Below are 144,179 nucleotides of genomic sequence, written 5' to 3'. Positions count from 1 at the left end.
TTAGAGCCCTTGGAGTTCAAAGCTCGCCATGGGAAGCTTCTAACTATTCTCTCTACCAAGGTGGATGAGGGTCTGATGAGTGTGTTGGTGCAGTTCTACGATCCTCTGTATCGGTGCTTCACTTTTCCGGATTTCCAGCTTTTGCCTACATTAGAGGAGTACTCTTATCATGTGGGTATACCTATTCTTGACCGATTGCTGTTCAGTGGTTTGGAGAGGATTCCGTCTTCTTAAGAGATTGTTGATATGCTTCACGTGGAGGTGTCCGACATTGTTGCCAATATGATTACCAAGCGTGGAATTCAAGGTCTCCCATCTGATTTTCTGATTGGCAAAGCTACCTTGTTTGGGAAGGCCATGAGTAAGGAAGCTTTTGAAGCCATATTTGTACTCCTCATCTATGGGCTAGTGTTATTTCCCAACATCGACAACTTCGTGGATGTGAATGCTATTAGGATTTTCTCTTCTCTTAATCCCGTTCCGACTCTGTTGGGTGACACTTATTTCTCTTTGCATATGAGGAATGCAAAGGGTGGTGGTTCCATTGTATGTTGCCTGCCTCTGTTGTACAAGTGGTTTATTTCGCACTTGCCTCAGACGCTCGCCTTCAAGGAGAACAAGGGATGTCTACGATGGTCCACGAGACTTATGTCTCTCACTAATGATGATATCTCTTGGTATAATCGTGTTTATGATGGTGTTAAGATTATTGATTCTTGTGGTGAGTTCTCCTATGTGCCTCTTCTTGATACATGCGGTGGAATTAACTACAACCCTACTTTGGCTCACCGTCAGCTTGGGTTCCCCTTAAAGGATAAACCTAACAACATTTCGTTTGAAGGCTTATTCTTTCAAGAGGGTAAATATCCCAAAAACCTGAAGGATAGGATGGTCCGCGCCTGGCGCGAGGTTCATAGGAAAGGGAGGAATGAGCTTGGTCCGAGGAATTGTGTTGCTTTGGAGCCTTACACCTCTTGGGTAAAGAAGAGAGGCCTCGAGTACCGCATGCCATATGAGTATCCGAGACCTACCCCTATGGTTATGGTTGGGCCTTGAAAGACGAAGACTGCTCCCGTGCTTGGGTTCGTGAGCGTGATGAGCTTCTTCAGCAGCTCAAGGACAATGATGCAATGATCGAGTTTCTAGAGCATCAGGTTATTGATGAGCCCGATGATGTGGTTACTTCTCTCCTGCCTCACTCGTCTATGTTTTGGAAGAAGAGATATGATCAACTCGCCAAGGAGAAAGCTGACATGGAAGCAGCTTATGAAAGTGAAGTGAAGAGGCTTCGTGCGACATATCTTCCGATCTCGAAGGCTTTAGACGACTGCTTCTAAGGCTCCATAGGATGTTTATTCTCCTTTTCTCTTGTATTGTATTTGGTTACCAAGACTATACTACTTCTTTGGTGTAAAAAAGTTTCCGAACATTATGTTGCTATAAGTATTCCACATATGTCTCAAAAAGTTCAATATTTTCAAAATGTTTGCAAATAGATCTTTATAAAGTTCCTTCGAATAAAAACAAAAACATATGCACGAGCATTGTAACGCCCCGATTTTTATTAAGTGTTATTATTATTATTTTTATAATATTTGATTTATAATTATTTCGGTAAAATATTTTATTGTGTGTTAATATATTATTAGAGTTTAATTATGAGAATTGTGGTATAATAGCTATTGAGCCTAGTGGTGTATATAGTAATTAAGGGAGGTGTAACAATTAAGCCCATTAGTTAGTTTTTATTTAATTAAAACAAAGAATAGAAATAGAATAGAAATAAGATAGAAAGAGAAAGAAGAGAAATAGAAAGAAGTAGAGAGAAGGAGAAGAAAAGAGAGAAAAGTTAGGGTTTGGAGGAGGAAGAGGAAATTGGAGAAGAAGAGCATCATCTTGATCAACCCAAGCTTGCTAGAACACTATAGAGTAACTCAATCATCATCTCTAAGGTAAGGGTGTGAGTTATCATTTCCTATAATTATGAAAATGATGGGTTTTATGTGGGTAATGGTTGTTAGAGGATATTGTTGGGTTTTGATGTTGTGATTGGATTCCTTGCTTTGAAAATGTTGTTTGTGTTCTTGATGTAGTGTTGATTGTTTGTGATTATTGAACATGTATCAATTCTTTACAAAATGTTAGGGTTAGGTTTAGAAGAATGATAAATAACATTATGTGTTGTGTTGTTGTTGATGGTTTGGGGTTGATGTATGTTGTGAAAAATATGCTATTGTGTTGATGAATCAAGGTATGAGTAATTTCACAAATTGTGAATCTAGGAAGTGTTGGAAATTAATTGGATGATGTTTAGAATGATGAAATAAAAGTTAAATTATGGTTAGAATGGCTTTGTAATATTGAAAATATTGTAGTTCGTTGAATTCTGAGAATGAGACTTTTTACGGAATCGAAATCGGAGGTCCGGAAGGTACTTAACGGTCAAAAACGCATTTTCTATGTTTCCTGCTAAATTCGCATCGCGAAAGAGATTTCGCTGCGCCAACTGAGTTGAAAACAGAATTCTTTTGTAAACTTCAAAAAGTCATAACTTTTGAACCGTAACTCCGTTTTGGTCCCCGTTCGAAGCGTTGCGAAGCTTATGAAATTTTCTACATGTTGTTGATGTTTATAGGCCATTATAAGGGCTTATTTTAATAAGTGATTATTTTGGAAAAGTGATTAATAATTGATATAGTAGTAAGCCTATTTGATTAATGAGGAATACCACTTAACTATAGTGTGTAGGTGTGCGATGTAAATAAACATAGCATGAGGTTGAATTACCTAAGAGATTGTATGATGAAACAATTGATTGTGATGAATATTCTCATTTGTTTTATATATAAACATATGTATGAATGTTGGTGAATATGATGTTGTGTGAATGCTTTTATGCATGTGAATGGTGACGTGGCCTAAATTGCAATAGCGACGTGGGCTTCGGCCATTGTGATGAGTTATGCGATTTTGGTGATGATTTTGAAGATGATGATTTTGGTGTATGTGTATCATTTATCATGGAGTCACATACATTTGCATACGCGACGTGGCCTTTTGGCAATAGCGACGTGGCCTTTTGGCAAAAGCGAAGTGGGCATAAAGCCTTGGCCTTGATGGCAAAGCGACGAGTCGGTACCGCATAGCATTTGCATAGTTGAGTCAAATATGTTGGTTATGTTTATTTCCGCATTTTGTGATAATTGTTGTTATGTGACGGTTTATGAAGTGCGGTGATATTTTGCGATGATGCGATGAATCGTAATGTTTTATGATGGATTGATGAAATGTTAAAGTGATGAGATGCTATGATGTAACATTGATGTTGTGGATGATTATTGACTTTGTTTATGATTAAATACATAAGCATTCAAGGGAAGGATTGTGCGATGTGGTAACAATATTTCTAACTTTCCGAATTTACTTATATATTGCTTATCATTATCTTGATTATATGATTTGAGTATCTCACCCTTTTGTTGTTGGCCGTTACCTTTATATTGGTAACATGCAGGTGCTCCGCGTTGAGAGGAGGATAGTGGTAGCACACTTTTGGCGTCATTGCTCTGATTAGGATTGTAACACTCAGGGGTTAATGAACGCTTTTCATGATTTTGAAAGTAACAATGCCCTTTTGTATATCATTGTATATGATAGTTGTGATGGGCATTTGTTTGCTTGTTTTCTTTGAATGTGTAAATGTACGACTCGACTTAATTATCTAAATGATTTCCGTTGCGATTTTTTTTGTGTATTGCTGCTATATGGACTAGGTGAATCCATATACAGTGTTGTTTATTATTTAACAAGGACTAAGTGGATCCTTGCGCAATTGTCGTGTTGTCTAATTTGTTTAAGTGTTGATGAAATGATATATGTGATGCCTCAATTTTGTGTGAAATTTGTTTACTCTGATTTTTAATTGAATTTACGACGGGTAGAATTGGGGTGTTACAAGCATTGCATGCATCATATGCATAAGCAGGTTTTGGTTCCGAGCTCTTGATACAATGGTCTAACTCTTTGCTCTTCATTTATTTTGAAGACAAGCTGATGCATCCGTACCGCAGTCGCGCCAACGTCAAAGCAATGGCCGAACAACTGGAGAACGAGAACAGAGAACTCAAAGAAGAAGTCAGTCAGTTATCTGCTTTAGTGGAATCTCTGCTCCAAGCCTAGAAGCAAGCTGTGAATGTGAAGGCGTCTGTGTCCAATCAAGCGCCTGAGATAGCTCCTACTTCTATACCAGCCCCTGCTATGGGATCAGCCAATGTCATGCCTTCCAGTTACCCTTGGGGAATGCCCCATAATTTCATGCCTGAAGGACATCATTCGCAAGTGCCAGTTCAGCCGGCATCTAGCCCGGTCCCTGTGGTGCCACCCCCGATGGTTAAATCTGTTCCTACTCCAACTCCCATTCCTCAAGTCCGTGTTGACGAGACTATCTACCATTCTGAGGCCTTTGAAAACCCGAATGTGTATGATAAATTAGACGAGATGAGACACCAGTTCTCTGACTTGAGGAAGAAAATGAAGGCCCTTCGAGGGAAAGACTTGTTCGGGAAGACCGCCTTTGAGCTTTGTTTGGTCCCAAATGTGAAGATTCCAATGAAATTCAAGGTCCCATACTTTGAAAAATACAAGGGGAATAGCTGTCCCCTCAGCCATCTGGTCATGTATGCTAGAAAAATGTCTACGCATACTGACAATGATCAACTGCTCATCCATTATTTTCAAGACAGCCTGTCTGGCGCTGCCTTAAAATGGTATATGGGTCTTGACTATGGCTCTGTGTGCACTTTCAATGACCTCGGTGAGGCTTTTGTAAAGCAGTATAAATACAACATGGATATGGCTTCAAACAGAGATCAACTGAGGGCGATGTCCCCAAAAGACAAGGAAACCTTCAAGGAGTATGCCCAGAGGTGGAGAGAATTGGCAGCCTAGATAGTGCCACCATTGGAGGATAAGGAGATGACAAAGATCTTTTTGAAGACTTTGAGCTCTTTCTATTATGAGCGCATGATTGTTAGTGCTCCCTCGGACTTTACCGAAATGGTAAATATGGGGATGAGGCTAGAAGAGGGAGTCCGTGAAGGACGTCTGTCCCGTGATGATTCTTCGGCAAAGAAATATGGAGGATTTTCCAGAAAGAAGGAAGGGGAGACTCATGCTGTTTCTTCCCATAGTAAAAGAAGGCCCTCTGTGAGGAGGAAGGAAGTTCGACCAGTCGTTAACCAACACCAGGTGGCTCATATAGCACCTGCTTTCTAAGAAGCTCAACAACCACAACAACAATCTCGTCAACAACAACAGGCTTACCAGCCTCGTGGCAACAATAACAATAACAACACCAACAATTATGAGAGGAAGAGGGTGACTTTTGACCCGATTCCTATGACCTATGCTGAACTGTACCCTTCCTTGATTGATAGGAAGTTGATAACTCCACGTGATCCTCCTGCTGTGCCAGCCAATCCTCAATGGTGGTACAAGCCCGAACTTCATTGTGTGTATCATTCCGGTGTGCCCGAACATGATGTGGAGAATTGCTTTCCGTTGAAGACCAAGGTGCAAGACCTTGTGAGGAGTGAGATACTATTCTTTGTGGATGTAGACCCAAATGTTAAGAAGAACCCATTGCCCGAGCATGGGAAGGCGGCTGTCAACATGGTCCAGGGTTGCCCTGGCAAGTATAAGGTCCTTTATGTGAACGATATAAGGCAATCCCTGGTGGAAATGCATAAACTGTTGTGTGAGCACAGTTACTATGAGCACGATCATGATAGGTGCCATGTGTGCACTGTCAATGAAAGAGGATGTCGGACATCCAAGAGATGCTAGACCAAGGGATGATTGAGATACTTCAAAACCGTAATGAGGATGAAGTTTATGTTATCACTCCTGTGTTCAATATTCTTGATCCTGTTGTCATCAAGTATGATGGCATCAAAAATAAGGTGGTGCCAACTCTTGTGATTAAGCCAGCGGGCCCTGTACCGTATGTGTTAGATAAAGCGGTCCCGTACCGTTACAATGTTGTTATGCTGGAAGATGGAAAGGAGGTGTCGTTGTCCTCAACCTCTATTGTAAGCATATCCGATGTTAGTGGAGTGACCCGTAGTGGTCGTGTTTTCTCGACTCAGTCGAAATACCATAAAGACATTGTGAAGAAGGATGTTGTTAGTTTTGCCGGTCCCGTGGGGAATTCTTCTTCAAATCATTCTATTCCTGCTGTGAAGGGTGTTGACCATGTTGTTGTCAAAGCTGATAGAGCTCCTATCCTAGTTGGCCAGTCTGGCATATTGAGAGAGGATGGTGATGAGATGCTAAGGCTCATCAAGAGAAGCAAGTACAACATTGTGGAGCAGTTGCTTCAAACTCCATCAAAGATATCTGTCCTATCTTTCTTGATGAATTTGGAGCCACACCGTGAAGCGTTGCAAAGGGTGTTGGACGTGGCATATGTGGATCACGATGTCACAATTGAATAGTTTGATAGCATTGTTGCAAATATAACTGCCTGCAACAATTTGAGCTCCTGTGATGATGATCTTCCCGAGGAGGGAAAAGACCACAATTTAGCTTTACATATCTCTATGAATTGAAAAGATGATGCCCTGTCCAATGTGTTGGTGGATACAAGGTCATCACTTAATGTATTTCCAAAGTCCACTCTCGCTAAACTTTCATATCAGGGGCCTCCCATGAGGCAGAGTGGAGTGGTAGTAAAAGCTTTTGATGGATCACGCAAGACCGTGATTGGTGAATTAGATCTCCCGATCAAAACTGGACCTAGTGATTTCCAGATCACTTTCCAAGTTATGGACATACATTCGTCATATAGTTGTTTACTTGGTAGACCATGGATTCACAAGGCAGGCACCGTGACATCCACTCTGCACCAAAAGTTGAAGTTCGTCAAGAATAAGAAGTTGGTGATGATAGGAGAAAAAAAGGCTCTCTTGGTCAGCCATTTATCTTCCTTTTCCTACATCGATGCTGAGGATGAGGTTGGAACTCCATTCCAAGCCTTATCTATTGCCGAGCCTTCTAGGGAAGGACTTTCTTCATTTGTCTCCTATAATGATGCAAAGTTTGCCATCGAGCATGGCGCGACTTTTAGTTTGGGGAAAATGATAAAGATGGAAGATAATAAATCCTGGGCTGGTATAGGGTATTCTTCCGGTGTTTCTAATGATCTTGGGCTGTTTCAGAGTGGAGGTTTCCTCCACACCAATGGAGATCAAGAAGTTGCTGCCATCATTGAAGAAGATGAAGAGGAAGACCTCAGCAACTTCGTCATACCTGGCAGGATCTGTAATAATTGGATCGTCGTTGATGTTCCAACAGTTATCCATAAGTCAACGTAATATGTTCATTCCTGTTTAAAACCCTTCTCCCATGCCAAAGGGAGAAGTGAAGACATTGTTGGCATAATTTTTTAATACAATGATATTCATTCAATAATCGCATGTTAAATGTTTGTTTTCTCAAATTATTTTTCATTTTTTGCTTTTCGCATAAAGTTGGTGATCACCATAAAACCCTAAAAAAGAGAATAAAATCCATTTTTTTTCATCTGCATAATGATTTGCCTTTGTTTGAATTCTGAAATCTCTTTTATAATCAAAATCATTATGCAGGTTGACCAAACCCATTGAACATAATGATCCAACACCATCTCCCAACTTTGCGTTCCCTGTATTTGAGGCAGAAGAAGATGATGTTGAAGAGATTCCTGATGAGATTATCTGTCTGCTTGAGTACGAGGAGAAGATCATTCAACCACATCTTGAGAATCTGGAAACAGTCAACTTGGGGTCTAAAGACTGCATTCGTGAAGTGAAGATTGGGGCACTCCTTGAAGAGTCTGTTAAGAAGGGGTTGATTGAGTTGCTACGAGAATATGTCGACGTCTTTTCCTGGTCGTATGAAGACATTCCTAGTCTAGATACTGATATCGTGCAACATTTCTTGCCGTTGAAGCCCAAGTGTGTGCCTGTGAAGCAAAAGCTCAGAAGAACTCATCCTGATATGGCAGTAAAGATTAAAGAAGAAGTACAAAACCAAATTGATGCGGGGTTTCTGGTGACTTCTACATATCCTCAATGGATGGCCAATATTGTGCCAGTACCTAAGAAAGACGGAAAAGTCCGAATGTGTGTGGATTACCGTGACTTGAATAAAGCTAGCCCAAAAGATGATTTTCCTCTGCCACACATCGATATGTTGGTAGACAATACGGCTATATTCAATGTCTTGTCATTTATGGATGGATTTTCCGGTTATAATCAGATTAAAACGACACCCGAGGATATGGAGAAGACAACATTCATCACACCTTAGGGAACATTCTGTTATCGAGTGATGCCCTTCGGTTTGAAGAACATCGGAGCCACGTATCAACGTCCTATGACTACCTTGTTTTATGACATGATGCACAAAGAGATCGAGGTGTATGTCGACGATATGATTGTAAGGTCGAAAACAGAAGTTGAACATGTTGACCACTTACTGAAGCTTTTCCAGCATTTAAGGAAGTACAAACTCCGCTTAAATGCGAACAAGTGTACATTTGGAGTCCGTTCCAGCAAGTTATTGGGCTTTATTGTCAGCAAGAGGGGTATTGAAGTTGATCTTGCCAAGGTCAAAGCAATACAAGAGATGCCTGTGCCCAAAAATGAGAAGCAAGTCCGAGGTTTTCTTGGCCGCTTGAATTACATTTCGAGATTTATATCCCACATGACTACCATATATGCGCCTATATTCAGGCTCCCCTGGAAAGATCAGCGTCATGATTGGACCGAGGATTGCCAAAAGGCCTTTGACAGTATCAAGGAGTATTTGTCCGAGCCTCCGATTCTGTCTCCACCTGTTGAAGGGAGACCATTGATTATGTACTTGACTGTGCTTGATGATTCCATGGGTTGTGTCCTTGGTCAGCAAGATGAATTAGGAAAGAAAGAGTATGCAATATACTACTTAAGTAAGAAGTTCACTGACTGTGAGTCTCGGTACTCAATGCTTGAGAAGACATGATGTGCTTTGGCTTGGGCTACTAAGCGCATACGCCAGTATATGTTGAATCATACAACTTGGTTGATATCCAAAATGGATCCGATCAAGTATATCTTTGAGAATCATGCTTTAACTGGGAGAATTGCCCGCTGGAAAATGCTGTTATCTGAGTATGATATTGAGTATCGAGCTCAAAAAGCCATTAAAGGTAGTATCTTGGCTGACCATTTGGCGCATCAACCAATTGAAGAATATCAATCCGTGCAATACGACTTCCCTGATGAGGAGATTTTGTATTTAAAGATGAAAGATTATGATGAGCCTACGCTCGATGAAGGGCCAGAGCCTGGTTCCCGATGGGGTATGGTGTTCTATGGTGCTGTCAATCAGTATGGAAATGGTATTGGGGGAGTGATTATTACTCCTCAAGGCACACATTTTCCTTTTATAGCAAGGCTAACTTTCAAATGCACGAATAATATGGTGGAGTATGAGGCTTGTATTATGGGTTTGGAAGAATATGTTGATCTTAGGATCAAGCATCTTGATGTTTATCGCGATTCGGCCCTTGTCGTTAATCAGATTAAGGGTGAATGGGAGACGAATCAGCCTGGCCTCATCCCATATAAAGATTATGCGAGGAGGATTTTAACTTTCTTAACTAAAGTGGACTTCCATCATATTCCTCGAGATGAGAATCGGATGGCGGATGCTCTTGCTACGCTTGCTTCAATGATTGTTGTCAATTATTAGAATGAAGTCCCAAAGATTAACGTGATGCGCTTGGATAGACTATCTCAAGTGTTTGCAGTTGAGGAAGTAAGAGACGATAAGCCGTTGTATTATGATATCAAGTGTTTTCTCCAAAGTCAGACTTACCTGCCTGGGGCATCTGTTAAAGATAAGAAGACTTTGAGGAGATTATGTGGCAGTTTTTACCTTAATGGTGATGTGCTTTACAAGAGGAATTTTGACATGGTTCTGCTCAGATTCGTGGATAGACACGAAGCGGACCTGTTGATGACTGAAGTCCATGAGGGTTCATTTGGTACTCATTCCGATGGACATGCCATGGCAAAAAAATATGTTGAGAGAAGGCTACTATTGCTGACAATGGAGTCTGACTGCTGCAAGTTTGTGAAGAAATGCCACAAGTGTCAGATTTATGCGGATAAGATTCATGTTCCCCCGACACTTCTAAATGTTATTTCCTCACCATGGCCTTTCTCCATGTGGGGAATTGACATGATTGGCATGGTTGTGCCTAAGGCGTCAAACGGTCACCGTTTTATTCTCGTAGCCATTGATTATTTCACCAAGTGGGTTGAAGCGACATCGTTTGCAAGTGTGACTAGGCAGGTGGTTGTGAGGTTTAGCAAGAACCAACTCATATGCCGATATGGTGTGTCGGACAAGATCATTACTGATAATGGATCTAACTTGAAGAAGAAGATGATGAAAGAGCTGTGTAGTGAGTTCAAGATTGCACATCATAATTCTTCTCCTTATAGACCCAAGATGAATGAGACTGTTGAAGCAGCTAACAAGAACATCAAGAAGACTATTCAGAAGATGATTGTTACGTACAAAGATTAGCATGAGATGTTGCCATTTTCTTTGCATGGCTATCGTACATCCATCCGCACTTCAACAGGGGAAACCCCTTTCTCCCTTGTATATGGCATGGAGGCTTTGCACCCCGTAGAGGTCGAGATCCCATCAATGAGAGTTTTGATGGAAGCAAAGTTGACTGATGCTGAATGGGTTCAAAGTCGTTATGACCAACTGAATTTGATTGAAGAGAAGAGATTAACTGCCATGTGCCATCGTCAGTTATATCAACAAAGGATGAAGAAAGCCTTTGATAAGAAGGTCAAGCCTCATGTGTTCCAAGAAGGTGACCTCGTGCTCAAGAAAGTCTTGTCTTTTGCGCCCGATTCCAGGGGCAAGTGGACTCCAAACTATGAAGGTCCATACGTTGTTAAGAGAGCCTTTTCAAGCGGTGCTCTGTTGCTCACAACTATGGATGGGGAGGATTTCACTCGTCCTGTGAACTCAGATGCAGTCAAGAAATACTTCGCCTAAAAATAAAAACAGAATAGCTCGCTAAGTTGAATACCCGAAAGGGCGGCTTAGGCAAAAATGAGCGTCTCGGTGGATTGAAAACCCGAAAGGGCGATCCAGGCAAAAGTTAGAGACATAAAAAAATGAATATATATATATATATATATATATATATTATATATATATATATATATATATCCTGCTAGATTGAGTACCTCACCCTGGGACAATCTAGGCAAAAATTAGGGATTTGGCAAGTAACTGCATCTTGACAAGACTTTGTTCTAGAACTGTCATCTGTCAAAGATTCTTGCTCAGTCATCATCAACTGAAGTTTCGAATACAGTGGATTCAGAGTTGGTGGAGAAACGATCATTATGTTCAATGTATCCCTTTTCCATGTATATCACCAATTTCAAATTTGTAAAGATCCATGGAGTCTCGCCATTTGTGGATTACCATTCTCTTAAATAAATTTGAGCCTTTATCCAATTCTTTGCACTCTTATTTGTTTCTTTTTAACAAATGTTTGCATGTTTTAATTGATGAATATCATTGTTTTAAACAAATAAAGTTTTCATGAATAAATTGTTTTAAACAAAATGAACATTCACAATGACTGAAAGGATAAGTGGAACGTCCTCAGTGCTTTCCCAAGGATAGTATGATCACCAAAGGGTAAGACATTTGTTCATATTCTGGCATTCTTGTTCCTTATTTTCCTTTCATCAGCCTTCAAGATGTCTCCCCAGCTGAACACAGAAAGAATGATACGTCATCAGATTCACAAAGAGTCTGGTATGAGAAGTTCTCCATGATGGCAGTGGATTGATCTGTCTTATGGATCGTGTTCCCCTAGTTTGGATTTTCATCCAACACATTCCCGGTAGTTTGTTTGTGTAAACATACTTGTTTCTCCTGCGGAGTTTTGGTAATCCATGATTGGTATATGGTTGATTTGTGAATGATCCCTTCTTTTCCAAATTTTTACCTCGATATTTTAGAGATGTGTATCCCTCTATATCAGACACTAGCATTTGTGTTTTATCATTTGTATGGTTGTCATCCTTTGTGTGGACTGACTTAAAATCCCTTATAGATTGATAAAAGTTGATATGCTTTAAGTTGAGAATATTCCTTGTCTCACTATCCTGACTTTCTACTCAAGAGGAATGTTGTCTTTCTCCAACATGAGTAAGAATCTCCAACGGAGTAAGCATGTGTTCCCTACAGGGCTACCTTTCCAGATAGTTGTATCCTCAGCAGGAAGTTTCCTAGTGCAATGGATGAAGGGCTTACCTCCCATTTCATTTATTTTAAAGAGAGGTATCCCCAGTATGGCACTTGTTGATGAAGGATTCATTTCCAATTTCTCCAGCAAGGGTAGTTTCCTCAAGAACATTTACAGTTTGTCCCTAGTAGAGTTGCCAGATCAGAGTTTGATATTTGTATCTCCTCCGAGTCTGAACTTCTAGCATTAAGAGCTGGTGGTGGAATGTTTACTTCCTTCCCCAGTGGAGTGAATTGCTATTATTCCCCTTTCGCAGAGTTTCCTCTCCAGCAGATAATAGGGAGTGTTTTGATTGATGTACATCTGATTGGTGGTTGTTCCCCGCGGAGTTTCACATCGTTCCTTAATAAGCTTCCCCAGTAAGAGTTTCTTCTCTGGCGGATCTTATTGTTATCTAAACCACCTGTCCCCGAGAGAGTTGATGGAAACTCCTCGGCATATTTTTTGCATCTTCCTTATGACAAGATTGTTTTCTCCTGGAAGACTTCTCTTTGTGCAGAGTGTTATGTCCTGCAGTTAGAGGCTTTGACTTTGCCTATCCCTAACTATGGTTAAAGTCTCCCCATTGTTTACTCTTATTCCAGAGATAATCCGCATCAGAGTTTGAGTTCTCTGTTTGATTATTTTCTTTCCCTGCTCCTGAATACATCTTTTTTGTATCCTCAGCGAGTGTAGCTTTGGGACAGGGTTTGATATCCCCTATGATTTATTTTCATCCTTCTCAGGTTATTCCCAAGCAGAGTTCTCCAGTAGGCTTCATCCTTCTTATCGAGACATTTGCCGAGTGTCTGTTCGTGATTCTTGGACTTGTTCGTGTTAGATATATCTCTTTGTCAGCATTAACGATATACAAATCATGCATATACATGCATAATCATAGCATTCAGATATTCATGATGCATTCTCTGCCATATATCTTTGCTTGTTATCTCCTGCTATTGGTGAAATATGCTTCTCCAAGCAGATGCTTGTGTCTGATCTCTCCATATAGAGACAACCCCATAGGTAAAAAGTGTCTATCTTTTCTTCTTTCTTCCCCACTGAGTTAGGTCCTCATGGATGATTATTATTTCAGTTTCCTCCCCAGTTATGTATCGGGATGGAATTACTCCCCTGAGTTATATCCTCATCGGGTCGAGTCTTGTTTGATTGTGTCTTTCTAGTTTGTTCCTAGATTGATTCCTTTCTTGTTATCCCTTGCAGATCCTTGTGGTTCAGTTGTTCAATTGCTCAATAACCAGTAATTGTTCATCCTTTCCCAGTGGATTCTGTGGCCCTCTACCCAGTAACCGGTAGTTGTAAGTCCTATTTATATGGTTTTCTACCCAGTAACTGGTAGATGTAATCCCCTATTTGTTGGTTATCTTTACCCATTAATCGGTAATGATATTCCTTCGCTTTTGAGTATACCACCCAGTAACCGGTGATATATCTCTTGGACCATTACTTTTGTCAGGCAATGTATCCCTAGCAAGTCATCTTTCATTTACCATTGTTTGGTAATGATTGTTTCTCCTTCTGATTGGTCATCATTTTATACCCAGTAATCGGTATCCCGATGTCCTTTCTTTTCGGTCGATTTATCCTTTATTAACCCAGTAACTGGTTGCGGATAATCTTCCATGCGAGTATGTTATCTATTTATTTACCCATATAACGGTAGTAGATAATATATCTCATGCTCTCTTCAGTCAAAGTCTTTTTTCTTCCTCAGTCGAGTAAGATTCGTATCTTCTTGTGGAATCGAATGTCCATCCTGTAGGTCGAGTTTACTTTTTTAGCCCTCCTTTTGGATGATGAGTGTCTTGGATATGTTCCCAATTCACGCCCGGTTGGTCACCTATTATATACCCAGTAACCGGTATCACTGGTGTTCCTTCCTTCTGCTCCCTATTATCACTTTTGTCCCCTGTGGAGTCAGATTTTCCTGAGTTGAGATGGGTCTTTTGGGTCCTCCTTAGATATTTCGGACGATTGATATCTTTCACCTTTATACCGATCTTAGATATTCTTTCTCCCTGAGCATGTTGTTCTCTCACCCAGTAACCGGTGTTTTTGATAACATGTCTCTCTTTGAGATTATTACCCAGTAACCGGTAATATCTCGTTGTTTCTTCCTCAGCTGAGTCCTTTGTGGACATCCCCGTCTGAGTCCGGATTTTTATCCGATGTTTCCCTTGTGGATAGTTTTGCTGTATTGGCATATTCCCCAATACATGCATCTTTGCGTCAGCTCGAGTCTTTCCATCGATTTATTTTTGTGGAATCCCTTCGTGTCTCCAGTTGGTTTTCAAGTCGTGACCTGCTCACGCATTTTTACCTTATTTTCCCCCAGAGTCTCTGGCTCCCTAGTGAGTGTGTTACTCCTATGGATCTTTAGTGCCTCCCGATTTCTTTTCCTTTGTGGTAATTATTCACCATGAAGATTGTATTTTTGCATACGTACATTTGCATCATGAGGTCTCTTAGGGACCAAAATTCGTCTCTTTGCTATTATTTAAGCTCATTCTATCTCGTCGAGACGAATATTTTAACCTTCATATCTCCGGATAGAGTGAACTTAAATAGGGGCATCTGTAAGACCCTAATTTTGACCCTAATATCCCTCATGGCATCATGTTATTGCACAACTACATTGCCTCAAGGATCATAGCATGTTTGACTCCTTAACCCTAGGGTTGGGATTTGCTTGAGTGTTTTGAGACCACCAAGCATGCTTATATTGGATATTATTGCATTTCTTATTTTATTACTAACCAAAAGCACAAAAATATGTCACTAACTCTTTTTGTTTTGAAGTTCAAGTGATCATGTGCTCCACAATGCTCCTAGGAGGCTCCTAAGCCCAATGCAATGGCTAGAAGAAGAAAAGAAAAAGCATGACAATGGTCCACAAAGTCCCTAATCATCATATATGTCTCCCAAGTATCTCAATTTGCAAATTTGATCAAGATAACCCAAAGGGCTTGAAGATTGTTTCCCATGGAAACCCTAATTTCACTGTGCTTTGACTGTGCCTTGCCCATGAAGCAATTTCAACCTTTGATCAAATTTAATCAAGGGAAGTTCTTTCATTTATCATTTTATGCATATATGAGACTATGTGAGGCCCCTCAATCATTTGTTCATCAAGATTGGAAGTTTGACTTTGAAAAGTTGACCAGTCAAGTCATCTGACTAAGCTGAGGTTTAATGAAGTATAATGTTTGATGTTTTTGTCAAATGAAGATGACTCCAAAATAAAAAATGTTCCTGTGAACCATCTGAACAACTTTCATGTTCATAAAAAATCCATTTGAAACTTGGGAGGTCATCATTCATTTCAAAACATTATAGGTCATTTTGACTGAAACCCTAATTTTTGGTCAACTTGCCAGGGGCATAACTTCTTTAATTTTTATGATTTTGAGGTGAGACCAAAGGTATTGGAAATATTGAGATGTCTACTTCAAATGTTATGTTGGACAAAACTTCATAATCCTAAAATAAATACATGTTATATTGCAAAACATTATAGGTCATCTTGGACCTAATTCATTGAATTTGAAAAAGTACCCAACTTCAAATGCCCATAACTTTGCCATAGAAAATCCAAATGATGCAAACGTTGAGTCTAGATTGACCACCTTGAACATATCTACAACTTTGATGTTGGATATTGTTTCATTTGAAGCTTGTATCATGAGGACAAAGGGGTTTGATCAAGCTTACTTTTGATGAACTTTTCCAAAGTGATTTGAACATGTTTTGTACTTGAATTTTCCAAGCCAGTTTTGATCAATTTGCACATGCCAAATGATTTTTTGCCCAACATGACTTTTGTTCCTTATTTCAATAGATTTCCAACCATTACTCACAAAAGTCCTTGGAGGCTGCCATTTTTGAGTTTCGAATTTCTTTTCATTTATGTACATTCTTATTATTTTATGTTGAAACTTGAAATGCAAGTCCTTTCCATCCAATGTACATGACCACATGCCTTCTCTGTGAAATCATCAAGCTTCTTCAGCCATCCATGGGCCTTTCACACGTCCACAATGGCCCATGCACTCAAACTTTCAAATCCCATGCACATGAGCAAAGTGTGATGATCTGATACATTCAGCTATAAATAAGGGCCTCATGAGCTTCATTTCAGAACCTTTTAGAGATCCCATATGCTGCTGAACTGAAACCATACCCTTACCAAAGGAATCATTCACCATTTTTTTAGATTTTTCGAGCTTGAAATTCAACATCATTAGCTGATTTTCAAAGCTAGATTCCTTAGCCAATCATCTTCCGTACATCCAGGGATCAAAAAGGAGCAAAGAGCTTGAAGGATTCGTGGCCAGAAACTCACCAATTTGAAGGTATCAACTCAAACTTTTTGGATCTGAAACTCATAACTCAATGTAGTTTTCTTGTGTTTCTGTGGTTCTCTGAAGTCCTCATACTTGAGGCAAGCATTTGATGCATTCAATTTGCCATTTCATGAACAATCCGTGTGGACACCATGATTTTATCCTTCATCTTTCTCTCAATATAGGAAGAGTGAGAGAAATCTAATGGTACAATGATGATCTACATCACACGAGCTTCATTTCCATATCCTTGTTTTTCATTTTTGTTAAGATCCATTTCTCTGCAAATCTGGTCGGAGTTTGAGTGGTTGATCGGAGAAGATGGTGGTTTCCACCACCACCACCACGTGTTCTGATCCCCGGCCCTTGGATCTCCCTTTCATGATCTAATCGTGTGCGTCCATTTCAATTACTTCTTTTAATTCACCATGTTTCGCTGTTGACTTGGGTGTAACGTGTATCATAAGATCTAAGTCGTGTACCAGTGCCACGTCAATTAATGAATGGATCCGGTGGCTCAACGTTTTTTTGCTTTATTTCATTTTCTTTTATTTTTGTTTAATTCATTCTATTTAATAATTCATTAAAAATTCATTTGAGGTCAGAAAAATATGAGACCAACTCTAAAATTTTTCTTGAAAAATCTAGTTTCATATTATGATTTTTAATTATTTTTGTGAATTCATTTGATATTTTTTATGAATTACATGGTTTTTAATGATTTTAATTCATTTTAAAATACTTTCTGACTTTTAAAAAATACAAAAATATTTTCATAGCATCTATGGATCATGGTAAGTCAATGAAAAATAGTCTCAACAATTTCTTATTTGTTTTGCGATTATTTGAGATTTTAATTTATATTATGCTATTTTTGGTTGTTTTTAATTGATTTTAATTACTTTCTGACTTTAAAAATTTGTGAGAAAATTAGTCCAAGTTTATTTGACTATTTTGAACCTATGAAAATTTAATTGGACTTTTTAAAGTTCCTTTGAATTGAATTTGAGGTTCAACTTTGTTTGTTTATTTTTTATTTGTATTTTCTTTTAATTCAAAAATTACCAAAAAAATACTATTGACTTCTTGACTTGTTATATTGATTCTTCTTCTGTTTGGTGTTGATTGAGGTTGAATTGATTCAAATTTGATCAAATTCATTGGATCTTTTGGTTTGAAAATCCTTAAGGATCATCACCTAGAAAGAGGAATGAATTTGATCAAGGATGAGTTATCCCTTGATCAATTGGGATTGGTTGTTGACTTCTTACCCCATCCCTTTCATCTTCATCTCTTTTTTTCCCTCAATGGCCAATGAGTTAAAGTCTTGAGGTTGGTCTTGACAAATAGAAGTTCAAACTTCTTTGATCCAAACCAAATTCAACTTGATCCATGATCAAGTGAGTTATTTTGTGTCAACGATAGGTTGCTTCTTGGTCAAGCAAATAACCAAAAGTCAATACAAGGCCCTTCCCCTTTTGTTTGGCATGGCAAGTTTATAGAGCTTGGCTTACTAGTCATGATCTCTAACTTGTGTTCTTTGCCCCTATTCTTATTGACCGGCCTCAGATAGGTGTGGCTACTATATTAGTCCACTTACGATTGCTTAACATAGCGCTACATTGTCTTATGACAAGCTAACATAAATCTACTAACTACTAAGTTTAATTTGAGATTTTAAATTCTAGTCATTTACTTTTAATGTCATTTATTTCTTGCTCATTATTCATCTTGATTTTCATTTTGCTCACTTGAGCACATATTTTATGTTTATGTCATTTTTGTTTTGCTCATTTGAGCCCATTATTGTATATAAAGATATTGCTATTTTATGTTGTTTGTGTTTGTTTTGATGTGAACCACAATGCAAAAGGAGAAAGGACTTAGAATTAGGATTTACCCATGCTTAAAGGAGTTCAAGAGAAACTAGGCCTCATGCCTTTAGAATGCAAAATTTGTTGAAGAGAAACTAGGCCTCATGACTTTAGAATGCTAAAATTCAAAGTTGACCTCAAAGGACTTCTCTTCAAGCTTATTCTTTGTCCATTCCCTTTATTATGTCGTGAGCTTTTTGATGTGTGATTTTGTGTGATAGGAACCTCATCTTAAGATTGTGAAAAGAGGACCATTGTCATGAGTAGCCAAGCTAAGAGCCAAGCCAAATGGAGATCCTAGGAGCTTGAATTCTTGATTACTTGTTTGGGTGCTAAATCCAAAGGAAAGGAGCATCTTGAGTCATCTCTATGGCTCCAAGAAAAGGAACTCCAAGGGTTATCTTTCCCCACTTATCTTTGTAAGCTTTAGGAATAACCCTTCTCTCTTCTCCGCACTCTAACCAAGCCAAAAAATCATTTTTTTCAAAACTTTGACTTTATTTTAAATTAGAAACCTAGGCCTTAGGCCTTTGACTTTTCAAAACCATTTTCTTAAGTACTCATTGTAAATAAACTTTAATCCAACTTTGACCTCATTTTGTAGATAAATTTAACTTGTAAATATAACCTATTTCAAATTACTTTTGTGGTTCCAATGGGCACTTGTTAAAATCTTTTCAAAAACATTAGTCATAGTTTTGAGTTATCATAGTGGTTGATGTAAATCTCACTTCATCCTTAGTGTTGGATTATAAGCCTTCCATGCTTATTATAGGGTTAACCCCTCACTAGCATGTTGAAGCCTTCCTCACATGGTGGATTGCTGGTTTAGGTTGAGTTTTCTTCCTTTGATAACAAAAGACCTTAAGGCTTGTGATTAAAATCAATTCACCAATCTTTGAAATTTTTACGACGAACTACGAGGTTTTGATCCTCCTTTGTGATGGTACGTAGGCAATGGGTTCATCCATTCAAACAACAAAACTTGTAAATATAATATATTCTCTTCTCATCCCTCCAATCTTTTGCACAAAACTTTTCACAAATACCAACCTACAGTACATATTTGCAAAAAGGGTTCCCTTAGAGTACTAAGGATGTTTTGGGTGCGTAAAACCTTCCCATTTCATAACCAACCCCCTTACCTAGATCTATGACATTTTTATTAGTTTTTGATTTTAAAAAAACTTCTTACTTGGCTTTTGTTCGCTTTTTAGCCTTTCCTTTGGACAAATAAAAGTGCGGTGGCGACTTGAATTGTATGTTGACTTTTGGTTTAGTCAATAAATCTAAAGGTAACGAAAACCCCGCTACAGAAAAGCGGCGACTCTGCTGGGGACATAACAACCTCGTGGGTTTAGCCTACTTTTTTCTTATATGTGTTGTATGCTTATATTTATTTGTGGCATATTTTTGTGCAAATTCGGGATCAGTGGGGGCACATGGTAGAGGTCTCCGACAATAAAGGAAGAACTGGTTTGCGGTTCAAAAAGGGCTCGTCAACCGTTAGATCAGAAGAGATGACTCTTAGGTTCTATAGAGGAGGGTTCATTCATGGGAATGAACAACACTTAGCTGCTGTGTTAGAGGATAATGAAGAGGGAGATTGCACCAACTTTGTGACGCATGGACATACATGCAACAATTGGACTGCTGTTGCTATTCCTGTTATTTTGCATCGATGTAAGTAATTGCTTTTATATTTTTAAAAATCCTTCTCCTATGCCTAAGGGAGAAGTGAACATTGTTTGGGTATTTTAAATTGATCGACAATAAAATTAATTCTATTCATCCACATCTTTGATGTTTATTTTTACTTTTTGCTTATTTCTGAAAATGGTAATCACAAAAAACATAAATAAACAATATAGTTGTTCGTCTGCATAATATTTGGTCACAAATTGACTTCTCTAAAATCAAAATTTCAAATCATTATGAAGGTTGGTTCCTAACCCCATCGAATACAATGAACCTTCTCCTTCTCCAAATTTTGAATTCCCTGTGTTTGAAGCCGAGAAGGAAAGTGATGTAGAAGTGAGCGAGGAATTGTCTCGTCTTCTTGAGCAAGACGAGAAGATTATTCAGTCGTTTGAAGAACAAATTGAGCTTGTCAACTTGGGTTCCGAAGATGATGTGAAGGAAGTCAAGATTGGGTCTCGACTGTGTCCAGATGCTAAGAAGGGGTTGATTGATCTTCTTCGAGAATATTCAGATGTGTTCGCTTGGTCCTATCAAGACATGCCTAGGTTGGATTCTGAGGTTGTGGAGCATAGATTGCCGTTGAAGCCAGAATGCCCACAAGTCAAGCAGAAATTGAGGAGAACTCATCCTGATATGGTAGTGAAGATCAGAGAGGAAGTGCAGAAGCAAATTGATGTTGGTTTCCTTGTTACTACTGAATATCCGCAATGGGGGCCAATATTGTGCCTATGCCGAAGAAGGATGGAAAAGTCCGCATGTGTGTTGACTATAGACATTTGAATAAAGCCAGTCCGAAATATGATTTCCCTCTACCACACATTGATATGTTGGTAGATAATACTGCTAAATTCAAAGTATTTTCGTTTATGGATGGATTTTCCAGATATAATCAGATTAAGATGTCACCCGAGGATATGGAGAAGACCACATTGATTACACCCTAGGGAACATTTTGTTATAGAGTGATGCCTTTCGGTCTAAAGAATGCTGGTGCAACTTACCAGAGAGCAATGACTACACTTTTTCATGATATGATGCATAAAGAGATCGAGGTTTATGTCGATGACATGACTGCTAAATCAATTGATGAGGAGGAACATGTTGAGCGTTTGTTGAAGCTATTCCAGCGTTTGAGGAAGTATAAACTCCACTTGAATCCCAATAAGTGTACTTTTGGTGTTCGTTCTGGTAAGTTGTTGGGCTTTATTGTCAGTGAGAAGGGTATTGAATTTGATCCTGCTAAGGGCAAAGTAATACAAGAGATGCCTGCGCCCAAAACTAAGAAGCAAGTCAGAGGTTTTCTTGGCTGTTTGAATTATATTTCCAGATTCATTTCCCACATCACTGCCACATGTGCGCCTATATTCAAGCTTTTTCAGAAAGATCAATCTTGTGATTGGACCGAAGACTGCCAAAAAGCTTTTGACAGTATCAAAGAATATTTTCTTGAACCTCCGATTTTGTGTCCACCTGTTGAAGGAAGACCATTGATCATGTATTTGACTGTGCTCGAAGATAGTATGGGTTGTGTTCTTGGTCAGCAAGATGAGACTGGAAAGAAAGAATTTGCAATTTACTACCTCAGTAAGAAGTTCACTGATTGTGAGACTCAATATTCAATGCTTGAGAAGACTTGTTGCGCATTGGCTTGGGCTGCTAAGCGTCTGCGCCAGTATATGTTGAATCATACCACTTGGTTGATATCCAAAATGGATCCAATCAAGTATATATTTGAGAAGCCTGCTTTAACTTGGAGAATTGCCCGTTGGCAGATGTTGTTATCAGAGTATGATATAGAATACCGATCTCAGAAAGCAATCAATGGTAGTATATTGGCTGATCATTTGGCTCACCAACCAATTGAAGATTACAAGTCAGTGCATTATGATTTTCCTGATGAAGAGATTTTGTACTTGAAAATGAAGGATGGTGATGAACCGTTGCTTGAAGAAGGGCCAAAACCTGGTTCCCGTTGGGGCATGGTATTTGATGGAGCTGTTAATCAATATGGAAATGGAATTGGGGCAGTAATCATTACTCCTTAAGGCACGCATCTACCATTTACAACTAGATTAACTTTCAAGTGTAGAAACAACATGGCAGAATATGAAGCTTGCATTATGGGGCTTGAGGAGGCCATGAATCTCAGAATCAAGTATTTGGATGTCTTCGTTGATTCATCTTTGGTTGTGAATCAAATCAAAGGAGAATGGGAGACAAATCAACCCGGTTTAATACCGTATAGAGATTATGCGAGGAGGATTTCAAATTTCATTACAAAGGTTGAGTTTCATCATATCCCTCGAGATGAAAATCGGATGGCAGATGCTCTTGCAACCTTGGAATCAATGATAATAGTAAAGTATTGGAATGAAGTTCCCAATTTATCTGTGATGCGTCTTGATAGGCCAACTCATGTGTTTGCTGTTGAAGAGATCAAAGACGAGAAGCCGTGGTATTACGACATCAAATGTTTCCTTCAAAGTCAAATTTACCCGCCTGGGCAATCTTTGAAAGATAAGAAGACTTTGAGAAGATTATACGGTAATTTCTATTTGAATAGTGATGTACTGTACAAGAGAAACTTCGACATGGTTTTTCTCAGATGCCATAAGTTTCAAATCTATACTGATAAGATTCATGTTCCTCCGACACTATTGAATGTTATCTCTTCCCTGTGGCCTTTCTCCATGTGGGGAATTGATATGATTGGGATGATTGAGCCCAAAGCTTCGAATGGACATCATTTTATTCTAGTGGCGATTGACTACTTCACAAAATGGGTTGAAGCGGCATCATATGCAAATGTAACCAAGCAAGTTGTTGTAAGGTTTATCAAGAATCAAATCATATGCCGTTATGGTGTGCCAGGTAAGATCATTACCGATAATGGATCGAACTTGAATAACAATATGGTGGAAGCTCTTTGCAAAGACTTCAAGATTGCACATTATAATTCTTCTCCCTATAGACCCAAGATGAATGGGGTTGTTGAGGCTGCGAACAAGAACATCAAGAAGATTATCCAGAAGACGGTTGTCACAAATAAGGATTGGCATGAGATGCTCCCATTTACTTTGCATGGGTATCGTACATCCATCCGCACTTTAACAGGGGCAACCCCTTTCTCTCTTATTTATGGTATGGATGCAGTGATCCCCGTAGAGGTTGAGATTCCTTCATTACGTGTGCTCATGGAAGCCAAGTTGACTGAAGCCGAATGGTGCCAGACCAGGTTCGACTAGTTGAATTTGATTGAAGAGAAGAGGTTGACTGCTATGTGTCATGGTCAGTTGTATCACCAGAGAATGAAGAAAGCTTTCGATAAAAAGGTCAAACCTCGCGTGTTCAGAGAATTAGACCTTGTGCTCAAGAAGATTTTGTCGTTCAAGCCAGATTCCAGAGGAAAATGGACTCCTAATTATGAAGGCCCATATGTTGTTAAGGGAGCCTTTTCAGGTGGTGCGTTGATACTTACAACTACGGATGGTGAAGAGTTCACTCGTCCTGTGAATGCAAATGCAGTCAAGAAATACTTCGCATAAAAAAATAATAATAAAAGAACAACCCGCTAAGTTGAAAACTCGAAAGGGCGGCTTAGGCAAAAATGAGTGTCTTTGTGGATTGAAAACCCGAAAGGGCGGCTTAGGCAAAAATGAGCGTCTCTGTGGATTGAAAACCCGAAAGGGCGATCTAGGCAAAAATTAGAGACATAAAAACAGAAATGATTTCCCGATAAGTTGAGTACCCCACCTTGGGGAAACTTATGCAAAAATTAGGGATTATGGAAAGTAACTGCATTCTCCTGATCTTCAGTGATTCTTTGAATACTTATTTGAGCACAAGGGTTGACGTTGGTTCATTTTTAGCAGCGGTCAAAAACACAGTGGATATCAAGATTTGGTAGAAGGATTAACGATCATTTGTTTTCAATGTTACCCTTTTCCATGTAAATTACCATTTTCAACTTTGTAAAATCTATGTGGTCTTGTCATTTACAAACTACCATTCTATAAATAAAGTTGAGCTTTTATCCAATTGTTTATACTCTTATTTACTTCAGCCAATAGTTTTAAATTTTTATTATGATCATTTTGAAATCAAATTTTAAATCAAATTTTCTTAAAAAATATAAAAACAAAAACTTTTCAAAAGCAAGTAACAATAATATCAACAACATTTCAGTGAATAGCAAGTTCTTAAGTGTGAAGCATCTGAGGTTTCCCAAGCAGTAACTCTTCGGGTATCTCTAGGCATCAGTGTTGATTCATGTCCTCAATAGAGTGATGTTGCCCTTAGCTAGCAGATTCAGTTCGCCAGTGGAGTATCTTTCTGTTTCCCCAGCTGAGTTGGTCGATTCATATACTCTGTGGCGTATTATTTTCCCCAGTAAAGACGCTAAGATGGTTGTATATCCCCAGTGACGTGTCCTTTATCCCCAACAGAGTTTCGGCCTCCCCAGCGGAGTTCGTATTTCTTCAGCAGGTAGATCATCATCAGAAGATGTTTGATCTCTCCCCAGTAGGTCGACTTGGTACCCCCAACGATCGTCGCATCCTTTACTCCCAGTCAGAGTTCCTTCCTGGTGTCTGAGCAGCCTTTTGATTCTTCCCCGGTAGGGTTTGTCTCCCATTTTTATGGTGTTGACCTAAAATTCCCTACAGTTGGATGTGTTTTCTCCTCAGCAAATCTCTTTCTTCCCCAGCTAGGGTTTGAACTTTTGGGATGTTTGACTTCCCTATTCTCCAAAAGTAGTCTCCGTATTTTGTGGATTGACCGAGGATTGTACTGGTGGTTCAAATTCTTTACGACACCTCTGTATCCTTCGCGATCGTTCTGTCAGCATAATCACCATATATACATATACATTTATTTCGTGATTTTTACATATCTTGCATATTTGATTTGTTTGAGATTTTCATTCTCTGTTATGGCGGTACTTTATCCCCATACCAAATCTGGTGTTTGTCCTCGTTCAAATGTAGAGTGTCAGCCCCTATGCAGAAAAGATTTTAACCTTTCTCTGTTTCCCCACTGAGTTTGTTTCTTCGTGGATGATTGTTATTTCAGTTTCCTCTCCGGCAAATTTTCTGGATAGAATTACTCCCCTTGAGTTATGTCCTCATTGGGTTGAGTCTTGATTGACCGTTTTCTTTCTAGCTCTTACCTAGATAGATATTTTGGTCCCCTAAGAGCCTATTACCCAGTAGCTGGTAACATTTCTTCTTAGTTTGTAGTTTGTTACTTTTTTCTCAATACCCGACAACAGTACCTTTTTTCTCCCCAGTGGAGTCCCCGGAAGTATATCCTTGATATGTTCATCTTAACTTGTGATGGATATCTTTCTTTCCCTTGCGTGAGTCTATCCTTAATATGTTCATCTTAAACGGTGACAGATATTCTCTTCTTTGGTATTCTACCCAGTAAAAAGGTAGTTGTAATCTCTATTTTGTTTCCCTAGAGAGTCTATCCTTGATATGTTCATCTTAACGGGTGACAGATTTTTTCTTTGATTGGTCTTCTACCCAGTAACCGGTAGATGTAAATCCTATTATTCCCCTTTAGCGGAGTCTATCCTTGATATGTTCACTTTAACCAGTGAAGGATTTTCTCTTCTTTGGTGATCTATCCAGTAACTGATCGATGTAATCCCTATTTTCTTCCTTTTCAGAGTCTATCCTTGATATGTTCATCTTAACCGGTTACAGATTTTCTCTTTGATTGGTCTTCTACCCAGTAACCGGTAGTTGTAAATCCTCTTGGTCCCCTCGCAGAGTTTAATCCTTGATATGTTCATCCTAACCGGTGAGGGATTCTCTCTCCGACGGTTTTCTATCCAGTTTTCGATAGATATAATTCTCATTTTCTTGTTCAGTTGTTATATCCTTGATATGTTCATCCTAACCGATGACGAGTATCCTCCTTAACATCCCCAGGCAAGTCTATCCTTCATATGTTAATATTAATCGGTGATGTATTTTCTTCCCTGTCGAGTTTGTCCTTGATATGTTCATCCTAACCGATGACGGATACTCTTACCCTTGGTCTTCTGCCCAGTAACTAGTAGTTGTAAATCCTATTTTTCTACAGTTTTCCCCGGCAAGGCTATTCTTACCCAGTAACCGATAATGAATATTCCTCCTGGCCTTTCCTCAACGAGTCATCCTTGATATGTTCATCTTAACCTATGACGGATGTTCTTTCTGTCAGATCTTTATTATCTCCTTACCCAGTAACAGGTAGTAGATAATAGATTTCTGCTCCTCTTCTGTTGAAGTTTGTTTCTTCCCCAGTCGAGTTGAGTGCGTATTTCATTAGTGAAATCTCTTTTCCCTGCACGAGTCGTACATTTCAATTTTATCCTGAATTATTCGTATTCTCTGCAGATGTGTTTGTTTTCCCCGACATCACTTTCCTCCTCGCTTTTCCCTGCCACAGGAAATCAGTGGAAACACTCAGCGGGGGAAAACAAACACATCTGCAGGGAATACGAATAAGCCAGGATAAAACTTAAATGTTCGACTCGTGCAGGGAAAAGCAATTTCACTAAGGAAATGCGCACTCAACTTGACTAGGGAAGAAATAAACTTCAACACAGGAGGAACAAAAATCTATTATCTACTACCTGTTACTGGGTAAGGAGATAATAAAGATCTGACAGGGAGAACATTCGTCATCGGTTAAGATGAACATATCAAGGATGACTCGCTGAGGAAAGGCCAGGAGGAATATTCGTTACCGGTTACTGGGTAAAAATAGCCTTGATGGGGAAAACTGCAGAAAAATAGGATTTACAACTATCAGTTACTGGGCAGAAGACCAAGAGTGAGAGTATCTGTCATCGGTTAGGACGAACATATCAAGGATAAACTCGACATGGAAGAAAATACATCACCGGTTAAGATGAACATATCAAGGATAGACTTGCTTGGGGATGTTAAGGGGGATACCTGTCATCGGTTAGGATGAACATATCAAGGATATACCAACTGAACAAGAAAAGGAGAATTACATCTATCGAAAATTGGATAGAAAACCGTCGGAGAGAGAATGCGTCACCGGTTAGGATGAACATATCAAGGATTAAACTCTGCGAGCGGACCAAGAGGATTTACAACTACCTGTTACTGGGTAGAAGACCAATCAAAGAGAAAATCCATCACCGGTTGAGATGAACATATCAAGGATAGACTCTGAAAAAGGAGAAAATAGGGATTATATCTATCAGTTACTGGATAGAATACTAGAAGAGAAAATCCATCACTGGTTAAAGTGAACATATCAAGGATAGACTCCGCTAAAGGGGAACAATAGGATACAACTACCGATTACTTGGTAGAAGACTAATCAAAGAGAAAATCCGTCACTGGTTAAGATGAACATATCATGGATAGACTCTCTAGGGAAACAAAATAGGGATCACAACTAACTTTTTACTATGTAGAATACCAAAGAAGAGAATATCCGTCACCGATTAAGATGAACATATCAGAGGTAGACTCACGCGAGGGAATGAAAGGTATCCGTCACCGATTAAGATGAACATATCAAGGATATACTTTTGGGGACTCCAATGGGGAGAAAAAAGGTACTTTTGTCGGGTATTGAGAGAAAAGTAACAAACTACAAACTAAGAAGAAATATTACCAGCTACTGGGTAATAGGCTCTTAGGGGACCAAAATATCTATCTAGGTAAGAGCTAGAAAGAAAATGGTCAATCAAGACTCAACCCAATGAGGACATAACTCAAGGGGAGTAATTCCATCTGGAAAATTTGCCGGAGAGAAAACTGAAATAACAATCATCCACGAAGAAACAAACTCAGTGGGGAAACAGAGAAATGTTAAAATCTTTTCTGCATAGGGGCTGACACTCTACATTTGAATGAGGACAAACACCAGATTTGGTATGGGGATAAAGTACCGCCATAACAGAGAATGAAAATCTCAAACAAATCAAATATGCAAGATATGTAAAAATCATGAAATGAATGTATATGTATATATGGTGATTGTGCTGACAAAACGATCGTGAAGGATACAGAGGTGTCGTAAAGAATTTGAACCACTGGTACAATCCTCGGTCAATCCACAATATATGGAGACTACTGTTGGAGAATAAGGAAGTCAAACATCCCAAAAGATCAAAACCTAGCTGGGGAAGAAAGAGATATGCTGAGGAGAAAACACATCCAACTGTAGGGAATTTTAGGTTAACACCATAAAAATGGGAGACAAACCCTACCGGGGAAGAATCAAAAGGCTGCTCAGAAATCAGGAAGGAACTCTCACTGGGAGTAAAGGATGCGATGATCGGTGGGGGTACCAAGTCGACCTACTAGGGAGAGATCAAACATCTTCTGATGATGATCTACCTGCTGAAGAAATACGAACTCCGCTGGGGAGGCCGAAACTCTGTTGGGGATAAAAGACACACCGTTGGGGATGTACAAGCATCTTAGCGACTTTATTGGGGAAAATAATACGCCACAGAGTATATGAATCAACCAACTCAGTCGGGGAAATAGAAAGACACTCCACTGGCGAACTGAATCCGCTAGCTAAGGGCAACATCACTCTGTTGAGGACCTGAATCAACATCGATGCCTAGAGATACCCAAAGAGTTATTGCTTGGGAAACCTCAGATGCTTCACACTTAAGAACTTGCTATTCACTGAAATGTTGTTGATATTACTGTTACTTGCTTTGGAAAAGTTTTTGTTTTTATATTTTTTAAGAAAATTTGATTTAAAATTTGATTTCAAAATGATCATAATAAAAATTTAAAACTATTGGCTGAAGTAAATAAGAGTATAAACAATTGGATAAAAGCTCAACTTTATTTCTAGAACAGTAGTTTGTAAATGACAAGACCCCATAGATATTACAAAGTTGAAAATGGTAATTTACATGGAAAAGGGTAACATTGAATACAAATGATCCTTAATCCTTCTACCAAATCTTGATATCCACTGTGTTTTTGACCACTGCTGAAGATGAATTAACGTCAACCCTTGTGCTCAAATAAGTATTCAAAGAATCACTGAAGATCAGCAGAATGCTGTTACTTGCCATAATCTATTTTTTTTGCATAAGTTTCCCCAAAGTGGGGTACTCAACTTATCGGGAAATCATTTCTGTTTTTTTATGTCTCTAATTTTTGCCTAGATCGCCCTTTTGGGTTTTCAATCCACAGAGACGCTCATTTTTGCCTAAGCCGCCCTTTCGGGTTTTAAACTTAGCGAGCTATTCTTTTTTTATTTTATTTTAGGCAAATTATTTCTTGATTGCATCTGCGTTCACAGGACGAGTGAACTCTTCACCATCCGTAGTTGTAAGTATCAACGCACCGCCTGAAAAGGCTCTCTTAACAACATATGGGCCTTCATAATTAGGAGTCCATTTTCCTCTGGAATCTGGCTTGAACGACAAAATCTTCTTGAGCACAACGTCTCCTTCTCTGAACACGCGAGGTTTGACCTTTTTATCGAAAGCTTTCTTCATTCTCTGGTGATACAACTGACCATGACACATAGCAGTCAACCTCTTCTCTTCAATCAAATTCAACTGGTCGAACCTGGTTTGGCACCATTTGGCTTCAATCAACTTGGCTTCCATGAGCACACATAATAAAGGAATCTCAACCTCTACGAGGAGCAATACTTCCATACCATAAACAAGAGAGAAAGGGGTTGCCCCTGTTGAAGTGCGGATGGATGTACGATACCCATGCAAAGCAAATGGGAGCATCTCACGCCAATCCTTATATGTTACAACCATCTTCTGGATAATCTTCTTGATGTTCTTGTTCACAGCCTCAACAGCCCCATTCATCTTGGGTCTATAGGGAGAAGAATTATGATGTGCAATCTTGAAGTCTTTGCAAAGAGCTTCCACCATATTGTTATTCAAGTTCGATCCATTATCGGTTATGATCTTACTTGGCACACCATAACGACATATGATCTGATTCTTGATAAACCTTACAACAACTTGCTTTGTTACATTTGCATATGATGCCGCTCTAACCCATTTTGTGAAGTAGTCAATCGCCACTAGAATAAAACGATGTCCATTCGAAGCTTTGGGCTCAATCATCCCAATCATATCAATTCCCCACATGGAGAAAGGCCATGGGAAAGAGATAACATTCAATAGTGTCGAAGGAACATGAATCTTATCAGCATAGATTTGACACTTGTGGCACTTCTTCACAAACTTGCAACAGTCAGATTCCATTGTCAGCCAATAGTAACCTGCTCGCAACATCTTCTTTGACATTGCATGTCCATTGGAATGAGTACCAAAGGAACCTTCATGCACTTCGGTCATCAACAAGTCTGCTTCGTGTCTATCCACGCATCTGAGAAAAACCATGTCGAAGTTTCTCTTGTACAATACATCACTATTCAAGTAGAAATCACCGACTAATCTTCTCAAAGTCTTCTTATCTTTCAAAGATGCCCCTGGCGGGTAAATTTGACTTTGAAGGAAACACTTGATGTCGTAGTACCACGACTTCTCGTCTTTGATCTCTTCAACAGCAAACACATGAGCTGGCCTATCAAGACGCGTCATAGACAAGTTGGGAACTTCATTCTAATACTTCACTATAATCATAGACGCCAACATGGCAAGAGCATCTGCCATCCGGTTCTCATCTCGAGGAATATGATGGAACTTAACCTTTGTAAAGAAAGTCGAAATCCTCCTCGCATAATCTCTATACGGTACCAAACTAGGTTGTTTCGTCTCCCAATCACCTTTGATCTGATTCAAAATAAAAGCGGATTCTCCAAAGACATCTAAACACTTGATTCTGAGATTCATGGCCTCTTCAAGCCCCATAATGCAAGCTTCATATTATGCCATATTATTTGTACACTTGAAAGTCAATCTAGCTATAAATGGTAGATGCGTGCCTTGAGGAGTAATGATCACTGCCCTAATGCCATTTCCATATTGATTAACAGCTCCATCAAATACAATGCCCCAACAGGAACCAGGTTTTGGCCCTTCTTCAAGCAATGGTTCATCACAATCCTTCATTTTCAAGTACAGAATCTCTTCATTAGGAAAATCATATTGCACTGACTAGTAATCTTCAATTGGTTGGTGAGCCAAATGATCAACCAAGATACTACCATTGATTACTTTCTGAGATCGGTATTCTATATCATACTTTGATAATAACATCTGCCAAGAGGCAATTCTCCTAGTTAAAGCAGGCTTCTCAAATATATACTTGATTGGATCCATTTTGGATATCAACCAAGTGGTATGATTCAACATATACTGGCGCAGATGCTTAGCAGCCCAAGAAAATGCGCAACAAGTCTTCTTAAGCATTGAATACCGAGTCTCACAATCAGTGAACTTCTTACTGAGGTAGTAAATTGCAAATTCTTTCTTTCCAGTCTCATCTTACTGACCAAGAACACAACCCATACTATCTTCGAGCACAGTCAAATACATGATCAATGGTCTTCCTTCAACAGGTGGACACAAAATCGGAGGTTCAAGCAAATATTCTTTGATACTGTCAAAAGCTTTCTGGCAGTCTTCGGTCCAATCACAAGACTGATCTTTCCGAAGAAGCTTGAATATAGGCGCACATGTGGCAGTCATGTGGGAAATGAATCTGGAAATATAATTCAAACGGCCATGAAAACCTCTGACTTGCTTCTCAGTTTTGGGCGCAGGCATCTCTCGTATTGCTTTGACCTTAGCTGGATCAACTTCAATACCCTTCTCACTGACAATAAAGCCCAACAACTTACTAGAACGAACACCAAAAGTACACTTATTGGGATTCAAGCGGAGTTTATACTTTCTCAAACGCTGGAATGGCTTCAATAAATGCTCAACATGTTCCTCCTCATCAATTGATTTAGCCATCATGTCATCGACATAAACCTTGATCTCTTTATGCATCATATCATGAAAAAGAGTAGTCATTTCTCTCTGGTAAGTTGCATCAGCATTCTTTTGACCAAAAGAAATCACTCTATAACAGAATATTCCCCAGGGTGTAATGAATGTGGTCTTCTTCATATCCTCGAGTGCCATCTTAATCTGATTATATCCGGAAAATCCATATATAAACGAAAAGACTTTGAATTTAGCAGTATTGTCTACCAACATATCAATGTGTGGCAGAGGGAAATCATCTTTCAGACTGGCTTTATTCAAATCTCTATAGTCAACACACATGCTGACTTTTCCATCCTTCTTCGGCACAGGCACAATATTGGCCACCCATTACGGATATTCAGGTGTAACAAGGAAACCAACATCAATTTGCTTCTGCATTTCCTCTTTGATCTTCACTACCATATCAGGATTTCTCCTTAAGTTCTGCTTGACTGGCGGGCATTCTGGCTTCAACGGCAATCTATGCTCCACAATCTCAGAATCCGACCCAGGCATGTCTTGATAGGACCAAGCGAACACATATGAATATTCTCGAAGAAGATCAATCAACCCTTTCTTAGCATCTAGACACAGTCGAGACCAAATCTTGACTTCCTTCACATCATCTTCGTAACCCAAGTTGACAAGCTCAATCTGTTCTTCAAACGGCTGAATAATCTTCTCGTCTTGCTCAAGAAGACGAGACAATTCCTCGCTCACTTCTACATCACTTTCCTCCTCGGCTTCAAACACAGGGAATTCAAAATTTGGAGAAGGAGAAGGATCATTGTATTCGATGGGGTTAGGAACCAACCTGCATAATGATTTGATATTTTGATTTTAGAGAAGTGAATTTGTGACCAAATATTATGCAGACGGACAATTATATTGTTTATTTATGTTTTTTGTGATTACCATTTTCAGAAATAAGCAAAATGTGAAAACAAACATCAAAGATGTGGATGAACAGAATTAATTTTATTGATGATCAATTTAAAATGCCCAAACAATGTTCACTTCTCCCTTAGGCATAGGAGAAGGATTTTTAAAAATATAAAAGCAATTACTTAGATCGATGCAAAATAACAGGAATATCAACAGTAGTCCAATTGTTTCATGTCTGTCCAAGCGTCACAAAGTTGGTGCAATCTTCCTCTTTATTATCCTCTAGCACAACAGCTAAGTGTTGTTCATTCCCATGAATGAACCCTCAGCTACGGAAGCTAAGTTGCATCTCTTCTGATCTAACGGTTGACGAGTTCTTCTGAAACCCCAAACCAGTTCTTCCTTTGTTGTCGGAGACCTCTGCCATGTGCCCCACTGATCAACAGGACCTTCTCAACAATTCTCTGAGCATCTTTCAGAGAGGACATAGGTGCCCCAATTCTCTTCTTGGCAGCAATAGACAAGGCTTGGAACGGAGTTCCAACTTCATCCTCAGCTTCTACATAGGAAATAGATGACAGACGGCTGACTAACAGCGTTTTCTCACCTCCCACAATCACCAACTTTTCATTCTTGACAAATTTGAGCTTCTGATGCAGAGTGGAAGTAACAACCCCTGCTTCATGAATCCATGGACTTCCTAATAAATAACTGTAGGCCGGGTGAATATCCATTACCTGGAAAGTAATCTGAAAATCACTCGGACCTATCTTGACTGGAAGGTCCACTTCTCCAATGACAGTCTTGCGATAGCCATCAAAGGCCTTGACGATTACTCCACTATACCTCATGGGAGCTCCTTTGTAAGATAGCTTCGACAATGTTGACTTCCGAAGCACATTTAGTGACGACCCAGTATCAACTAGCATGTTTGACAAAGCATCTTCCTTGCAATTCATTGAAATATGCAAAGCCAAATTGTGATTTCTTCCCTCCTCAGGGAGTTCTTCGTCACAAAAACTCAAATTGTTGCATGAAGTGATGTTAGCTACAATATGATCAAATTGAGCCACAGTAACATCTTGCTCCATGTATGCCTGTTCAAGAACTCTCTGTAATGCTTCTCTGTGCGCTTTAGTGTTCAAAAGCAGAGACAACACGAAAATCTTAGAGGAAGTCTGGAGCAACTGCTCAACCACGTTGAATTCACTCCTCTTGGTCAGTCGGAGTACCTCATCATCATCATTATTGGCTTTCAGATTGCTGGATTCACCAGACTTATCCTTTGAACAACCAACCGGATCTACAATAGGCACCTCCACCTTCTTACCAACACTCAATTCTTCCTTACTCTCTGGGACAACTGACCCAAAAACTCAACCACTGCGGGTCACCTTCGTAACATCTGCAATGCTTACTACTGAACTGGTCGTAGGCAACGGGACCTCTTGACCTTTCTCAATCATCGTAGCATTGTATTGATAAAGTATAGCCTTATCAGATGCATACGGGACTGGGCCCGCCAACCGTATTACCAACGGCGAAATTGATCTGATGATGACATTCTTGCTACTAGCGTATTGCATCACCAACCGCTCTGGTTGCTTGAAAACGGGAACAATGACATTGACATCATCGTCTATATGACGAGATTGAACAATCTGGATCATGCCTTCATCCATCAGGCGCTGGATGTCCCTTTTCACAATAACACACCCCCTTGGGTTCACACTACAAATATCACAACCATCGTGATCATGTTCACAATCACTCACCAAGCATATATCTTCATGCATTTGCACCAAAGACCTTCGGATAAACCAGACATCGTAAACTTTGAATTCACCTGGACAGCTGTCCACCATATTCACTGAGGTATTCCCATGAGCGGGCAAAGGATTAGCTTTCACATTTGGCGCACGGTCTTCAAAAGACAGCATGCCACTCTTCATAAGCTTTTGCACCTCATATTTCAGCGGATAACAATTCTCAATGTCATGCCAAGGTGCACCCTGGTGAAAAGCACAATGAAGCTCGGGTTTATACCACCAAGGAAGTGGTTTTGGTATCTGTGGTGGATTCCTCGGTTGAATCAAATTCTTGAGGAATAAAGATGGGTACAACTCTGCGTATGACATCGGAATTGGGTCGAAAGAGACCTTCTTCCTCTCAAAGTTATGTTGTTGGTGGTGATTGTTATTGGAATTGTTGTTGTAGGTGTTTGTTCTTTGTTGCAGTTGTTGCTGCTGAAGTTGATTTTGATACCGATGTTGTTGTTGTTAAATTGATGTTGCTGGTTGATTTGAAAACACTGGAATAATAGAAGATACTTGATGATGATGATAACGGGGTGGTAAATTCCTTCTTGCTTGAGGCCTTCTCTGCCTCCCACTGCTTACTGCATTTGTTTCATTTTCCCTCCTCTTGCTAAAATTGCTCCCATACTTCATGCTAGTTGACACCTTTTCTTTCGACAATCGTCCTTCACAGACCCCTTCTTCAAGTCTCATCCCCATATTTACCATTTTGGTAAAATCACTGGGGGCACTGGCAATCATTCGTTCATAATAAAATGAACTCAGGGTTTTGAGAATGATCTTCGTCATCTTTTTCTCCTCTAAAGGAGGAGTAATCTGGGCAGCTAACTCCCTCCAACGTTGGGCATACTCCTTGAACGTCTCTTTTTCCTTTTGAGACATGGACCTTAGTTGGTCCCTATCTGGCGCCATATCCATGTTGTATGTATACTGTTTCACGAAAGCCTCCCCTAGATCATTGAAAGTGTGGATGCTTGCACTATCTAGCCCCATATACCAACAGAGTGCAGCATCTGTCAGGCTATCCTGGAAATAGTGAATCAATAATGAATCATTATCTGTCTGGGTTGACATATTGCGGGCATACATCACGAGATGACTGAGTGGACATGAGTTTCCCTTATACTTCTCCAAGTCAGGCACTTTGAATTTGACTGGGATCTTCATGTTGGGCACTAAGCATAGTTCAACAACACTCTTCCCAAAAAAATCTTTGCCTCTCAGCATTTTCAGTTCCTTGCACAACTCTAGGAATTAGTCCTTCATCTCATCCATCTTCTCAAATACGTCCGGGCCCTCAGATGGCTCGGAATGATAGATGGTGTCTTCAACACGCGGCAAAGTATGCACAACAGGAGGTGGCATACACATGACCGAGCTAGATGCCGGCATGGAAGCAAAAGTGGGAGTGAAACCATCTGGCACAAAATTAGGTGGCATTCCCCAAGGGAATCCAGTAGGCAGATTCAGAGCGAAGTGGGCGGTGGCAGCAGGCACGGTAGAGGTAACCACTTTAGAGATGACAGTCCTTGCGGGAGGAGTTGCAGAAGTTGGAGAAGCTTGGCTCTGGCAGTAAGAATAGACTCCATCATGGTAGTCAACCTAACAATCTCTTCCTTCAAGTCTCGGTTCTCTTGCTCAAGGTGTTCCATGATCTTTGGACGATTGGCTCGAGTTTTGTACCGGTGAGTCAGCTTGGCTAAAGCACAAAGGAACACTGATCAGACACTTGGCAAAAACCTACTTATGCAAATGATGCATGAAATGCAATGCTTGATTAATTCTATTTTCAAGGAACTTATTATATCATTTGCAAATATAAAAAAAATTGAAATGGCGATTGCAATTATTTGATATGACCAAAAATCTCTTTTTATTTATATAAATTGGAAGGATTACACTGAGTACAATTTCAGAAACCAAAATAAAAGATACAAGAGAAAAGGAGACTAGTCATCCTAAGGATCCCTAACAACAACGTCAGAAGATCTGGCTGAAGGCGCATACTTCCTTCGAATGCGACGAATCTCGGTCTTAAAAGAAGCCTTCATCTGAGTCTTCTCAAGGACAAGCTGGTCAACAATCTTTTTCCAAGCAACGGAAGGCTGAGGCATGCTAGAAGATGAAACCTCTGGCTCTCTCTGTCTCTTCGTCACTCGGTCTTCAAGTAGCTCAATCAGTGCATCTTTGTCCTTGGACTCCAATATCATCTCTTCATGCTTTTTGCTCAAAGCATGGAAACGCTCTTCCCACATATCCTTCTCTTGCTTCATCTTGATGAGCGCGTCTTCCAACTCCTCTACATCTTGGTTAGGGAGAGTTAATGGCTCAACCACAACCATAGACATAGGTCTTTCACAAGGATAAGGCATCTTCAATTCCAAAGCTGTCTTCTTCACCCAAAGAGTGTAAGCTTCCAAAGATACACAATTGCACGGACCAAGCTCGGATCTTCCTTTCCTATGCACATTATGCCAAGCATGCACAATCTTCTGCTTCAAATGTTGGGGATCTTTACCCTCTTGATAGAAAAGACCTTCTAACAAAGTGTTATTAGTTTTGTCTCTCAAGGGGAACCCAAGTTGACGACGAGGCAAAGCAGGGTTATAGCTAATTCCTCCTTGTGTACCAATGAGAGGCACATTAGAGAATTCACCAGAACTATCAATAATATCCAAACTGCTTAAAGATGGGTCATACCAAACTATACCATCATTAGTGAGAGACGTAAGTCTCTGAGACCACCTTAGACATTGTTTGTTCTCCACAAAAGCAGGTGTCTGAGGCAAGTGCGAAATAAACCACTTGTATAGAAGAGGAATGCAACAACAATAGTTCCACCACCCTTAGAATTCCTTAGATGCAAAGTGAATACATATCACCCAATAGAGTAGGCACAAGTTTCCCAATCAAGAAAAGTCTAATGGAGTTAACATCAACAGAACTGTCAATGTTAGGGAACAAAGCTAATCCATAAATGAGCAACATAAAGATAGCTTCAAAAGCATCCACACTACCGGCTTGAGCAAAAGCAATAGCTTCCTTGATGAGGAAATCAGATGGCAACCCAAACAATCCTCCTTTCTTCACCCAATGAGCCTTTATCTCAGACTTCTTCAAGTGAAGAGCTTCAGCAATAAGATTAGATATGGGAATCTCCTCCAATCCACTAAAAGGCACTCTAGTAGAGACAGGTATCCCCAAAAGATGAGAATACTCCTCCAAGGTAGGCACAAGCTGAAAATCTGGAAAAGTGAAACAATGGTAGAGAGGATCATAGAACTGCACCAACACACTCAAGAGTCCTTCCACTACATCAGCAGACAAGATGGACAGAAGCTTCCTATGACGTTGTATGAAGTCCAAGGGATCTAATACAAGAGATGTTAGATTCCTTAACACTTTCAAGTCGGGACGTCTGAAACTGTACTTCTTAGTGTTCCTTCGTCCATAATTCATGCTCTGAAAATATTTGCAAATGATACCTTAGTTCCTTGCAATTTTCGTCTGATGAATGTTATGATGCACATGAATGCATGAATGCAACAATATAAAATAAGTGATCACACACAAGGAAAAAAAAGGTCAAAGGATGAATCAAGTCATTATCAAGATCAATCATCCATTTTGGTGGATTATGGTTTGCACCATTTCAACACCCAAGTTCCATTGATATTGCCAAGACTTGATTGGATCAACCAAGAATCAAGGGTTTGTTGCAAGTCACGAGCATGGAGTCTGGGTAAGAACCATCCCAAAGGAGTGAACTAAGGATGAAAAGATGTAGATCATGTTCTAAAAAGTTCCCAGAGTCTTAATTCCATCTATCGGATATTGCAGGTTAAGATGACTGAATCATCGACCCATAATATTCTCAAGAGAAACTCGTCTGAGTGTAGTATCGTGTAACAACTGTTATCAAGTCTACACTTGAACAGTTTCCGCACTACATCCTAAATAGGTCAAGATGGGTTAGGTGTTCTAAGGTCCTCAGCTTCTCAGACCCAATTAGAAATAGTCATGCCTAACCACACATATTTATGCGACACTTCCAAATCCAAAGGAGTCTCCACTGAGCAGATGGATCTCAAGCCAACTTGTTAAGGACTACTCCACACAAGTCGAACATGACTATACCATCCTCCTATCTTAATTGCACTCATGTTTGGGTTAGAACTTATCTCACCACTCAGAGATCACCAAGCACAACAAGAAGATTATATCACACATACATATATACAAACATCACATATATACAAATATATTCATATAAAAAGTAGGTTAAACCCACTATAGACTACTCCCCAGCAGAGTCTCCACTTAATTTTTGTAGCGCGAAATTCATGATCATTAAGCTATTGACAAGCTAAAGATCGATTAACAAGAGTCTCCACCGCGATTTTATTGTTTCCAAGGGAAAAGGGAAAAGTGCGAACAAAACCCAAATAGTAAGAAGTTTTCAAATAAAAACTAATAAAAGTCAGAGATCATAGGTAATGGGGTTGGTTACACAGAGGGAAGGTGTTAGCACCCAAAGTGTCCTAGGTACTCCTAGGGAGCCCTTTTTGTGTGCATGTGTATTTTGTACAAAGTGATGTTTACCAAACAAAAAGAATGGGGGGATGAGAAAAGAATTGGTTAATTATATTTTGTGATTAACAAGACCTTTGGTCTCATGCCTACGTACCAACATAAAAATGAGGGATCAAAACCTCGTAGTTCGTGCTCGAAATTTCAAAGTGAGTATGTTGGTTTTAACAAAATTTAAGCTTGAGAGGCACAAAGGCCTAAAATGGTTTGAATGGGTTAGTTCTTTTTGGCATTTTTGAAAGTTTAAGTCAAGTATGATTAAGTTTATTTACAAGTTTGATTTAAGAAAATAAGTTTAAAAAATGTGATGGCATAAGGCCAAAGTTTCTACCTTTTTTAAAAGTGGTCAAAGTTTTAGAACAAAAATAGTTCACACAAAGAAGATTTTGAAAATGGAGGGAGAGATTTTGAAAGTAAAGAAATAGGGAGAAGATGAAGAGACTACCCTAGATACAAGAAATTTAAAAGTTTAAAGTTGAAAAGATCTAACCAAATGGGAGCAATCCAATAGACAAGTATGTCAATAGAAATCCCGAATTCCCTTGGACTTTTTAGAATCAAGCAACACAAAAAATGCACAATTATATCAATCTTGAAGAGTAGAGGCACCAAATAAAGATGGCCTCATCCAAGGTTAACCACTCCAATGATCTTCTTCAAAGTAGCCTATGTAGCAGATGAACTCCACAAATCACAGGTTCAACATAACAGCTTAACAATGATCAAGGTTGTAGATGAATCTGGAGAGATCTAGAATGATGTATCAGATGAATTATAACTTGCAAGTTCTTGGTTCTTCAACAAATTGGCATTGGCCAAGTCCATTAGCAAAGGAATATTGCCTAAATTCTAAGTCCAATTAGGGAGATCAAAACAATAGTCCACTCAAAATTCTTTTAGGGTTTTTGTTATTATTATGTGCATTAGTGGTCAAAGACCAAACAAACAATCAAAGAAACAAAGTATATCACACAATATGGTCCAAGTGGACAAAGTGAAAATTGCATAAACATAAACAATTAGAATGATATGTACAATTAACTTTTACTTTCAAGTTTTTACTTTTAATGCAATTTACTTTCAACCTGCATAATGATTTGATATTTTGATTTTAGAGAAGTGGATTTGTGACCAAATATTATGCAGATGGACAATTATATTATTTATTTATGTTTTTTATGATTACCATTTTCAGAATAAAGCAAAAAGTAAAAACAAAACATCATAGATGTGGATGAATAGAATTAATTTTATTAATGACCAATTTGAAAATGCCCAACAATGTTTGCTTCTCCCTTAGGCATAGGAGAAGGATTTTGAAAACATATAAAAGAAATTACTTAGATCGATGTGCAAAATAACAGGAACATCAACAGCGGTCCAAACGTTACAACCCTTTCCATGCATCATAAAATTGGTGCAGTCTTCCTCTTCGTCATCTTCTAGCATAGCAGCTAAGTGTTGTTCATTGCCATGAATGAACCCTCTGCTACAGAACCCCAAACCGGTTCTGCCTCTGTTGTCAGAGACCTCTACCATGTGCCCCCACTGATCAACATTGCCTTCTTCTACAATCCTCTTGGCATCTTTCAATGAGGACATAGGTGCCCCAACTCTCTTTTCAGCAGCAATAGACAAGGCTTAGAATGGATTTCCAACTTCATTCTCAACTTCAACATAAGAGACAGATGACAGGTGGCTAACCAACAACGCCTTCTCCCTACCAACAATCACAAGCTATCCATTCTTCACAAATTTAAGTTTCTGATGCAAAGTGGAGGTAACAACTCCTGCCTCATGGATCCATGGCCTTCCCAACAAGCAACTGTAGGCCGGGTGGATATCCATTACTTGAAAAGTAATTTCAAAATCACTCGGACCCATCTTAACCGGAAGGTCCACTTCACCAATAACTATTTTATGCGAATCGTCAAAAGTTTTGACGATTACACCGCTATACCTCATAGGCGCTCCTTGGTATGATAGTTTTGACAGAGTTGACTTCGGCAGCACATTCAGTGACGACCGGGTGTCAACAAGCACATTTGACAAAGCATCCTCTTTGCGATTCATAGAAATATGCAAAGCCAGATTATGATTTCTGCCCTTCTTAGGGAGTTCTTTATCACAAAAGCTAAGATTATTGCACGAAGTGATGTTAGCCATGATATGATCGAATTGATCCACTGTAACATCATGTTCTACAAAAGCTTGTTCCAAAACTCTTTGCAGTGCTTCTCTGTGCACTTCAGAATTCATGAGCAGAGACAACACTGAGATTTTTAAGGGGGTTTGAAGCAGCTGCTCCACCATATTAAACTCACTCCTTTTGATTAACTGAAGTACTTCATCATCATTGTTAGCCTTCAAGTCGCTGGATTCACCAGACTTACCCTTTGAAGCACCAACTAGATCTACACTAGGCACTTCTACCTTCTTTCTAATAACTAATTCTTCCTTATCCTTTCGGAACACCGGCCCAAACACACGACCATTGCGGGTTACCTTGGTAACATCAGCAATGCTCACCACAGAGCTAGTCGTAGGTAACGGGACCTCTTAACCACCTTCTGTCGTTGTAGCATTATACTGATACGATACAACTTTATCAGATGAATACAGGACTGGGCCCGCTAACCGTCTAACCAATAGCGATATTGATCTGTTGCTGACATTGTTACTGTGTATACATGCGTTTTTGACGCCATGAGATTAGTATGCAGAATAGTTCTTTCGATTAATGACGCCATGAAATTAACAATTTAGTTGATAAGTGTTTTCGACACTTCGACAGATTAGTGGTTCGACATTTCGACAAGAGAAGATGTTTGCAGATGAAAAGACGTCTTTGACAAGCATGGATGATGTTATGGTATTTTGACAAATTCGACAAGTTCTTTACCAAATTTTCCTTTACATTTGCAAGTCATTTATCCTTTGTATTTTCTTTTCGACAATTTATGCTTCGCCATTTATTTTTTCCGTTTATCTTAGTCTTGTTAGGTTTACTTTTATTTAAGCATTTTTAGTCAATATCTTTTGACACGAAAGACTTAGTGAACCAAATAAAGGATATAAAGGTCATTCTAAAGAGTTACAAAGTTATCTAATTTTGCACATGTCCTAGGATTTGTGTGGTTGATCATGCAAGTAACCCAATTCGACAAGTTTTGGGAAACAAGAGGTTGTTCACCAAAATCAACTGCGAACAAATTGGCACGCCCAATGGGACTTGTGCAAAAATCTAAAATTTGAATAATCTTTACTCAAGGTTTCGTCTTCGTTGTATGAGACTAAGAAGCGGTAGATTGGCCGTATCCGACGTAGAAAGACCTAAACAAACGAGAGAAAGGAAAATGGCGAATCAGCCAAATAATCCAAACAATCCTAATCCGAATGAAGCAGTCCCAGTATCCAACCCTATCCCTTCGACAGGAGGAAATGTGGGATCAGTCCCCGTGTCAGAGGTTGTGCCTTCGTCAATAGGGTCAATACCAGCGGTTTCAATATCGCAAAATGCGCCTAGTTTGTCCATTAGGGTGCAACAAATGCCTGTTGGGACACCTCCTCCCATAGGAAATACTTCTAGGCCTTTTGTGACAAATTTCACCATGCCTCTGCCTGGTAGGGAACAACTATTTGGAATGCTAACTTCGGTAATGGCCAATTTACACAATTCGCCAGTATTGTATTTTGATTCTATGGCCAATATGTCTTCACCATTACAAGGGTCGGGATATGGCGAAAACATGCATAGACTAAACCAACCACCACTTTACATGCCAGCAATAACAAATAATTCTGCGCAAGTAATTAGACAACAAATGGACGAGAGTAATCATGATATGGTCCAAATGTTGACACAACAAATGGGGGCGGTGTTTAATCCTCTAATACAAAACACCACCCAAACAAACCAATTGTTGGCAGCGCAAATGACGCGCATTGCTGACTTTTTTGGGGTCCCTCAAACTCGACACAGAGAACAAGTGGTTCAGAACCCAGTGGTGGCGGTCCAAGAAGAGCCTAGAATAAATCAAATACCGTTAGATAATCCCCAGGCAAACGTCAGAAACCAAGAGGATGTAGTCGAACAGCCTCGTGTCGAAATCCCTGTTCCACAAGAGCCTAGAAGGATAGTAATCCAGAGAGGCCAAGACGCTAATGCTGTGTTGCAACAGCGAATCCGATATAATAACTTGCCCGCCGAAAACAATTTAGCGGCCATGGTCGAAACGATAATGGCACAAAATGGGGTGAAGATGGGATTACAAAGGCCCAGTTACGCTTCCCCACTGTCGGAATATATTTTGCAAGAAGAATTGCCACCAAGATAGAAAGTTCCCAAGTTCACGAAATTCTCAGGGGATACTAGTGAATCCACCATAGAACATGTAGCACGTTATCTGATCGAAGCAGGAGAGATAGCCCGTAATGAAAATTTGAAAATAAATTATTTTCCTAGTTCCTTGACAAAAACCGCGTTTACTTGGTTTACATCTTTGCCTGCAAACTCAGTATATACGTGGACCCAATTAGAGAGATTGTTCCATGAACAATTTTACATGGGACAAACCAAAATAAGTCTGAAAGAATTAGCCAGTGTTAAGAGAAAACACTCAGAACTAATAGATGATTATTTAAATAGGTTCAGGTTGCTAAAGGCTAGATGTTTCACTCTGGTGCCAGAACATGAGTTAGTCGAAATGGCCGTAGGGGGTCTAGATTATGCTATAAGGAAGAAACTAGACACCCAGTATATAAGGGATATGGCGTAATTAGCAGATAGAGTGAGACAAGTCGAAAGGTTAAGGGACGAAAAATTCAGAGCAAAGAAGAATAAAAAAGAGAGGGTGGCCTATGTAGGGGTTTGTCAAGATGATGAATACGATGAAAACGAACCAAGTAACTTCGACGAGCAGGAGATTGACTTAGCAGAACTAAAGCAAGGCCCACCATATTCGTGTAAAGTACTAACTCCGTCGAACGGAAACCCAATCAAAACCAATGATAAGTTTCCTAAAAGAACTTATACCTTCGACATCACCAAATGTGACGAGATTTTTGACTTATTGGTTAAAGACGGTCAATTAATACAACCACCAGGCGCTAAAGAACCGCTTGTGGAACAACAGAAAAAGAGAGGTTTTTGTAAATACCATAAATTTCTGGGCCATAAAATGTCTCGTTGTTTCCTTTTCAGGGACCTCGTTCAAAATGCTATCCGTGACGGAAGGCTGAAGTTTGGTGACAAGCCAAAACAACAGATGAGGATTGATTCGAATCCCATGCAGCTAGTCGAAGCCCATTACGCTGAACCATCCGTTGTGAATATGGTGGAAGTCGAACTTGCTCTTGACGACAATTTTGAAATGGTGGAAGCTGCTGGAGGTTTCGACACTAATATTGACATGGTTGAGATTGCTGATGATCTTCCAAACTAGAACAAAGTTGAAGTCACTGAAGGCTTTGACGACCAGAAAAAGTTGGAAACTACTGAAGGTTTCGACAAAAAGGACAATGACAATATTGCTGAAGATGTTATGGTTCGACAAGGAGCGAATTGGGATTGCTTGGGGCAGCCAAGTGGGAAGTACGATTATCTTGCGAAATACACTGCGCCTGCAAGTTCCCGTATCAACATCAATGCAATCCAGCCAACCGGGTGGGGGAATTTACCTTTGAGCAACAATGAAAAAACAATTGAGAATCTCCCTATCATCAAAAAGAAGGTTACTGAAGACCTCACTGTTGAAAACAAGGCTATTGAGGGCCTTGATCCTGATCAAATGAGGATAGGTGATATCGCAAACTGCATCAACACTATGGGACCTTTCAGTAAAGAGGTCACAAAAATCAAAGCAGAAGCTATGGATGGTCCTATGAAGCCTGTGATCAGTGGAATCCTGCATAGGGTAATGGAGGACCCCAAAAGAAATTGGAACAAGTGCCGTTGCAAACATGGTCCCAGGAACATATTTTGGGGTTGCTGCCCAGAAAAGGAGTTTGACAAGATACCAAGAGATGTCGAAGTCTAAGAAGAAAGACTCATTAAAAAAATGAACGAATTAAGCATTGCTGACGGACGAAATGTGGGGGTAAATATGGTGGAAGTGTCTCAGAGAAATCAGGCAGAAGTGGGTGAAGATCATCGTCGAAAGGAGTACCAGAGGCTGGCGTATCCTAAAGAAGAGGAAAATCTAGTGGAATTCATCAAGAGGGGCCAAAAGATGGGGACTGAAGTGATGTTATGCCCACGTTTCAGTGCAATCTTCGACAGGAAGGCAGCAACCAATCTGGAAGCAGTGGATAAATACAAGAGAAAAGAAAATTGGGGGACAATAGGATATGACCCAAGAAAAAGTGATCATCACCAGTGGAGGCGTGGAGAGAGACACCATAGCACTTACAAACCTTCCAACAAAGCAACGGATGACAGATGGGTTCAACCTATTAGAAATTCTCAAGGACAGAAAAAATGGAGAAATTTTGAAGTTCAGAGAGGCGCTTCGATGGAAGGTAAGAAGGAAGTGGATAAGCACCAGCCAAGACCATATCCTTCAGAAAACTACAAGGGAAAAAATACTATGTTAAGATCTCAATGGAGGAGATTCCAGAGGCAGAAGAGGGCAGAGAAAGAAGCTGCAGAAAAAAGCGTGAATGGAAAAGATGCTGACAACAAAGATAAAGCAGAATCCAGTAATAATGCTCAGATAGTAAACAGAAAGGAGACTTCCCACCAGATCAATCCTGGCAGCATTGTCGAACCAGTGGTGTCGAAAGAGAAGGTGCAAGAAGATGACGAAATAACTGACAACTTCGAATCTGACTCAGAAGCGTCCTTTAATGTGATCTGCAATGTGGTTTCTGTCCTCCCTAGAGATTATGATAGAATCATGGAGATTGAAGACGAGGAAGACGAGATGGAAGAGGAAACAATGGTACACAGGCCCGTTTGCTACTACGTCATGAACAATGGTTGCGTTGAAAAGCAGAATGCTTTCTTCGAAAGGCCAGATGATTCCATAAAGGCACATTTAAAGCCTTTATTCATAAAAGGAAAGGTTGAGAATGTTGGTGTAAACAAGATACTGGTAGATGGCGGAGCAATAGTAAATTTGATGCCTCATTTCATGCTAAAGAAGATTGGGAAGGATGATTCAGACGCAAAACCTCACAACATGGTGCTGTCAAACTATGAAGGAAAAGTAGGAACCACTATGGGCGTTATCCAGGTGAATTTGACTGTTGGAACCATAATAAGGCCAACAATGTTCATGGTCATTGCTTCAAGGGCGAATTACAACTTACTACTTGGAAGGGAGTGGATTCATGGTGTAGGAGTCGTACCTTCTTCAATGCATCGGCGAATAGCCATTTGGAGGCCAGATGGGATTGTCGAAAACATTGAAGCTGATCAAAGCTATTTCATGACAGAGGTGAACAATGTCAATAGTCAAAGTTTCGACAAGAACCTGGCTCACATGCCTCCGTGCAGCCCAACCGAGTTCGACCTAAAAGCAACAAACAACGCCTACTGCTCCATGTACCTTCATCCTACACATGGTTTTTAGTGGGACAAAGAAGTGATTGGCGAATCTTACATGTGGGGGACTACTCATATAGCGCCAACAGGATCGGGAAGCGAATTCGATGATGATGAGTAAAGAATCAGCGCTCAAAAGAATTACAGCTTACATAGCCGAAAACAAACTCAAAGAGGCCCTTGAGGCTGAAGTAAAATATATGGTTGTCGAAGCCAACAAAGAAAATCCCAACGAACAATAAGAGATGTTGCAGAAGATGATGATAACAACCAGATGGGCGAATGGCAACGCCAAAAGCTTGACGCCATTTATGATGGCGAACCTCTGGGGTTCGAAAAAGATCCAGTGTCAACTAACGTGAAGATGGTGGTGCAGGATCCATTAGAAGAAATAAATTTAGGAGTGGGGGCAGAAAGTAGACCAACCTACATAAGCGCAAAGATGGACCCCCAGTTCAAAGTCGAAATAGTCCAGTTGCTGAAAGAGTTCAAAGACTGCTTCGCATGGGATTACGACGAGATGCCTGGTCTAGACAGAAGATTAATCGAATTGCAGTTGCCAATAATGGAAGGAAAGAAGCCAATAAAGAAGACTCCAAGATGCTTCGTACTAGAGATTCTGTCGAAAATAAAAGAAGAGGTCGAAAGACTCCTAAAATGCAAGTTCATCCGCACAACCAGGAATGTCGAATGGATTGCAAATATTGTTCCTGTAATTAAGAAAAATGGCAAACTTAGGGTATGCATTGATTTTCGAGACTTAAATTCAGCTACCCTCAAAGGATGAATATCCTATGCCAGTGGGAGAAATGCTTATAGATTCTTCAGCAGGCCACGAGTATTTAAGTATGCTAGATGGATGCTCTGGTTATAATCAAATTTTTATTGCTGAAGAAGATGTTCCTAAAACAGCTTTCCGTTGTCCTGGAGCAATACGAACGTACGAATGGGTAGTAACGCCCTTTGGTTTAAAGAACGCTGAAGCAACTTACCAACGGGCTATGAATTCCATTTTTCATGACTTTATTGAAACTTTCATGCAAATATACATTGATGATATTGTGATCAAGTCTGTTTCAGGAAAAAGTCATATAGATCATCTTCGACAATCCTTTGAGAGGATGAGGAAGTTTGGTTTAAAAATGAACCCCCTTAAATGTGCTTTTGGTGTGCAGGCGGGTGATTTCTTAGGTTTTGTGGTCCACAAGAAGGGGATCGAAATAAATGAAAACAAAGCCAAAGCCATAATGGAGGCGAAAACGCCATCAATGAAAAAGGGGCTGCAGTCTCTGCTAGGGAAAATCAACTTTCTCAGAAGGTTTATCTCCAACCTTAGTGGAAAAACGCAAGCTTTTTCTCCTCTACTTCGACTAAAGAAGGAAGACTTTGCATGGGGGCAAGAACAACAAGCTGCCTTCGACAAAATCAAGGAATACCTGGCTAGACCTCCAATTCTAATGTCTCCTTGTAGAAAAAAAAGTATGAGATTGTACATTTCGGCATCAGACAAAACATTAGGAAGTATGTTGTGTCAAGAAGATGAGAATGGCGTCGAAAGGGCCATCTATTATCTCAGTAGAATCCTAAATGATGCTGAAACTAGATATAGTATTATAGAAAAACTATGTTTATGTGTATATTTTTCTTGTATGAAATTAAAGCATTATATAAAGCCTGTTGATGTATACATTTCTTCCCATTTCGACGTAATAAAATATATGTTATCTAAATCTATTTTACATAGTCGAATTGGAAAATGGACTTTGGCATTAACAGAATATTCCTTGAAATATTTGCCTTTAAAGGCTGTGAAAGGGCAAGTGGTTGCTGATTTTATAGCTGACCACTCTATATATGAGAATGTAGAGTATGTCGAATTAGAACCATGGAAACTGTATTTCGACGGTTCTAGTCATAAGAATGGAACTGGTGTTGGGATGTTGATTATTTCTCCTGACAGAATTCCAACAAAATTCAAGTATAAAGTTGAGAGTCTGTGTTCAAATAATGAAGCAGAATATGAAGCTTTGATTGCTGGACTTGAAATATTGTTGAAATTGGGGGCAACAAGAGTCGAAATAATGGGTGACTCTGAACTGGTGATAAAGCAGTTGACTAAAGAATATAAATGTGTGAAAGAAAATTTAATCATGTACTTTGTAATAGCCAATAGACTTCTCAAGGAATTCGACAATGTGACCTTTAGGCACATTCCCAGGGTGGATAATCCAGAGGCGAATGACCTTGCTCAACTGGCGTCTGGATACAAAGTGTCGAAGGAAAAGTTAGAAGAGGCTATTGAAGTCAGAGGAAGAGTCGTATCCACCAAGTTGTCCCCATCAGATTTGGAGTAAATAAGATTAGGATACGGTGACAAAGAAAATTTTGAGATATTCAATATAGATGATTCAGGAATTGCAGACTGGAGAAAGCCCATCAAGGATTATCTACAAGACCCAAATCAGAAAGCCGAAAGAAAGATAAAATACAAAGCTTTAAGTTATGTACTTTTGGGAAACGGATTGTTCAAAAAGACTGCAGAAGGAGTCTTGTTGAAATGCTTAGGCGAAGATGAAGCTTACATAGCATTGTCGAATGTGCATAGTGGAGCGTGTGGCGCACACCAAGCAGGTCATAAAATGAAGTGGTTATTATTTCGACAAGGAATGTATTGGCCAACAATGCTGAAGGATTGTGTCGAATTTGCAAAAGGCTGTCAGGAATGTCAAGTACATGCAGGCATACCCCATGTTCCTGCAAGTGAGTTGCATTCAATTATAAAGCCTTGGCCATTTAGAGGTTGGGCTTTAGACTTGATTGGTGAAATTCGACCAGCCTCTTCAAAAGGGCAAAAGTACATTTTGGTTTGGATAGACTACTTCACTAAGTGGATTGAAGTTATACCATTGGTAAATGTGGATCAAGAAGCAGCCATAGATTTTATCCAAAAGTACATAATTTACAGATTTGGGATACCTGAAACAATAACAACAGATCAAGGATCTATGTTCACTGGTAAAAATATGCAGAAATTTGCACAAGAAACAGGATTTAAACTCCTTACTTTGACACCTTACTATGCTCAAGCCAACGGGCAAGTTGAAGCAGCCAACAAGGTAGTGATAAATTTGATCAAAAAGTATGTGGGGAGAAAACCTAGAAACTGGCATAAAACTTTAGATCAAGTTTTGTGGGCTTGTCGAACATCTCCAAAAGAAGCAACGAATTCGACTCCATTTAAATTGACCTATGGACATTGATGCAGTCTTGCCAGTCGAAATATATTTGCAATCAGTTAGAGTGCAAAGGCATCATGAAATCCCATCAGATATATATTGGAGTATGATGATGGACGAATTAGTTGATCTAGACGAAGAAAGGTTGCATGCGCTGGATCTAATAAAGAGACAAAAAGAAAGAGTCGAAAAGTTTTACAATAAGAAAGTAAAATTCAAGACCTTTTTAATTGGTGATCTTGTCTGGAAAGTAATCCTTCCTATGGATCGGAAAGATAGATTAATGGGAAAATGGTCTCCTAAGTGGGAAGGACCTTTCCTGATTTTGAAACGTTTTTCAAATGGTGCGTATGAGATTGAAGAGATAGGAAAAGAGGAAAGAATCTTAAAGATAAATGGCAAGTATTTGAAAAAATATAAGCCCATATTGCAGGAAGTAAAAATAGCAGTAGAATAATTGTAAACATAATGGTGATAGCTTGGCCAAGCAGAAATGGCAGTCAAAGTTATTACAAAGAAAGCCTCAAAGGGCTGAGAATGGTTAAACTAATTCGACTATGGTTAAACTAATTCGACTACAATTTGATACTAGCAAAAGTTTCCTTCAACGTGGAAAATTTCTTTTTCTGAAACTAGAGTCGATGATCACAAAGACTTTTGTGGGTAGAGAGAGTTTCAATCTCTTGACTAAGTTGTTGAGCCCTTTCTGCATGTCGAATACCCACCTTAAGTTCGTCGTCAATCTCATTTTGCTTAGGTTGCTGTATGGATGCTCTGCGCTTTTTCTCTTGGGAGATTTTTTCTTGAAGAGCTGTTATTTGTTTCTCCCATTTCTGGATATTATCATCACAAGCAGTAACTCCTTTGATATAAGTTTTAGAAAGCTGCTGCAGCTTTGAAACTTTTTCAGTCGAAGTTGCAACAGCATCCCATTCAGCAACTTGAGTCTCAAATTTTGTGGAGATTTTTTGGGAGAGATCTATTCGAAGAAGGTCTGCGGTCGCCAAGTCAATTAGAGTCATCAGTTCCATCACAAAATTGCTGACCTCGGCAGAAGTTTCCAAGATGTTTATTTGTTTCAAAATCTTCTTGAGTTCAATGGGAGCAATGGCGTTTTCTTCTAAAACTTTGAACAAATTAACATCAAGGATTTTCGTCTTAATCTTGGTCAAGAGGTTGTCAAGAGATTGTGCTTCAGAAGTGGCCCTAGAGGTAGTCGAACTGCTTTGTGAAGAATCTTGAAAATTAAAACGAGCACTAAGCATGGCCTTCAGATATTCCAAAGGTTTTTGCATCTTGAGACTCTCAAGCTCTTCGCGAGAGAAACCAGTCGAACCAGTTGATATGGCACTTCCTTTGGTCTGGTCAGGAGCAGGTTGAGCGTTTCGTCCTGAAGTTTGCCCAGCATCTGGTTGTTTCGACTGGTCATCCTCATCTTTAGCAGCTTCTTCTTCATGGTCATCTTCGACTTCAATTTCCATGTTAGTATCATCGCCCTTATTCGAAACATTTAATCCTGAATGAGGAGGAGAATCATCTCCAGAAGCTTCACTCATTGGAGCGTCGAATTCTGCTACAGTTTTCCTGTCATGATCATTCTTGGGGGCTTCTTCTTCTTGGACTGTCTTTTCTAGAGTTTTCCCAGGGCTCCCTTCGACAGCCAGTTGTCTCTGGAAATAATTATAAGTTAGAAGAAAGAAATGCAATGAAGATGAACATAGATTGTCGAAATGAGGATTTACCTCAGGAATCATAGTATTAAGACTAGATTTCCCACTCTCTGTATCCTTCGATTGAAGTTTGGCAGTTGGAGGATCTTTGTGAGCTGACTTAACAATGGATCTTTGGGAAGAGACCTTCTTGATTTTCTTCTTCTTCTGAGGATGGGGGATTGGCTCTGGAGATTCGTCACCATATTTTTCCTTAGGAACTTTCTCCTCTTCTTTCTCCTCTTCATTCTTTCTTTTTTGGACTGATGGGGGTTTTCGACTTACCTAGTCATGCATACCAAAGCCAGTTAGTTTCTTAAAAGGAAAAAGAATAAATGGAAAGAGTTAGTTTTGTACCTTTGTCGAAGGTTTCTTAGCAGCACTTGGTGACGCTTCGACATAAGTTTTCTTGGTAGGAATCCTTACGGCTAAGGAAAGAAAGGAAATTTAGAAACAAATACAAGAAATACATGATAACACAGTTAGAATAACAAAGGAAAAATCATGTTTTCTGTGAACACCTTCAAGAATGGGATCTTCCACGCGAACATGTTCTATTCCAATATGAAGGTGTCCTTGGTATTCGTCCAGATGATACTTAGTCGGAACCACACGCTCAACAGGTTTTTTGTAATGTTGACGAAGAATTTTCATATAGTTCCCACAAACGAACCAATCTGGAAATGGAGGGCTAAATGCCACGCCAAATTCAGCAGTTGGCAGAGGAGGAAACCTTGGTGGATGACAACTGAAAGCCTGGTCATAGCGCGCCTCTGGTCGAACATTTGAAGGCAATGAAAATTTTTCAAACTTCTCCGTCAATTTACGTTTTAACACTGTTGCTGCTTCGTGTATGGTTCGACTAAGATCATCAGGTCTATACGTAGTTTCGAAATATTTTTGAAATTTTTGTATTTCTTTAATGTGTCTTTGAATACCTTTTTTGGTCCGATCCTACACAAAAGCAAAAGCATTTGTTAAATGTGTAGTGAAGGCTTTTACGTCAAAAAATCTGGTAGAATAATAATCCTTCCACCACTCGTCAAACTCAGGAGTACATAGAAAAGATGGTCGAAAGATCACTGGTCGAATGTCAAGAGAGTCATCAGTCAGCTTTTTCGACAGTTCTTTGCTCTCATCTTCAGTATAAAGGGAGTTGTAAAAAATGATGGATCCTTTCTTGGGGAATATGGGTAAAGGTTTTATTTGGATCAAGCCAAACTGTCTCGCAACTAGATTAGGTTGATAGACTATCAAAGCTATTTGGGTTTTGGTTGCGTTACGATGGGAAAAAAGGAGCCTGGGGGTTAAAAATGATTCCCAAACATCCAAAAATATATTTTCATCCTTTTGCATTTCCAAGGGCAGTTGTATGGTAAACCATTCGGGTCCAATTTTCCTGCTAGCAAAGGGTTCCATAGTCGAAGTAAAATGATACCTTTTGGCAAACATCATGACATAACTTTTGAAAGCTTGTCGAAGGCTAATTCCTTCATCAGTTGGCGTTAGTTGCACCAACCTAGGCCATTCGACAGTTCTGTCCCTCACTTGTTCTTCATCCACTTCTTGTTCTACAGGAAGAGAAGCTTCAAAAGTGGCATTGAGCCATAATTGTAAAAGCCAGAAGGGTCCTGACAAATTGATTTTACCTTGGTCTTTGATGGTTTTCAAAAAATTTACACTCTCACTTAGGGATTCGTAAAGATTCTCCAAAATCATTTCACTTAAGCATAGTTTGGTGCCTGCGTGAAGCTGATTGGCCATAGTGATGAATCTTTTGGCAACTTGGAGGGAACGAGAGCAAAACACATATTTTGATAGCCACAGAGTCAAAAAGGCTATATGTTCGACATCTGAGACTTCTGCGGTATCCTTGTCATGATAATGAGACATGGATAAAGAATACGGAGCAAAGCTAGTGTCAAAAGCTATAGTATCTTCATTTAGGTTTGTGGGGTTGAAATCTATCCCATTAGGGCGAAGGCCAACGATGGTTGCTGCGTCGAAGAGAGTGGGCGTAACCATCCCACAAGGAAGGTGAAAAGTGTTATAGGTACTGTCCCAAAAATAGAGGGAAGCTAAAAGCATATTGCGGCAAATGTTGGGTCCTACTCTCGACAATTGAATGAGGTCGAAAATACCTATTTCCTTCCAGAAATCTCCTTTAATCTTTTCAACTTTATCTAGCTAAGATAAATAGTCTGAAGGGTCTTTCGACCATGGACAAGTTCTAAAGATCCTAGTGTAATTCAAATAAGTTAAACTCAACTTTCCATCATTAGTTGAACTTTGTGGATCAGTTTGTTCTACAGCTTTCTTTTGAGGTTGAGGTTTCACTCCAGCACCTATGGGTTTGGTATGGAAATAGGTGGGAAAAAATTCTTTCAAACGATCTGGTTTAATATCTGGATTAGGGAGTGGACCTAACATAGCGTGACAAATTCCAGAAACAAGAACAGGAATTAATACCTGGGATTTGTAGATACATTCCTTCTCTCTCTCATTGGGAGGTTCAGGAACATATTGTTAGTTTCCAATAATCATTGGTCCCATCAAATCATGCGCAGGAGGAAGAGTTGAATCTTGATTCTTCTTAGAATGTTTGCTGCTGGAAGATTTTTGAGGAGCCATTGTTGAGAAGAACAAAGAAACTTTTTCTCAAGAAAGTTGAAAGTTTAAAAAATGACTATGAAGAAAGGAGTTCTGAAGCGTTAAAAAAGTTCAGAGAAAATAGGTTATGGGTATTTATAGAAGGAAGATGATAAAAATGCTTTAGAATTTTAATGATGATCGTGGGATACGTGGCTGATTTTCATGGTGATGATGAAGAGGTGGAAGTTGAAAAAGGCCATGATGTTAGGAAATGATGGAGGTAAGGCCTAAACGTGGGCTAGACGTGACATCTTGGAGAAAGTGTAATGATGAATCCGTATGTGGAACACCCCAAAATTTTCCCTCCTTATTCATGCATTCATTTTTAGGTCATTTAACATTAGACACATTGCATTTCATCATGTCAATCGGGATTAGATCCAAGAAGCTTGAACACCATCCAGGATACTTTGTGGGTTCTATTTAGATGATCAGTCAACACAAGGGAAAGAATTGAGTTACTTCCAACAGAGGTCTATTCGTCAGTCAAAACGTTAATCTTGAAGGAGCAAAGGTTTGTTCATGAGCTGTCATGCTCGTTAGGCGAAGCCCACGTGTTATGCAAAAAAAAAATGCGAAAAACGAAAAAAAAAACGGAAAACGAAAAAGTAAAAAAAAAACGGAAAACGAAAAAAAAATGAAAAACGAAAATAAATAAATAAATAAATTAATTAAATAAATAAATAAATAAAAGAAAAAATCTCAGACTTGGACCTCTCTCATTTGAGCCCACAAAGCCATGAAAATCAGGTTATAAAAGAGGGAGAACAAATAGAAAAAGGAAGATAAGCAAAACACTCTTAGGTTTCCTTGGAACAAAACCCTGAACAAAACCTAGAGAGAAACCTAGAGAGAGAGAGTGAGAATTAATCTGCAGCAACCTCCAGGCAACTCTGAAAGGTTCATTCTGACTCACACACTTTCAGCTCAAGCAAACCCTAACATTGGTTTGCAAGTCCAGCCGTGCCATTTGATTTCAACCGATCTCTCCAATCAGGTTTGCCCTATATCCATCATCTTTATGCCTTTAATCTGAATGCTCTAAATGTATGAGGTATTATGGGTGAATTTGATACCCTTTTGATGCATGTGTTTGACAAGAGGTTTAGGCCTCCTACCCTTGGTTGCTTTTTGTGAGCTTTTTGTGAATTTTAATGGCATGATTCATGTGGTTACATTTTGATTTGGGGGCAACTCTTGGTTACCCTATTTTGTTTGTCTAACCTGTTTGTTTTGTTTTGTTTTGTGAGGGCTCATATGACTCTTGCAGAGATAGTTTGCCTGGTGTTCCACTCTATTTGTGGGATACCACCTGGAGGTTTCATTCCCATTACCTGTACTGACTCACTTTCCTTGATGGTGTTAGCTTGGAAGGATCTCAGGGTTTCCTTGTTCCGTTAATTACTGTTACTTCGGATCTTTATCCGTGTGGTACTTTTACATTTTTCCGTATTTTTACCGCTTTCTTTGCTGGAATACCTCGATAGGAGGCAATGTTTTGTGTGTTTACTTTATGCAGGTTCCTTCGTCTAGGATTTCCTTTTTACATGAGCATCCATAACCCTACCAACTCATTGATTTTTCTTCTCCTAAGAACACGTTAACTACTTCTACTACAGGCGAGTAAGTCTCCAAAGGTCGAGCATCCGGTAGATTGTATAGTAACGTCGTTCGTCCAAAACCCAATCCATAACCCCGTAGTGAGCCGAACTACGGCTTGCTCTGATTCTCATTCTAGATGAGGTACGTAGGCATAAGACGCAATGTCTTACCGAGCACAATTACCCTTAACCCCTAGGTAGCCGAGCTACGAAGACTCTGATTCTCATATTCAGATGAGATACGTATGCAGTGGATGCGACATCCGTGCGAGTCATTTTCTTTTGACCCCGTTTTTTTAGTAAATAACACATTTGATAAACCCACACCCTTTAAACAAGAGCTACAAAAGTGGATCTCGTAGAGTACTATGGATGCGTAGGGGTGCTAATACCTTCCCTTCGCATAATCGACTCCCGAACCCAAGATTTGGTTGCGAGACCCTGTCTTATCCTTTCCTTCTTCCAGGTTTACTTCGAGCGTTTCCTTTCCCTCCTTTGGGATAAATAACGCATGGTGGCGACTCTCCTGTCTTTTTTCGCCGTTGTTTTTTTTCGCATTCCATTTTTCAGGTTGCGACAGCTGGCGACTCTGTTGGGGACCCGGTTTCCCTAAGCGAGTCCCTCCTAGCTTTTGTAGGTTGTTTATTTATTGGGTGTTTATTCTTTTGTACAGTTATTTATCTTTCAGCATTTACCTTCTTTATTGCATTGTGTACATATGACCTCCGTATCTGCTGGTTCTGTTTGTGAGATGAGTTCTATACCCGAACTCGAGTGCACTTAGGATAGGAGAATGGCATAGTCTTGTTGACTTGTGTGGAGTTATTCCTTAGCAAGTTGACTTGCAAGCCCATTCACTTGGTGGAGGTCGTGTTGGGATCAATAATGTCACACAAGTAAGTTGTTGTTAGACATTACTTTTTCCAATATAGACCTTAGAAGCCAAGGACCTTAGTTTACCAAACCCATCTTGGCCTATTCGTAGGACGTAGTGCGAAAGTCGTTCAAGTGTAAGATTTGATACGATTGTTACGCGATACTACACTCATAAGAGTCTCTCTTGAGAATATTTTTGGAATACGAGTAGTCGTTCCTCCGATAATATCCGAAAGATGGGATTATGACTATGGGAACCTTTTGTAGAACATGTTTGGCAGGTTTAAACTTTAGTACACTCCCTTTGGGTGGTTCTTAACCTAAACTCCATGCTCGTGACTTGCAACAAACCCTTGATTCATGGTTGATCCGTTCAGGTATCCTTAATATCAATGAAACTTGGGTGTTGATAAGGTGTAAACCATAATCCACCAAAATGGATGGTTGATATTAAGGATAACATGATCCATCCCATGACCTTTGTTTGGTGTGCTTTGCTTGATCCTCTTAATTTCTCTCCAGGCAGTGCAACCTAACAGATGTTCAAGCGGATCCAGCGATCCTGATTGACATGTGATTGCATTGCATAACATCATCTGCATATTTGCATCCAACATCTCATGCTTATTCATTTGCAGGGTATTCCCTTTTTAAGGGGGGGCCTTAAAATTGAATAAGCAGTGCATCACATATCATTCATATTAACCCTTGTTTGTTTTGCAGGTGTCACCGCAGTGTCTAAAAGTTTGTTCCCTGTATCAGGCAGTTATTGGTCCCAAGCGAGTTCACAGGTACCCGACAAAGGAAAACCGTCCACGACTAGCAATGGACCAGATACAGAAAGAACTGGCTGATATGCGTGAAAGGATGGATCATTTCATGATATTAATGACCGGTATTGCAGAAGGCCAGGCGAAGATGAAGGAATTGGTTGAGCAACCGAGGCCCGATCCAGAGGTGGAAATACCAAGTGCTGAGGGGAACCCTGGTAACCCTGGTAACCCTGGGAACGCTGATAACCCTGTGAACACTGGAAACGTGGGTAACGCAAATGTTGATGGAAACCCGGGTAATGTTGGCAACACGGGAAATGTTGGGAATGGTATTGGCGGAAGGTACAATGTGAATCAAGGGATTCAGATTAACGGGCGCCCAATTACTGAAGATTGTTAGTATGATCAATTTTCTTTGCACGATGAGGCCCTCGAGACCACTCGCCGTATGGATGAGCTTGCTGAGAAGCTCAAATCTGTGGAGTCTCAAAATTCCTTAGGTTTTGATGTCACCAATCTTGGTCTGGTTCAGGGAGTAAGGATCCCTCACAAGTTCAAACCCCCTACTTTTGAGAAATACAACGGGGTTTCTTGCCCACACACTCATCTCCAATCTTATCTGGGAAGGTTGGGAGCTTACACTGAAGATGAAAAGCTGTGGATGTACTATTTTGAAGACAGTTTAGCTGGAGCTTCTCGTGAATGGTATTCTCATTTGTCTCGTACTACCATCAAGAGCTGGAAAGACTTGGCAGAGGCTTTTGTCAAGCAATATCAATACCACTTGGACATGGCTCCAAATCGGACCTTGTTGCAAGGAATGTCTCAGACTGCCAAGGAAACCTTTAGAGAATATGCTCAGCGTTGGAGACAGATTGCTGCATCCGTCCAACCCCCTATGTCTGAAAGGGATATGGCGGACATGTTCATGAACACTCTTCAAGGCAATTATATCGAGAGATTGGCTGCTTGCTCGTCAATCAGCTTTGCAGAGATAGTGATTGCTGGAGAAAGGATCGAGAGTCTGTTAAAGATGGGCCGAATTCAAGACAACAGTGCTTCCAACTCATCAGTTCCCAAGAAACCGTTTGCTGGTAACGGTCAGCAAAGAAGAGAAGGTGAGACAAGCGCTGTATATGCCGGCAGAGGCAGGGGCAGAGGACGCCCTAATTATCATCAAGATCAAGTGGCCGTAGTCACTATTCCAACACCTGTTCCTCAACCGCAGTATCATCCGCAACAGCAACCCAGATACAACAATCAACAACAATGAGGTAATCTGGGTCAGCAAAGACACTATCAACAACGTCCAAGGCAGGCGGACCGGGTCATTGAACCAATCCCAATGCCTTATTCTGTATTACTTCCCAAGATGATTGACATGAATCTGGTTACGTTGAGAACTCTGGCCCCACCGGTCGATCCCAACAATCTGCCTAGAGGTTATGATGTCAACGCCAGATGTGCTTTTCACTCCAACGCACCTGGCCATACTACAGATAATTGCAAGGCTCTCCAGCTAAAGGTACAAGATTTGAGAGATGCCCAGGCTATCAATTTTTCTCCAGTGCCTAATGTTGTCCAGAACCTGATACCAGCCCACGGCGGACAGAGGATTAATGTTGTTGATAGTGGGGAAACTTTGAATTTGGTTTCTGATGTGACTAAAGTGAAGACTTCGCTATCGGTGATCAAAGACCGACTCTTGAAAGGACAGATTTTCCCGGGCTGTGGGGAAGAGTGCAGAAATTATCAAGACGCCGAGAACGGATGTGATAGTTTGAGAAGGGGTATTCAGCAACTAATAGATGAAGGTTGTCTTCAGTTCGATCAGACTCGTCTAGTGAAGAATGATGTGTCGACAGTAACGTTTTATTTCACTCCTGAAGAAATATATGTTCCCGAGAGACCCGCTCTGACAACAATATATTTCCCAGAAAGTCTAGCACCAATTTACTCTGAGAACCCTCAACCGACTTTGATTGGTCCGGTCACCATCACGGTACCAGGACCTGTTCTGTATGAGAAAGACAGTGCTATCCCGTGGCACTATGGGGCTGATATCTACTGCTAGGGGCAGAAAGTTAACAAAGAAGACATTGACATTGGTAGCTCCGCTGTAGACAATGTTGGAGGAATTGGTGGCTTCACTCGCAATGGACGCCTATTTGCACCATCAACATTGCGCACGAATGCTGAAACTGAGGCAGCTGCCAAGGCTAAAGGAAAACAGGTATCCACCGAAGAGGTTACTACCGAGGAAGATCCTCCTAAGACCGCATTCGAGAAGGAAGTGGATGAGTTTATGAGGATTATCAAGAAAAGTAACTACAAGGTAGTAAACCAGCTAAATCAGACATCCTCAAAGATCTCCATTCTCTCACTATTGATGTGGTTTGAGGCACACAGAGCAGCCCTGTTGAAAGTACTGAATATGGCCTATGTTCCACCAGAGGTAACTGTTAACCAGCTGGAGTCGGTAGTTTCAAATGTAAACGCTAGCCATGCGCTAGGTTTCACCGATTATGACCTAACATCTGAGGGCAAGAATCACAACAAAGCCTTGCATATCACAATGGAATGCAAAGGGACGGTGCTTTCCCATGTTTTGGTTGATACAGGCTCTTCTCTGAATGTTCTTCCAAAGAAAGCCTTAACGAAGTTGGATTGCGATGACGCCACCCTGAGGCCGGGTAATTTAGTTGTAAAGGCTTTTGATGGCTCTAGGCGAGCTGTTTGTGGCGAAGTTGAGTTGCTAGTTAAGATTGGACCGCAGGTATTCAAGAGTACCTTTTATGTGATGGATATCCAGCCTGCCTATAGTTGTCTGCTAGGTCGACCCTGGATTCATGTTGCCGGTGCTGTTACTTCTACTCTCCACCAGAAGCTCAAATATGGACTAAAAGGTCAGATCGTCACCATTTATGGTGAAGAGGATATTTTTGTTAGCCACCTGTCTACATTTAAGTATGTGGAGATGGATGGCGAGATGCATGAGATGCTGTGTCAGGGCTTCGAAGCCATATACATCAGTGAGGTCGCGCCCGAAACTATCTTTTCACCTGAGTCTGAGAAGGTCGGGACTTCTATCTCTTTATATAAGCAAGCTGTTGAAGTGGTTAAGGCTGGTAATGCCCAAGGCTGGGGCAAATTTGTGGAGCCAATCATAAAAGAAGACAAGTTTGGATTGGGGTATACTCCGGGGTCTCAGAAGAATGAAGTCGGTACTTTCTCCAGCGGGGGTTTGGTTTCTCCCCACACCGTCAATGCTGCAGACGAAGACAAGGCTGACAGCGACTGTGACTTAGGTAGCTGGATTCGCCCGTGTGTCCCAGGAGAAAAGCTCGACAATTGGTCGTCTGAAAAAGTCGTCCAGTTTACTCTACTGAAGGAGTAATTTTTATTGTTTTTCTTTTATCACATGCATAATAAAGTCTTACACTTTGACCAAGATGTAATGACTCATCTGTAGGGCCATCCATTTAGTTAAATTTCGCAATTATTTTCATCATCAATAAAGGACAGCTTTTGCAAACAATTTTGTGTTCTCTTTCTTTCAATTATTTTTAATTTTACAAAAACGGCAATGTTTCTTTTTCATGTTTCTTTTGCGTTTTTCTTTCCAAAAACACCTCGTAAAACTGATCACCCGGATCTCACTGCTAACGACACTGCTATGGCCATGTATGACTTCGATAATCCTATCTATCAAGCCGAAGAAGAGGCTGAGGAAGATTGTGAATTGCCTGAAAAGTTAGCCAGGTTGTTGAAACAGGAGGACCGAGCTATTACACCTTATCAGGAAGTGGTTGAGACCATCAACATTGGTACCGAAGACGACAAGAAAGAGATCAAGATCGGGGCCAGTCTACAGGCCAAGAGGAAAAGACCGTTGATCATGTACTTGACTGTGTTAGAAAGGTCAATGGGTTGTGTGCTCGGTCAGCATGACGAGTCAGGTCGAAAAGAGTATGCAATATACTACCTTAGCAAAAAGTTTACCGACTGTGAACAAAGATACTCACTGCTCGAGAAAACTTGCCGCGCTTTGGCATGGGTTACTCGCCAACTAAGACAGTATATGTTGACTCACATGACTCTAATGATATCAAAGATGGATCAAGTCAGGTATATTTTTGAAAAGCCAGCAGGGTTGCTAGGTGGCAAATGATGCTGACAGAGTATGACATCCAATATACTTCACAAAAAGCCATCAAAGGAAGTGTCTTGTCAGACTATCTTGCCGCGCAACCGGTTGATGATTACCAACCTATGAGGTTCGACTTTCCTGATGAGGACATCATGTTTCTCAAATCGAAAGATTGCGAGGAACCACTCCCGGAGGAGGGGTCTGACCCTGAATCCAAATGGATTATGATGTTTGATGGGGCGGTCAACGTCAATGGTCGCGGAGTTGGTGCAGTGTTGATCACACAGGAGGGGGTTCATATGCCATTTTGTGGCAGAATAACTTTTCCCTGCACCAACAATGAAGCCGGACGAAGCAGAATGGGTCCGTTCTCGATACAATCAGCTAAGCCTAGTTGAGGAAAATAGACTAGCAGCTATATGCCATGGCCAGCTATATCAGAGACGGACGAAGAGAGCGTTTGATCAGAAAGTGCGCCCTCGGGAGTATCGAGACGGTGAATTGTGTAGCGGTGTATTCGTCGCTATATGATCTATCGATTAAATCATAAGCAAAGAGATACATTGAAATTTCGAGTCGCCACCGCACTTTTATTTATCCAAAGGATTGGCTAAAAAGCGAACAAAAGCCTAAGAAGTTTTACACGTAGAAAACTAATAAAAAGATCAGAGATTCTGGGTAAGGGGTAAATTACGCGATGGGAAGGTGTTAGGCACCCACTACGTCCTAGGTACTCCTAGGGAGCCCTTTTCACACTTGTTGTAAAAGATTGTTATTTGTTATGACATAAGTATTGTGCAAACATGATTGGGATGATGAGAAAAGAATATACAAGTTTTATTGGGTTATTGGGTTTGAACGGATGAACCCGCTGCCTACGTACCTTCCATCAAAGGTAAGGATCAAAACGCCGTAGTTCGGCTAAAAGATTTCCAAAAGTTGGTGGATTCAATTTTAAACACAAGCACTGAGGCTTTTCATTATCAATGGGAGAACACTCGACCAAAACCAACATCCACCATGCGAGGATAGCTTCGACGTACTAGAGGGGTTAGCCCTGTTTTCAGTACGGAAGTCTTACTGTCGACTCACTAAGGATAGGCAAGATTTACATCAACCACAAAGATAATTGAAACCTATGGCTAATGCATGAAAAGATTAACAATGGACAAAGCCAAAACAAGTGAATGAGTGAAGTTAATTGATTGTGATTATGAAAATAAAGTCAAAGTATGATTAAGATTGATTTGAAAGAAGTGTTATGAAAATGAGTTTGAAAAAAGTCAAGGACTTGGGTCCAGGTTTTTAGTTAGAAAACATGAAGATGTTTGCACAACACTTATGTCAAATTTGAAAGGTATTGTGTGAAAAGGTTTAGGACATAATGAATGATGAATGGATGAAGATGGATTATAAAACTTCTTAGAAGGTTCACTTCTTGAAATCATATAGGAGATGATTCAAGTGTGTCCTTTGGAATAGCAATGGATAATAACAAACAAACAAGAAAGCAAAAGCGGATATCGGATGCCAATCACTGGGCTTATACCAATCTCCTAAAATAGAACGGGATATCAGATGCCACTCAATGGTCTTACACTAATCTCCTCAAACAAAGAAATAAAAGGTGGATACCGGATACCAATAGATGGATTTGCACCAGTCTCCTAAAATAGAAATGGATATCAGAGGCCACTCAATGGTCTTACACTAATCTCCTAAAACAAAATGAAACTTGGATACCGGATGCCAATCTGTCTGGGCTTACACCAATATCCAACCTATGATCACAGGAAAGCAAATGCCAACTTGCAGGGACTTACAGTTGCAACCTCACATAAACAAAGGAAAACAAAACATGGACGTCAGACACCAATCTGTCTGGGCTTACTCTAACCTCCACAGTATGGTCCTAGGAATACAAATGCCAACTTGCAGGGACTTACAATGGATCCTCACATACAAAGAAAGACAAATCATGGATGTCAGATGCCAATCTGTCTGGGCTTACTCTAACCTCCATAGTATGGTCCTAGGAATACAAATGCCAACTTGCAGGGACTTACAGTTGCTTCCTCACATACAAACCAAATAGATCAAATTATGATCACAGGAAAACAGATGCCAGCTTACAGGGGCTTATAACTGCAACCTCACATACAAATCAAACAGAATCAAATTATGATCACAGGACAACAGATGCCAACTTACAGGGACTTATAACTGTATCCTCACATACAAACAGATAAAACAGAAGATATGAGTGACCAATGAGGTCTTACACTCTATCCTTCCATATCACAGGAGCAATGGCCAAAGAAATGGACTTACAATTGTCCTCAATGGGTAAACAACAATGATAGCATCACAAAGACAAATGATATGATCATGCACTAATGGCAATTGATGATGATAAATGCACAACATATAAGCAAACAGGTGCATATGAAGCAATCAATCAATCAATGAATATCAAACAGCACACTCTATAGCCAAACAAGGGGCTCACACAAGAGGGTTTGACTATGAAAGTCCACTGTAATAGGTAAATGTCGCTCTTAACCTTGCCATTGAGAGGCTAAGGTGAAGCAGATGAAAAGGAGATGAGGGGTGTGCCTCATTGCTTCTATCCCTGATCAGGGAGAGCATCAAATAATAGAATGTGGGGGAGTTCAGAAAGGTGGAACTCTCTCCCCATTATTGACTCGATAGATCTTGGGTTTTTATCTCGATGCTTCAACCATGTAATGGGAGCAAAGAGAGGACTCACTGAATAGTAGGGGATAGGCTACTTATCCCTTTGATCTACCAATTGCCTTATTTGAAGGACTTTTCCTGCTTGGGACAATTTTAAACACACACAAGCATTGCCTCTTAAGGAGGACTTCAGACAGTTTGCCCGGTCAAATAACAGACCGGGTCTCCAGACTACATGAAGAGGAAGTAATTATACCTCAAAAGCAATTGCTAAATAGCAAAGCAAAGCAAGTTCAAAGAACTTAAGCAACTAAAGTACCTGAAAAAGTCAAACCAATTAGTAAACAGTTCAACAGTTTAAAACAAAAGGAATGGATAAACAACTAACAGAAGTGCAAAAGCACAAGACCCAACTCATATGAGTCATACCACCTACAAAACAAAGGTTAGCACATGATAATATAGTCAAGCTCAATCAAATTGGCAATGGTTTCTTTGAGGCAAATGCTTAACCTGAAACAAATGAACTCAACATAAGCCAAGAGACCACTAGGGCAAGCCTAGGGTCAAAAATAAATAAGAAATCCAAAACAGCAAGCCACATTCAATCAAAATCAAAATCAATCATTTAAGAAGCAAGCACAATTGGATTCACAATCATATCATGCATCATTATCAATTTATAGACCAAAGAAGTCAAAACATGGCAAGAGGGAGCATACAAAAGGTCAACAGCAAGACCAAGCTCAAACTCAAACATAACCATTTCCAAAAATCATGAAATAATTCACACTCAAACACAATCCATAACATAGCATGCATATGAAATTTCAGCTCAATTGGATCATGGGAAGATGGTCAAATAAAATCAGGAAGTCAACATATTTTCAAGTATGCACCAAGAAGTCAACAAAACATGTGTCATCTTCAAAAACTCATAACAAAATGAAAACAGATGAGAAATGAATGGGATTAACACCAATGCAAAGCTCAAGATATCTAGTATGCACATATGAAATTTCATGATCATACAATAAGGTATGAGAATTTCCCAAAGGATTTGGCAACATGTATCACATAAAGTCAACAATTGACTAGGCATGGAAGAAAATTCTCAAACAAATTGGAAATTGCACAATTAATTCCAGGAAAAATCACACATCAACTAGACATATAAGAGATGGCTCATGCAAAATTTCAAGTTATTTGGAAGCCAGGAAGCATGTGAACAAAAATCATGAAATGGCATAGCATTGGTGTGACACAAATTGTCACACCCTACTTCAGAAAATCATAACTCACACACCACCAATGATAAATCCACAAACTTTACATCAAAACAAAGATGAATGAGTCTAGTTTCACCACAAAAAATTTCAGGGGCATTGGATACATCCTCATCATTTCACAAAAGGAATGGAAAAATGTATCAACTAAGCATACATGAACAAAACCCTAGAGCCATCTAAAATCCAGCCACACAAAAAATAATTAAAAATCATGATAAAATAGTGGACATTCAACAGGTCATAATGCAAAAAATTCCATGATTTTTGGAGTTAAAATGAATGAGGAATGAATTTTAGAAGATGATGAACAAATTGTAGCAAACATGAACACATAACATGGTTCAATGGTCAAACAAGGTTGACCGCATGGCATAATGGTAATTAAGCATCTCATTAAACAGAACGCTGCGTTTAGGCCAGCAAAACCAAATGTTCTCATTGGCTGATGCTCAATGGAACAGTATTCACGCAGGAAAAAACAAACAAAGCAACCAATCCATGTTTCTGGGAAAAAAAGGTTAGGGTTTAAGGGAGCTTAGGGTTTTACAGCAGCTTCATCTTCATCATGCATTACCAACGAATTTCAACCAGAATTTACAAATAGCATGGCAATGATATAGTTTATGCAATCACCATGTAAACAACAGCCATACACGATACAGAAAAAACAGGAACAAACTGGGAATGGCTTAGGGTTTTCAAAGCAGTAGCGACAACTCCATCACCTTCAGCAAATCGAGCAAAAACAAATCACCCAGAAACAGAAATTGTTTATACCATCATGATCATCATATCACACACATACATAATCCATTATTCATTTACATTAAAACACTCTAGATAGCATGAATCAAGCAAAAACTACTTTGACTTTCCAAATTAAAAATCAGATTTCTCCTAAACCAACCAACCATTTAACATGATTCCAAGTTCATAACACTCAGCAAGGCAAGGACTATCAAAAACATAGCATGGATAAGAGAAAAGAGAGAGTCGAGATTTTACTTGGTTATGAAGAAATGGAGGAAGCAGTTGTTATTTCGATGATATTTGCTCAAACAGTCGAAGGTTCAAGCTCCAAATGATGGATGATGAAGTTGTTTCAGCTCAAACTTGCTCGGTTCCACTCTAAATCCAAACTGCCATTGAAGGGTTTCTTTGAAAGCAGAACACGATGAAAGTTGTGCAGATGATGTTTTATGCTTGAAAGAACTTCCAAATGTTGTCTAGGTCATGGAACAACCAAGGGTGCTCAAGGGTTTTCGAATGCTTTTGCAGAAAAATGCAAGATGAGCAAGATGCAAAGATGAGAGAATGAGGGTATTTCTGTCGTGTGGAGGTCGTATCTAGGGTTGTGAAATGGCAGAAAATGAACTTATAAAGGTCTGTTTAACATTGCTAATGAAATGCTTAAGCTTGCTTAACTCAAAATGAACCATGTGCATTTTTGCTAATTTGGAAAATATGGAGGTGGAGGTGTATGTTTGTACACGAATTGGGCTTGTAACAGGCTGCAAATGACCATTATTCTTGCTGTTTTAAGTTTGCTGATGGAGTGGTTAACTTGTTTCACTTGAATGAACCAAAAATGCACTATTTGCTAATTTCCAAAATATGCACATGGGAGAGGTATAATAGCAGCATGAGCACAAATTTAGGCTTGGAACATGTTGCAAACATCATTTAGAACAAGTCCCAAATGGCCAATTGTGTCAAAAATGTTTAAATCAAAAAGTCAAACTTGAGTCAAACTTGAATTTTAAATGAAACAAGTCAAAAAATGCCATTTTGATTGGCAAGGTTTTGGTTCATGAAATTTTATTTTTGGAAAGAGGAGATGAAATGTGGTTTGTAGGAAAAACCCCACCAAATTTGGCCTTATGGTTCATGAGATATGGCTTGTTGAAGTTCACAAATTTTTGAAATTGAATTGATCATATCTTGACAACCACACATGGGATTTGAGAGTTCTTGGACTTTTTGAAAATGGGAGAACAAGATCTTCAACTTTCATGTTGGGCAAAAATTCATTTGAAGCTTGTATCATGATGTAAGTTGAGGATCAAGAAGTTTCCATTTTTGGCAGTTAAAATTACAAGTCCACTTTCTATTTCTGGAAATTTTCTGATTTTGCTTTAAATTCTTCCATGATGAGGTTTGACATGATATATGAGGCTTATATAGACATGAATGAGCTCCTTCAAATCAATTCCATCCATCAAATCACTGATTAAATCCACAGTTGACCAAGTTTGACTTCCTGTTGACTTTTCTAGGGTTTTGCATGATTGAACCACTTCTGATGAATTCCAAACCCTGATTCCTTGAGAACTTGACTTCAAATGATGTCCCAAGTCATATGAGCTCTTGATTATTGATCATGGTGCCCAAATTCTGCAAGAATGGCCACCATCCATTGCTTTGACTGACTGTTGACTGTCTTTGACCTAATTGCTGATGATTGCTTCAACTGCAAGCAACAAGGTTAGACTGACAATATTTTTGTACTTTTTGGTTAGTAAACATATGAAAAGCAAAGATATACAAATGCAAAGTATGCTTGGTGATCAAGAATCAACACTCACAAAGCAAACTACCCACTAGGAGGGAAACTAGGGCATGCAATGATCCTTGAGGCCATGATATGATATGATATGGGCCATGAGGGATCTTAGGGCCCAAAATTGGGGTCTTACAGATGCCCCTATTTAAGGTCATTCTAGCCGGAGAAGTGAAGTTTAGAAATCTTCATCTCGACGCGGTAAAATGGGCTTAAATAACAATAATGAGACAAATTTTGGTCCCTAAGAGACCTCATGATGCAAATGTGTGCATGCAAAAGACACAAATTCTGTGGGGAATATGATTCACACAGAAGAAAAGACGATCCATCGGAGTAGTACACTCACCAGGAACAGAGACTCTAACAAGACTCTAGTTGGGAATAAACAAAACTGACACAGCGTGAACAAGACACGACTCTGATTAGGAAACAACAGAAAACAGACTGGAGAACTCACTGGGGAGTGAAGGACTCAAACTGGGGAAAAGGTTTCCAAATGGAAAATAAATCCATTGGAGAGACACAAGCTGACTCCTGGGGGAGAAGCAACAAGAAAACTTCACTGAGGAAGCACCAAACAAAATGAGATGTTACCAGGCATAAGGGTAACAAACTCAGGAAAATCTGACTCCACAGGGGGACCGAGGTCATAATAGGGAGCAGAAAGGAGGGAACACCAAGGATACCGGTTACTGGGTATATAATAGGTGACCGACCAAAGCGTGAATTGGATTTCACTTCCAAAACACTCATCATCCTGAAGAGAGCTAGAAAAGCAAACTTGTTTATAGGATGGATATTCAATTCCACAAGGAATATGAATCTTACTCTGAGGGGAAAGCAACAAAGGACTGACCCAAGAGTGAACGAGACATATTATTCATTACCGGCAGACCGTGAATAATATACTCGAAAGGAAAGTTATCCTGAACCGGTTACTGGGTTGTTTATAGGATAAAATCCGAAGACGTGAATTGGTTTTCACTTCCAAAACACTCATCACCCTGGAGAAAGCTAGAACAGCAGACTTGTTTATAGGATGGATATTCGATTCTACAAAGAATACGAATCTTACTCGACTGGGGAAGATCAACAAAGGATTCCGACCAAAGAGCGCATGAGACATATTATTCATTACCGGCAGACCGTGAATAATACACTCGCATGGCAAGAAACACCAGGGATACCGGTTACTGGGTATATAATAGGTGATCTACCGAAAACGTGAATTGGATTTCACTTCCAAAACACTCATCATCCGAAAGGAGGGCTTGAAAAAGCAAATCGACTTACAGGATGGGCATTCGAATCCACAACGGGAAAACGAATCTTACTCAACTGGGGACACAAACCCAAAGAGTGCATGAGATATAATATCCATTACCGGCAGACCGTGGATAAGATACTCGCATGAGATATATTATCTATTACCGTCAGAACGTAGATAATAAACTCGCATGGTAAGAAACACCAGAGATACCGGTTACTGGGTATATAATAGGTGATCTACCGAAAACGTGAATTGGTTTTCACTTCCAAAACACTCATCATCCAAAACACAAACTGGTTAAAGGATGGCTATTCGATTCTACAAAGAATACGAATCTTGCTCAGCTGGGGAAAATCAACAAAGGATTCCAACTAAAGAGCGCATGAGACATATTATTCATTACCGGCAGACCGTGAATAATACACTCGAAAGGAAAAGACACCAGAGATACCGGTTACTGGGTATATAATAGGTGACTAACCACAAGAGAGAGACAATCGATACCAAGCATCCGGGTAAACGAAAGACAACTCAAAGGGATAAATTGCAAGCATCCGGCAATTATCCAACAACAAAGAAATATTCGACTCCGCAAAGGGAAATAACGAATCTTACTCGAACAGGGAAACGCAAAAAGGCTTCGACTGAAGAGTGCATGAGATATATTATTCATTACCGGCAGACCGTGAATAATATACTCGCATGGAAGATTATCCACAACCGGTTACTGGGTTAATAAAGGATAAATCAACCGGAAAGAAAGGCATCGGGATACCAGAATAGGTATATAATGATGACCAATCAAAAAGAGCAACAGACATTACCAACAAAAGGGTAAATGAAAGGCGATCTGCTGAGGATAATTTGCAAGCATCCGGCAATTATCCACAGGGACTAGCTGGGGATGCATTGGTATACAACCAATGATCTGGGGAACAAATCACTAGCAAATGGTGAAAGGACCCACTGGGGATAAAATTGCTAGCATACGGCAATTATCCACAAAAAACTTGCTAGGGATACAAGCAAAGGAAAATCAACATCAAGAACTAGATGAAGATAACCACAAAAAATTAGGGTTTACATCTACCGAATACGGGGTAGGAGACCAAAAACTCCGCGTGGGGATAGAACAAATCACAAATCCGCACGGGAAACCAAAATTGGGTTTATAACAACCACAAACTGCTGGAGAGCAGGAAAATAGGATTTACAACTACCGGGTATGAGGTAGAAGACCAAAAACTCTGGCTGGAGAATAAAAGGTGTATAACCACAAATTCTGTCACGAAAGCCAGGAAAAGATAGGACTTATAACTACCGGTATGAGGGTAGAGGCCCAAAAACACTCCACTGGGGGACAACCCACTGGGAAGCACAAGACATTTGACAAATAGCCAATTCGGGAATAATCCGAAAAGACGGACTGAATCAAGACACGTCCTAATGAGGGTATAACTCAAATAGGAAAATCCATCCCAATATATGTGTTGGGAGGAAACGGAAGAAACCGTCATCCACGAGGATATATCTCAGTGGGGAACTGCAGAAGAAAAGACAGACATTTTCTGCTTATGGGGTTGACTCTATATGGAGAGATTTAAACACCCAACATCTACTTGGGGAGATCTGTAAAGAGATCCATATCACCGTAGCAGGAGACACGACAAACAAAAGATATCTGGCAAGAAATGCAACATGAATATCTGAATGTTTATGAATATGCATGAATATGCGTGATTTATGTTTGATGAATGCTGACAAAACAGACAATTCTAGCACAAACAGGTTCAGGAACTAAACGCCCGGTATTATACTTCCAGGGGAAAAACCAGCTGGAGAGCCAATCTGCGGAGATCCACATGCTGTAAAGCAAAGATCTGCAAGTACTGCTGAAGAAGCAGAGGATCGGAGATATCAGGAAACAACCCAATCCGGGTACAGAGAGTCACAACGGGCAAAACAGCCACCAAGACGAATCTGTAGGGGAACAAGAGAAATCCCAAGGTATATCTGCAGGGGATCCCAGTGTCAACTGAGAAACAAAAAGAAGTGCGTAAGCACGAATTGCTGTAGAAGCAAATCCACATAACTCCACTGGGGGAACAACCCACTGAGGGAGAATGATATCATCCAAATAGAATCTAACTGCATAAGCAATTCTACTGGGGAAAAACTGTCGGCTACTCTCTTGGGGAACAACCCGCTGAGGGAGGACAGGTCAAACAAGTAGATTCTGCAACGAACCACTCCACTTGGGGAGAATACACATAGCAAACTGATCACAACAAGTAGATTCTGCAATATAAGCCACTCTACTGGGGATCACAGACAGTCAGGAAATAAATCCGTTCTCGGGAGGCTAGGGCCATCATCCGACCATACTGGGGATTGAAAGAGCATTCAACGGGCAAAGCTGCCACAACAAGCATTCTGCAGACTAGGCTGAGGAAAAGGTGGATGAAATACTGGGATGTCAACCCAAACAAACATCGAGTAGGAAAATAAATCCTGCTCTGCTGAAGAGAAAAAACTCTGATGGAGAGATAGCAACAAATCCACAGACGACTTCGCCGGGGAGAAGGTAAAGTACTGGGTATCAAACCACTGACTTACCGAGTCTTCAAAAGAAAGCGATCATGCTGAGGAAACAGACAATTCCGCTGGCAACACTGCATGGGGAAAAGCGGTAACAACTCCACTTGCAACTCTGGTGGGGATATCAGCAACAACCCTACTCGCGACTCCGGGGAGTATCAATCAATGGCTATACTCATGACTGCGCTGAGGAGACAAATAAAGTATGGGGCATACGACCCACTAGAGAAAGTGACAGGGCACCAGGATGACAAACCATCAACCGCCGAAACTTCTCAAGAAAACACCCATGCTAGGGGAAAACCGCTGCTGGAGAAAAATGAAGTCTTCAACAACACTTTGCTTGCGATTATACTGGGGAACAACCCCAACAACAACTCTATTTGAGGGACAACCCCAACAAAGATCTGAAGAAAGAAGATACCACCAAACCAGGAATATGAACGAATGTCTTACCTGTTGGAAATCATGCTACCCTCGGGAGAGCACTGAGATATTCTTGAGTATCCTTTCAATCTTGTGAATGTTCACTTTGTTTAAAACAAATTTTTGAAAAATTTGATTTGTTTAAAACAATGACATTTTATCAATTTAAAACATGCAAAACATTTGTTGAATTGAAACAAATAAGAGTGCAAATAATTGGATAAAAAGCTCAAATTGATTTGATGGAATGGTAGCCTGCAAATGGAAAGACTCCATAGATCTGTACAAATTTGAAATCAGTGATATATATTGGAAGAGGGCTACATTGAACATAATGATCCTTTCTCTACCAATTTGAATCTCGATGTATGCGAAGCTTCAGTCGACAACGAATCGAGAATTCTCTGACGAACAGACGGCTGATGAACAGAAAGTCTTGTCGGGATGCAGTTACTTGCCAAAATCCCTAATTTTTGCCTAGATTGCCCCAGAGTGAGGTACTCAATCTAGCGGGATGCAAATATATTCTTTTTTCAAGTCTCTAATTTTTGCCTGGATTACCCTTGCGGGTTCTCCACCGAGACGCTCATTTTTGCCTAAGCCGCCCTTTCGGGTTTTCAACTTAGCGAGCTATTCTGTTTTTCATTCTTTTGTTTTTTTTGCATATACTTTTTTTCTAGGCAAAGTATCTCTTGACTGCATCTGAATTCACAGGACGAGTGAAATCCTCCCCATCCATTGTTGTAAGCATCAAAGCTCCGCCTGAAAAGGCTCTCTTAACAACATATGGACCCTCGTAGTTTGGAGTCCACTTGCCCCTGGAATCGGGCGCGAAAGACAAAACTTTCTTGAGCACAAGGTCACCTTCTCGGAACACGCGAGGCTTGACCTTCTTATCAAATGCTTTCTTCATTCTCTGCTGATATAACTGACCATGACACATGGCAGTTAATCGCTTCTCTTCAATTAAATTCAACTGGTCGTAACGACTCTGAATCCATTCAGCATCAGTCAACTTGGCTTCCATCAAGACTCGCATTGATGGGATCTCCACCTCTACTGGGAGAACGGCTTCCATGCCATAAACAAGAGAGAAAGGGGTTGCCCCTGTTGAAGTGCGTACAGACGTACGATATCCATGCAAAGCAAATGGCAGCATCTCATGCCAATCTTTGTATGTGACAGTCATCTTCTGGATAATTCTCTTGATATTTTTGTTAGCAGCTTCAACAGCCCCATTCATCTTAGGTCTGTAAGGAGAGGAATTATGGTGTGCAATCTTGAATTCAGCGCACAACTCATCCATCATCTTATTGTTCAGATTGGATCCATTATCAGTAATGATCCTCTCTGGCACACCATAACGGCAAATCAGCTGGTTCTTGACAAACTTCACAACCACCTGTCTGGTTACATTCGCGTACGAAGCGGCTTCAACCCATTTGGTGAAGTAATCAATTGCTACGAGAATAAATCGATGTCCGTTGGACGCTTTCGGCTCAATCATGCCGATCATGTCGATTCCCCACATAGAGAAAGGCCATGGTGATGAAATCACATTCAGGAGTGTCGGAGGAATAGGGATCTTATCCGCATAAATTTGACACTTGTGACATTTCTTCACATACTTGCAACAGTCAGACTCCATTGTCAGCCAATAGTAGCCTGCTCTCAGCATCTTCTTAGCCATGGCATGTCCATTGGAATGAGTACCAAATGAACCCTCATGGACCTCAATCATCAATAGGTTTGCTTCGTGTCTATCCACGCATCTGAGCAAAACCATATCAAAATTTCTCTTGTACAGCACTTCTCCACTGAGGTAGAAACTGCCTGACAACCTTCTCAAAGTTTTCCTATCTTTCACAGATGCCCCAGGCGGGTAGACCTGGTTCTGGAGGAAATTCTTGATATCAAAATACCAAGGCTTGTCATCTTTCACGTCTTCGATTGCAAATATGTGAGCGGGTCTGTCCAAGCGCATCACAGTAATGTTGGGAACATCATTCCACCATTTGACTACTATCATGGAAGCAAGCGTAGCAAGGGCATCTGCCATTCGATTATCCTCTCGAGGAATATGATAAAATTCAACTTCTGTGAAGAAAGTTGAAATTCTCCTTGCATAATCTCTGTATGGGATGAGACCTGGTTGATTTGTTTCCCATTCAGCTTTGATCTGATTAACCACCAGGGCCGAATCACCATAAACATCAAGGTGTTTGATTCTCAAATCAATACATTCTTCAAGTCCCATTATACAGGCTTCGTACTCCGCCATATTATTCGTGCATTTGAAAGTTAGCCTTGCTGTAAATGGAATGTGTGAACCTTGAGGAGTAATGATCACTGCCCCAATTCCATTTCCATATTGATTAACAGCGCCATCAAACACCATCGTCCATCTGGAACCAGGTTCTGGACCTTCATCAAGTGTAGGCTCATCGCAATCTTTCATCTTCAAATACAGAATTTCCTCGTCAGGGAAGTCATACTGAACAGACTGATGATCTTCAATTGGCTGGTGCGCTAGATGGTCAGCCAAGATACTACCTTTGATAGCTTTCTGAGCTCGATACTCGATATCATACTCAGACAACAACATCTGCCAACGGGCAATCCTCCCAGTTAAAGCATGCTTCTCGAAGATATACTTAATTGGATCCATTCTGGATATCAACCAAGTTGTATGATTTATCATGTACTGGCGCAAACGCTTAGCAGCCCAAGCCAAAGCACAACACGTCTTCTCAAGCATAGAGTACCGAGACTCACAATCAGTAAACTTCTTACTGAGGTAGTATATAGCAAACTCCTTCTTCCCTGATTCATCTTGTTGACCGAGTACACAACCCATCGAGTCTTCAAGAACTGTCAAGTACATGATCAGAGGTCTTCCTTCCACAGGCGGAGACAAGATCGGAGGTTCAGACAAATAATCTTTGATACTGTCGAAAGCTTTCTGGCAGTCCTCGGTCCGATCATGAGACTGATCTTTCCGGAGGAGCTTGAATATCGGCGCACACGTGGCAGTCATGTGGGATATAAATCTGGAAATGTAGTTCAAGCGGCCAAGAAAACCTCGAACTTGCTTCTCAGTTTTGGGTGCAGGCATCTCTTGTATTGCTTTGACCTTTGCAGGATCAACCTCAATACCCCTTTCACTTACCACAAAACCCAACAACTTGCCGGAACGGACTCCAAAAGTACATTTGTTCGGATTCAGTCGAAGTTTGAACTTCCTCAAACGCTGAAAAAGCTTCAACAAATGCTCAATATGCTCAACTTCCGTTCGGGACTTAGCAATCATATCATCAACATAGACTTCTATCTCCTTGTGCATCATATCATGAAACAAGGTAGTCATAGCTCGTTGATACGTGGCTCCGGCGTTCTTCAAACCGAAGGGCATCACTCGATAACAGAATGTTCCCCAAGGTGTGATGAATGTTGTCTTCTCCATATCCTCTGGTGCCATCTTGATTTGATTATATCCGGAAAATCCGTCCATAAAGGAAAAGACTTTGAATTTAGCTGTATTGTCTACCAACATGTCAATGTGTGGTAGAGGAAAATCATCTTTTGGGCTAGCTTTGTTCAACTCTCTGTAGTCAACGCACATACGGACTTTTCCGTCCTTCTTAGGAACAGGCACAATATTGGCCACCCATTGAGGATATGTCGAAGTCACCAGAAACCCCGCATCAATTTGCTTCTGAACTTCCTCTTTGATTTTCACCGCCATATCTGGATGAGTTCCTCTGAGCTTCTGCTTCACAGGCACGCACTCAGGCTTCAAAGGCAGGAAATGTTGCACAATATCTGTATCTAAACCCGGCATATCTTCATAGGACCAAGCAAAGATATCTGAATATTCTCGTAGCAAGCTGATCAAATCTTCTTTAACAGACTCTTCAAGAAGTGCCCCAATTTTCACAAGACGAACACAATCCTCAGACCCCAAGTTGACTGTTTCCAAGTCTTCGAGATGCGGCTGAATGATCTTCTCTTCGTGCTCAAGGAGACGGGTGATCTCATCAGGAATCTCTTCAACGTCATCTTCCTCTGCCTCAAATACAGGGAATTCAAAATTGGGAGATGGCGTTGGATCATTATGTTCAATGGGTTTTAGGATCAACCTGCATAATGATTTTGGTTAAGAAAAACTTCAGAATTTTAAACAAGCAAATCATTATGCAGATGAAAAATGTTTGCTTTTATTGCTTTTTGTTTTTGTTTTTATGGTTTTTTGTGATCACTGATTTCATAAAGGAAAGCAAAAAGTGAAAACAAAGGAAAAACAAATGTTTAACAATGCAAAAATTGAATGAAAATATCATTGTATATATGCTTTGCCAACAATGTCATCACTTCTCCTTTTGGCATGGGAGAAGGGTTTTAAACAAAGTGAACAATTTACTCTGATCTATGGATAACTGTAGGAACATCTACAGCGACCCAATTGTGGCAGGCACCGCCAGGAATAATAAAATTGTTCAAGTCTTATGCATCTTCTTCTTCAATGATAGCAGCAGCTTCCTCTTCTGCAGGTTGATCAGCATGGATGAATCCTCCACTTGTGAACAGACCTTGCTTGTTGAATGCCCCAGAACCATAGCCAATGTCAGCCCGGGATCGGTTATCTTCAAGTTCAAGCACTTTCCCTAATCCAGCAACTGCACCACATTCAATGGCCAGCTTTGCATCTCGGTAGGAAGTGAATGAAGGAGACTTCTTCTCAATTGGTTCATCAATAGATAAAGCTTGAAACTGAGTTCCAACTTCATCCTCTGCGTCAATGTACGAGAAAGAAGACAGATGGCTAACCAGGAGAGCCTTTTCTCCCCCTACTACAACCAATTTCTTGTTTTTGACAAACTTTAACTTCTGGTGTAGGGTGGATGTCACGGCGCCAGCCTCATGAATCCATGGTCTGCCTAAGAGACAGCTATAAGATGGGTGGATATCCATTACTTGGAAAGTAACTTGGAAATCACTCGGTCCTATCTTGATTGGGAGATCAACTTCCCCAATCACGGTCTTGCGCGACCCATCAAAAGCCTTCACAACGACCCCACTCTGTCTCATAGGAGGACCTTGATATGACAATCTGGAGAGTGTGGATTTTGGCAATACATTAAGGGACGATCCAGTGTCCACCAGCACATTGGACATTGCATCAGATTTGCAATTCATGGATATGTGTAAAGCCATGTTGTGGTCTCTTCCCTCCTCAGGGAGATCGGCGTCACAAAAGCTCAAAGTGTTGCAAGCGGTAATGTTTGCAACTATACTGTCAAACTGTTCCAGGGTGACGTCGTGATCAACGTACGCCAAATCCAAGACCTTCTGCAGAGACTCCCTATGGGGTTCTGAATTCAGCAACAGAGAAAGAATGGAAATCTTGGATGGCGTGTGTAGAAGCTGATCTACAATATTGTACTCACTCTTTCTGATGAGCCTCAGCATCTCATCAGATTCTTCATCAACAATGCCACTCGGGCCAACTGAAGAAACAGGAGTCTTTTGTACAAATGAGGAGGGTTTGGCAACATCAAGTGCCGGATTCTGAACATTCACAGCGGTTCCCACAGGGCGCTCAACAGATTCAGAAACAGTAGCCTTTGGAGGCGCAGAAAATACACGACCGCTCCGGGTCAACCCACTAACATCAGCAATAGTGGTCACAGAAGTGGAAGGCAGAGGCACTTCGACTCCATCCTGGACAGCAACAGGATTGTACCGGAATGGCACAGCTCGATCAGATGTATAAGGCACGGGGCCAGTTGGTTTGATAATCAAAGAAGGTGAAGCCTTAGGCTTGTTACTATTGTAGCGAATAACAACGGGCTCTGGTAGCTTGAACACCGGAGATATGACATTCACTTCAGGTTCAACTGTATCAACATTGCGATTCTGGAGGATCTCAATGGTACCTTCATTCAACATCTTCTGAAGTTCCTTGCGGACCTGGACACAACCCAAGCGATTGACCGAACAAACACGGCACTTGTCGTGGTTATGCTCCAAATAGCTGTACTGGCATAGCATCTTATGCAAATCAACCAACGACTGCCTGATGTGGCTGACGTACCTAACCTTGTACTTCCCAAGGTCTTCCTGAATCATGTTCACAGATTTCCCATGCGAAGGCAATGGGTTCCTGGTGACGTTCGGGTTTGAGTCTTCAAAACTCAGAATTCCGCTTCTCATAAGGTCTTGGACCTTAGTCTTCAGCTGGAGGCAATTTTCAATGTCATGGCCCGGAGCGCCAGAGTGATAGACACAATGCTGGTCAGGCTTATACCACCATTGCGGGTTTGCAGGTATAGCCGGAGGATCTCTCGGAGAAACCAACTTCCGCTCTATTAGAGAGGGATATAACTCCGCATACGACATAGGAATCGGATCAAAACTGATCTTCTTCCTTTCATAGCCCATGTTGGCCTGGTTGGTTGTACTTCCACGAGGCTGGTAAGCCTGTTGCTGTGGACGAGATTGCTGTTGTTGGTATTGCGGTTGCTGATATTGTTGTTGATGCTGATACTGTTGAGGTTGATATTGCTGACGTTGAGGAGTGTTGTCCTTGAAAACAGGCGCTACGTGAGCCACCTGGTGCTGATGTCCGGCACGATGTGCAGGCTTCCTCTGAACAGAGGGTCTTCTATGTTTCGGCTGAGACTGCACAGCATGTGCTTCGCCTTCTTTCCTCTTAAACGCTCCATATCGCTTAGAGGAAGAACCATCATCTTTGGCCAACCGTCCTTCGCGGACACCTTCTTCAAGACGCATCCCCATGTTCACCATCTCGGTGAAATCAGAGGGAGCGATTGCCACCATCCGCTCATAATAAAATGAACCAAGAGTTTTCAAAAAGATCTTGGTCATTTCCTTCTCTTCCAGCGGTGGAGTGATTTGAGCTGCCAGCTCACGCCACCTCTGGGCGTACTCCTTGAACGATTCCTTATCTTTCTGTGACATGGACCTGAGTTGATCACGGTCAGGTGCCATATCGACGTTGTACTTGTATTGCTTGACAAAAGCTTCGCCAAGGTCATTGAAAGATCGGATGTTGACACTGCCTAGGCTCATGTACCATCTGAGCGCGACACCAGACAGACTATCTTGAAAATAATAGATCAAGAGTTGATCATTATCAGTCTGTGTTGACATCTTCCTGGCGTACATGACCAGGTGAGCAAGTGGACAGGTATTCCCCTTATATTTTTCAAAGTCCGGGACCTTGAACTTGATCGGTATTTTGACACCGGGAACTAGGCAGAGTTCGGCTGCAGACTTGCCGAAGAGATCTTTGCCACGGAGAGTCCTCAATTCCTTTCTCAGTTCAAGGAATTGATCGTTCATTGCATCCATCTTTTCGTGAACATTTGAGCCCTCAGAAGCTTCAGAGTGATAGATGGTGTCGTCTACCCTAGGCATGGTATGCACGACAGGAGGAGCGGGAACAGGGACCGGGCTAGATGCCGGCATTTGAACAAATGTTGGAGCTGGCAGATCAGGCATGAAGCCTGGAGGCATCCCCCAAGGAAAACCGGGAGGCATGGCATTGGGCTGATGGGCACTGACTGGCACCGTTGAAGTAGCCACTTCTGAAATAACCGTCCGCTGAACCGGAGTTGCTGGCTGTGGAGCAGGCTGATTCTGAGCAGCAAGGAGTTGCTCCATCAAAGTGCCAAGTCTGGCGACCTCATCTCTCAGACTTTGGTTCTCTTGCTCCAACTGCTCCATGATTCTGGCAGAGTTGACCCTTGTATAATACCGGTGAGTCAGCTTGTCTTCAAAATAAATGAAGAACAGAGGTTAGAACCAGAAGACCAGAAACAAAGGAGTACCTGTTTATGCAAGAATGATGCATGAAATGCTTGTGCAAATGCTTTGTTTTCAAGGAACCCTTAGGGTATTGTTTGCAATATTTTGAATATTTAAACATTTTAATTGCTCATGGAAAATATTTCGTTCAAATATATTGAAACAAAGAAATACAGCATTTTTGATTATTACAAAGAGAAAAGGTAAATGACATCCTATGGATCCCTATTAGCTCGGGATGCTGGAAGACGAGAAGTGCACAACTTCTTGATCTCTCTCTCATAGGCAGCCTCCATATCAGCTTTCTCTTTTGCAAGTCGATCATACTTCCTCTTCCAGAATTTGGATGACTGAGGAAGCAGAGAAGTCCAAGTGTCGTTCGGATCATCGATCACTCGGTGCTCGAGAAATTCAATCATAGCATCCTTCTCCTTGAGCTGCTGCAGCAATTCCTCTCTTTCGCGGATCCAAGCACGCGAAAGGTCTTCTTCTTTCAACTCCTCTACACGTTGGGTAGGGAGGGTTGAAGGCCCAGCCACATCCAACAGTGTAGGTCTTGGATGATCATACGGCATCAGGTAGGTAGCAGCTCTCTGTCTGACCCAAGAGGTGTAGGGCTCCAAAGCAATGCAGTTCTTTGGACCCAACTCATTCCTACTTTTCTTGTGAATACTGCGCCATGCACGGACAAATCTGGCTTTCAGGCCTTGGGGATCTTTACCCTCCTGAAAGAACACACCCTCTAACAGAATGTTATTAGGTTTATCCTTTAGGGGGAACCCAAGCTGACGACGTGTGAGAATAGGATTGTAGGTAATCCCACCACATGTACCAAGAAGAGGCACATTAGGGAATTCACCACAAGAGTTGATGATCTGGACGGTATCATACACGCGATCATACCAGGTGATATCATCATTGGTGAGAGACATGAGTCTCTGAGACCACCGTAGACATCCCTTGTTCTCCTTGAAAGCAACTGTCTGCGGCAAGTGCGAAATAAACCACTTGTACAGCAGGGGTAGACAGCAGACAATGACTCCTCCATTCTTCATATTCCTCAGGTGCATGGAGACATAAGCATCGCCCAACAAAGTCGGAACTGGATTAAGAACTGAAAAGATCCTAATGGCGTTCATGTCCACGAACTTGTCGAAGTTGGGATATAGCACCAATCCATAGATGAGCAGCACAAATAGAGCCTCAAAGGCATCCTCACTCATGGCCTTCCCATAAAAGGTAGCTTGGGCAATGAGGAACTCGGAAGGAAAACCCTGAATTCCGCCCTTGGTAGTCAGATTAGCTCTAATCAGATCTTCATCTATATGCAACAAGCTGGAAATCTCTCGAGCAGATGGAATACTCTCTAGGCCACTGAACGGCACTTGATCCAGAATCGGAATCCCAATGAGGTGAGAGTATTCTTCCAAAGTCGGCAGTAGCTGGAAGTCCGGAAATAAGAAGCAGTGATGCAAAGGATCGTAGAACTGAGCCAAGGTACTCATCAATCCTTCATCAACTTGAGATGTCAGCAGAGGTAGAAGCTTCCCATAGCGAGCTTTGAAACCCAAGGGATCTAGTACATATGATGTCAGATTCCTTAACTCTTTTACATCGGGCTGCTTGAAGCTGTACTTCTTTGTATGCCTTTTTGGTCTTTCCATGGCACTATGGGGCTGATATCTACTGCTAGGGGAAGAAAGTTAACAAAGAAGACATTGACATTAGTAGCTCCGCTGTAGACAATGTTGGAGGAATTGGTGGCTTCACTCGCAATGGACGCCTATTTGCACCATCAACATTGCGCACGAATGCTGAAACTGAGGCAGCTGCCAAGGCTAAAGGAAAACAGGTATCCACCGAAGAGGTTACTACCGAGGAAGATCCTCCTAAGACCGCATTCGAGAAGGAAGTGGATGAGTTTATGAGGATTATCAAGAAAAGTAACTACAAGGTAGTGAACCAGCTAAATCAGACATCCTCAAAGATCTCCATTCTCTCACTATTGATGTGGTTTGAGGCACACAGAGCAGCCCTGTTGAAAGTACTGAATATGGCCTATGTTCCACCAGAGGTAACTGTTAACCAGCTGGAGTCGGTAGTTTCAAATGTAAACGCTAGCCATGCGCTAGGTTTCACCGATTATGACCTAACATCTGAGGGCAAGAATCACAACAAAGCCTTGCATATCACAATGGAATGCAAAGGGACGGTGCTTTCCCATGTTTTGGTTGATACAGGCTCTTCTCTGAATGTTCTTCCAAAGAAAGCCTTAACGAAGTTGGATTGCGATGACGCCACCCTGAGGCCGGGTAATTTAGTTGTAAAGGCTTTTGATGGCTCTAGGCGAGCTGTTTGTGGCGAAGTTGAGTTGCTAGTTAAGATTGGACCGCAGGTATTCAAGAGTACCTTTTATGTGATGGATATCCAGCCTGCCTATAGTTGTCTGCTAGGTCGACCCTGGATTCATGTTGCCGGTGCTGTTACTTCTACTCTCCACCAGAAGCTCAAATATGGACTAAAAGGTCAGATCGTCACCATTTATGGTGAAGAGGATATTTTTGTTAGCCACCTGTCTACATTTAAGTATGTGGAGATGGATGGCGAGATGCATGAGATGCTGTGTCAGGGCTTCGAAGCCATATACATCAGTGAGGTCGCGCCCGAAACTATCTTTTCACCTGAGTCTGAGAAGGTCGGGACTTCTATCTCTTTATATAAGCAAGCTGTTGAAGTGGTTAAGGCTGGTAATGCCCAAGGCTGGGGCAAATTTGTGGAGCCAATCATAAAAGAAGACAAGTTTGGATTGGGGTATACTCCGGGGTCTCAGAAGAATGAAGTCGGTACTTTCTCCAGCGGGGTTTGGTTTCTCCCCACACCGTCAATGCTGCAGACGAAGACAAGGCTGACAGCGACTGTGACTTAGGTAGCTGGATTCGCCCGTGTGTCCCAGGAGAAAAGCTCGACAATTGGTCGTCTGAAAAAGTCGTCCAGTTTACTCTACTGAAGGAGTAATTTTTATTGTTTTTCTTTTATCACATGCATAATAAAGTCTTACACTTTGACCAAGATGTAATGACTCATCTGTAGGGCCATCCATTTAGTTAAATTTCGCAATTATTTTCATCATCAATAAAGGACAGCTTTTGCAAACAATTTTGTGTTCTCTTTCTTTCAATTATTTTTAATTTTACAAAAACGGCAATGTTTCTTTTTCATGTTTCTTTTTCGTTTTTCTTTCCAAAAACACCTCGTAAAACTGATCACCCGGATCTCACTGCTAACGACACTGCTATGGCCATGTATGACTTCGATAATCCTATCTATCAAGCCGAAGAAGAGGCTGAGGAAGATTGTGAATTGCCTGAAAAGTTAGCCAGGTTGTTGAAACAGGAGGACCGAGCTATTACACCTTATCAGGAAGTGGTTGAGACCATCAACATTGGTACCGAAGACGACAAGAAAGAGATCAAGATCGGGGCCAGTCTACAGGCCAAGAGGAAAAGACCGTTGATCATGTACTTGACTGTGTTAGAAAGGTCAATGGGTTGTGTGCTCGGTCAGCATGACGAGTCAGGTCGAAAAGAGTATGCAATATACTACCTTAGCAAAAAGTTTACCGACTGTGAACAAAGATACTCACTGCTCGAGAAAACTTGCCGCGCTTTGGCATGGGTTACTCGCCGACTAAGACAGTATATGTTGACTCACATGACTCTAATGATATCAAAGATGGATCAAGTCAGGTATATTTTGAAAAGCCAGCAGGGTTGCTAGGTGGCAAATGATGCTGACAGAGTATGACATCCAATATACTTCACAAAAAGCCATCAAAGGAAGTGTCTTGTCAGACTATCTTGCCGCGCAACCGGTTGATGATTACCAACCTATGAGGTTCGACTTTCCTGATGAGGACATCATGTTTCTCAAATCGAAAGATTGCGAGGAACCACTCCCGGAGGAGGGGTCTGACCCTGAATCCAAATGGATTATGATGTTTGATGGGGCGGTCAACGTCAATGGTCGCGGAGTTGGTGCAGTGTTGATCACACAGGAGGGGGTTCATATGCCATTTTGTGGCAGAATAACTTTTCCCTGCACCAACAATGAAGCCGGACGAAGCAGAATGGGTCCGTTCTCGATACAATCAGCTAAGCCTAGTTGAGGAAAATAGACTAGCAGCTATATGCCATGGCCAGCTATATCAGAGACGGACGAAGAGAGCGTTTGATCAGAAAGTGCGTCCTCGGGAGTAACGAGACGGTGAATTGTGTAGCGGTGTATTCGTCGCTATATGATCTATCGATTAAATCATAAGCAAAGAGATACATTGAAATTTCGAGTCGCCACCGCACTTTTATTTATCCAAAGGATTGGCTAAAAAGCGAACAAAAGCCTAAGAAGTTTTACACGTAGAAAACTAATAAAAAGATCAGAGATTCTGGGTAAGGGGTAAATTACGCGATGGGAAGGTGTTAGGCACCCACTACGTCCTAGGTACTCCTAGGGAGCCCTTTTCACACTTGTTGTAAAAGATTGTTATTTGTTATGACATAAGTATTGTGCAAACATGATTGGGATGATGAGAAAAGAATATACAAGTTTTATTGGGTTATTGGGTTTGAACGGATGAACCCGCTGCCTACGTACCTTCCATCAAAGGTAAGGATCAAAACGCCGTAGTTCGGCTAAAAGATTTCCAAAAGTTGGTGGATTCAATTTTAAACACAAGCACTGAGGCTTTTCATTATCAATGGGAGAACACTCGACCAAAACCAACATCCACCATGCGAGGATAGCTTCGACGTACTAGAGGGGTTAGCCCTGTTTTCAGTACGGAAGTCTTACTGTCGACTCACTAAGGATAGGCAAGATTTACATCAACCACAAAGATAATTGAAACCTATGGCTAATGCATGAAAAGATTAACAATGGACAAAGCCAAAACAAGTGAATGAGTGAAGTTAATTGATTGTGATTATGAAAATAAAGTCAAAGTATGATTAAGATTGATTTGAAAGAAGTGTTATGAAAATGAGTTTGAAAAAAGTCAAGGACTTGGGTCCAGGTTTTTAGTTAGAAAACATGAAGATGTTTGCACAACACTTATGTCAAATTTGAAAGGTATTGTGTGAAAAGGTTTAGGACATAATGAATGATGAATGGATGAAGATGGATTATAAAACTTCTTAGAAGGTTCACTTCTTGAAATCATATAGGAGATGATTCAAGTGTGTCCTTTGGAATAGCAATGGATAATAACAAACAAACAAGAAAGCAAAAGCGGATATCGGATGCCAATCACTGGGCTTATACCAATCTCCTAAAATAGAACGGGATATCAGATGCCACTCAATGGTCTTACACTAATCTCCTCAAACAAAGAAATAAAAGGTGGATACCGGATACCAATAGATGGATTTACACCAGTCTCCTAAAATAGAAATGGATATCAGAGGCCACTCAATGGTCTTACACTAATCTCCTAAAACAAAATGAAACTTGGATACCGGATGCCAATCTGTCTGGGCTTACACCAATATCCAACCTATGATCACAGGAAAGCAAATGCCAACTTGCAGGGACTTACAGTTGCAACCTCACATAAACAAAGGAAAACAAAACATGGACGTCAGACGCCAATCTGTCTGGGCTTACTCTAACCTCCACAGTATGGTCCTAGGAATACAAATGCCAACTTGCAGGGACTTACAATGGATCCTCACATACAAAGAAAGACAAATCATGGATGTCAGATGCCAATCTGTCTGGGCTTACTCTAACCTCCACAGTATGGTCCTAGGAATACAAATGCCAACTTGCAGGGACTTACAGTTGCTTCCTCACATACAAACCAAATAGATCAAATTATGATCACAGGAAAACAGATGCCAGCTTACAGGGGCTTATAACTGCAACCTCACATACAAATCAAACAGAATCAAATTATGATCACAGGACAACAGATGCCAACTTACAGGGACTTATAACTGTATCCTCACATACAAACAGATAAAACAGAAGATATGAGTGACCAATGAGGTCTTACACTCTATCCTTCCATATCACAGGAGCAATGGCCAAAGAAATGGACTTACAATTGTCCTCAATGGGTAAACAACAATGATAGCATCACAAAGACAAATGATATGATCATGCACTAATGGCAATTGATGATGATAAATGCACAACATATAAGCAAACAGGTGCATATGAAGCAATCAATCAATCAATGAATATCAAACAGCACACTCTATAGCCAAACAAGGGGGCTCACACAAGAGGGTTTGACTATGAAAGTCCACTGTAATAGGTAAATGTCGCTCTTAACCTTGCCATTGAGAGGCTAAGGTGAAGCAGATGAAAAGGAGATGAGGGGTGTGCCTCATTGCTTCTATCCCTGATCAGGGAGAGCATCAAATAATAGAATGTGGGGGAGTTCAGAAAGGTGGAACTCTCTCCCCATTATTGACTCGATAGATCTTGGGTTTTTATCTCGATGCTTCAACCATGTAATGGGAGCAAAGAGAGGACTCACTGAATAGTAGGGGATAGGCTACTTATCCCTTTGATCTACCAATTGCCTTATTTGAAGGACTTTTCCTGCTTGGGACAATTTTAAACACACACAAGCATTGCCTCTTAAGGAGGACTTCAGACAGTTTGCCCGGTCAAATAACAGACCGGGTCTCCAGACTACATGAAGAGGAAGTAATTATACCTCAAAAGCAATTGCTAAATAGCAAAGCAAAGCAAGTTCAAAGAACTTAAGCAACTAAAGTACCTGAAAAAGTCAAACCAATTAGTAAACAGTTCAACAGTTTAAAACAAAAGGAATGGATAAACAACTAACAGAAGTGCAAAAGCACAAGACCCAACTCATATGAGTCATACCACCTACAAAACAAAGGTTAGCACATGATAATATAGTCAAGCTCAATCAAATTGGCAATGGTTTCTTTGAGGCAAATGCTTAACCTGAAACAAATGAACTCAACATAAGCCAAGAGACCACTAGGGCAAGCCTAGGGTCAAAAATAAATAAGAAATCCAAAACAGCAAGCCACATTCAATCAAAATCAAAATCAATCATTTAAGAAGCAAGCACAATTGGATTCACAATCATATCATGCATCATTATCAATTTATAGACCAAAGAAGTCAAAACATGGCAAGAGGGAGCATACAAAAGGTCAACAGCAAGACCAAGCTCAAACTCAAACATAACCATTTCCAAAAATCATGAAATAATTCACACTCAAACACAATCTATAACATAGCATGCATATGAAATTTCAGCTCAATTGGATCATGGGAAGATGGTCAAATAAAATCAGGAAGTCAACACATTTTCAAGTATGCACCAAGAAGTCAACAATACATGTGTCATCTTCAAAAACTCATAACAAAATGAAAACAGATGAGAAATGAATGGGATTAACACCAATGCAAAGCTCAAGATGTCTAGTATGCACATATGAAATTTCATGATCATACAATAAGGTATGAGAATTTCCCAAAGGATTTGGCAACATGTATCACATAAAGTCAACAATTGACTAGGCATGGAAGAAAATTCTCAAACAAATTGGAAATTGCACAATTAATTCCAGGAAAAATCACACATCAACTAGACATATAAGAGATGGCTCATGCAAAATTTCAAGTTATTTGGAAGCCAGGAAGCATGTGAACAAAAATCATGAAATGGCATAGCATTGGTGTGACACAAATTGTCACACCCTACTTCAGAAAATCATAACTCACACACCACCAATGATAAATCCACAAACTTTACATCAAAACAAAGATGAATGAGTCTAGTTTCACCACAAAAAATTTCAGGGGCATTGGATACATCCTCATCATTTCACAAAAGGAATGGCAAAATGTATCAACTAAGCATACATGAACAAAACCCTAGAGCCATCTAAAATCCAGCCACACAAAAAATAATTAAAAATCATGATAAAATAGTGGACATTCAACAGGTCATAATGCAAAAAATTCCATGATTTTTGGAGTTAAAATGAATGAGGAATGAATTTTAGAAGATGATGAACAAATTGTAGCAAACATGAACACATAACATGGTTCAATGGTCAAACAAGGTTGACCGCATGGCATAATGGTAATTAAGCATCTCATTAAACAGAACGCTGCGTTTAGGCCAGCAAAACCAAATGTTCTCATTGGCTGATGCCCAATGGAACAGTATTCACGCAGGAAAAAACAAACAAAGCAACCAATCCATGTTTCTGGGAAAAAAAGGTTAGGGTTTAAGGGAGCTTAGGGTTTTACAGCAGCTTCATCTTCATCATGCATTACCAACGAATTTCAACCAGAATTTACAAATATCATGGCAATGATATAGTTCATGCAATCACCATGTAAACAACAGCCATACACGATACAGAAAAAACAGGAACAAACTGGGAATGGCTTAGGGTTTTCAAAGCAGTAGCAACAACTCCATCACCTTCAGCAAATCGAGCAAAAACAAATCACCCAGAAACAGAAATTGTTTATACCATCGTGATCATCACATCACACACATACATAATCCATTATTCATTTACATTAAAACACTCTAGATAGCATGAATCAAGCAAAAACTACTTTGACTTTCCAAATTAAAAATCAGATTTCTCCTAAACCAACCAACCATTTAACATGATTCTAAGTTCATAACACTCAGCAAGGCAAGGACTATCAAAAACATAGCATGGATAAGAGAAAAGAGAGAGTCGAGATTTTACTTGGTTATGAAGAAATGGAGGAAGCAGTTGTTATTTCGATGATATTTGCTCAAACAGTCGAAGGTTCAAGCTCCAAATGATGGATGATGAAGTTGTTTCAGCTCAAACTTGCTCGGTTCCACTCTAAATCCAAACTGCCATTGAAGGGTTTCTTTGAAAGCAGAACACGATGAAAGCTGTGCAGATGATGTTTTATGCTTGAAAGAACTTCCAAATGTTGTCTAGGTCATGGAACAACCAAGGGTGCTCAAGGGTTTTCGAATGCTTTTGCAGAAAAATGCAAGATGAGCAAGATGCAAAGATGAGAGAATGAGGGTATTTCTGTCGTGTGGAGGCCGTATCTAGGGTTGTGAAATGGCAGAAAATGAACTTATAAAGGTCTGTTTAACATTGCTAATGAAATGCTTAAGCTTGCTTAACTCAAAATGAACCATGTGCATTTTTGCTAATTTGGAAAATATGGAGGTGGAGGTGTATGTTTGTACACGAATTGGGCTTGTAACAGGCTGCAAATGACCATTATTCTTGCTGTTTTAAGTTTGCTGATGGAGTGGTTAACTTGTTTCACTTGAATGAACCAAAAATGCACTATTTGCTAATTTCCAAAATATGCACATGGGAGAGGTATAATAGCAGCATGAGCACAAATTTAGGCTTGGAACATGTTGCAAACATCATTTAGAACAAGTCCCAAATGGCCAATTGTGTCAAAAATGTTTAAATCAAAAAGTCAAACTTGAGTCAAACTTGAATTTTAAATGAAACAAGTCAAAAAATGCCATTTTGATTGGCAAGGTTTTGGTTCATGAAATTTATATTTTTGGAAAGAGGAGATGAAATGTGGTTTGTAGGAAAAAACCCCACCAAATTTGGCCTTATGGTTCATGAGATATGGCTTGTTGAAGTTCACAAATTTTTGAAATTGAATTGATCATATCTTGACAACCACACATGGGATTTGAGAGTTCTTGGACTTTTTGAAAATGGGAGAACAAGATCTTCAACTTTCATGTTGGGCAAAAATTCATTTGAAGCTTGTATCATGATGTAAGTTGAGGATCAAGAAGTTTCCATTTTTGGCAGTTAAAATTACAGGTCCACTTTCTATTTCTGGAAATTTTCTGATTTTGCTTTAAATTCTTCCATGATGAGGTTTGACATGATATATGAGGCTTATATAGACATGAATGAGCTCCTTCAAATCAATTCCATCCATCAAATCACTGATTAAATCCACAGTTGACCAAGTTTGACTTCCTGTTGACTTTTCTAGGGTTTTGCATGATTGAACCACTTCTGATGAATTCCAAACCCTGATTCCTTGAGAACTTGACTTCAAATGATGTCCCAAGTCATATGAGCTCTTGATTATTGATCATGGTGCCCAAATTCTGCAAGAATGGCCACCATCCATTGCTTTGACTGACTGTTGACTGTCTTTGACCTAATTGCTGATGATTGCTTCAACTCCAAGCAACAAGGTTAGACTGACAATATTTTTGTACTTTTTGGTTAGTAAACATATGAAAAGCAAAGATATACAAATGCAAAGTATGCTTGGTGATCAAGAATCAACACTCACAAAGCAAACTACCCACTAGGAGGGAAACTAGGGCATGCAATGATCCTTGAGGCCATGATATGATATGATATGGGCCATGAGGGATCTTAGGGCCCAAAATTGGGGTCTTACAAATTGGTACTCAAAAGAATTCTTCCTCCCAACACAGATCACAGGGGAAAATGGACACCGAACAACGAGGGTCCATACATGGTTAAAAGAGTTTTCTCTGGCGGAGCTCTGATGCTAACAACCATGGATGGCGAAGACTTCCCGTCCCTTGTCAACTCAGACACACTTAAAAAATACTTCACATAAAATAGACCCGCTGGACAGTAAAAAGAATAGTCCAGGCAAAAAAGGGGCATCCCGACGAACCAAAAAAAAGAATGAAGAGGTTCGGGCAAAATTTAGGGATATAAAAATCAAAAAAAATGTACACCCGGTGAGTCGAAAACCCGAAAGGGCGGCTCAGGCAAAAAAGGGTATCCCGGTGGATTGAAAACCCAAAAGGGCGGTCCACGCAAAAGTAAGGGAATAAGCGAATAACTGCGATCTGAGTTCATCCGTGTTATATCACCGGCAATCTTCGAAGGTAAAAGATCGACTAATCATCCACTTCAGAAAGCAAGATGAGAAGAGTGTCTTGAGGACATACGAGCCATAGCAGAGTCGAAACTCGGTGGCACCCCGTTTCCACATTGCCATTAGGATAGTTTCTCTTGTTCAATTTATAGCGATCGCCTCTTTCCAGTGATCAGCTTCCTGATGTACTCGCCTATTCCTGGCACAAATTTTTCAACCAACAAAAGTAGAATAATTCAGTTAAAAAGCCTCTTTACTTTTCATTTATCAGTTTGTTTGCAAAAGATGTCTGAATTCTTGAGGAAACATATTGCATCTGAATGTAATGGTGGCTTTTGCAGATGACTTGCGCAGGAAAACAGTCAAAATTGCTTTGAATGTGCTTAGTCCCGGACGGTGAATTCAAACCGAGTAATTCCCGGGGGCATACGTGTATGTTTTGGTTATAGGTCACAGGAACCGGATGCCAAGTCATGAATCCTCACCCTCAAGCGGTTGACAAAGCCTCTCCTCTGCAGAGCAGGTTCCCCAGTGGAGTTGACAGTATCTAGACTGTATATCCCAAGTAGAGTTGACAGTATCCAAATTGTATATCCCCAGCAGAGTCGACAGTGCCAGACTGTATCTTCCCAGCAACAGCGGAGTAGTCGCATACCTAACAGACAAGAGGGTGGGGTTCCCAGTGTTCATCTCGTCCCCAACAAATTATTTTTTTTAACAGATTTGTTTTAATCCCCAACCTGAGGACGATTAGCAAGTTTATATCCCCAGCAAAGGTCGATTCCTACGACATTTCCCCAGGGAGTGCTTTCCTCACAGACTCTCCTCGCAGAGCCTCTCCAAGCAAAGTTTCCATAGTTGATACTTCCCCAGCAAGGTCAACTTTTCAAAAAAGGTCGATTTATTTTCGGTGGCTCCCTGGTCCCGACAGACGGATCATTCCCCACAGAGGATTCAAGGATTGATACAGCGATCCTCTCCCTGCCAGAGTTGCTTCCCCAAGCAGATTTTTTTTTTTGCACCATGCATAACATTTGCATGCATATCATATCAAACATACATATAAGCTGATAAACAGGTCCTTCAAAGCAGACTGAAGAATTACTTTACAACCAGAGTCATGAGATCCAGCCAGAAGATCAAGTGTGAGCGATCCAGCCTGAGGGTCATTTTTGAAGATTCAGCCTGAGAATCGTTTTCCAGTGATACAGCCTAAAGGTCATTTTTGAAGATTCAGCCTGAGAATCGTTGTTCCAGTGATCCGGCCTGAGGGTCATTTCGAAGTGTCAGCCTGAGAATCGTTTTCCAGAGTCCAGCCTGAGGGTCATTTCGAAGATTCAGCCAGAGAGTCAACTACAAGCGTTATTTCCCCAGCAAGTCAGCTGGAGGAATAGATTGACAGCTCAACAAAAAATCAACCTACAAGAGGATCCAGCCCGCGGATCGCATTAAAAAAACAAAGTCTAATCGAAGAGTCGTTATAACATGTTCTAGCCTGAAGAATATGTATGAAGCCTAAAAGTGGGATATTCTCGAAGCTGCATATCTAACATGAAGACTGTAGATTTCGAAAGAGGGTCAACCAGTGCATGCCCCGGATGCGAGATCCTGATGATGGGAATTTATCATCAAAACAATCCAGATCTAGCCAGAAGATCAAAGTCAAGTCTAGCCCGAAGACCGAAAAATAGATAGATTCAGCCAGAGAATCAAAGAAAATAGATTCAGCCAGAGAATCGAAACAATTCAGATCTAGCAAGAAGATTGAAGTAGATTCAGCCAGAGAATCAAAGAAAATAGATTCAGCCAGAGAATCGAAACAAAGGAGATCTAGCCAGAAGATCGAAGAAGATCTAGCCAGAAGATCGAAGTCAGGTCTAGCCCGAAGACCGGAAATAGATTCAGCCAGAGAATCGAAACAATTCAGATCTAGCCAGAAGATCGAGGTAGATTCAGCCAGAGAATCAAAGAAAATAGATTCAGCCAGAGAATCGAAACAAAGTAGATCTAGCCAGAAGATCGAAGAAGATCTAGCCAGAAGATTGAAACCGTATCCAGCCCGAGGATCAAAATTAACATCCAACCAGAGGACTAAATTGAGTATAGATTCAGCCAGAGGATCGAAACTCTAGATTAAGTCAGAAGACTCATTCAGATTCAGCCAGAGGATCGGAAGAGAAATAAACAGCGCGGTGTATTTCAGCATTTTTGTGGTGTTCTCGGAGCGCAAATTTTCGGTCTGTCTTTGGTATTCAATCACAGCTCACCCTGTTTGTCTAATAAGCTGTTCGCTTTCATCCTGCTCGGGTTAGCTGATGACTGAATAGGGGCAGCTGTAACACCCCAAAATTTGCCCTCCTTATTCACGCATTCATTTTTAGGTCATTTAACATTAGATACATTGCATTTCATCATGTCAATCGGGATTAGCTCCAAAAAGCTTGAACACCATCCAGGACACTTTCTGGGTTCTATTTAGATGATCAGTCAACACAAGGGAAAGACTTGAGTTACTTCCAACAGGGGTCTATTCGTCAGTCAAAACGTTAATCTTGAAGAAGCAAAGGTTTGTTCATGACCTATCATGCTCGCTAGGCGAAGGCCACGTGTTATGCAAAAAAAGAAAAAAAAACGGAAAACGAAAAAAAAAAAACGTAAATGAAAAAAAAAAACGAAAAACGAAAAAGAAAAAAAAATGGAAAACGAGAAAAAATAAATAAATAAATAAATAAAAGAAAAAATCTCAGACTTGGACCTCTCTCATTTGAGCCCACAAAGCCATGAAAATCAGGTTATAAAAGAGGGAGAACAGACAAAAATAGGAAGAGAAGCAAAACATTCTGAGGTTTCCTTGGAACAAAACCCTGAACAAAACCTGGAGAGAAACCTAGACAGAGAGAGTGAGAATTAATCTGCAGCAACCTCCAAGCAACTCTGAAAGGTTCATTCTGACTCACACACTTTCAGCTCAAGCAAACCCTAACATTGGTTTGCAAGTCCAGCCGTGCCATTTGATTTCAACCGATCTCTCCAATCAGGTTTGCCTTATATCTATCATCTTTATGCCTTTAATTTGAATGCTCTAAATGTATGAGGTATTATGAGTGAATTTGATACCCTTTTGATACATGTGTTTGACAAGAGGTTTAGGCCTCCTACCCTTGGTTGCTTTTTGTGAGATTTTTGTGAATTTTAATGGCATGATTCATGTGGTTACATTTTGATTTGGGGGCAACTCTTGGTTACCCTATTTTGTTTCTCTAACCTGTTTGTTTTGTTTTGTTTTGTGAGGGCTCATATGACTCTTGCAGAGATGGTTTGCCTGGTGTTCCACTTTATTTGTGGGATACCACCTGGAGGTTTCATTCCGATTACCTGTACTGACTCACTTTCCTTGATGGTGTTAGCTTGGAAGGATCTCAGGGTTTCCTTATTCTGTTAATTACTGTTACTTCGGATCTTTATCTGTGTGGTACTTTTACATTTTTCCGTATTTTTACCGCTTTCTTAGCTGGAATACCTCGATAGGAGGCAATGTTTTGTGTGTTTACTTTAGGCAGGTTCCTTCGTTTAGGATTTCCTTTTTGCATGAGCATCCCTAACCCAACCAACTCATTGATTTTTCTTCTCCTAAGAACACGTTAACTCCTTCTACTACAGGCGAGTAAGTCTCCAAAGGTCGAGCATCCGGTAGATTGCGTAGTAACGTCGTTCGTCCAAAACCCAATCCATAACCCCGTAGTTAGCCGAACTACGGCTTGCTCTGATTCTCATTCCAGATGAGATACGTAGGCATAAGACGCAATGTCTTACCGAGCACACTCCTCTTTAACCAATAGGTAGCCGAGCTACGAAGACTCTGATTCTCATATTCAGATGAGATACGTATGCAGTGGATGCGACATCCGTGCGAGTCATTTTCTTTTAGCCCCTTTTTTTTTAGTAAATAACACATTAGAGAAACCCACACCCTTTAGGCAAGAACTACAAACGTGGATCCCATAGAGTACTACGGATGCGTAGGGGTGCTAATACCTTCCCTTCGCATAATCGACTCCCGAACCCAAGATTTGGTTGCGAGACCCTGTCTTGTCCTTTCCTTTTTCCAGGTTTACTTCGAGCATTTCCTTTCCCTCCTTTGGGATAAATAACGCATGGTGGCGACTCTCTTGTCTTTTCTTCGCCGGTTGTTTTTTTTCGCATTCAATTTTTCAGGTTGCGACAGTATGGTAAATTGAGATTATAAAAACTTGGAAATAATGAAATTAAATGACATGGCATCAAAACACTGGTTGACAACAAATGACTGTTTCTCCAAAAATAGTCGAAACATCTTTGCTGCGGGGGAAATTTTATACATGCGTTTTTGACGCCATGAGATTCGTATGCAGAATAGTTCTTTCGAAAAATGACGCCATGAAATTAACAGTTTAGTTGATAAGTGTTTTCGACACTTCGACAGATTAGTGGTTCGACATTTCAACAAGAGAAGATGTTTGCAGATGAAAAGACGTCTTTGACAAGCATGGATGATGTTATGGTATTTTGTCAAATTCGACAAGTCTGAAGAGACGTGTTATTTCAACGTGAAGTGGAAATTCAAATTCAAAAGAATTATCACGTTTGGCAGAAGACGCGTGGAAACACCCGGCGAAAGGAAGTTATGCAGATAGCCAAGTGTCATAGTTTTAGGATTTATTCGTTAGTAACAGTTATTTTCTTTGTATATAAATAGGATAGTTGTTATCAGAAAAAGTGTGTGAAAACTTGTACAAAATTCCTGCAAAATACTCAAAGTACTCGTGTGAGAGAAAAGAGTCATATCTGGAACATGTACGTGTGAACAAAGACCATTTCTTTAAAGTTTTATCTTATAAATTTCAAAGTTCTTTACCAAATTTTCCTTTACATTTGCAAGTCATTTATCCTTTGTATTTTCTTTTCGACAATTTATGCATCGCCATTTATTTTTGCCATTTATCTTAGTCTTGTTAGGTTTACTTTTATTTAAGCATTTTTAGTCAATATCTTTCGACACGAAAGACTTAGTGAACCAAATAAAGGATATAAAGGTCATTCTAAAGAGTTACAAAGTTATTTAATTTTGCACATGTCCTAGGATTTGTGTGGTTGATCCTGCAAGTAACCCAATTGGACAAGTTTTGGAAAACCAGAGGTTGTTTGCCAAAATCAACTGCGAACATACTGTTGCCGCTGTCGTACTGAATTACCAATCTCTCTGGCTACTTAAAAATGGGCACTATGACATTTACATCGTCATCTACATGACGAGATTGAAAAATTTGAATCATGCCTCCATCCATCAGTCGTTGGATGTCCCTTTTCACAACTTCGCAACCCCTTGAATTAATACTACAAACAACACAACCATCATGGTCATGCTCAAAATCACTCACCATACAAATGTCCTTATGCATCTGCACCAAGGATCTTTGGATAAAACGCACATCAAAAACCATAAACTCGCCAAGGCAACCATCGACCATATTCATAGAAGAGTTCCCATGGGCGGGTAATGGATTTGCTTTCAAATTCGGTGCTCGGTCCTCAAAGGACACCATTCCACTCTTCATCAGCTTCTGAACCTCATACTTGAGCGGATAACAATTCTCGATATCATGTCCGGGTGCTCCTTGATGAAAAGCACAATGGAGCTCAGGCTTGTACCAGCATGGAAGTGGTTCTGGAATTTGCGGCGGGTTTCTTGGTTGGATTAGGTTCTTGAGAACCAAAGACGGGTATAATTCTGCATAAGACATAGGAATCGGGTCGACAGAGACCTTCTTCCTCTCGATGTTTTGTTGATGATGATTGTTGTTGGTATTGTTGTTGTTGTAGGTTTTTGCTTATTGTTGTGGTTGTTATTGTTGACGTTGTGGTTGTTGAACTGGTGTTGATTGTTGACTAGAAAAAAAAGGCATAACTGAAGATACTTGGTGATGATGTTGACGGGATAGTTGATTCCTTCTGATCTGAGGCCTCCTCTGCCTCCCACTGCTTATTGCATTCGCTCCATTGTGCTTTTTCTTCCCAAAATTGCTACCATATCTCTTACTCGAAGATGCTTCATCTTTCGACAAACGTCCCTCTCGGACTCCTTCCTCAAGCCTCATCCCGATGTTTACCATTTCGGTAAAGTCACTAGGGGCACTAGCAATCATTCGTTCATAATAAAATGAACTCAAAGTTTTTAGAAAGATCTTTGTCATCTCTTTTTCCTCCAAAGGAGGAGTGATCTGGGCAGCCAATTCCCTCTATCTCTGCGCATACTCTTTAAATGTCTCCGTATCCTTCTGAGACATAGACCTCAACTGGTCTCTATCAGGCACCATGTCCATGTTGTACTTATATTGCTTGAAAAAAGCCTCTCCCAAGTCGTTGAAAGTACGAACGCTTGCACTGTCTAATCCCATATACCATCTGAGCATAGCACCAGTCAGACTGTCTTGGAAGTAGTGAATCAACAGTTGATCGTTGTCAGTATGAGTATACATTTTGCGAGTATACTTCACTAGATGACTGAGCGGACAAGTGTTTCCTTTGTACTTTTCAAAGTCAGGCACTTTGACCTTCACAAGGATCTTCACATTGGGCACTAAACACAACTCAGCAACACTCTTTCCAAATAAATCCTAACCCCTTAGCATGTTTAATTCCTTGGGCAGCTCAAGAAACTGGTCTTTCATTTAATCCATTTTCTCATAAACATCCGGACCCTCAGACGACTCAGAGTGATAAATGGTGTCCTCTACACGAGGTAAGGTGTGCACAACGGAAGGTGGCATAAACATGAACGGGCTAGATGTCGGCATGGAAGCAAAAGTAGGCGCAAAGCCTTCAGGCATAAAGTTTGGCGGCATTCCCCACGGGAATTCGGCAGGCATGGTGGGTGCAAAATAGAGCGGTAGCAGCAAGCATGGTAGAGGTAGCCACCTTTGAAATAACAGTCCTCTGAGGAGGAGGAGTTGCAGGCATTGGAGAAGCTTGGCTCTGAGCAGCAAGAACTGACTCCATCATGGCAGTCAGGCGGGTGATCTCGTCCTTCAGCTCTCTGTTCTATTGCTCTAGATGCTCCATAATTTTGAGATGATTGGCACGGGTGTTGTACCGATGAGTCAGCTTGGCTAAATCATAAAAGAAACACCAATGAGACATCTAGCAAAAGAGAAACCTGCTTATGCAAATGATGCATGAAATGCAATGCTTGTTTATTTTTTGTTTTCAAGGAACTTACTATATCATTTGCAAATATCTATCTATCTATCTATCTATCTATCTCTCTCTCTCTACATATATATTATATATATATATATATATAATATATATATATATATATATTATATATATATATATATATAGATAGATAGATAGATAGATAGATAGATAGATACAATTTGCAATAATTTTTATATGACCAAAAATCTCTTTTCATTTATATAATTGGAAGGATTACACTGAGTACAATTTCAGAACCAAATGGAAGATAAAAGAGAAAAGGAGGGATCAAAACCTCGTAGTTCGTGATACAAATTTCAAAGTGGATGCATTACTTTTAAAAAAAATTATGTTTGAAAGGCACAAAGGCCTGAAAATGGTTTCAATGAGTTAGTTCTTTTTGGCTTTTTTGAAAGTTTAAGTCAAGTATAGTTAAGTTTATTTACAAGTTTGATATAAGAAAAGAAGTTTGAAAATGCAATGGCATAAGACCAAAGTTTCTATCTTTTTGAAAAGTGGTCAAAGTTTAGAATTAAACAAGTTCAAACAAAGAAATATTTTTAAAAGGGAGGGAAAGATTTTGAAATTTAAGAAATGGGGAGAAGATGAAGAGACTAATCATATGCACAAAATTAAAAGTTAAGGGTTGAAAAGATCTGAACAATGGGTTGCAATCCAATAGATAAGAATGTCAATATAAACCCAAATACCCTTGGACATTTAGAATCAAGCAACACACAAATATATGATTATATTATCTTGAACAACAAGGCATCAAATAAAGATAGCCACATCCAAGCTTTAGCCACTCCATGATCTTCTTCAAATTAGCCCATGTAACAGATGAATTCCACAAGTCACAGGTTCAAAATAATAGCTTCACAATGATCATGTTGCAGATGACCTCAAATGGATCTTGAATGATGTATCAGATGAAGTTTCAAATTGCAATCACTTGGTTACACAAAAGTTGGCATTGGCCAAGTCCTTTAGCATAGGAATGTTGCCTAAGTTCTAAGTCCATTTGTTTAAGATCAAGTCAACAGTCCATACAAAAGCTTTTTAGGGTTTTTGTTGTTATTATGTACATTAATGGTCAAAGACCACACAAACAAACAAAGTATACACAAAATGGAATATATCACACAATATGGTCCAAGTGGACAAAGTGAAAATTGCATTAACATAAACAATTAGAATGGTATGAATAATGGCAAATGAATAAAGACTAAAATAAACGACATTAAAGTAAATGGCTTGAAATTAAAAGTTAGTTGTTAATGAGTTAGAAGTTAGTATTGTTTTGCTTTTCCTTTTAATTTTTTAAGTCATTCTTTGGAGAACACTCAACCCACTTATCACAAGCATGGATACTTGACCAAGACATCTTTCAAAGGAAGGAAAAAAGGCCAAGTTTCCACACAATACCATGAAAGAGGGGAGACTTATAATCTCACTAACTAGAATGCTATGCCTTTTATGTCACAAATTTAGCGCTATGTTAAGAAATCGTAATTGGACTTATGTAAAAGTCACAACTATTTGAGGTCGGGCAATAGAATTTTGGTGTTAATGCATGTTAGACACATAGTATAATGGACTATGCTCATGAAACATACCACACACACAAAAAATATGCAAAAAGGTGGCCTAATCTCATCCATACTTATGTTGATTTTTCAATCAACTAGACTTAGGACTTTGAGATATCATAGGCCAAATGAGATGAATGCATAAAGAATGGGAATGAGATGAAGAGGGAGGCAATGGATCAAAACTCAAATTGGTCAAAGGAGGACTTTTACCAAATTAATATCCTCCATTCATTTTGGGAGATGGAATGTACATTCCATCAATCCCCTAAATCCAATGATATTAACTTGACAAAGTCAAATCAACCTTGACCAAGGCCCAACAACAAGAGTCAAACTCAAACAAGTCATCATAATTGGCCAACACAATTAATTGGCATTTATTCAAATTAAAAAGACTAAAATAATACATTTAAATTAAATATGGTTTGTCAAATTCCTAAAACCTCATCAAAACACCAAAGAAATGGCCATGAGATTTATCATAGGTCAAACAAGGTCAAAGGACATTGGAGAAGTTTTTTTAGAATTTTTAAAGACTTAAAAGTATTTTTAAACAATTAAAAATAATCACAAAATCAATTAAATCATGAAAAATATTAATAATGATCCAAAAAATAATTTTAATTCAAAATATGAGAGAGGAAATTATTTGAATTTTTTTGGTGAAACTCTCATATTTTTTAGATCAATATTAAAATTAATATGAATTAATGAAAATAAGCTAATAAAAAAAAATCAGAAAATAGCAAAAAACGTGGACCACTTGATCTCCCTCATTAATTGAGGTGGCAGATCAAGTGGTCCTCAACGCGCGTTCCACAATGGACACTAGTCAATGCATTGCAGGGATGGTATTTAAAACCAACACACGAGATTAAAACGTTTGAAAAGGATCCTGTGGTCTGGAGAGATTCCAACACATCACTGGAGCTGTAACTCCGATCTTCTTCTCCGGTGGACCTCACCGGACTGGTCCACCCTCAACCATTACCAAAATAAAAAAGGAGGACATGATCTGAAAGAAAAAATGGTGTAGAGCACGAATCTGACCTTAATTTTAACTAACTCCACATATATAGAAAGATATGAGGAGTTGAATTTTGAGGTGTGTCAACTGAGTTGCTTCAATTTGACCTCTAAGAAGCTCAATCTTCTTGCCTACATTGGTAGGACTTCAGACAACCAACGATCCAAGAGAATTGAGTAGAATTGAGTGAGAATCGAAGAGATGAAGTTTTTTGAAAATTACCTTCAATGTTATGCATATCTTGATGTTGCTTGCTTCAAACACAATCTGAATACACTTGAGAAGCTAATAGGAAGTGATTAGAGAGGTTACAAGGTTTTGGATCCTAGAGTTATTGAATCTCCAACAATTGAGATTCAAACTCAAATTTCAAATTGAAATTTCTCAGTTTTTCCTTTAGAATGAGAGGGTTTCAATGGGGGGGCAATGTTGGCGCACAAAGTGTAATTCAAATGAGCTCAGAAGCCTTCTATTTATAGCAAAAAGGAATGATATTTGCACACTTCAAAATCTGTCCAAAATTGGCAATGTGGATGGCACGAGTGCATGGGCATGTACAGGCCCATGATGCAATGCAATAAGGTCTAAAATGATTCAAATTGAAGTATGAATGAAGATTGAACTGAAGTTTGTACAATTGATTCTTTCCAACGATGCAACCCTGTTAAAGCCATGTGCAGACCTAGCAATCTTTGTCCAAAATGCATGAACTTAGGTTCTTTGGAAAGCTTGGATTAAGGGGAACAAGTTCGATGTTAAACACTTTTTCATTTGGAGCTTGGAACATAAAGAATTTTGAGGTGGAAATTTGGAAATTTGAACATGTTAAAATTTTTTCTAAGTGTCAAGCTATATATCTCAATATTCCACCTTGCTTAACTTTTTATGTGAGCTTCAAATGAGAAAGGTGTCTTCATAAAAGTTGTATCTCTTTCAAATAACTTCAAAATGGCCACCAATTTCATGTCATTTGGATTTATAATGATATAGTTATGCATTTTGAAGTTTTGAAAAATCACTTGTTCAATGGTATAGGTCAAAAATGACCTATAATGTATCCTCATATCACATGCTCATAAAAGTTGAATTTGCTCTCACTCCAAACATCAAAGTTGAAGTAGACATCTTGAATTTGATTATGTAACTTGGAAATATTTCTGTTAGACGGTGTGGCTAGTGATCGAGAGGGGGGGTGAATAGATCACCTCTTAAAAATTAACGGATTTAACGTTTAATCAGAGTTTTTAAAAACAGCGGAGAAAGCAGTCCCGAATCGACTTCCGTCTATTCTGAACTGCTACTAGAAAGCCGGACACGCAAGTGCAGTTGCTGGATTTTAATGAGAATGATAGAAATAATACACACAGAATTTTAACAGATTGAATGCGCTTATCCTCAAATACTATTTCCAATGAACACAATCAAGTTAACCGTTTTGTCAAACAGTTGGTGTGTGAGTGTTTGATGATAAACAGCAATGGTGTATGACTAAAGGTTTTATTATCACTGCTGTCCAGAAATATGATCAATCACCACACACTAACAGAAATTGCAAAACAGTTTTGAAACGTAAAGAAGATTAAGGTAAGAGTACGATACGCAGAGATTTGTTAAGGAAGTTCCCCACGTCGTCCTCGCGTGTGGGTACGTCTCCCTCTCAATTTCAAATGAAATTGAGAACTTTGATTATCAATTATTGCCGAATCCGTTGATACAAGGTTTTGATACAAAGACAGAATTTCTAAACTCCAAGAACCTCTTCTTGTATAAACCTTCACTTGATCTGAGCTCGATCAAGATTTTCCTGCACAAAGTTGCAAACAATTCACCGGTTCCACGACCTGCTTGCGAAATCCCCCGATCTCCAAACGCAACGCTGCGGCTGAATTTGTTCTGCAAATGTGACTCCCAAACCCTCAAGAACACACCAGTTCTTGAAGGACAAACCAGTAGGTTTTTCCTAGAAACCCCCTTCAATCTTCGACTCAGCTAGATCCTCGATCGTTCCACTGCAACCCACAGCTAGATCCTTGATCGTACCACTGAACGTTATCTCAATGCTTCTTTAATCCAAAGAACAAGAATTGTTATGTGTAAATGTTCTTGAAGAAGAGTGATTGAGAAGATGAAGAAGATGAAGTCTCTTTCAGGTTTCTTTGTGCTCACAAACAATTGCTCCAACACTGCTTTTGATCTGTGTTCAATTGTTTTCCCTCAATGAATTCGTTTTCGCCACCTGCTGTTGAAACCTGTATTTATATCCTTCAAAAAACAGTTGCTGTTATGACTTAAAACAACTCTGTGTATTGATACATAGAAGTGTGTATCGATGCATACTGTAAGTTGTATAGATTTTTGGTGAAATTAATTAATCATGTATCGATGCAGGAATCGTGTGTATCGATGCATGTGGATTTTACACTAATATGTATCGATGCCCAATGCGTATGTATCGATGCACAGGCTGACTGAAGTAGTCATGTATCGATGCAGGTGTCGTGTGTATCGATGCACAGAGTTTTTTGGCCTTCCATGTATTGATGCATGGTTCGTATGTATCGATGCATACTGAACAAGAATTGTTTTGTGATTAATCACAGGCTACATGTGTCGATGCAAAGGGTCATGTATTGATACATACTGACATAAAATGCATTTTAATTGTTATTTTAAAGGAAATTTTCAATGTAGGCTTATATGTGTGGTTATGCAACAATAGAATGGGATGAATTACAAAGTAAGAACACAAATATCTCATGTAATGCAATGCACAACCAATTTGGATGATGATCACACAATTTGCTATCATTAAAAGTTAATTCAAGTTAAAGAATTCTTTCACAAACTCCCCCTTTTTGATGATGGCAAATTCTTGGCAAGATGTGTGATACTCCCCCTGAGTTTGTGCATATCTGCGTTTTCTCCCCTATTGTCAACATCAAAAAGAGGAAGACACATAGTTATCAAGCAGAAAGTGTAGCAGGGCATGGCAAAAATGGATAATAGGCTATCAATCACAAAGAGAGAAGCTGCAAGTTAAAGAATCATTCACAAAGAATCATTCAAACAGTAAGGGCAATAACAAATAGAGGTAAACAGAAATTGAAAAGCATTTTAAGTGTGCGAACAAGTTTAAGAGTTACATAAGCTAAACCATATAATGTGCAACAAAATAAAACATGAGCAATATGAAATGAAATGCAGTGAGATGAAAGGGTGGTTGGTTAATTTGGATTGTTGCCACCACAGGACTCCTCATCATGTCTGTCAGGATCTCGGTAGCTTGGCGGAGGCGGAGGAGGAGGCATTGTGTCTGGATTTTGGCCCATGAAGGAGTATCGCCTAAATCGATTCTGAACTTCAGTGCTTCTAAAGCTGTCCATAATCCCAGGGTTTTCACGGCAATCATCCATAAAGCCGGACATTTCGTTGTAGAAAACCTGATGCCACTTAACCAAGTCTTGGTGCCAAGCGTGTTGATTGTGATACATCCGTGTATGCTCATCATGCCAGTCCCGATGCTCGTTGTGCCATTCAGTTTGTTGAACATGCCAGTACCGTGCTTCTTCATGGCGTTCTTTGTTGACGATTTCCATCTGTTGAAGCATGTGAGTGATGTCCGCATTTGGTGTTGAGGCTGAAGTACCACCGGCGAATGGAGGGGCTGTAGGTTCAGGTACGTAGTTGGTGGGAGACCACCTTCGTGGCACCCACTCACCCCAACCAGTATTGGCCTCAGCTTGAGGCACATCTGTTTCAGGCGCATCCTGCATTTCTTCATCAGGCTGTTCTTCAGCAACATGGATGCGTTCCGAAGGCACGTCAAAGTTGTAAATTCTGGTTTTGGATTTTCTTTCAAAAAAGTAGAAGCATTTGCAGTCTTTGTCCCATCGATACCCCATATGCGATAGAGTGGCAGAGTCAAATTCTTGAGCTGCAGATGGAGATAGGAGAGGCACAATAGGTATTTCAACTTTCCAAAACTTGAGAATTTTCATTACTTGAGAGGCATACCCTAGCGCCACAGTTTTGGAGCTGTCTCGCACATAAAATAGACGTTTTACAAAGTAGTTCGCCCAATTTAAGTGAATCTTATTTTGCAGAATGTAGAGAAGATGTATGCTGGGCCTATCCAACCGAGAGTGGCCACTGTTGGTTGGACGCAGAATGTGAGTAATGATCCAGTGCAGAATACGCGGAGTTTGTTTGATCATACCTGACGTGACGTGTTCGTCCTCACTCAACTGTCTATCAATCTTTAGGATAGAAGTTGTAAATTCCTTCAGGTCAAATTCAGGATCAAAATGCAGGTCATGCCAGGACTTGAAAGCCATCGACGGAAGCGGCATTTGAAACACTGTTTCCCAATGACAGGCTTCAAAGGTATATGTTCTGACTCCGATAGAACACCGGAACATATAGCCTGTACCAGTTTGTAAACCAGCATAAAAGGCCCGGATGAAATCCTCATGATAGTCATCTTTTGTAGATAGAAAGGACCCAAGTCTTTGTGCATGTAACAGTTCAACTACTTCATTTAGGTGCAGATGAACAGCATCTGTTTTATCAAAGATATGAGGTTTCATTACCAACCTGGCCTTGAAGGATTCCTCAAATTCAGCAGCAATGGCAGGATGAAGAATGTCTAAGGCATTTGAAGGAACATCTGGTGGTTGCTGAGACGTACCGGCTGCTTCCTTTCCCTTTCCTTTTCCTTTGGCTCTGGCTGGAATGGTGCGTGGAGGCATGGTGATATGAGATTTAGGGTTTTACCAAGTTTGTGAGAGAGTGAAGATGAGAAGGATTAGGGTTAGCCACTGGTTTTGGGTTTTGAGGGAAGATAATATGAATGCTTGAGATAAGAAATGATATGATTGGTTGATGTGTCGATGCATGAGAGAGAAAAAGAATGCATTTAATTCAGATGACAGCAGTAAGTATCGATGCAGAGAGTTATGCGTCGATGCCAAGTATTTCAAAATTGTCATGTGTATCGATACATGCGATGGATGCGTCGATGCCTAGTGTTTACAATTGCCTTGTGTATCGATACATGCGATAGATGCATCGATGCGTACTGAAGCAGTTTTTCAAAAAATTTAATTTCAGAGTATATGTATCGATGCAGGCTTCGTATGTGTCGATACATGCTGATGCTGAACTGGTTTTTAATGAGTTTTAATGCAGTATGATTATGCAGTTGCACTATGTCATGATAATTTTGTTCAGAAATCAGATTGTTAATGAGCACACATTATAGACAGGAAGTATATTCAAGCAAACTTTACATCAACTAGAGTAAGCATATTTGTTCTAACAAACACAATTACTAATCAATAAGAAAATTGTAGAAAGGATTGATATTACCTCTGTTGGAGAGATCTTGTGAAGGATAATTGACATCTAAAACAGTGCTTGTCACACACGGTGAGGCATAATATAATTAAGATGTAACATGCTTATGACATCAAATGAGATAGATCTAAGATTCCTAATTCACGACGTATGTTGAAGAAAGGTTCCGTTGCCAATGGTTTAGTGAAAATATCAGCAAGCTGATTTTTGGAGTCAACGTGCTCAAAGACAACGTCTTCTTTTTCAACATGATCGCGAAGGAAATGATGTCTAATCTCTATGTGTTTAGTGCGTGAGTGTAAAACAGGGTTTTTAGTAAGGTTTATGGCACTAGTGTTGTCACATTTGATAGGAATACGTTTGAGTTGAATGTTGAAGTCTTGTAGTTGCTGCTTAAGCCATAAAATCTGAGCGCAACAACTACCGGCTGCAACGTATTCAGCCTCTGCAGTTGACAAAGCCACAGAAACTTGCTTTTTGCTGTGCCAACTGACTAAGGAGTTTGAAAATAGGTGACACGTACCACTTGTACTTTTCCTATCTGATTTGCAGCCAGCAAAATCAGAATCGGAGTACCCTATTAGGCTACAATCACTTCCTTTAGAATACCAAAGCCCATATTTAGATGTTCCATGAAGATATCTAAATATGCGCTTCACCGCTTTTAGGTGCGATTCTTTAGGATTTGATTGATAGCGTGCACACATGCAAACACTAAACATGATGTCAGGTCTAGAAGCAGAAAGATACAAGAGAGATCCAATCATACCTCTGAATCTTTTGACGTCTACACACTTACCGTGCTCATCCTTTTCTAGATTTCCGTTGGTAGGCATTGGAGTGTCGATTGATTTTGAGTCATTCATTCCAAAGCGCTTGAGTAGTTCTCTGCAGTATTTTGTTTGACATACTGCAGTACCTTCATCAAGTTGCTTTATTTGCAGTCCTAGGAAGTAGTTTAGCTCCCCCATTAGACTCATCTCAAATTCACCCTGCATAACCTTAGAAAATTCTTCGACCAAGTGTATGTTAGTTGAACCAAATATGATGTCGTCGACATAAACTTGAACTAAAAGAATGTGCTTCCCTTTGTGTTTAATAAAGAGAGTATTGTCCACTTTACCTCTTGAATATCCATGATCAATTAGGAATTTGCTAAGTCTTTCATACCAAACCCGAGGGGCTTGTTTAAGACCATACAAAGCTCTTTTTAATTTGTAAACATGATCTGGATTTTCAGCATTTTCAAAACCGGGAGGTTGTGAAACATATACTTCTTCATTTATGACACCATTAAGAAAGGCACTCTTTACGTCCATTTGGTAAAGCTTAAAATCCTTAGAACACGCATAGGCAAGCAAAAGACGTATAGCTTCGAGGCGAGCAACTGGAGCATAAGTTTCCTCATAGTCTATGCCCTCCTCTTGGTTATATCCTTGTGCTACTAAGCGTGCCTTGTTCCTAGTAATCACTCCGTTTTCATCAAGCTTGTTTCTAAAAACCACTTAGTGCCTATGATATGATGATCTCGCGGACGAGGGACAAGTTCCCAAACGTCATTTCTTTTAAATTGATTAAGCTCTTCTTGCATGGCCATTAGCCAAAATTCATCAATCAAGGCCTCTTTGGCATATTTAGGTTCTACTTGTGAAACAAACGCGAAGTGAGAACAAAAGTTACTTATCTTAGACCGGGTCATTACTCCCTTTGAAATGTCTCCCAAAATGTTGTCGATGGGATGGTCTTTTGAGGATCTCCAAGCTGTTGGAAGATCATTCACTTCAGCTGTCTTTTCTTCCTCAATTTCTTCATGACTTGTATCTTCCTCCTTCTCATGGGCAGCTGTTTTGGACTGATCAATTTCCTCAACAGCTTCCTTGAGTATGTTTTCTGTAGATACACCTGCGTCATCAAAAGAAATACCTTTTCCGACATTTTTCGGATAAGACTCATCAAACGAAACATGAACCGACTCTTCAACAGTAAGTAAACGCTTATTATACACTCTATATGCTTTACTTGACATTGAGTAACCAAGAAAAATACCTTCATCCGCTTTTGCATCAAACTTCCCAATGTTTTCCTTACCGTTATTCAAAACAAAACATTTACAACCGAATACGTGAAGATGTGACAAGTTTGGTTTTCTTCCTTTCAAAAGTTCATAAGGAGTTTTGTTCAAAATAGGGCGAATTAAGATTCTGTTTAGGACATAACAGGCTGTGCTAACAGCATCAGCCCAAAAGTATTTTGGTAATCCACCCTCATTAAGCATTCTTCTTGCCAACTCCTCTAAAACACGATTTTTACGCTCCACAACGCCATTTTGTTGTGGAGTGCGAGGGGCTGAAAAGTTATGCTCAATGCCATACTTGTCACAAAACTTCTCAAAGTGATAATTTTGAAACTTACCACCATGATCGCTACGAATTGGAACTATTTTGGAATTCATTTTGTTTTGGGACAGATTTGCAAAATTTTTAAAAGCAGAAAAAGTTTCATCTTTGCTATGAAGGAATATAGTCCAAGTGAATCTAGAGTAGTCATCAACTATTACAAAGCCATAGTAGTTTCCACCTAGGCTCTTTGTCCTAGAAGGTCCAAAGAGGTCCATATGGAGAAGCTCAAGGGGTCGTGAAGTTGAAATTACATTTTTAGATTTAAAAGACACCCTTGTTTGCTTTCCCATTTGGCACGCGTCACATAGGTGGTCTTTTGAAAATTTTATTTTTGGTAGACCAACTACTAGATCCTTAGATCCAACCTTGTTTAGCAAATCGAAGTTAACATGAGCTAAACGTCTATGCCAAAGCCAAGAATCATCATTCAAGGTGACTAGACATTTAGTATTTGTTAACGGTACATCAAACAAGTCAAGCATATAGATGTTGTTTACTCTTACACCCTTAAACACAATGTTTTGTTCAACATGTTCAATTATGCAGCAAGTTTTTGTAAACGAAACTTTATAGCCCATGTCGCATAGTTGACTTATGCTTAACAAATTGTGTTTAAGTCCCTCAACTAAATGGACATTTGAAATAGTAGTGGTGGAGGGATTACCTACACTACCTTTTCCGAGTATAGCTCCTTTGTTGTTGTCTCCATAAGTAACATATCCCTTTTTCTTTGCCTTGAAATCTATAAAAAGCGATATGTCACCGGTCATGTGCCTTGAGCAGCCGCTGTCAAGAAACCACCTTCTATCTACGGAGGCAAGGCACTCATCCTACAACATCAAAAGAGAGAAGTTGGTCCCCAATTTTCATTGGGTCCAAGAGGGTAAGTGTTAACATGGTTGCCTTTTGGCTTCCATTGATAAATACCTTTAGGGACTAGAAATCTCCTAAATTTGCATTTCTCAATGGTATGGCCAGCATGACAACAATAATGACATAAACCATGATGATGTGTTTGTTGTTTCTTGTTCATTGAATCCTTTAAAATAAAAGAGTATTTTGCATATGGAGGATTCAATGACTTCTTAAACAACTTGGGGTCAACGGCATAAGTAATTTTAGGTTGTAGCGCTTTCTCTAGTTTGACCTTAAGAGTGTTTACCTCTTTTTGCCAAACATAACAAGCGTCACAATACCTAATTCTACTACATCCGTCAATGTCAATAGTTTTTGAATTTTCTGCAATACTAGTTTTCAATGCTTCTAAATCAATTTCAGCTTTGTTTACTTTACCTTCCAAAAAAGAGAAGATATGTTTGTCGGAAGCTAGTCGTTTAAAAGCATCTACAACTTCGTTATGCAGTTTTTCAAAAGCTATTTTTAATTCCGAAAAAGACATAGAGGAGAAGTTATTGAAGTAGGCTTGTTTTACCTTTTTGTCATTGCTTCTCTTCTTGTGGTAGGACTGATTTTTTGTGTGAGCCATAAGGCACAGATTTGCAGCTTCATCATCATCACTTGAGCTTTGTGTGCTTGATGAATCACTATCACTTTCCCATGCAATATACGCTCTTCTTTGCTTGTTGTACCCTTTTGGTGAGTCTTTTCTTTGGTCCTTATACTTCATAGGGCAGTCCGTTTTAAAGTGTCCGGATTTACCACAATTAAAGCATGATCCTCTTCCTCTACTCTTCTTGTTTTCTTCTTGTTTCGAATTTATGGATTGTCTTCGAAACTTCATGAGATTTTTGTCGGAGTGCTTGACTCCATTCTTTCGAATGAATCTATTGTATCTCCTTACAAACAGTCCCATTTCCTCATCATCCGAGTCTTTGTCACTACTTGAATCATTGTCGCTTTGCTCTTTTCGTGAGGACTTAGAGCTAGAAGCCACAAGAGCTATTGGCTTCTTCTCTCCCTCTTTGTCTCTTTTCTTCTCCTTTTCCTTCTTACTTTTATTCTCATATTTTTCAAGACTTTCCAAAGCTTGCTGATGTTCTGCCAGCTTTCCAAACAGTGTTGTAATCGTAAGTCTTGTAAGATCGTTGGCTTCCTTGATTGCTGTAACTTTAGGTTGCCACTCCCTGCTTAGACACCTGAGAATTTTATTAGTAGCAATTTCATTGGAAATAGGTTTTCCAAGAGCATTCAATCGGTTAGTTAGATGGGTGAATCTCTTTTGCATGTCGGAGATGGATTCTCCTTGTTTCATGCGAAAGAGTTCAAACTCTTGATTGAGTGTGTTAATGCGGGACTGTTTTACTTCAGTAGTACCCTCATGGGCAACTTCTAAAGCGTCCCACATTTCTTTAGCTGTCGTGCAATGTGATACTCGATAATACTCATCAACACCAAGTGCTGAAATTAACATGTTTCGAGCTCTCCAATCACACGACCACTTTTTCTCATCTTTCTCATTCCAATCATCTTCTGGTTTAGGTACTATGGCGCCAGCCGCATTAGTCATTGTAATTTGAAACGGACCGTTTTCAATGGCAGCCCATACTAACCTATCCACAGAATTTATATGAACTCGCATGCAGTCTTTCCAGTAGCCATAATTTTCACCGTTGAAAATAGGCGCTCTATTATACGCCCCCTTTGGTTCAGAATCCATACTGTTACAGGCAGCCACAGAGCACCAGCGAACCGACGCTCTGATACCACTTGTTAGACGGTGTGGCTAGTGATCGAGAGGGGGGGTGAATAGATCACCTCTTAAAAATTAACGGATTTAACGTTTAATCAGAGTTTTTAAAAACAGCGGAGAAAGCAGTCCCGAATCGACTTCCGTCTATTCTGAACTGCTACTAGAAAGCTGGACACGCAAGTGCAGTTGCTAGATTTTAATGAGAATGACAGAAATAATACACACAGAATTTTAACAGATTGAATGCGCTTATCCTCAAATACTATTTCCAATGAACACAATCAAGTTAACCGTTTTGTCAAACAGTTGGTGTGTGAGTGTTTGATGATAAACAGCAATGGTGTATGACTAAAGGTTTTATTATCACTGCTGTCCAGAAATATGATCAATCACCACACACTAACAGAAATTGCAAAACAGTTTTGAAACGTAAAGAAGATTAAGGTAAGAGTACGATACGCAGAGATTTGTTAAGGAAGTTCCCCACGTCGTCCTCGCGTGTGGGTACGTCTCCCTCTCAATTTCAAATGAAATTGAGAACTTTGATTATCAATTATTGCCGAATCCGTTGATACAAGGTTTTGATACAAAGACAGAATTTCTAAACTCCAAGAACCTCTTCTTGTATAAACCTTCACTTGATCTGAGCTCGATCAAGATTTTCCTGCACAAAGTTGCAAACAATTCACCGGTTCCACGACCTGCTTGCGAAATCCCCCGATCTCCAAACGCAACGCTGCGGCTGAATTTGTTCTGCAAATGTGACTCCCAAACCCTCAAGAACACACCAGTTCTTGAAGGACAAACCAGTAGGTTTTTCCTAGAAACCCCCTTCAATCTTCGACTCAGCTAGATCCTCGATCGTTCCACTGCAACCCACAGCTAGATCCTTGATCGTACCACTGAACGTTATCTCAATGCTTCTTTAATCCAAAGAACAAGAATTGTTATGTGTAAATGTTCTTGAAGAAGAGTGATTGAGAAGATGAAGAAGATGAAGTCTCTTTCAGGTTTCTTTGTGCTCACAAACAATTGCTCCAACACTGCTTTTGATCTGTGTTCAATTGTTTTCCCTCAATGAATTCGTTTTCGCCACCTGCTGTTGAAACCTGTATTTATATCCTTCAAAAAACAGTTGCTGTTATGACTTAAAACAACTCTGTGTATTGATACATAGAAGTGTGTATCGATGCATACTGTAAGTTGTATAGATTTTTGGTGAAATTAATTAATCATGTATCGATGCAGGAATCGTGTGTATCGATGCATGTGGATTTTACACTAATATGTATCGATGCCCAATGCGTATGTATCGATGCACAGGCTGACTGAAGTAGTCATGTATCGATGCAGGTGTCGTGTGTATCGATGCACAGAGTTTTTTGGCCTTCCATGTATTGATGCATGGTTCGTATGTATCGATGCATACTGAACAAGAATTGTTTTGTGATTAATCACAGGCTACATGTGTCGATGCAAAGGGTCATGTATTGATACATACTGACATAAAATGCATTTTAATTGTTATTTTAAAGGAAATTTTCAATGTAGGCTTATATGTGTGGTTATGCAACAATAGAATGGGATGAATTACAAAGTAAGAACACAAATATCTCATGTAATGCAATGCACAACCAATTTGGATGATGATCACACAATTTGCTATCATTAAAAGTTAATTCAAGTTAAAGAATTCTTTCACAATTTCATCTCATAAAAATTGAGCAAGTTATGGCCTTGGGAAGTTGACTTTCAAATTAGGGTTTAGACAAAATGACCTATAATGTTTCAACATAGAAAATGATTTTCCAAGAAAACTAGCTCTAGGCCTCAACATGAACGTTGTTTGGAATGTCATTTAGAATAACGTTTCTCTTGGAATCATTTTCATATGGTGATAATTGTAGGAGACAGGGTCTAGGGAGGCCCAGTTTTGATCAGATGAATTCATCATGCCAACCACCATCAACCAACTTGCTAACCTTCAATTCTATTGACTTTATAGGCTCATGGTAGATCATATATGCATAAGATGATGAATTTTGAAGTATCCCTTAAGAAATTTGATCAATTGGTGAGATAGCTTATTGGAGAAGTTACTTAAGATACCTAGTCAAACTAGGGTTTCCAAAGCAAATCACCTCCAAACTCTTGAAGAAAATTTGATCAATATAACATGTAGGAATCAATGGAACTCATATATGATTCTCTTAAACAGTCTTGGATCAATTCATGGTTGTGCTCTTTGTCATTTGGGTCTCAAACCCTAGATATGAACCTGATAAATCAATGGGATCATGCCTTACCTACAAAAGAGTTAGGCAAATGCAAAGACATATTTTTGGTATTTTGTTAAGTAAAATGATAAAATACAAGTATGATACAATAACATAGTGCTTGGTGATCTCTCCCAAAACAAACCTAATGAAAGAGGGGTAAGGAGGATGCAAGGTATGATCCCAATGCTAATGCTTATGATGAAATTGCATGAGGGATCTTAGGGTCAAAATTGGGGTCTTACAGGTAGCAATTCTACATATCATGATCGAGAGCTCCTTGGTGAAACACACAACAGAGTTCCGGTTTGTACCACCATGGAAGTGGTTTAGGGATTTGAGGTGGGTTTCTTGGTTGCAAAAGGTTCTTGAGAACCAATGATGGATACAATTCAGCATATGTCATAGGAATTGGGTCAAAAGATACCTTTTTCCTCTCAAAGTTTTGTTGTTGATGATGATTGTTAGTGTTGTTGTTGTTGTAGGAGTTTGTTCGTTGTGGCAGCGGTAGTTGACGTTGTTGTTGAATTGGTGTTGATTGACTGTTTGAAAATACCAAGATTACAAATGATACTTGATAACGGTGTTGATGGGGTGGTTGACTTCTCCTTACATGAGGCCTCCTCTGCCTCCCAATAGATACTGCATTAGCTTCGTTCTCTTTCTTCTTGGCGAAACTATTACCATACCTCTTACTAGACAAAGCTTCCTCCTTATATAACCGTCCCTCTCGGACACCTTCTTATAGCCTCATCCCCATGTTTACCATCTCGGTAAAATCACTATGGGGCACTGGCAATCATCCGCTCATAGTAAAATGAGCTCAGGGTGTTAAGAAAAATCTTGGTCATCTCCTTCTCTTCCAAAGGAGGGGTAATGTGAGCGGCAAGCTCTCTCCATCTTTGAGCATACTCCTTGAATGTCTCTTTATCCATATGAGACAATGATCTTAATTGATCCCTATCCGGCGCCGTATCCACATTATTCTTGTATTGCTTTACAAATGCTTCACCCAAATCATTGAATGTGCGGATGCTCGCACTATCCAAACCCATGTACCACCTCAAAGCAGCACCAGTCAGACTTTCTTGAAAGTAATGAATCAATAACTTATTATTATCAGTTTGCGTCAACATCTTTCTAGCATACATGACGATATGGCTGAGCGGACAAGTATTCCTCTTATACTTTTCAAAGTCCGGGACTTTGAACTTCATCGGGATTTTGACATTAGGAACCAAGCAAAATTCTACAACACTCTTACCAAACAAATCTTTACCCCTCAAAGTTTTCAAATCCTTTCGCAGCTCAAGGAATTGGTCTTTCATTTCGTCCATCTTCTGATAAACATCCGGACCCTCAGACGGCTCAGAATGATAGATGGTGTCTTCAACACGGGGTAGCGTATGCACAACTGGCGGTGGCACAGACATGACAGGGGTAGATGTCGGCATGGAAGAAAATATGGGTGCAAAAGAAAATGTGGCACAGACAAGTCAGGCGGGCGATCTTATCCTTCATGTCTTTCTCATGCTCTAGATGTTCCATGATTCTTGAGTGATTGGTACGGGTATTATATTGATGAGTCAGCTAGGCTGAAGCACAAAAGAAATACCAATAAGACATCTGGCGAAAGAGAAACCTGCTATGCAAATGATGCATGAAATTCAATGCTCAATTATTTTTATTTTCAAGGAACTTACTATATCATTTGCATATATATATATATATATATATATATTATATATATATTATATATATATATATATATAATATATATATATATATATATATATATATATATTATATATATATAATATATATATATATATATATATATATATATATATATATATATAATATATATATATATATATATATATATATATATATATATTATATATATATATATATATATTATATATAACACCAAATGCAACAATTTGATATGACCATAAAATCTTTTTTATTTATATAATTGGAAGGATTATACTGAGTACAATTTCAAAAACCAAAATACAAAATACATGAGTAAAGGAGACTAGTCATCCCAAGGATCCCTGATAATAACATCAGAAGACATAGCTGTCGGCGCGTACTTCCTTCGAATGCGTCGGATCTCAGACTCAAAAGAAACCTTCATCTGACTCTTCTCGAGGACAAGCTGATCAATAATCTTCTTTCAAGCACCGGAAGGCTGAGGCATACTACAGGAAGATGAAATCTCTGGCTCTCTTTGTCTCTTTATTACCCGGTCTTCAAGAAGCTCAATAAGTGCATCTTTGTCCTTAGACTCAAGCTGTAACTCCTCATGCTTTCTGCTCAAAGCATGGAACTGCTCCTCCCACATGTCCTTCTCTTGCTTCATCTTGGCGAGCGCGTCTTCCAACTCCTCTACATCTTGGTTAGGGAGAGTTAATGGCTCAACCACAACTATAGACATAGGTCTCTCACAAGCATAAGGCATCCTCAATTCCAAAGCTCTCTTCTTCACCCAAAGAGAGCTTCCAAAGCTACACAATTGCGCAGACCAAGCTCGGATCTTCCTTTCCTATGTATATTTGGCCAAGCATGCATAATCTTCTGCTTCAAATGTTGGGGATCTTTACCCTCTCGATAGAAAAGACCTTCTAACAAAGTGTTATTAGGTTTGTCTCTCAAGGGGGATCAAGTTGACGACGAGCCAAAGCAGGGTTGTAATTAATTCCTCCTTGTGTACTAATGAGAGGCACATTAGAGAATTCACCATAATAATCAATAATCTCCAAGCTACCCAATGCAGAATCATACCAAATTATATCATAATTAGTGAGAAACATAAGTCTTTGAGACCACCGTACACATTGTTTGTTCTCCATAAAAGCAGGCGTATGAGGCAAGTGCTAAATAAACCACTTGTACAAAAGAGGAACATAACAGACGATCGTTCCACCAGCTTTAGAATTTCTCAAATGCAAAGAGAAATACATATCACCTAACAAAGTAGGCACATGATTCCCAATCAATAAAATTCTAATGGCATTAACATCAACATATCCATCAATGTTAGGGAACAAAGCTAATCCATAGATGAGCAACACAAAGATAGCTTCAAAAGCATCCACACTATCGACTTGAGAAAAGGAAATAGCTTCCTTGATAAGGAACTCAGAAGTCAATCCAAACAATCCTCCTTTCTTCACCCAATGAGCCTCAATCTCAGACTTCTTCAAGTGAAGAACTTCAGCTATGAGATGAGATATGGGAATCTCTTCCATTCCACTAAAGAGCATCTTGTTAGAAACAGGTATACCTAAAAGATGGGCATACTCCTCCAACATAGGCATAAGCTAATAATCAGGGGAAGTGAAGCAACGGTAGAGAGGATCATAGAACTGAACCAACACACTCATGAGTCCTTCAACCACATCAGCAGACAAGATAGACAAAAACATCCCATGATGTTGCTTGAAGTCCAAGGGATCTAATATAAAAGATGCTAGCTTCCTTAACTCTTTCAAGTCGGGACATCTGAAACTGTACTTCTTAGTGTTCTTTTGTCCACATTCCATGGTCTGAAAATATTTACAAATAAGACCTTAGTTCCTTGAAATTTTTGTGTGATGAATGTTATGATGCGCATGAATGCATGAATGCAACAATCACAAATAAGGGATCACACACAAGGAAAAAAAATAAAGGTTAAGAGATGAATCAAGTCATTGTCAAGATCAATCATCCATTTTGGTGGATTATGGTTTACACCATATCAACATCGAAGTTCCATTGATATTGACAAGACCTGATTGGATTAACCATGAATCAAGGGTTTATTGTGAGTCACGAGCATGGAGTCTGGGTAAGAACCATCCCAAAGGAGTGAACTAAGGTTAAAAACCTTTAGAGCATGTTCTAAAAAGTTTCCAGGGTCTTATGCATACATCAAATATACAATTATATACACACAAAAAAGTAGGCTAAACCCACTAGAGACTACTCCCCAGCATAGTCGCCACTTAATTTCTGTAGCGGTAAATTCAGAACCATCAAGCTATGGATAAGCTAGACGTCAATAAAACCAGAGTCGCCACCATGCTTTTATTATTTCCAAGGGAAAAGAGAAAAGTACTAACAAAACCCAAAAGATAAGAAGTTTTCAAATTAAAACTAATAAAATGCCAGAGATTACAGGTAAGGGGGTTGGTTACACATAGGGAAGGTGTTAGCACCAAAAGTGTCCTAGGTACTCCTAGGGAGCCCTTTTTTGTGTGCATGTGTATTTTTGTACAAAATATGTTTGCAATAATTAGAGTGGAATGATGAGAAAATAATTCATTAAATACGTTTTTGTGTTTGACAAGACCTTCAGACTTGTGCATACGTACCAACATAAAATGAGGGATCAAAACCTCGTAGTTCGTGGTAACAATTTCAAAGTGGATGCATTGCATTTAACAAAAGTTTAAGTTTAACAATGGCACAAAAGGCCTAAAAAGGTTTGAATGAGAGTTAGCTCTTTTTGGATTTTAAAATTTTAAGTCAAGTATAGTTAAGTTCATTTACAAATTTGATTAAGAAAAGAGTTTGAAAATGTAATGGCATAAGGCCAAAGTTTCTAATTTGCAATATGGTCAAAGTGTAGAAATCACAGACAAAGAAGATTTTTAAAAGGAGGAAGATATTTTTTTGAAATTAAAGAAGTGGGGAGGAGATGAAGCTACTAATCCTAAGCACAAATTTAAAAGTTAAGAGTTGAAAAGATCTGACCAATGGGAGGCAATCCAATAGACAAGAATGTTATATAGAAACCCAAATTTCCCTTGGACTTTTGGAATCAAGCAATATCAATACACAAATAACAAGATGAAGAGCCAAGCATCAAATAAAGATAGCCACATCCAAGCTTAGCAACTCCATGATCTTCTTCAAAATTTCCCATGTATTAGATGACTTCAAAGATGGCATTAGACACATGTTCAAAATAACAGCCTCAATATGATCATGTTGGAGATGAACCCAAAAACATCTTCAATATTGTATCAGGTGAATGTTTACTTCATAAGCACTTGGTTTCATGAAAGTTGGCATTGCCCAAGTCCTTTTCATAGGGAGTGTTGCCTAATTCTAAGTCCAAAGTCTCAGATCAAACCAACAGTCCGCATAATATGTCTTTTAGGGTTTTTGTTGTTATTATGTACATTAAGGTCAAAAGACCATAAACACAGACAAGTATATACAATCAAAAAATATCATAAATTATGGCCCAAGTGGGCAAAGTAAAAATGGCATTAAAGTAAACAATTTGAATGGTATGAATAATGGCAAATGAATAAAACTTGAAATTAAAGTGAATAAGAGTAAATGACTTGAAATTAAATGTTAGTTGTTAGTTGGTTAGAAGTTAGTATTGCTTTTAATTTGTTTTTGTTTAAGTCATTCTTTGGAGAACACTCAACCCACTTATCACAAGCATGAATCCTTGAACCAAGACATCTTCCAAAGGAAGGAAAAAGGTCGAGTTTCCACACAATACCATGAAAGAGAGGAGTCTTATAATATCACTTACTAGAATGCTATGCCTTTTGTGTCACAAATTTAGCGCTATGTTAAGCAATCGTAATTGGACTTATGTAGAAGTCACAACTATTTAAGGTCAGGCAATAGAATTTTGGTGTTAATGCATGTTAGAGATATAGTATGATGGACTATGCTCATGAAACATCCCACACACAAAAAGAAGATGCAAAGTGGTGGACCTAATCTCATCCATACTCATGTTGATTTTTGCAGTCAATAAGCCTTAGGATATAGAGATATCATAGATCCATGACATAAATGAATAAAGAAGGGGAATGAGATGAAGAGGGAGGGGGAATGGAATCAACACAAATTGGTCAAATGAGGACTTTTACCAAATTAAGATCATTCATTCATTTTGGGAGATGAAATGTACATTTCATTCATCCCCTAAATCAAATGATCTTAACCTAACAAAGTCGAATCAACCTTGACCAAGGCCCAACAACACAAGTCAAACTCAAGAAGTCAATTAAAATAGCTCAACACAATTTATTTGACATTTAATCAATTAAAAATAATTAAAATATGCATTAAATTTAATTATGGTTGGTCAAATTCCTAAAACCTCATCAAAACACCAAAAAAATGGCCATGAGATTTATCATAGGTCAACCAAGGTCAAAGGCCTTGGAGAAAAAATTTCATTATTTTTGGAAACTTAAAACAATTTTTAAACAATTAAAAATATTCAGAAAATCAATTAAATCATGAAAAATATTAATAATTATCCAAAAAATAATTTTAATTCAGAAAATGAAAGAGGAATTTATTTAATTTTTTTGGGTGAAACTGTCATATCTTTTGGATCAATATTAAAATTAATATGAATTAATGAAAATAACATAAATAAAATGAAAATCAAATAACCAGAAAAAAAGTGGACTACTTGATCTGCCTCATTAATTGAGGTGGCATATCAAGTGGCCACAAGCGCGCGTTCCATGGTGGACTTGAGTCAGCGCGCCACAATAGTTGTAATTCAAACCAACGCGTGAGATTAAAAAAAATTGAATAGATCATGTGACTCTGGACCTTGCCAACTCACAACCGGAGAAAACCTCCAGTCATCTTCTCAGGCGAGCCTCGCTGAACTGGTCCAATCATAAACATCAATAAAATAAAAAAGAAGGACACGATTCTAAAGTAAACATCAATAAAGTAAAAAAGAAGGACACGATTTTAAAGTAAACATCAATAAAATATGGAAGCTTGAGGTTTGTTCTTTGCCAAATGATGATGCAATGTTAAATCCATGTGCAGACCATTCAAATCTTGTCTAAAATGGATGAAATTGGACTTTTTAACATATCAAATTTTTTTCTAAGTGTCAAGCCATATGTTCACTTATTCCACCTTGGCTAACTTTTTGTGTGAGCTTCAAATGACAAAAGCGTCTTCATTAAATTTGTAGTTATTTCAAAGCCCTTCATAATGGTCACAAATTTGACCTCATTTGGATTTAATATGAATGAGTTATGCATTTTTGAAGTTGAGGAAAATCACTTGTTCAATGGTATTGGTCCAAAATGACCTATAATGTATCCTCATATCACATGCTCATAAAAGTTGAATTACCTCTTCCTCCAAACATCAAAGGTGAAGTAGAAACCTTGAGTTTGATTATGAAACTTGTAAATCTTTCATCTCATAAAAAATGAGCAAGTTATGGCCTTGGGAATTTGACCTCCAAATTAGGGTTTAGACAAAATGACCTATAATCTTTTACCATAAAAGATTACTTTCCAAGAAAAACTAGCTCTAAACCTCAACATGAAAGTTGTTTGGAATGCCATTTAGAGCAACCTTTCTCTTGGAATCATTTTCATATGACAAAACATGTAGGATATGGGGTCTAGGGAACCCCGGTTTTGATTAGATGAATTCCTCTAGTCAACCACCATCAACCAACTTGCTAACTTGAAATTATCTTGACTTTTGAGACTCATGGAGGAGCATATATGCATAAGATGATGAAATTTGAAGTATCCCTTGAATTTTGATCAATTGTTGAAGAAGCTTGTTGAAGAAGTTACACAAGATACCCAGATGAACTAGGGTTTCCAAGGTAAACCAATTCCAAACTCTTGATGATTTCTTGATCAAAATAACATGTGAAGTTCATGGGGACTCATATATGATGTCTAAAGCCATTGTAGTCCAATCTTGATTGTGCTCTTAGAAATGAGGGTCTTAAACCCTAGATATGAACTTGATAGATCAAAGGTGATCATGTGCCCTTCCTACAAAAGAGTTAGACAAATGCAAAGACATATTTTTGGTATTTTGGTTAGTAAATGATAAAGTACAAGGTATGATACAATCACATGGTGCTTGCTGATCTCTCCCAATACAAACCCAATGAATGAGGGGTAAGGAGGATGACAAGGTATGATCCCAATGCTAATGCATATGATGAGGTAGCATGAGGGATCTTAGGGTCAAAATTAGGATCTTACAGCTGCCCCTATTTAAGGACGTTCTGACTGAGGAGATGAAGATTAAAATCTTTGTATCGACTCAGTAGAATGGGCTTAAATAACAACATATAGAAACAAATTTTGGTCCCTAAGAGACCTCATGATGCATATGTTATGAATGGTAAAATAAATCTCTGTGGGGAAATATTGCCACAAAGGAAAAGAATTCAGAGAGACTGAAAGCCCACATGAGCGTAATGCATTCCGTAAGGAAAACTCACTAGGGAGACAAAGACTCTGGGGGGATAAAAGGTTATCCGTAGGCCAGGCTACGACTTAAAAATACTGGGGGACATGAGGGGTTTCCATGAAAAATAATGGAAAGACTCAGCTAGGGAGGTACAAAGATCATCTGCAAGAGGACACAGGTAGATCAGAGCAAAACTGAAATACTCGAAACAAGTAGGAATAACGATTCCACTAAGGAAATATGCACTCAAACTCGACTGGGGAAGAAAGGATCTTCAACACAAGAGGAGCAAAAATATATTATCCACTATCGGTTATTGAGTACGGAGATAACAAAATCTAACAGGGAGGACATCCGTTACCGGTTAGGGTAAACATATCAAGGATGACTCGCTGAGGGCCACCAGGAGGTGTATCCATTATCAGTTACTGAGTAAGAATAGACTTGCTGGGGAAAAGCTGAAAATAGGATTTACAACTATCGGTTACTAAGCAGAAGACCACAAAGGAAGAGAATACCTGTCACTGATTAAAGTGAACGTATCAAGGATAAACTCAAAGGAAAGAAAATCCGCCATCTATTAAGATGAACATATCAAGGATATAGTTGCCTAGGGATGCTAAGGAGGATATCCGTCACTAGTTAAGATGAACATATCAAGGATAAACCATCCGAGCAAAAAGTAGGAATTACATCTATCGATTGCAGGATAAAATACCAAAAGGAGAATATTCGTCACCGATTAGGATGAACATATCAAGGATAAACTCTAGGTGAATAATAGGGATTAAATCTATCAGTTCCTAGATAGAAAACCACAAAGAGAATATCCGTCACCGATTAAAGTGAACTTATCAAGGATAAACTCTGCGAAGGGGAGATAAACAGGATTTACAACTACCGATTACTGGGCAGAAAACCGCAAAGAGAAGGAAACCCGTCATAGGTTAGGATGAACATTTTAAAGATTCACTCTCTGGGGAATAACAATAGGGATTACAACTACCTTTTTACTGGGTAGAATACCAAGAAGAGAGTATCCGTCACCGGTTAAGATGAAAATCTCAAGGATAAACTCAAAGCAGGGAAAAAAAGTATCTGTCATCGGTTAAGATGAACATATCAAGGATATGCTTCCTGGGAAACGTGAAAACGAATCCGATGGGGATAAAAGGGGTTACTTTTACTGAGTATTGGGCAAGAAGTAACAAACTATAGACTAAGAAGAATACTACCAATTACTGGGTAATACACTCTCAGGGGATCAAAAGCATCTATCTAAGTAAGATCTAGAAAGAAACGGTCAATCAAGACTCAACCCAATGAGGATATAACTCAAGGGGAGTGGTTCCATCCAGATAATCAACTAGTGAGGAAGCTGAAATGATAATCATCCACGAGGAAATAAATCAGTGGGGAAAGGAGAAAGGTTAAACTCTTTCTACTTAGGGGGATGATACTCTATAATTGAAGGAAGACAGACACACCGAACCTGTATGGGGATAAAGTACCACCATAGCAGAGGATCAAATTTCACAAAAATGAATCACCAGGTGCAATGATGCAATGATGAAGTTATATGAGTGTATATGTATATGTATATGTATATGTAATGACTATACTAACAAAATGATCACAAAGGATACAAAAGTATCACAACAACTAGCAAATTTTTGAACACCAGGTTCCTTACCAAGTGAAACAGTTCAAAATCCAAGAAATCAGGAGAATATTAGTACTGTCACGATGAAAAAGAAAAAGGCAGCTAAAAAGGAAAAATTTATACCGCATGGAAAGCCAACTGAAGAGGAAATTAAAAAGGAGACTAAATAGGTGATTAAGTTGCCCTATCCCCAGAGAGTGACAAAGAAGGAACCAAGTGAGTCAAACTTTGAGAAATTCATGATAATGTTTTAAAAAAGTAGAGGGTCATATGTCTTTGTTTGAAGCACTCGAGAGAATGCCCATGTACAAGAAATTCATAGAAGAGGTAATGGCCGAAAAAAACCAACAACAGAAGAACTGGTAGCCTGGAAGGAAAAGTATAGTGCAAATTCACTAGAGCAGAATTTTCCAAACAAACAGAAGGATCCTGGAACGATAACAATACCATGCACAATTAAAGGAAGAACCTTTAAAAGGGCACTAATAGATTCTATAGCTAGTGTGAGTTTGATGCCATTATCAATCTAGCATAGGTTGGGCATTAAAAATGTCAGTGATACAAAGACAAATCTGAAGTTTGCGGATCACTCGAGAAAGGATGCATATAGTATAGTAGAAGACGTACTGGTAACAATAGAGGACTTGAGTTTTACGGTTGTTTTGTAATCCTAGACATACCTGAAGATGATGAGACACCCATCATTCTGGGTCGACCTTTCATGCCGACAAGTCAATGCAATCTCGACATGGACCAAAGCACGTTAACCTTGAAAACTCATGACAAAGAGATAACATTGAATGCTATTGAATACCAGGAGCTAGAGGAAGATACATAATCTCACTATCAATTAGGCTTAATTAGGATAGAGGCGAGAAGGAAAAGTAACATACCAACATCAGAGAAGGATAGAAAAAGGCCCTCTCGACTCTTACCATTGCCATTAGCCATCATGAATGGAAAGACTCCCATCTCCATTCCAAAAACCAAGAGAAAGAAAAGAAAAGAAAACAAGGTAAGGAGATGGAGGTTAAAAAGGACTTGTGGCACAAAGGAATCCATACTGATGAAAGAGACATCTTCCTAGTTTTGGAAAAGAGATGTAACAAGGTTTGGAGGCTGAAGTACCCCCCATAACAAGGGGAATGAACAGTCGAGCCATGTGATGTTAAACAATGTGCTTCGTGGGAGGCAGCCCACGCGTTACTATTTCTAATTATTGTTTGTGTTTGTTTGTTATTTTAGGTTTACACAGTGCCAATCATAAAAAGGAGAAGGTACTCATATGGGAAAAGTTGGAAAAATGAGCAGAATAGAAGACTGACACAGCCCGTGTCAAGCCTGCAGATTTGAAATTTATTTGGAAAATTTGAATTTCATGTGGGCATGTTGCACTTTCCACCCCACCCCCCTCAGTGGGGAACTGTGAGTCACCCTCCTTCTATCCTGTTCTAAAACATTGAGGTCAATGTTTAGTTCAAGTGTGGGGGAGGTTTTTCTATGCTTTTTGCCTTTATTTTTGTTTTGCTTTATGTTTTATTTGATTAGTTCACAATTTTTACCCTTCACATTTGGTTTATTTTTACTGTCGGGTATCATGTGTTGCATGTATTTTAGGTTCTTGGTATTATAGTTGGATGAGGTAATGATCAATAGTGGTAGTGGATGAAATGATCACTCCACTTACTATTGCTTGTTGTGAAGGATCTTCCAAGAAAGTCGATACTGCTGAAGAAAAGATCGGATGCAATTTCTAAAGCTCAATTAACGTTGGTTCCCTTTGCATTCAAAGTTGAGTAAGAAGCTGCACCATACTCGAAGTACTATGGATGTTGTCAAGCTTTACCTAACATGGTGAGTGCATAAAAAGCCAAACACATTTGTCATCATGAGCGATATTCAGGTATATCTTTATCACCCTGACTTTGCGTAGGTTCTCTGGGAGTTACACTTCATGTATACACACACTGAGGCACATTATTTGATTATAGCCCTGAGCCTTTATAACCATCCCGTTAATGTTATCCTTTCTTAACCCCATTCGAGCCTGTACCCTTTGTTTGTCTAACCACATAAATGTAACCTGCGACCCAAAACACTTCCTTACCCTGTTCAGAGTCAATGTTATGTCATTAAGCTGTGTTAAATTCTAAGTTTGAGGTAAATGCCATAAGTATCAAAAACCAAGGTGAGTACGAAATAAATAAATAAATAAATAAGAAGAAGAAAAACGACCATCAAAATTTTGAGAAAATGAAATATAGTCGATGGTTTGAAAGAAGCAGTCATCGAAGGAAGAACACTCAGTCAAAATAAAATAGAGAATATCAAAGATAAAATGAGCAATTGAAAAAGAAAATAATAAAATATAGTGAAAAGAATATTAACATTGACTTTGAACCTAAACCCACTTGTTTTCCTTTTTCTTTGTATTTACCACACCATAACCCAAGTCCCGTTACAACCCGAAAGACCTCAATAAGTGTGTGTTGTGTGCAGTTGATATGAAAGGAGAAACTATTCAAACTTATGAGTTGATATTGCATATTCTGAATTGGGAGTGAAAACACTTTAACCCCGAGAGACATGGTGAGAATGTGATGTAAGCTTCCAGGTGAAACACTACCTCGATGAGGAAGTGTGGCAGAAAACTCATTAGGAAAAGCAGGAACTATAAAAGGGAGAGTGAAGGCGTTGGCGAAAGATCTCAGCAGTATCATGGTAAGAATATAAATTTTGGGAAGTGACACTTTGTGGTATAGGACATTACTTGAGGACAAGCAATGAGCTAAGTTTGGGGTTGTGATCAGTCACCATTTTCTCTATGTTTTTGTTGCTTATCCGACCAGAAACCAAAGACTTTTAGACACTGTGTACGCATTATGGTACCTTTAAAGTTAATTTTCATTCCCGTAAGTTATTTAAGCAATTTTATTAATTGCCAGTTTTATTTTGTGTTTTCGTGATTTTACGCTTCGGTTGTCGTGTTTATGCCCTCCAGGTCCATGGAGAAGATCCAATGGACTCAATCCAAGAAAGTGGAAAGTTCTGGCATTCGAAAAAAGAAGATTTCCCAATTCAGGAGGCCTGACACGGCCACACGTGTCACCTGACACAGCCACATGTGTCACCTGACACGGGTCGTGTCAGGAGGAAGGCCAAGAAAGTACAAGAAATGCCCAAACTAGTGGCCTGACATAGCCACCCGTGTCAGCCCTGGGGCATGTCAGCAAGGAAATAACAAGGAAAAGACCTGACACGGCCGTGTCAGCCTAGCACGATCGTGTCATCCCAAAACGCTAATTTTCCAGTTTTTGGGCTTTTTCACCAAGCTTGAGCTGTAGGGATGTTTTGGAGATTTCCACCTTCTACTAAGGGATTTTAAATATATTAAGAGAGTTTCTACAAGAGAAAAGGGGATCTGGGAACGAGGCGAACACAAAATTGTCAAACGATCAAGGATTACAGAGATAAAGGAATTTGGAGAGAGGAAGGTTTTCATGAGCGGAAGCGATTGAAGATCCAGGTCAGTATTGAACAATATGAGTAGCTAAACCCCCCCCAATGCTAGGGGGGTGTCCCTGATTTAGAATTGTAATGATTATGAGTTTATGATTGCATTTATAATATTATTCTCAGGGTAACCGTTTGATGTGTTAAATTAATTCTCTTTCGGACCAATCGAGATTGTTTTATGGTTATCAATTAAGCTGGACCGCCATTGGTAAGGTTTTCATAAGGTTACTCAATAGTAGATATCACCTAGGACTATGGATACCCCGTAGGAATCAGAGCAGTCTTGATATAGTAAAGCTTAACTACACCCTAATTGCATATGGACATAGAAATTAGGGTAGAATGATTGAAGGTTTTCTTACGAAGGACTTGGGAGAAAATACCCTAGAGAACTAGTAGTAATTAATATTTGTTGATGCAATAGTGACTCAGAGTTGTTACAGGGATAATCTATACAACTTCCCTGACATTGTTCCTCATACCTTGTAAACCCTTATTTATTATTATTATTTTCCTTTGCCTTTAATTTTATAATTTTGAATTAAAAAACCCCAATTATAATTTTTGTTTAATTGAATGATGAATTGAACTCGATATTAACTTGCAGTCCTTGAGATCGACACTCGGGGAATTTCCCTTTATTACTACAACAGGAAAAATAGTACACTTGCTATTTTTCCGATCAAGTTTTTAGGTATAATTGAGGTGTTTGATTCAAAATTATAATAATAAAGGAAAAGGAAATTATCCTAACCGTTAAGGAACATCTACATTTGTTCAGTCTGATCCATATTATGAGTTGGACACGCTACTAAGACCCTTTTGAATCTTTTGTAGGCGTCTCCCAATGATTCACCATCGTTCTGTTTGAAATTAAGGATTTCATACCTTTTCCTCAAGAATACTGATGCTGGAAAGTACTCATGTAAGAATGTAGTTTCCATCTCTTCCCATGATGTGATATTGCTGGCTGGAAGAGAGGAGAACCATTCTTCCACATCTTTAGCTAAAGTGAACGAGAACATTCTTAATTTCAAATAGAAGGACGGTGAATCATTGGGAGACACCTACAAAACATTGTGGTGAAGTTCTGGAATGAAGTTCCCAATCTTACTGAGATGCGTCTTGATACGCCAGCTCATGTGTTTTCTATTGAAGAGATCAAAGATGAAAAGCCGTGGTATTTTGATATCAAGTGTTTCCTCTAAAGTCAGATTTACCCGTCTGGGGCATCTTTGAAAGATAACAAGACTTTGAGAAGATTAGCTCGCAATTTCTACCTGAATGGTGATGTGCTTTATAAGAGAAACTTTGATATGGATCTGCTCTGATGCGCGGATAGACACGAAGCAGACTTATTGATGACTGAAGTCCATGAAAGATCCTTTGGTACTCATTCCAATGGACATGCTATGGCTAAGAAGATGTTGAGAGCAGGTTACTATTGGCTGACAATGGAATCTGACTGTTGTAAGTTTATGAAGAAATGCCGCAAGTGTCAAATTTATGCATATAAGATTCATGTTCCTCTGACACTATTGAATGCCATTCGTCCCCATGGCCCTTCTCTATGTGGGGAACTTAAATGATTGGCATGATTGAGCCTAAAGCTTCAAACGGACATCGTTTCATTCTGGTGGCTATTGACTACTTCACAAAGTGGGTTGAAGCGACATCGTATGCAAATGTAACCAAGCAAGTTGTTGTGAGGTTTATAAAAAATCAGACTATATGCCGGTATGGTGTGCCAAGTAAGATCATTACTGATAATGGACCAAACTTGAATAACAATATGGTTGAAGCTCTTTGCAAAGACTTCAAGATTGCACATCATAATTCTTCTCCCTACAGACCTAAGATGAATGTGGATGTTGAAGATGCAAACAAGAACATCAAGAAGATCATTCAGGAAATGGTTATGACATAAAAAAATTGGCATGAGATGCTTCCATTTGCTTTGCATGGGTACTGTACATCCATCCGCACTTACATAGATGCTCCCATGTGCTCCTAGTAGAGGTTGAGATCCCCTCATTGCGTGTCTTGATGGAAGCCAAGTTTACTGAAGCTTAATGGTGTTAGACCAGGTATAACCAACTGAATTTGATTGAAGAGAAGAGGTTAACTGTCATGTGTAATGGTCAGTTATATCAACAGAGAATGAAAAAAGCCTTTGATAAGAAGGTCAGGCCTCGTGTATTCAGAGAAGGTGACCTTGTGCTCAAGAATATTTTATCTTTCAAACCAGATGCTAAGGGCAAATGGACTCCTAATTATGAAGGCCCATATGTTGTTAAGAGAGCCTTTTCATGTGGTGCTTTGATTCTTACAACTATGGATGGTGAAGAGTTCACGCGTCCTATGAACGCATATGCAGTCAAGAAATACTTCGCCTAAAAAGAAAAGAACAATCTGCTAAGTTGAAAACCCGAAAGGGCGGCTTAGGTAAAAATGAGCGTCTCGGTGGATTGAAAACCCGAAAGGATGATCCAGGCAGAATTTAGAGACATAAAACAAAATAAATTATCCTGATAAATTGAGTACCCCACCTTGGGGCACTTTATGCAAAAATTAGGGATTGTGACAAGTAACTATAACCTGCTGATCTTCAGTCTTGAAAACATTCTTGAGCCTAATGTTTGGTTCTGATTCATATTCAACCAAAGCCAAGAGCACAGTGGATATTGAAGTCGGTAGAAGGATTAGTGATCATTGTATTCAATGTAGCCCTTTTCCATGTAAATTACCATTTTTTCAACTTTTGTAAAGATCTGTGGAGTCTTGTCATTTACAGACTACCATTCTATTAAATAAAGTTGAACTTTTTATCCAATTGTTTCTACTCTTAATTATTCATCAAAATAGAATTTAATTTTATGGTAATCTCCAGCAGATTCCAGTTAGCACTGATTCTTGAGAAATATGTCTTATCCTCTGCAAGGTTGGCTCCCCATTTGATATGGTGTTGACCTAAAATTCCCCGCAAAATTGATGGTGTGGATCCTCGACAGATCTTTCCCTTTTCCCTAGCCAGGGTTGAGCCTTTGTGATGGATAGTTTGTGTTCATCCTTTACCTCTCTTTCTCCAGTTGGTCCCCTCATGTTGAGATTGGTTAAGTTTTGTATTGATGATTCAGATCGACGACATTTGTATCCGTTGTGATTGTTTTGTCAGCATAATCATCATATATACATATAGATGTACATATACATAAGCATCCATTATTACATTATTCCATTTTGTGATTCATTATTTCTCTGATCCTCTGCTATGGTGGTATCCTTCCTCCCTCGCAGTTTCAGTGTGTATGTCCTCTTTCAATTATAGAGTGTCAGCTCCTTAAGCAAAAAGAATTCAACCTTTCTCATTCCCCACTGAGTTATTTCCTCGTGGATGATTATTAATTCAACTTCCACCCCAGTTGATTATCTGGATGGAACCACTCCCCCTGAGTTATATCCTCATCGGGTTGAGTCTTTGATTGACCTTATCTTTCTAAATCTTGCCTAGATAGATGCTTTTGGGTTCCCTGAGAGTCTGTTACCCAGTAACTTGTAATATTCTTCTCAATTTATGAGTATTTTACTTTTGCCTAATACCCGATAAAAGTAATATATTTCCTCTTTCACCCCAACGAATTCATTTTCACGTTCCCCCAGGAAATTTATCCTTGATATGTTTATCTTAAATCGATGACAAATTTTTTCTTCCCCTGCTTTGAGTTTATCCTTGATATGTTCATCTTAATCGATGACGGATATTCTCGTTTTGGTGTTCTACCCAATAAAGGTAGTTATAATCCCTATTTTCCCCAGAGGGTTAATCCTTGATATGTTCATCCTAACCGATGACGGTTTTCCTCCTCTTTCTGGTCTTCTGTCCAATAGTCGGTAGTTATAAATCCTATTTCCCCTTTTGCGGAGTCTATCCTTGATATGTTCATCCTAACCGGTGACAGATATTCTCTACTTTGGTATTCTATCCGGTATTTGATATATATAATTCCTATTTCTCCCCTCGGAGTCTATCCTTGATATGTCCATCTTAACCGATGACATATATTCTTCCCTTTGAGTTTATTATTGATATGTTCACTTTAATCAGTGACGAATATTCTCTCTCTTTGGTCTTCTGCCCAGTAATCGGTAATTGTAAACCCTATTTGGCTTTTCCCAACAGGTTATTCTTACCCAGTAACTGGTAATGAATACACCTTCAGGTTGCCCTCAGCGAGTCATCCTTGATATGTTTACCCTAATCGGAAACGGATGTCCGCTCTGACAGATGTTGTTATCTCCTTACCTAGTAACCGGTAGTAGATAATATACTTTTGATACTCCTGTGTTGAAGTTCTTTTCTTCCCCAGTTGAGTTTGAGTGCATATTTCCTCAGTGAAATCGCCGTCCCCTATTTGGATCGTTTATTTAAATTTTGTCATGATTTATCCATTTCCCCTGTAGATTTTTCCTTTATCCCCGACTGAGTCTTTCCATTGATTTATTTTCATGGAATCTCTGGTGTCCCCCAACAGTTTTAAGTCATAGCCTGGCCTACGCACAACTTTTTAATCCCCAGAGTCTCTGCCTTCCCAGTGAGTTTTCCTTATGGAAAGCATTATGCTCATGTGGACTTTCGGTCTCTCCGGATTCTTTTCCTTTGGGGCAACATTTTCCCCACAGAGATTATTTTAGCATTCATATCATTTGCATCAGGAGGTCTCTTAGGGACCAAAATTTGTTTCTATATGTTGTTATTTAAGTCCATCCTACTGAGTCGATATGAAGATTTTAACCTTCGTCTTCTCAGCTAGAACGTCCTTAAATAGGGGTAGCTGTAAGACCCAAATTTTGACCCTAAGATCCCTCATGCTATCACACCTTGGCATCCTCCTTACCCCTCATTCACTGGGTTTGCATTGGGAGAGGTCACCAAACACTTTAGATTGTATCATACTTTGTTTTTCTTTATTTACTAACCCAAATACCAAAAATATGTCAATGTATAGTTTTTTTGCTTTTGTAGATAGTGTGTATGATCACATATGCTCTATGAAGCTCATACCTAGGGTTTAAGACCCTCAATGCAAGGACCTCAATCAATATTTGGTTTACATTGGCTCTAAGTTTCATATATGGATCCCCATGATCTTCACATATCATTTTGATCAAGAAATCATCAAGAGTTTGGAGTTTGTTTGCCTTGGGAACCCTAGGTAATCTAGGAATCCTGTGTGACTTCTTCAGCAAGTTTCTTCAACAATTGATCAAATATTTCAGGGTATACTTCACATTACATAATCTTATCCATATATGATCCTCCATGAGTCCCAAAATTCAAGAGAATGTCAAGCTAGCAAGTTGGTTCATGATGGTTGATCAAAGAAAGTCAACTAGTCAAGAATGGGGTTCCTTTGACCCTATCTCATACAATTTTTGTCATATGAAAATGATTCCAAGAGAAAAGTTACTATAAATGACATTCCATACAACTTTGATGTTGAGGTATAGAGCTAGTTTTTCTTGAAAATTCAATTTTTATGATGAAAGATTATAGGTCATTTTGTCTAAACCCTAGTTTGGGGGTCAACTTCCCAAGGCCATAACATGCTCAATATTTATGATCTAAAAGCCATTCAAATTCAATGATCAATTTCAAGATGTCTACTTCAACTTTTATGTTTAGAGGAAGTGCAAATTAAACTTTAAAATGCATGTACCAAGAAGAAACATTATAGGTCATTTTGGGCAAATACCATTGAATAAGTGATTTTCCTTAACTTCTAAAATGCATAACTCCTTCATGCCAAATCCAAATGAGGACAAACTTATGAATAAGTTGAAGAGTTTTTAAAGAGTTATAACTTTTCTGAAGGAACGTTTCTCATTTGAAGTCCATAGAAAAAGTTATTTAAGGTGGAAAAAATGAACATTTGACTTGGGACTTATAAATTTTTAAACATGTTTGATTTCCCAAACTTATACCTTAAAATTCATCATGATCCAAGCTCCAAATGAAAAGGTGTTCAGCTTGAAAGTTGTTCCCCTTGATCTCACCTTTCCAGAACATCGAAGATCATCTCATTTGGATTAAAATTGAGGGACTTGCTCATGGGTGTAAGTTAAGGTATCATTTGGATAAATTCAAGTTCCACTTTTCATATACATTTGCATGCGCGGCTAACATGATTTCAACATGAAGTACATTGGATTATGGATCGGAATATATTGTTTCATGGGCCTAATGCACGCCCATGAATCCATGCAAGGGAGAATTTGAAAATTTGCCAAATTTGGAAGTTTGCAAATATCATTCATATTGGCTATAAATAGAACCCTTGATGATCAGAATTGGGATCCCTCTTGCCCAAGCTTCAACCCTCTCCTCACCCAAACCCCATTGAAAGGATAATCTTGAAGGTTTCTTGAGAAACCGAGTTTCAATTCTCCTTCTGTTTTAAGATTAAAACTCCAAGAGTCAAAGCCTTTTAACCATTCAAATCATCTTCTGCAAGCTTCTAGAGTCAAGCCAAGCCAAATTGGAAGCCTGATCAAGCAATTCGGAGGCTCCTCGAAGGTGAGATTTCAATCAAGTCTTCTCTTTGATTCCCTCTCAATTCTCCACCATTCTTGTTGATTTTTGGTTTGCTAAAGTCCTACCAATGTAGGCAACAAGATTAAGTTGCTTTGAGGTTAAATTGAAGCAACTTAGTTCATGATCCTTAAAATTCAACTCCTTGTATCTTTTCATATACTTGGAATTAGACAAAATCGAGGTCAGATTCAAGCTCTTGAGCATTTTTTCTTTAAATCCATGTCTTACTTTTCATTTTGGTGATGGTTGAAGATGGACCAGTCTGGTGAGGTCCACCGGAGAAGAAGACCGGAGCTCTGGCTCCGGTGATGTGTTGGCAAGCATCTCAACCACATGATCCATTTAAATTGTTTTAATCTTGGGCGTTGTTTTTGATTACCAGGCATATGTATCAAGTGACCAACGCATATATGGAACGCGCGCTTATCACCATCTGATTTGCCACCTCAATTAATGAGGGAGATAAGATGGTCCACGTTTTTTTGAATTTCTGAATATTCCATTTAATGGCTTAGTTTTAACTAATTCATATTAATTTCATTATAGATCCAAAAGAATATGGGACTTTCACCAAAAAAATTTCAAATATTTTTCTCTTTCATTTTCTGAATTAAAATTATTTTTTTGGATCAATATTGATATTTTTCATAAATTTAATTATTTTTTGTGCATATTTTAAATTGTTTAAAAATACTTCTGACTTTTCAAAAATAATGAAATTTTTTCTCCAAGGTCCTTTGATGTTGTTTGACCTATGATAAATCTCTTGGCCATTTATTTGGTGTTTTGAAGAGGTTTTAGGTTTTTGATCAAACATAATTTAATTTAATGCATTTTAATTTAATTTTTAATTGTTTAATTATGTAAAAATTATGTTGAGCCCTTTTTATTGACTTGTGAAGTTTGACTATGTGCTTAGGCCTTGACCAAGGTTGATTTGACTTTTTTTGGATTAAAATCATTAGATTTAGGGGATTGATGAAATGTACATTTCATCTCCCAAAATGAATGAATGGTTTTAATTTGATAAAATTCCTTCCATGATCAATTTGTGTTTGTCTCATTTTCCCTTCCTCTTCATCTTCAATCCCATTCTATGCCATCCCTTCCATTGACCAATGACATCTTAATATCCTAAGGCTAATTGGTTCATCAATAACTTTGTGTTAGATAAACCAATACAAGTATGGATGAGATTAGGTCCATCATTTAATCATTTTTCTTTTTGTGTGTGGTATGTTTTAGGAGTACAATTCATTATACCATATCTCTAACATCCATTAACACCAAAATTTGTATTGCCCAGCCTCAGATAGTTGTGACTTCTACATAAGTCCAATTACGATTACTTAACATAGTGCTAAATTTAGACCCAAAGGCATAATATTCTAGTAAGTGAGATTGTAAGTCTCCCTCCTTTCATGGTATTGTGTGGAAACTTGGCCTTTTTTCCTTCCTTTGGAAGATGTGTTGGTTCAAGGATCCATGCTTGTGAATAGAGGGTTGAGTGTTCTCCAAAGAATGACTTAAACAATTGAAAAGTAAAACTCCACTAACATCTAATCAACTAACATTTGACTAACTCTTATTATTAATTGCTTTTAATTTCAAGTCATTTTCCATTTCCTTTGCCATTTTACATATCATTTAACTGATTTATATTTGTACCATTTTCCCTTTGCTCAGTTTAGCCATATATTGTGATTATGTATATTTGTTTGTGTATCTTGTTTGTGTTTATGGTCTTAGAACCTTAAAATACCTAATAAATAACAAAAACCCCTAAAAATGTTTGTGTGGATTGTTGGGTGTGATCTGAGCTTTGGACTTAGGATTAGGCAACATTCCCTATGCAAAAAGGACATGGTCAATGCCAACATTTCTAAAACCGAGTTCTTATGATTTGAATTTTCATCTGATGCAAGTATTGAGATCCACTTGAGTCCATCTTCCACATGGTCTTGATGCAAATATTACTTTGAACCTGTGTCTAATGCCTTATTCTGAGCCATTCAAGGAATATGTCATCTGGTACATAGGAAGATTATGAAGAAGACTATGAAGTTGCTATCTTGGATGTGACTATCTTTATTTGATGCCTTGCTATTCATTGTGCTACTTACTTATTGATATTTCTTGATTTAAAGTCCAAAGGAAAAATGGGTTTCTATATGACATTCTTGTCTATTGGATTGCATCCCATTGGTCAAATCTTTTCAACTCTTAACTTTTAAATTTTTGCTTAGGATTAGTCTCTTCATCTCCTCCCACTTCTTAAATTTCAAATCTCTCCCCCTTTTCAAAACGTTCTTTGCTTGTGATTCCAAACTAGAAACATTGGCCTTATGCCATTGCATTTTTTAACTATTTTTCTTAATCAAACTTGTAAATGAACTTAATCATCTTGACTTAAAATTTCAAAAAGACAAAAATAACTAACACTCATTCAAACTCTTTTAGGCCTTTTGTGCCTCTTCTAAAATTAAATTTTTGCTAAAAAGCAATTCACTCACTTTGAAATTGACACCACAAACTACGAGGTTTTGATCCTTCATTTTATGTTTGTACGTAGGCACAAGTCCGAAGGTCTTGTGAAACAAAAAAATATAATTAATGAATTCTTTTATCATCCCCACACTCTGTTTTTTGCAAACATCTTTTATACCAAAACACATACACACATAAAAAAAGGCTCCTTAGGAGTACCTAGGACACTTTTGGTGCTAACACCTTCCCTCTGTGTAACCAACCCCCTTACCTGTGATCTCTGGCATTTTATTAGTTTTGATTTAAAAACTTCTTATCTTTGGGTTTTATTCGTACTTTCCCCTTTTCCGTTGGAAACAATAAAAGCGCGGTGGAGACTCTGGTTTTATCGATGTTAAGTTTATCCATAGCTTAACGGTCATGAATTTACCGCTATAGAAATTAAGTGGCGACTCTTGTAGGCAAAAATCCTCAGTGGGTTTAGCCTACTTCTTTATGTGTATATATTTGTGTATTTGATGTTTGTATATTTATTTTGTGTGATATAATCTGATTGTTCTGCTTAGTAATCTCTGAGTGGTGAGATAAGTTCTAACCCAAACTTTAGTGCAATTAAGATAGGAGGATGTTGTAAGACCCAAATTTTGACCCTAAGATCCCTCGTGCAATTTCATCATATGCATTAGCATTGGGATCACACCTTGGCATTCTCCTTACCCCTCTTTCATTGGGTTTGTTTTGGGAGAGATTACCAAGCACTATGTGATTGTATCATACTTGTATATTATCATTTTACTAACCAAAATACCAAAAATATGTCTTTGCATTTACCTAACTCTTTTGTAGGTAGGGCATGATCATCATTGATCTATCAAGTTCATATCTAGGGTTTAAGACCTTCATGGCTAAAAGTACAATCAAGGATTTATCCACAATGTCTCAAAGTATCATATATGGATCCTTATGATCTCTACATGTCATATTGATCAAGTATTCTTCAAGAGTTTGGAAGTGATTTGCCTTGGAAACCCTAGTTTGACTAGGTATCTTGAGTAACTTCTTCAACAAGCTTCCTCATCAATTGATCAAATTTCTCAAGGGAAACTTCAAAATTCATCATATTATGCATATATGATCTACCATGAGCCTATAAATACAATAGAATTGGAGGTTAGCAAGTTGGTTGATGTTGGTTGGCCAGATGAATTCATCTGATCAAAACTGGGTCTCCCTAGACCCTATCTCCTACAATTTTCACCATATTAAAATGATTCCAAGCGAAAAGTTACTTTTAAATGATATTCCAAACAACTTTCATGTTGAGACCTAGAGCTATTTTTGCTTGGAAAATCATTTTCTATGTTGAAACATTATAGGTCATTTTGTCTAAACCCTAATTTGAAAGTCAACTTCCCAAGACCATAACTTGCTCACTTTTTATAAGATGAAAGATTTAAAAGTTGCACAATCAAATTCAAGATTTCTACTTCAACTTTGATGTTTGGAGTGAGACCTAAATCAACTTTTATGAGCATATGATATGAGGATACATTATAGGTCATTTTTGCCCAATACCATTGAACAAGTGATTTTCCTCAACTTCAAAAATGCATAACTCTATCATTGTAAATCCAAATGACATGAAATTTGTGACCATTTTGAAGGTCTTTGAAATATATACAACTTTAATGAAGACAGTTTTCTCATTTGGAGCTCACATAAAAAGTTAAGTAAGGTGGAATATTGAGATATATGACTTAACACTTAGAAAAAATTTCAACATGTTGAAATTTCCAATCATCCACCTCAATATTCACCATGATACAAGCTCCAATTGGAAAAGTGTCCAACATCAAAGTTGTTACCCTTGATTTAAGCTTTCCAAAGAATCTTATTTCATGCATTTTGGATGAGGTTTGTTAGGGCTGCACATGGTATTAACAGGTCTGCATCATTGGAGAAAATAAAATGTCCAAAACTGCATTTCACTTTGCCTTTCAATTCAAGCATGATTTGTACTTCTGTACAGTTGCAATTGGATCATAATGGATTTCTTCACGGGCTTATACATGCCCATGCAAGTTTGTGCATCACATTGCCAAATTTAGCAAATTTTCAAGTGTGCAATTATCAATCCCAAATGATATAAATACAAGGCCTCGCCGCTCATTTCAAACACCCCTTGTGCACCAGTTTGCCCCCCAATTGAAACCCTCACAATTCAGAGGAAAACCTAAGAATTTTCAACTTGAAAATTGAGTTTGAATCTCACTGTTTGGAGATTCAAAAACTCCAGGATCCAAAGTTTTATACCATTGCCAAACCACTTCTGCAAGCTCCTCGAGTGTGATCAAGTCAAGTTTAAAGCAAGCAAGATCCATTTCTATACAACATTGAAGGTAATTTTCAGAAATCTTCTTCTCTTTGATTCTCACTCAATTCTCATTAATTCTCTTGGATCTTTGGTTGTCAGAAGTCCTACCAATGTAGGCAAGAAGATTGAGTTGCTTTGAGGTCAAATCGAAGCAACTCAGTTGACACACCTCAAAATTCAACTCCTCATATCTTTCTATATATTTGGAGTTAGTTGAAATTGAGGTCAGATTCGTGCTCTACGCCATTTTTTGTTTCAGATCATGTCCTCTTTTTTCATTTTCTTGATGGTGATGATTGAACCAGTCCGGTGGACCTCGCTTGAGAAGGTGACCGGAGGTCCAGCGCCGGTGGTGTGCTGGACAGGTTCTGAGCCTTGATCTCATTCGAAATGTCTTAATCTCGAGCGTACATACTGATTACCACGCGTGTGACTAGTTGTCTCATGTGCATGGTAGATTGTGCGCGCTCAGCTACTTGATCTACCACCTCAATTAATGAGGGAGATCAAGTGGTCCACATTTTTTCTAATTATTTGAATTTCATTTAATTTGTTTTATTTTCATTAATTTGTATTAATTTTAATATTGATCCAAAAAATATGAGAGTTTCACCAAAAAAATTTAAATAAATTCTTCTTTCATATTCTGAATTAAAATTATTTTTTGAATCATTATTAATATTTTTCATGATTTAATTGATTTTGTGAATATTTTTTATTCCTTAAAAACACTTTTAAGTCTCCAAAAATTCTGAAATTTTTTCTCCAATGTCCTTTGACCTTGTTTGACCTATGATAGATCTCATGGCCATCTCTTTCGTGTTTTGATGAGATTTTAGGGATTTGACAAACCATATTTAATTTCATGCATTATTTTTAGTATTTTTAAATTGAATAAATTCCAAATAATTATGTTGAGCTATCTTGATGATTTGTATAAGTTTGACTTGTGGTGTTGGGCCTTGGTCAAGGTTGATTTGACTTTGCTAGGTTAAGATCATTGGATTTAGGGGATTGATGGAATGTACATTCCATCTCCTAAAATGAATGAATAATCTTAATTTGGTAAAAGTCCTTCTTTGACCAATTTGAGTTTTGATCCATTCCCCTCCCTCTTCATCTAATTCCCTTTCCTTATGCATCCATTTCATTTGGCCCATGATATCTCAAGATCCTAAGGCTAGTTGATTGAAAAATCAACATAAGTATGGATGATATTAGACCACCTCTTTTGCATATTCTTTTTGTATGTGGTATGTTTCATGAGCATAGTCCCATTACGATTGCTTAACATAGCGCTAAATTTTTGACACAAAAAGGCATAACATTCTAGTTAGTGAGATTGTAAGTCTCCCCTCTTTCATGGTATTGTATGGAAACTTGACCTTTTTTCCTTCCTTTGGAAGATGTCTTGGTTCAAGGGTCCATGCTTGTGATAAGTGAGTTGAGTGTTCTCCAAAGAATGACTTAAAATGAAAAGAAAAAACAAACACAATACTAACTTCTAATTCATTAACAACTAACACTTAAATTCAAGCCATTTAATTTTAATACACTTTAATTTTTAAGCTCTATTCATTTGCCATTATTCATACCATTCTAATTGTTTGTATTAATGCCTTTTCCCTTTGTCCACTTGGACCATATTGTGTGATATATATTTTTTGTGTATATTTTGTTTGTTTGTGTGGTCTTTGACCATTAATGTACATAACAAGAAACAAAAACCCTAAAAAACTATTGTGTGGACTGTTGGTTTGATCTTGGACAATTGGACTTAGAATTTAGGCAACATCCCTATGCAAAAGGACTTGGCAAATGCCAACTTTCATGTAACCAAGTGCTTGCAATTTGTAACTTCATCTGATACATCATTGAAGATCCATCTAAGTTCATCTGCAACATGATCATTGTGAAGCTGTTATTTTGAACCTGTAACTTGTAGAATTCATCTGCTACATAGAACAATTTGAAGAAGATTATGGAGTGTCTAAAGCTTGAATTTGGCTATCTTTATTTGATGTCTTGCTCTTCAAGTTAATATTGTATGCATTGTTTGTTGCTTGATTCTAATATCCAAGGGAATTTGGGGTTTCTATATGACATTCTTGTCTATTGGATTACTACCCATCGGTCAGATCTTTTCAACTCTTAACATTTAAATTTGTGCTAAGGATTAGTCTCTTCATCTCCCTCATATCTTTAATTTCAAAACCTCTCCCCCTTTTAAAAAAACTTCTTTCCCTGTGCTTGTTCTTTTTTCAAACATTGACCACTTTTGCAAATTAGAAACTTTGGCCTTATGCCATTGCATTTTCAAACTTCTTTTCTTAAATCAAACAAGTAAATAAACTTAACTATACTTGACTTAAAATTTTCAAAATCCAAAAAGAACTAACACATTCAAACCATTTTTAGGCCTTGTGCCTTTCAAACTTAATTTTTGTTAAAAAGCAATACATCCATTTTGAAATTTATATCACGAACTATGAGGTTTTGATCCCTCATTCTTGTGTTGGTACATAGGAACAAGTTTGAAGGTCTTGTCAAACAAAAAAATAAGTGTACATTTGGTGTTCGCTCTAGTAAGTTGTTGGGCTTTATTGTCAGTAAGAAGGGAATTAAAGTTGATCCTACCAAGGTCAAAGCAATGCAAGAAATGCATGCACCCGAAACTGAGAAGCAAGTCAGAGGTTTTCTTGGCCGCTTGAACTATATCTCAAGATTTATATCACATATGACTGCCACATGTGTGCCAATACTCAAGCTCCTTCGGAAAGACCAGTCTTGTGATTGGACCGAAGATTTCCATAAAGAGTTTGACAATATCAAAGAATATCTACTTGAGCCTCTAATTCTGTCTCCTCCTGTTGAAGGAAGACCGTTTATCATGTATTTGATTGTGCTTTAAGAGAGTATGGGTTGTGTTCTTGGTCAGCAAGATGAATCTGGTAAGAAAGAATATGCAATATACTACCTCAGTAAGAAGTTAACAGACTGTGAGTCTCGGTATTCTATGCTTGAGAAGACATGATGCGCATTGGCTTGGGCTGCTAAGCGTCTGCGCCAATATATGTTAAATCATACTACTTGGTTGATATCCAAAATGGATCCAATCAAGTACTTTTTTGAGAAGCCTGCTTTAACTGTGAGGATTTCCCGTTGGCAGATGTTGTTATCTGAGTGTGATATTGAATACCAAGCTTAGAAAGTTGTTAAAGGTAATGTCTTGGCTGACCATTTGGCTCACCAGCCTATTGAAGATTATCAGTAAGTTCAATATGATTTTCTTGACGAAGTGATTCTATATTTGGAGATGAAAGACTGTGATGAACCATTACTTGAAGAAGGGCTAGAGCTTGGTTCCTGTTGGGCCATGGTATTTGATGGAGTTGTTAATTCGTATGGTACTGCCATTGAAGCAATGATTATTACTCCTCAAGGCACTCATTTTCTGTTTACAGCTAGATTGACCTTCAAGTATATGAATAATGTGACTGAGTATGAAGCTTGCATTATGGGGCTCGAAGAAGCCATTGATCTCAGAATAAAATATCTTGACATCTATGAAGATCCAACTTTTGTGGTTAATCAGATCAAAGGTGAATGGGAGATGAATCAACCCAATTTGATACCGTATAAAGATTTTGCGAGGAGGATATCAACTTTCTTTACAAACATTGAGTTTCATCATATCCTTCGTGTAAGACCCCAATTTTGACCCTACGATCCCTCATGGCATCATAACATGGCATTTGCATAGCCTCAAGGATCATAAGCATCTTGGTTCCCTTTGCCCTTTGGGTGGGATCTCTCTTGTGAGTGGTTTGAGATCACCAAGCATGCTTGAATTGTATGTTATTGTTTTTCTCATTTTATTTACTAACCAAAAGCACAAAAATATGTCACTAACATCCCTTGTTTGTAGCTTGAGAAGTCACAAAAATATGGTCAAGAGAAGATGAAAGCAAGCATGGTAATGGTTCCCAAAGCTCTCATCCATCAAATATGCCTCCCAAGTATCTCAATTCATCATTTTTATCCAAGAAAATCAAAGGGCTTGAGGCTTGTTTCCCGAGGAAACCCTAATTCATTTGTTCATCAACTGTGCCTTGCTCATGAAGGAACCTCAACCCATGGTCAAACATAATCAAGGGAAGTTCTTTAATTCATAATTTCATGCATATTTGGACTTATTTGAGTTTCCTCAATCATCAATCCATCAAGATATGAGATTTGGCCTTGAGAAGTTGATCAGTCAATTCATCTGACTATTCTGAAGTATACTGAGATCTAACATTTTATGTGTTGGTCAAATGGAGATGATCCCAAGCGAAAAAAGGTTCTTAAGAACAATATGAACAACTTTTATGTTCATCAAAAATTTATTTGAAGCTTGGAAGGGCTTCATCCATTCCAAGACATTATAGGTCATTTTGACTGAAACCCTAATTTTGGGTCAACTTCCCAAGAACATAACTCATTCATTTTTCATGCTTTTGAGATGAGACTTAATGAATTGGAAATCTCAATGTGTCTACTTCAAATGTTATGTTGATAAAAATTGAAAAATCTCAAAAGAAATACATGTGATAATGCAAAACATTATAGGTCACTTTGGGCCAAATGTATTGAAAAATGTGAAAATGTCCAAATTCAAGTGCCCATAACTTCTTCATAAAAAATCGAAATGATGCAAAATCTAAGTCCAAGTTTATTGTCTTGAAAAGATCTACAATTTTCATGTCTAAGATTTTATCATTTGGAGCTTGAATCATTGAGACAGAAGGGCTTGAACATTGGCCAAATTTGGAAACTTCACATATGCATGTTTTGCACCCTACACTTCAAGCTCAAATTTCATTAATTTCCAAGGCCCAATTGGAGTTTTGATCAACATAGCATTTGGTCCTTATGCAACAAGCTTTCCAACCATTACCTATAAGCCTAGGTTACAATGTTGGAAATATCATTTTCGAAAAGGAGAACATTATAGTGCATTTTGTGAAATTCATTTCAAACACATTGCATGAGCTAGTGATATCATTTCTGCATGTCGAATTCATATTTGGTGATGTATAGCATTCTATTCCATTCAGAATTGAACCCTCCATGCCCCTGTACAGGCCCATGCATGGAGGCCGTTTTCTCCCATGCACACG

Source organism: Lathyrus oleraceus, chromosome 2 (assembly GCF_024323335.1).
Source record: "Lathyrus oleraceus cultivar Zhongwan6 chromosome 2, CAAS_Psat_ZW6_1.0, whole genome shotgun sequence".
In the NCBI taxonomy this organism is placed as follows: domain Eukaryota; kingdom Viridiplantae; phylum Streptophyta; class Magnoliopsida; order Fabales; family Fabaceae; genus Lathyrus; species Lathyrus oleraceus.
This window is presented reverse-complemented; position numbering follows the sequence as displayed.